The sequence below is a fragment of the Gymnogyps californianus genome, unplaced genomic scaffold (assembly GCF_018139145.2).
Source record: "Gymnogyps californianus isolate 813 unplaced genomic scaffold, ASM1813914v2 HiC_scaffold_51, whole genome shotgun sequence".
Classification (NCBI taxonomy): Eukaryota; Metazoa; Chordata; class Aves; order Accipitriformes; family Cathartidae; genus Gymnogyps; species Gymnogyps californianus.
The window spans coordinates 124351-268529 of record NW_026114411.1 but is presented as its reverse complement, the minus strand read 5'-3'; the positions used below and the strand labels follow the sequence as shown (position 1 = coordinate 268529).

The 144179-nt window shown below is 39.9% G+C and overlaps 1 protein-coding gene across 7 annotated transcripts; it reads left to right on the top strand.

The window, feature by feature from the left end:
• The first annotated feature begins 49276 nt into the window (after positions 1-49276).
• LOC127028957 (erbin-like) lies at positions 49277-129025 on the top strand. Of its 7 annotated transcripts, XM_050914630.1 has the most exons (25): positions 49277-49469; positions 53748-53865; positions 62931-63009; positions 63803-63892; positions 76570-76626; positions 89275-89338; positions 91938-92012; positions 93341-93485; positions 93935-94007; positions 95101-95230; positions 95581-95696; positions 96811-96880; positions 97908-98007; positions 99969-100090; positions 100660-100830; positions 101590-101772; positions 104001-104118; positions 105834-106014; positions 106916-108437; positions 117829-117972; positions 118813-118944; positions 120670-120879; positions 123010-123102; positions 123695-123769; positions 126920-129025. In XM_050914630.1, exons 1-25 carry the CDS (start codon positions 49281-49283, stop codon positions 127025-127027), a joined length of 4365 nt encoding a protein of 1454 aa, XP_050770587.1. In that variant the 5' UTR covers positions 49277-49280; the 3' UTR covers positions 127028-129025. The 7 variants fall into 7 exon arrangements, with proteins under 7 accessions (XP_050770587.1, XP_050770589.1, XP_050770588.1 ...); XM_050914632.1 differs by lacking the exon at positions 117829-117972 and having other exon boundaries at positions 104004-104118; positions 118813-118938; XM_050914631.1 differs by lacking the exon at positions 118813-118944 and having other exon boundaries at positions 104004-104118.
• The last annotated feature ends 15154 nt before the right edge of the window (positions 129026-144179 follow it).

Sequence of the window (144179 nt, the reverse complement as noted above, 5' to 3'; positions counted from 1 at the left end):
ACTAGTTTGTAGATACTTGATACTAAGTGATCATTATACATAGTAACAAGGAGTGATGATTAAGCAGAGTCTGAGGACAATATGAACTATCTTGGCTGCTGTGGCTGTCCTGGAAGTTGTAATAATGTCAGAAGGTAACCAAGCATCTGGGGCTTCTTGCCTTCGAAGGCTGAATCTTGTTAGATAAGATAGTGTGTACTCTCCTCCCCTCTTTATCCACTTCAGTAGATAATGAATGGGATGGCCATAATCTTCTGTCCTGTTTTTTGGCATGGCCAAGAAAACGTTAGGTAACGAGTCTTTTACACAACTTTGTTGATTAAAGAAGGCGGGGGAATGCTTTGTGCCTTCCTCTGTTCTGTATCTGTCCAATGATTAGGCACAGTCTAGACCCTAAAGATTACTTATGATAGTGTGGTGGGTTGACCCTGGCTGGATGCCAGGTGCCCACCAAAGCTGCTCTATCACTCCCCCTCCTCAACTGGACAGGGGGAGAAAATATAACGAAAGACTCATAGGTCAAGATAAGGGCAGTTTAATAAAGCAGAAGCAAAGGTCACGCGTGAAAGCAAAGGAAAACAAAAGATTTTATTCTCTACTTCCCATCAGCAGGTGATATCCGGCCACTTCCCGGGAAGCAGGGTTCCAGTATGCGTAGTGGTTGCTCCGGAAGACAAACGTAAACAAACGAATGCCCCCCCTTCCTCCTCCTCCTCCCCCTAGCTTTTATGCTGAGCAGATGTGATATGGTATGGAATATCCCTTTGGTCAGTTTGGGTCAGCTGTCCTGGCTCTGTCCCCTCCCAAGATCTTGCCCACCCCCAGCCTACTGGTGAGGGGGGCAATGTTGGAGAGGCAGCCTTGATGCTGTGGGAGCAGTGCTCAGCAGTAGCCAAAACCCTGGTGTGTTATCCACACCTTTCTAGCTACCAATACAGAGCACAGCACTATGAGGGCTTCTGTGGGGAAAGTTAACTCCATCCCAGCCAGACCCAATACAATCTCCACCCCTTATTCCATACCATTTGCGTCATGCTCAGGTCCCACATAATTTAATACACATATATATATGTCTCTATATCTTCTAACCATCCCATCGTATTTAATTCTCATTACTGAAATCCCTTCTTACCAACACTTACGACTTAAACTACATACTTAAACCATCTTTATACCCAACATAGAGATTTATACATTCTCATTAACTACTATCTTCTGTCCTTTAACAGAGAGATATTACTCTCCCATTCCATGGGCTTCTTGCACTCCTCCAGATGTTCACAAACAGGCTATGACTTGGGCCCCATCTGTCAAGATGGGTGCTCAGGACAGGAGAAGCAGTATGTTTGATTGCTGGGCACCAACACTGGCTTTGTTTGGGTCATCGTTGCACTCATCTTGTTCCTTGTGAAACTCGCTCTTCGTCAGTTCAGGTCATTCCTGCTGCATTACTTCCTACAACATACAACTCACATCACAGATTATTTTTCCCCCAAGGTTAAATCTCCTTGAGGCACACACCGGGTCTCCCCATCCTTCCGCATTACCCACCAAGTGCACCCAGGTCCTTGAGCAAAGACAATCCCACGAATGGGTTTGCCTTTTCCCATGGGAGGAGCAATCCACACTGCCTTCCCCAGCCACTTCCCCATGTGCACTACGGGGACCTTATCTCCTCCCACAGTATGTAAGGGTTTTGTTTGGGCAGGACCAGGACAGTTAGCAGATCCTCTGGGGTTAACCAGCCAAGTGGCTTCTGCTAAATGTATAACCCAGTGCTTCCATGCCCCATTGCCCAATGCTCTCAACATAGTCTTTAACAGTCCATTATATCTCTCAGTCTTTCCAGAGGCTTGTGGGTGATAGGGGATGTGATACACCCACTCAATGCCGTGTTTCTTGGCCCAGGAGTTTATGAAGTTATTCCAGAAATGAGTCCCATTATCTGATTCAATTCTTTCTGGGGTACCATGTCGCCTCAAAATTTGCCTTTCAAGGCCTAAGATGGTGTTTCAGGCAGTGGCATGGTTTACAGGGTATGTTTCTAGCCAGCCAGTGGTTGCTTCCACCATGGTGAGTATGTAGTGCTTGCCTTGGCGTGTTCGTGGCAGTGGTCCAATATAGTCAATTTGCCAGGCCTCGCCATATTGAAAACCCAGCCACCGCCCTCTATTCCAGGGAGATTTTACTCGTGTGGCTCGCTTGATTGCAGCACATGTTTCACATTCATGAGTGACCTGTGTGATGGCCTCCATGGTCAGGTCCACCCCTCGATCACGAGCCCATCTGTATGTTGCATCTCTCCCTAGATGTCCCGATGTTTCGTGGACCCATCGAGCTACAAATAGCTCACCCTTACGCTCCCAGTCCAGGTCCACCTGAGCTACTTCGATTTTGGCAGCCTTGTCTACCTGTTCATTGTTCTGATGTTCTTCAGTGGTGCGGCTTTTGGGCATGTGAGCATCTACATGATGTACCTTTAGAGCCATGTTTTCTACCCGGGCAGCGATGTCCTGCCATAATGCAGCAGCCCAGATGGGTTTACCCCTGTGCTGCCAAGTGGTCTTCTTTCACTGCTGTAGCCACCCCATAGGGCATTAGCCACCATCCAGGAGTCAGCAGAGAGATAGAGTACTGGCTGCTTTTCTCGTTCAGCAATCTCTAGGGCTAGTTGGATGGCTTTCACTTCTGCAAACTGACTTGACTCACCTTCTCCTTCAGTGGCCTCAACGACTTGTCGTGTGGGACTCCACACAGCAGCTTTCCACTTCCGATGGTTTCCTACCACACGACAGGATCCATCAGTAAACAAAGCATAACGCCTTTCATCTTCTGATAACTCATTATATGGTGGTGGTGCCTCTTGGGCATGAGCCACCTCCTCAGGCAATGCTCCAAAATCTCTGCCTTCTGGCCAGTCCATGATCTCTTCCAGGATTCCTGGGCGGTTGGGTTTCCCCAGTCGAGCTCGTTGCGTGATCAACCCTACCCACTTACTCCATGTAGCGCTGGTTGCGTGATGTGTAGAGGGGCTGTTTCCTTTGAACATCCAGTGTAGCATGGGCAATCGTGGTGCCAAGAGGAGATATGCTTCTGTGCCAACAACTTCTGAAGCGGCTCGAACCCCCTCATATGCTGCTAGTATCTCTTTTTCAGTTGGGGTGTAGTGGGCTTCTGATCCTCGATACCCCCGGCTCCAAAACCCTAATGGTCGACCTCGGGTTTCTCCTGGTGTTTTCTGCCAGAGGCTCCAGGTGAGACCATGCTCCCCAGCTGCAGTGTAGAGTACATTTTGCACAGCTGGTCCTGTCCGGACAGGCCCAAGAGCTGCCTCACGAGCTATCTCCTGTGTGATATGCTCAAAGGCTTGTTGTTGCTCAAGGCCCCACTCAAAATAGTTCTTCTTTCGGGTTACTCGATAGAGAGGGCTCACAAGCTGAGTATAACCCGGAATATGCATTCTCCAGAACCCCACAAGGCCTAGGAAAGCTTGTGTTTCCTTCTTGTTAGCTGGTGGAGACATAGTTGCTATCTTGTTGACCACATCCATAGGCACATGATGGCGTCCATCCTGCCATTTTATTCCCAAGAACTGAGTCTCCTGTGCAGGTCCCTTGACCTTGCTTTTCTTTATGGTGAAACCAGCTTTCAGAAGAATCTGAATCACTCTTTTTCCCTTCTCAAACACTTCTTCTGCCTTGTTGCCCCACACGATGATGTCATCGATGTATTGCAAATGTTCAGGGGCATCACCTTGTTCCAGTGCAGTTTGGATTAGTCCATGACAAATGGTAGGGCTGTGCTTCCACCCCTGGGGCAGTCGATTCCAGGTGTATTGAACACCTCTCCAAGTGAAAGCAAACTGTGGCCTGCACTCTGCTGCCAAAGGAATTGAGAAAAACGCATTGGCAATGTCAATTGTAGCATACCACTTGGCTGCCTTTGACTGCAGTTCATATTGGAGCTCTAGCATGTCTGGTACAGCAGCACTCAGTGGTGGTGTCACTTCGTTCAGACCACGATAGTCTACTGTTAACCTCCACCCTCCGTCAGACTTTTGCACTGGCCATATGGGACTATTGAAAGGTGAGTGAGTCTTGCTGATCACTCTCCTTGGCTCTCCAGTTGATGAATCAGCTCATGGATGGGAGCCAGGGAGTCTCAGTTCATGTGATATTGCCACGGGTTCACTGTCCTGGTAGCAATTGGCACCTGCTGTTCTTCAACTCGCAGCAATCCCACAACGAAGGGATCCTCCGAGAGGCCAGGCAGGGTAGATAGCTGTTTGATCTTCTCTGTGTTCACAGTGGCTACACCAAAAGCCCATGGGTACCCCTTTGGGTCCTTGAAGTACCCTCTCCTGAGGTAGTCTATGCCAAGGATACAAGGGGCCTCTGGGCCGGTCACAATGGGGTGCTTTTGCCCCTTGTCCCCTGTTAAGCTCACCTCAGCCTCCAATACAGACAATTCTTGGCATCCCCCTGTCACTCCAGAGATCCAGATGGGTTCCGTGCCCCTATACCCTGATGGCACCAGCGTACACTGTGCACCAGTGTCTACCAAAGCCTTATACTTTGGTGGGTCTGATGTGCCAGGCCATCGAATCCACACAGTCCGGTATACCCGGTCATGCCTTTTCCTCCTCCTGGCCGAAGGCAGGGACCCTCTCTTCCTGTTCCTGGTCAGAGTATTCACTGTCTGACCCTTGCAGTGCCAGACCAGAAGTCCCCTCACCAGGATCAAGGGAGGTGATTTCAGTCCTTCTTTGTCTGGGAGATCGCCGATTGCCTTCTTGTGTCTCTACAGCAACTATGCTGACAGCCTTCTTGGGCGGCCCCTTCTTAACAGCAGTCTTCCCTCTCAGTTCAAGTACACGGGCTTCCAGCTGAAAGGTGGGTTCACCATCCCACTTCCTCATGTCCTCCCCCTGGTCACGCAGGAAGAACCAGAGTGCACCATGTGGCATGCGTCTGGGGCTCCCTTTCCCTCTGACCGGGGCAGGAGGGGACTGACTTCTTGGGGCGCCCCTGACAGCCAAGGCGCTGTCCTGTAGGGATGAGGAGGGACAGAGATTTTCTTCAAAAGTTTTGGAGCCAAGAAGACACTCTCTCCACAGTTGGTGTATCCATATCTGGGCAATACATCGCTGCCAAGCTGTTAGAATAGGACGCTGGGGCACTTTGAATCACCTTCCTCCCCATGGCCCGTGTGCACAGGACATCCTCTGGATCTTTGGAGACCTCATCATCGTCTAGATCACTGTAGATGACTTCCAGCACCGCTAATTCTCTCAGGTACTGGATGCCTTCATCTGCAGTAGTCCACTTTCCTGGGGAGTTCACAAGATCTTCCTTGAATGGATATCTTGCCCTCACACTTGAGAGGAGCCGTCTCCAGAGACTGCAAATTGCTGCCTCTTTTCCAATTCCTCTCTCAATTCCCCGGTTTCTAGCAAGGGATCCCAGCTGTTGGGCTTCCTTACCTTCCAATTGCTGACTGTCGGCCCCTCTATCCCAGCATCGGAGCAGCCAGGCAGCAATCCGCTCACCTGGCTGGCGGCTATAATCTTTCCGCATGTCTCGAAGTTCTGATGAGGTCAGGGGCCGGGTAGTTTCTGCTTCCTGTCTGATTTCTCTCATTCCTTCCTCCCATTTCTTTGTCGAAGGACCGGCTTCTTGATCAAACCTTTCTTCTTCTTCCTCCTCCCTTACTAATCGAGTGTATGGACCCGTTGTTCTCCTTGTCCACTGTTTCTTTTTCACTACTGGGGCAATTACTGTAGTTGTTGTTGTTGTTTGGGTGCCTATCTCAACCATGGTGTCCTCAGATGCAGTTTGGGTCCCTGCCTCAACCACAGTCCTCTGATAGTACTGAACTGTGGCTCGATAGGCACAGGCCAGGCCCCAGTACAGTGCTAGAAGCTGCTGGTTTTCATTGGGGTAGGCAAGGCACCCTTCTATCAGGTGGCGCATCAGTTTGCCAGGGTTGCTTGCCTGTTCAGGTGTAAAGTCCCAGGTTATGGGAGGTGATAACCGTCCTAGGAATCTGCCCAAGTCCTTCCACACACCCTGCCACCCAGGGACCGGCCGCCTCAGGGCACATTTCAGTATTGCCTCACCCAAAAGTTGTCTCCTCTTACTCCGGGACGAGACCATATTCCACAAACCCCATAATATGCCAACAGTGTTAACTAGTAGTATTGAACAGCTCACATAAGGGGGAACAAGGACCTCAGGAGCCTCTTGCATAATAAAACCACCCACATCAGTCCCAGGTAGGAAGAAGGAGGTGTATTCCCTCATCCTCTCCACCAGATAGCTCCCCCAGCACAGCAAGGCCATCAATGCCAGGGCAAAGCACAGAGCCATTGTTTGTACTAACATGTTCCCAAGCTCAGCAGGATAAAGAGATAAGCAGTGCAGCCAACAAACTCCGTGACCCGCACAGGAGCTTGCCACTTAATAACTACTATAGCTATAGCACGCTTAATACAAAACTGCCGTTGTCTCGAGCCCCACGTTGGGCACCAAAAAGGACTGTGGTGGGTTGACCCTGGCTGGATGCCAGGTGCCCACCAAAGCCGCTCTATCACTCCCCCTCCTCAACTGGACAGGGGGAGAAAATATAACGAAAGGCTCGTGGGTTGAGATAAGGGCGGTTTAATAAAGCAGAAGCAAAGGTCGTGCGCGAAAGCAAAGGAAAACAAAAGATTTTATTCTCTACTTCCCATCAGCAGGTGATATCCGGCCACTTCCCGGGAAGCAGGGTTCCAGTACGCGTAGTGGTTGCTCTGGAAGACAAACGTAAACAAACGAACGCCCCCCCTTCCTCCTCCTCCTCCTCCTCCTCCTCCCCCTAGCTTTTATGCTGAGCAGATGTGATATGGTATGGAATATCCCTTTGGTCAGTTTGGGTCAGCTGTCCTGGCTCTGTCCCCTCCCAAGATCTTGCCCACCCCCAGCCTACTGGTGAGGGGGGGAATGCTGGAGAGGCAGCCTTGATGCTGTGGGAGCAGTGCTCAGCAGTAGCCAAAACCCTGGTGTGTTATCCACACCTTTCTAGCTGCCAATACAGAGCACAGTACTATGAGGGCTGCTGTGGGGAAAGTTAACTCCGTCCCAGCCAGACCCAATACAGATAGTAAGCACAGCTTCTGTCCCTGTAAGAGCAAATCTACCAGAAAGAAGGTAAGTGATTCCAAAATGCACAACTTTTTTCATAGTTTCTCAATTTTAAAATATCCAGTATTATATACCCTTGAATCTTTTGTAAATAGAAGTATGGTTTCTCAAACTTTTGTTTCATGCTTTTGTGTAATTGAATTCTGCAAGCATAAAGCTATGTTATATATGCAAAGTAAAACAACTGTTAAAAGCAAACATTCTTTCCGATTCTCTTATTTAGATGCACATTGTGAGAATAATAACTGGAAGAAACTGCAAATCAGTATCCTAAGAGTGATCAGTTCAGAATTCACTGGGTGCATGAGCTTCCTTTCCAAACACAGAAGTCTTCTAAGCACACTGAATTCTCCAAGTTTGTATAGCTGAACATGTACAGTGCTGTGCTTCATGTCTTGTAGACCCTGTCATGAAGTTGGCTGGCGTGGAATGAGTAGAGATACATAAACATGGTCCAGGTAGTGAATCATCTGACTATTCTTGATTATCACACACTTCCAGTGGAGGAGACTGCAGCTATTTGAGTAGAATTTCCTTTCTAGGAACAGCTAGGAAGGACATACTTGTTTTAAAAGTGTTGAGCTTTGTGTTCTCTTGAACTTAAAATTGCACTTCTGAAGTAGATGCTTGGGGTGTAGTTGTCTTCATGTGAGCTCTTAGTGCTCAGTGGCTACTTCTTGTGTCAGTTGTCTGGGGCTAGCTTTAGGAGTAAAGGAGCTCTGAAGTGATTTGAAGTCTTACTAAAAGTTACAAATACTTGAAATGAAATGTTTCTAATGCAACTTTAATTTGGAATGAATGGTATCTCCCTCTGAAGTGGCCAGGGGCTTATTCTCCTTGGTGGGGAAAGCTCCAATGTTAATAACTGAATTAAAAATATTTGAAGTTCTGTTAGTTTGTTAAAGGTACCTGCAGAAGGATGGTTGAAAAACAGTATCTGTCTTGGTGTCTGAAGTACTGTGCTTTGAGTTTTACTGCTGCCTTTGGAGCCTTCTCATCAGGTTTCAGCTCTAGTTGGCATGGGAAGTTCCTGTAGCACCTGCGTGGGGGGTCTCTGTCTTCCCAGACAGTTCTGGAAGAAAAGTTTCATGTTCTTACTTAGTCCTCTGTCCCCTAATGTGGGGTCTGAGTTTAGTACAGTTGCAGAAATTACTTCTTCAGCCTTCCTTGCCCTCCTTGTCCTTGGAGTTTTTCAGTACATATCTTCTAAAACTTCCAGAGCCTCCTAAGAAGTAGAGGAGAAGGCATAGATGCTTTGAGCTGCATCAGTACATCTAAACAAATGTCTGAAATGCAATGCCAGATGCTTGTGAGTGTCAGTCACAGGTTCAGTCATCCAAAATTACTATGAATGTCATTTTAAGTGTTTGGATAGTGGAAAGTGTTTCCAGGCTTGTCTGGAAGACTTCTGGTAGGCTGTAAAGAAACTTTTTGAGAACTGCTGCTTTTTTTTCTCCACGTGTGACTGTAGTCATCCTGGAATTAATCTCCTTGAGGGGAGAAATGATAGTGTAGAAGATGAACCCAATTGTCAGTAATTTGATCAAATTACTGTGGGTCTTCTGTCTTTATCTTCAGGGTTACCTGTAAGTAGGATGGAGATTTATATTTGAAACTGGATATCAGAGAACTCTTATATTTAAATAATGATACTAATGTAAATTATAGTGGTTTTTTTCCTCTGGGGAAATGCTATGCTTAATAATCTGTACGTGCTTATGCATGCTTGTGGATAAAAACAAACAAAAAGCTTGGCTGCAGAAGCATTTACAAGGTTGAGGCCTGTATTTTCAGTAAAAGTAGACTGAAAAGTATGGCAGTCTAAATCTTTCATGACTTAAATGCTCTGTAGATACTCACTTTCCATGCTTATGCTACAGAGTATTACATGCAGGTGTTGAGTTTACTTAGTTTCCACTTTGGCCACACTTTGGTAGGTGTACCTGAAGGAGGAGATGGATGTGCAGACAGCTGTTCATGTGCACCGATAGCCTGCTGCTGGTACACTTGCTTGCTGTGGCAAATTAGTCTGTGGCAACCTGGAATGTCAGCTTGGTAGTTAGCTCCTTTTAGGAGAACATAGTCATTTTGGGTTACTTCTGGTCACATAATCATATGTGATGTTAACCCTGGAGCTGTAGGTCATTTAAATTCTGAGGTGCTTTATAATTTTTTTTTTTTTGGGTTGGCAATAAAGTTCATCACTGAGGAAGAAAATTCAAAAGTTCACATCTTTCTGATTCATAGCTATCCAGCCTCTATACCATTTATTTCAGTTGTGCTTTAGTAAACTTATATAGGATGATTTATTCTAAGTAATGGAGAATGTTCATGAATTCTTTAGTAGATCTCTTTTTGGGGAGGAATTACAGGCAGAGGGAATCGAGTGAAGAATGCTAGAAAATAATATTTGGAACAAACCTAGAATTTTACTTTAAGGTCACTTTTGTTGGTTCACATACAGGTGTTGGAAAACTATTAAACAAGGTAAAAATTAAGTTAAGGACTCAACTCTAAGTAGGAAGAGGAGAAAAAGATGGTTAAACCTGTGAGTTTCCATCCTTTCTGGGAATGTGACAGGAAGGGGAAATCAATTGGAACTCTGAATTTGGCAAGCCATCTGGCTCTGATTCTGATGGATAAGATCAGAAATGTTAATATGGGAGAAACTATCAGGGCTTTACTATTTTACTATACTATTGTTTAACTATAGTGCATCTTATTTGTGTCTTTTAGGATACTTTTTTCTGAATGATGTTTTGTGGGGGAGGGAGCTTTCTGTGGCTATTAGAAAATCCTGTTCTTCCCGTGCATTATTCTTAATTTAGACTTTAATGCTTTGGGTCCAGTACCAGAGATTTCATCTAAATAAATAAGTAAACAATACAAATACTAGAAAAGCAAGATAGACTTAAAATAGATTTTAATAGACTTAGATGAGAATAATTTACTCTTCCATTTGTATTTATCTGGGTGAGCTCCTCTATTTTTCAAGGAGCATTTATTTTGTCTTGCTTTACTGAAGCAAAGCAGAAGTGCTGAGGATCATGGCATTCCTTTGTGCTTTTTGCAATGCTGCTTTTACTAGAGAAAAACAGTGGAGCAGGCAAACTTTCCTGTGGGAAATCTGTGGGAGAGGTACTGTCAAGATTTCAAATGTCCTCTAGTCTTTCATGACATTAGTGTTACTGAATTGGTTTTGCAGCAGTCTGTGATGCCTCAAGGGAAAGATTATGGCCCTGCCTATGGAGCAGGTTAAAAGAAAGTGTTATGGGATGGGAGAGAAATAAGTCTTTAATCACTACTTTTTTTTTCTCGTCCTCTTTTTTACTTCTTTCTTCCCTCTACATAAAACAACTGGTCAGGAACCAACAAGTTGTTCCTTAAACTTTAAAAAACTGTGCTCTCCCTCTTTCATCTGTCCCAGATGGAGTGAGTCCCTGTGTGTTTCCACTGAATTCAAGTATACATTTGCTCATTTTAGATTCATAGATCATCCATCATTCCATTTGTGTTAAATCTTGACAAAGTTTTACATTTCAGCTTCAGAGTATGAAATATCTATTTCATATGAAATACTCTTTTTAAAGCTGCATTGTAAATAAAAGCTTACTGTTTGTAGTACTGCATTTTATACCAAACAAATGCAAAAGCAAAAAACAAACTAGCTTGTTGAGGTGAGTAACACTTATAAGACAGAGACAGAAGTGTTCTTTAAGGGGGAGGTATTCTAAAGTAAAATGGAAGTCCAGTTGTATATGCTGTTTCTGTAAGTAGTAACTTTCATTAGGGCACTATGTAGTATTTTAAGTGTCAGGATGCATCTTTATTTGTGGGTTTTTTTTGGTAGGATATATATATTTTTGAAATCTAGCAATCCCCAAATGGGGAATGAATACACACATCCATGTGCACTCCTCTTTTTTTAAACTCTGGTCTATGAATGTGTTTCCACTTGTGTTCCTCTCACCACAGACTGAATTGTGTAACCTGTTTAGATTTGGTGCAGCAGTTTTTCTGGGCAGTTTATCCATTCTGTTATTAGCTAGAGGGTTTTGAGTGTGGTTTCTCCTTCTCCTCCCATGTACCCAACCTCTGCTTGCTTTGTTTCTCAGTCTTTGTTTTGGGCCCCCTATGTTCTTCTGACCTCTGTTGTTTGATGATCCTAGTTTTAACTAGGAATTCTGGCAATTACTTTTTGGGGGGAGTGCATGTAAAGCAGGGCATCAGGGGCTGTTTTGTTTTAATATATGGACCATGCAATTTAGAAAACAATAATTAACTAGGAATCTTCTGATAAGAAATAGTTTCTTTTTTTTTCCCTTTCCACTTTAGTTTGTGCTGAACTGTTATGCGTTGCAGACTGCCTGAATTTATCTGCAGGCAATTAGATGGAAAGTCTAGTTAACAGACGGGAACTTTTCTTGTGTATTGAAATGCTGCATATTTACAGCAGTGCAGCTTGTTTGTTTAAAAACCTTTGGTATCTGCTGCAGATGGCTGCATAGTCTAAGGAGTGGTTTCCTGGCTGCATTGTACATGAAATGCCAAACATGTTGAGAGCAGTTTTGTTCTGGAATGCCAAAATACATTAAATCCGTTCAGGAAACAACATATGTCAAATGAATAAAAATATCACACTCATATGAAATAGAATGTGGTAGTTATGTTTTTCAAATCTGTTTTCCTTCCTGAATTAAGGGGTTAAAAAGGACTTCTTGTATTAATTATTGAGGACAGTATTAAATACCAATTGCTGACTTATACTTTCAGCATTTTCACTACTGTTTGTTTCCCCATACCCTTTTTTTTTCTTTTGATTAACATATGCCATAGACTGAAATTGAAACAAGGAGGCTATCAGTAGGGGTACTGTATAGGAAAAATAGTATTATGTTTTTCTCCTTGGATATCTAGGCCTGTGCACAGCATACAGGTTTTTGGTGGGGGTTTGTTTTTGGTGGGGGGGTTGGTTTTGTTTGTTTTGGGGTTTTTTTGGGGGTGGTGGTGTTGTGTGGTGTTTTTGTTTTTTGGTTGGTTGGGGTTTTTTGGATTTTTTTTTTTGTGGTGGTTTTTTTGAGGCTGGTAGCTTATGTTTTTCTTTACATCCCTAAGAGAGTTGTATGTAACTGCTCGATACAGCAGATAGAAAAACAGGGTTGTTAAAAATGAGCAGTAAAGGATGTTGCTTCTGCCCAAACTGTAATTCCAGCAAGTTCTCAAGACAGGAAGTGGGAATCTTTACAATTAATAGCTCCAAATATTGCAGGATTTTATTATGATAAAGAAACAAGCCCAGGGTGGAGCATGTTTTGTTGCGTATTACTTCCTTGTTTGCAAAGAAGGTGGTAGTCACTTTGATTCCTCCTAGTTGGAAGGCAAAGATATTAAAAAATGCATTGACAGAAAAATACATGTTTCTCTAGAAGCTGTAATTCCATCAGCTCAGTTTCTAACTAATATTTTGCATAGATTTTTCTTATCTGAAATAATTTGAAAGCCTTGATTTTTATAGCTCTCTTATACACTTCGTTCCTCTGGGGTTTTTTATCTTTAAAGCAATTTTGCTTGTCCCTTCTGAATCTTTTGTTCCTCGTTTACTTTTTCTCTTCCATCACTATGATTAGACATACAGTTAAAAATCAGCTTCAGTGAATTATCTTACATAAGGTCCTTAGAGTTGTTCTTTCTTGTGTAAGAAGTGATAGGTCCCTGAAAGAGGAGGGAATGAGGGCAAGTGTTTTGTCTTCCTAGCTGTGGAAGGCATAGATTTATTTAAACTACACATTTAATAATAAAGTAGTGTGGTGGGTTGACCCTGGCTGGATGCCAGGTGCCCACCAAAGCTGCTCTATCACTCCCCCTCCTCAAATGGACAGGGGAGAGAAAATATAACAAAAAGCTCATGGGTCGAGATAAGGACAGGGAGATCACTCAGCAATTACCATCACGGGCAAAACAGACTCGACTTGGGGAAAAATTAGTTTAATTTATTACCAGTCAAATCAGAGTAGGGTAATGAGAAATAAAACCAAAGCTTAAAACACCTTCCCCCCACCCCTCCCTTCTTCCCAGGCTCAACTTTACTCCCGATTTTCTCTACCTCCTCCCCCACAGCGGTGCAGGGGGACAGGGAATGGGGGTTGTGGTCAGTTCATCACACATTGTCTCTGCCGCTCCTTCCTCCTCAGGGGGAGGAGGACTCACACTCTTCCCCTGCTCCAGCATGGGGTCCCTCCCATGGGAGACAGTCCTCCACGAACTTCTCCAACATGAGTCCTTCCCATGGGCTGCAGTTCTTCAAGAACTGCTCCAGCATGGGTCCCATCCACGGGGTGCAGTCCTTCAGGAACAGACTGCTCCAGCATGGGTCCCCCGCGGGGTCACAAGTCCTGCCAGCAAACCTGCTTCAGCGTGGGCTCCTCTCTCCACGGGGCCACAGGTCCTGCCAGGAGCCTGCTCCAGCATGGGCTTCCCACAGGGTCACAGCTTCCTTCAGGGCACATCCACCTGCTCTGGTGTGGGGTCCTCCACGGGCTGCAGGTGGATATCTGCTCCACTGTGGACCTCCATGGGCTGCAGGGGGACAGCCTGCCTCACCATGGTCTTCACCACGGGCTGCAGGGGAATCTCTCTCTGCTCCGGCGCCTGGAGTACCTCCTCCCCCTCCTTCTTCCCTGACCTTGGTGTCTGCAGAGTTGTTCCTCTCACATATTCTCACTCCTCTCTTTCAGCTGCAATTGCTGCTGCGCAGTAACTTTTCCCCCTTCTTAAATATGTTATCCCAGAGGCGCTACCACCATCGCTGATTGGCTCGGCCTTGGCCAGCGGCAGGTCCGTCTTGGAGCTGGCTGGCATTGGCTCTATCGGACATAGGGGAAGCTTCTAGCAGCTTCTCACAGAAGCCACCCCTGTAGCCCCCCCGCTACCAAAACCTTGCCGCGCAAACCCAATACATTCCACCCCTCGCCTCTGTGAATCACATATTTAAGAATTATCATTAAAATCCACATTTATCACACAGTCTTCAGAAATTTCACTCACATCAGCAAAAAAGAATTCCCCACACTAAAATCAAAACATCATCACAACACCGAATGAAAGTGGACAGTTTACACACAATCCACCCCTTGTCCCTTCACCACAACTACAACAACCGAAACTCCCCACGATTGTTCTCACTCTTCACTCTCTAGCTGTGTTCAGTCCATGTTTTGCCTGTTACCTCTCCCGATTACTGTCCTTATCTTGAATTCCTCATGCCCCACGTTGGGGGCCAAAAAGGACTGTGGTGGGTTGACCCTGGCTGGATGCCAGGTGCTCACCAAGCTGCTCTATCACTCCTCCTCCTCAACTGGACAGGGGAGAGAAAATATAATGAAAGGCTTGTTGGTCGAGATAAGGACAGGGAGAGATCACTCACCAATTACCGTCACAGGCAAAACAGACTCAGCTTGGGGAAATGAATTTAATTTATTGCCAATCAAATCAGAATAGGGTAATGAGAAAATAAAAACAAATCTGAAGCCTGGCTGTAGTAGAGGCCATAATTATCAGCATTTCTATGCTTTTTTTTTTTTTAATGATATTAAGAGCTCAGATGTGAAGCAGAGTGGAAGCTTGATGTGTTCCTGTCTCCTGGATTGAAAGAGGAGATGCTGGTGTTTCTTTTTCTGTTTTAAATTCTACCCTTCCTGCTCCCTGAAACTTTTAGCTGGTCCATGGTAATGATACCACCAACTAAGGATGTGCTCATCTGCTGAGAGATGAGGCATATGGTCCAAAACAACTTCTGGAGTTGCTTGTTTGTGTCTAGGTCCACATCAACTGGGTTCTCATGTGCTTTCATATTTGTTCTGGCAGTCCACCTGTCTTCCCCGATTGTGGTGTATGTTAGTTTGTCTGGTCTCAGCCTTCTTTGGAATAGTTATGGGAGAATCTATAGAAAATGTGTTCGGGAATAAAGGAGCTGTCCTTCTCAGCCTTAATTCTTCTGTGAAGTGTGGCATCTGTCTTCATTCTAGTCACCAAATTTTGTGTTTCATGAATGAGTAGTGGTCCTGCTAGCCGAAGGGAGGCCTGGCCTGCTCAAGCATGATTCATTCCAGTGTTTCTACTCATCTCCCAGGTATCAGTGGCTACAGCTCTGTTCTGTAGATATTGAATTGTAGGAAGTACCAGAAATAGTAGCATGAAGAAATGTTCTATCAGATCTATGTTTTCCTTCTGTCCTTCTGTGTTTCTGAAATGTACTTCTATTGCACTGTAGCAAGTATCTATGGGTGTCCCCCTCCTCCCCCCACCTTAGAGGTACTTAGAGGTATCTATTATTTTTCTAGAGTCTGTCCTGGTTTTCTGACATTTTCAGTGTGAAATATCAAAAGTTAAAAACTTATTCCCAGTTCAGTCTTTGTCCTCACTAGTGACAGGAATTCACTTTCAAATTAACTTGGAAAGTAGTTCACAGATCCGTGTTCAGGTTGGACTTGCTACTATCATAGTGTTAATGCAGTTCCACAAAACCTAATCTTAATACAAGGTTCGTTTTTGCTGTTCTGAACCTGTAAAAGGAGGCAAACTGCAGTTTATTTGCAGCAGTTATAATATGTTGTCTCTTCTCACTGACCAACTTACACTCTCATCAAAGCCCTTGCCATTTCTGGTTTTAATAGACAAGTAAGGCTATGGAGTCTACTGAGGTTTTTGGAGTTTTTTGGGGTTTGGGGTTTTTTTTGGGTTTGTTTGTTTGTTTTGGGTTTTTTTCCCCCTCTTTAGAGTTTATTCCAGATTTTCTGCTAACATCTTTCTGTGCTGTTGATAGCATTGTAGAACCAACTTCTTGGATTTACCCAGTATCTCTTTCGTTACCTCTCCATTAAACAGTTGTCTTGATACTTTTTTTTTTTTAAGGTACTTTGCAACTTAATTCTACTCTGTGTGATTTAATTAACCATGACATATAATTGATGTGACTTTTAAAAGCGTATTGGCTGTTTATGCTTTGTTTTATCCTTTCTTGTGGTTTCTTCCTGAATGTGTCCCTTCTCCTTAGGCTCTCCAAGACATTAAAAATGTTGACTTGGGAGCAGGCCAGAAGACAGCATCATGAAAGTTTATTTAAAAAAAAAAAAAAGCTGTTTCCATTTCTTCCTATCAGGATTTACTGTTAGGTGTGTTTTTTCAGGTGCATGATGTGGGTGGCTCTTAATTAATCAATTAGTAGGAGGGACAGTAGAAGAGGAATTTGGATTAGAAGCTTTTGTGCACTGCAGAGAGACTGGTTTCATCCATACCAATTATTAGACTTGCTTTACATCCAAACACCTGAAGGATAACAGGAACTGTTTTATTACATGAACTTCATATGGGAGAAATCATCTTTCTTTTTAAGACTGGAAATAGGATGCATCCTGCTCTAAGTAATGGGCATCATCTGCTATAAAATGGCAGCTTCTGATGCTATAGGAAGTTTGAGGTGCATCTTGTGAATCTTCAGTTACTTTTTAAGAGCTCTGGGACAGATGAAAGATGCATCTAGACCAGTGTCCTGTCTCAGCAGTGGCCCTGTTTTGTATTTCAGGTCTCAATTTTTTTTTTCTTTTTACAAATCTATTCAGTATTCAGGGTTTCAATTACAGGTTGATATTCACTGAATATTTTCCTACAAAATATTTTAAACCTTAATATTACAATTAGGCCCCACTGAACAATTAAACCTCTTTACCATGAGCACTTCTTGACAAGACACCTTCTTGTATTGGTCAGTTTGGAATTTAAGAGGGTTTTTTTTGGTTAAAAGAAAGTGTAAAAAATATTTAAACTCACCATGTTGGGGATGTTGGTCTGTTTTGTATACTGTAGTCCTATTCCCTCAAGCCTTTTATAAATATAAAGCATTGCTTTGTAGGCAAGTAATTGACTTCTTGTTGCAAAAATATGCACAGCACTTGCTGAGCAAGGGTGTCTTCTAGTTAAGATGACCACATCCTGTAAATATTTCTTTCAGTTCTGAACTCAATGTAGAACATGAGCTGCTGACATAATCACTGTCTGGACCATAACTATTTACTGACCTGACTGAGTGTCTTCGCTGCTTCTTGGTTGCCTGGAGTACCTGCAGGACTGAGATATTTGGCATGGTTAAATTTTTTTTTTATTTTTTTTTTAAATTGTTCCCCCCCTGCCCCCTCCCCAAACTTCTTGTCCTCACTGGTTGATTCTTTCAGGAAAAAAAACACCATCAAAACTATGAACCCAAGGCAGACTAAATGATAAAATGTGACCCACATGAATGAATTTTGCTACCTGAATGTGCTGTTGTGAGCATTAAACTACGCTTGCATATGTTTTTTGATACATTTTTTTTGATACTAAGAGAAAAATATCAATAATAATCAAGTTATCACCTTTAATTTAAAGGAGTCTTAATTTAGAAAGACTGTGACTGAATATATAGTCTTACAATCTCCTGAACCTCCTTCAACAGTAGGCAGTATGCTTCCTGTTTTCTTCCTGTGCGGGTCCTTTGCTTCATTTGTGAAGACTTGGTACTGAAAGTCAGTGAGTTGATTAGCAAGCTGATCTAATTAGAAAAAAAATTCCACCCAATATCTTGCAGGGTTAGTCTTTTTGGGTCAGTTACTGATTGCACTCATGGTGTGTTTATGCAAACCCTAGATTTAACAAAAGGCAGGTGTGAGTAGGGGAAAACAGGGCTTGCTCTTTCTTTAGCGGTCTCTAGTTTGGATTAAGCACAATGGGAATTCACTTGCTTTTTGAGTTCCAGTTGCGGGGTTGGAATATTCTTACACTCGATCACAGTAAATCTAAATTTTGTTCTTTTCTTCATCACTGATTTTTTTCCTCAGTAATCCTTCCATAAAAGTCAAAAGTGCAGCTAAAAACTGGAATACTTACCCAGTTTGTCTCTTTTTGGGGCAGATATAAAGTGTACCATCCCCTATCTTTCCTGCTTTTTTGCCATATGCAGGTTGACTTCTAGACTTTGGACAGTAGGCTGGGAATTTCATGCCTATCTGTAAAATAGTTTGTAATTGCTGTAGTGGTGAGAAATAACTAACCGCAGTAAGAACTGAAATTGGAAAAGGAGTGGAGAGCTGCTCAGTCCTTAATTGCTGAGGGCATCAAGTCCTTTTTTTTTCTTTTTTTTTTTTTTTTTTTTTTTTTCTGAAAGCTACCTTCCGGAGTACTTGCTCTTGAGACTTTTGTACCTAGTTTCTTTAGTTCCTAGGGATTTCTGGTGGCTTTATATTTTTCATCATCTGGAGGGATCTCTTGATTGAAATGTGTAGGTCAACAGTGCTTGCATGTGGGATGTTCTGCTTTCAAGTTAGACCCCAAGGCTAGTGTGAATGGAGAACTGACAAGTGATGGGCAGTTGATGTGATTAGTAAACAAGTTCATATGTTATGTATTATCACTGGTAGAATGATGCAATTAGAAATGTCTGTCACTGATAATGTGGGGTGCCATTATTATATTTTACTTTTTAATCTCAGATGGGCAATGTAGAACCACCTTCATTCATGGAGGGATTAAAGGTGCAACATAATTTAGGGGGCGGGGGATGGAAGAACAGAAGGCATTTAGCTTCATAATTCTAAAGTTTGGGAAATTTACCACCCTGGTGTGAAGGTGTCTTGTGACTGTGGCATGGGGCCATGTACACTTGGCTGTCCTGCACTCATGAAGTGCAGGTAACAAAGCTTCTGATCCTTCTCTCATCTCTCCCTGAAGGGCCAAGCCCATACGGTAGGGAGGAGGTGGCATTGATTGGCAAGAGGTAGACAGAAACAGATTTTTCTTGCTTTGATATCAGCATTTTAAGACACTCTAATACTGTGCTTCTCTCTGCTTCTCTGAAAAGATTAGAGTGGGAGTGATGTGGACAAGCACTAGTGAGTTTTTGTCCCCTTTCTAATGGAGGGGGGGAAAAGTATCCTGGTTCCTATAGTCTCAAGTAAAATTAATTTCTTGATCTGAGTTTACATTGCTGTTCCCTGCAATGCATTTCTTAGAGCCACTGCATGACAAACACTTAAGTTGAGTTGCATGGATTTCTTTCCTTCTTCAGTCACACCAGTATTAGCAACAATTACTTCTGCAAGAGAAGCTTTGCTGTATGTTGCCTGCTTATTGGAGTAGTAATGTGTCAAATGGATAGTTTTGAAAACATCCTTAAGCAGATAAGCTATTTCTCGTGCTAGTAGTTGTCTATTTGTATGTCCTGCTCTTTAATCTGCAAAATAACTGCTTTTCTTCTGGTTGATTGATAAGTATTTCATGTAGCACATCAGAGGAAATAGTGATTGCTGGAAGATAATTTCTTTTCTTAGGGTGCAAGGATGGAAACAAAGCTCAGCAGAATATATTAAGTTCCAAATTATTTTGAATGTTATATTCAAGAAGATAACTAATGTGTTTTTCTTTCAAATTGTGTAGTACAAGGATTAACCTATGCAGGATCTGGAGATAGTGAATTCTTTCCTTAAGGTAGTTTCCGAAAGGTGATCTTCTGCATACTTGAGAGGAACTACTGTATGGAATTACTGATATTAAATTCTCTGGGACTGAAATTTTACCTTGTGAAACCAAGATAATGTGGTGCAGAGAATAAAATGGAAAGAGGAGAATCATGTAGTAGTAATTGAATTTTTTTTTTTCTGTTCCTTGTGAAAGCAAAATGATAGTTTTAATACAAGATCTACTGATGCAGTAGAACTGACTAACATATCTCAAATAGTCTTTTTGACCCTATTAAAACTTGATTAATGGAATATTTCTAATGAATTTTGCTGCTTTAAGTGATTGTTTTGATTGCTCACTGCTATCAGTAATTGCACCTGTATTGTTAGGATAGTGGTGTGATGATGCTTCTTGGCTTTGTGTGGAATGTGTAATGAAATGAGAGTAGTGTCCATTACAATCTTCCATCTGGCATCTTCCTCCAGTAGGTCTAGTCAAAGTGATAGATGAACTTGGATTATAAGATAATATTACTACTGATTTAAGCATGGGCTATAGGATATGTTCTTTCAAAGTCTGAAGTGTTTGATAGCAGTACTAACCCCACCTTCTTTTTTGCAATAGCTAAACAAAACTTCATATAGCTAGGCAGACCCTGATATTTAATGTTGTAGAGCTATTGAAAAAAGGAACAGTAACAGAGTACAATGAAAACATTTTCTTCTGTTTTTTAATTCACAACTTTTTTTGAAATGCAGCATGATTTTCACAAGTGTGGTAGGTAGAGTAAAATCCAAGTTGATTGTTCTCATACTTGGCTTTGCAGCTACAAAAATACTTGTTCTGTCAGATATCGTCTGCAAGGGATGATTTTGTGCATTCAACAGTGCAAATCTATCTAGTTCTGAAAAGTCCTGATTGTTCATAACTCTTCTGAAATGAGTTCATAACTCAAATGTAATATGGGTGCTTTTTCATACAGTGACCTGCCCATCAGGGGTTTGAGTTGGAATTGGTTCTTGGTGTTAAATAGGCAGTGTGTGTTTTTTAATTTAAAAAAAAAAAAAAGTATGTGATAATGAAAAAGCTAGGAGTAAGCTGTAGCCTTAGTTTGACTTAATTTCTAAGTTATGTTGTGGGAAAAACTTAAATTAGGGGAAGAAGTGTCAGAGCAAAAGATCTTTCTTCTAAAGATGTGTAAAATGCTTATTTTCCTACTCCTTCTCCCCAACCCTTAACTTTTGGGATCTAGCTCAACACTGAGCACTTGTAGCATGTATGTCAGGGTAGTCAATTTTTTATTAAAGAGAAAAATCTTGAATTTTTGACTTAGTAACAAGAAGGTGGTTAATGGTCACGGGAAATACATTGCAATTGCCAGTGGAGTTAAATTGATGTCTTTCTTTTGAACTTGTATAACATCATCTTATTTGTCAGTAGGGGGAGAGAACGGAGGATGGAGGAGTGTTCCAGTCCTCTTTTACAGTCCTTGGATAATCATCTTTCATGTAATGATCTGTGCAATTGTTCATATAACCCTACAGTTACTGTATTCTTTTTCTTGCTACCTGGGATATAGTGGAAGGGTCAGTGATTGAAGCACTAATGGAGGGTACTGCATAATTCAGGACTTGCTAGAGGTAGTCACAAACTCGGACATGTAATCTGGAGGAGTAAGCATGTTCAACAGTCCATTGCCTATCTGTAAGGATGCCACTTAAATCTCAAATTGAACTGAAAGTTTAACCTTCTGTGGAAGACTGCAAGACAAGGGAGAGGGAAATTATTCAGCTCTTCTTAGTTAAGAGCCAAGAAAGCTGTTTCAGTCTTTACATCATAGAGCAGCAGTTCCTAAATGGAGTGTGTATGAAGGGAGTTGCTGGCCAGATTAAACTTGATTTAATACGATACTTATGTTAATATTTTTAGTCATACAAAAATTTTGGCTGTAGATGGGAAAGCAGTAGGAAAACTTCAGAAGGAAAGTTCCAGAGCCACCACCATAAGGGACAGCAACCCAATTTTTTTATTCCCAAGCAAGCCAGGAAAGTAGCAGTACAGTCATCAACCCTGGCATCCTTCAGTTTCTAGCTGTGCTGGCCATGGCACCATGGGAAGCTGACACCAGCAGTGTTTTGGAGAAGGTAGCCGAGATCTGTTAAACAATCCTATTAGTATGGAGGTTTTAGAGTTTGCTAAATCTCACAGAGTGTTCTAGAAGTGGCAGAAACAGTTATTTTAATGGTGATTCTCTTGGTGTTCTTTGTCTTAGTTTTAGGAATCACGAAACTCAGTTTTGTGTCTGTATATTGAATGCTTTCTGAAAAGAGTATGCTAATTAGATTCTGGTTCCTGAGGAATCTTTTTCTTTCAAGAAAGCTTCCAGTTATCAACCAACCTAGATTTATTAGACACAATTTTTTTTGTGTATCTCTTCTGTATTTTGGCACCTTATTTGAACTGGCCCCAACAAATGTTGTCAAGATGAGGCTATGGATATGTTCCATATACATCTTAGACTTACTGCATTATTCCAGCCTACTAGCCAGGACCACATAATATTACTTTGTATCCTCAACATATAGAGTATATGGCTGTACTCCACAAAAGCTCACCAGGCAGAGTAAGCTTCTCAGAAATAGGTCCAACTACTTGTAAGCAACTGTCTCTGCTCTTGCCAATGGCTGTGACTGCAGACTTTCAATAAAACCTCGTGTTAAGCTAAATGAAAGGCAGCTGGCAGGTCCAATTAAAATAATTGCAGCTTTTTTAAAGTCTCATCTTTTGCAAGGAGTTGTATTTCCCCATGAGGGCTGTGGGAGTTGTCCTGGTTTCGGCTGGCACAGAGTTAACTCTCTTCTTAGTAGCTGGTACAGTGCTGTGTTTTGGATTTAGTGTGAGAATGATGTTGATGATAACACCCTGATGTTTTAGTTGTTGCTAAGGAGCGCTTATCTTAAGCCAAGGACTTTTCAGTTTCCCATGCTCTGCCAGCAAGCAGGTGTGCAAGAAGCTGGGAGGGAGCATAGCTGGGGCAGCTGACCTGAACTAGCCAAAGGGGTATTCCATACCATGGAACGTCATGCTCAGTATATAAACAGGGGGGAGTTGGCCGGGAGGGGCGGATCGCTGCTCGGGCATTGGTCAGCGGGTGGTGAGCAATTGCATTGTGCATCACTGATTTTTTCTTGGGTGTTATTTCTTTTTTTTTTGTTATATTCTTTTTCATTACAATTATTATTATTCTTAGTAGTGTATTTTTATTTTTACTTTAGTTATTAAACTGTTCTTATCTCAACCCACGAGTTTTACTTTTTTTCCTTTCCTCCTCCCCATCCCACTGGGAGGGGGGAGGGGGAAACGGCTGCGTGGTGCTGAGTTGCTGGCTGGGGTTAAACCACAACAGAGTATTTGTGACAGTGTGGGTGGTACAGATTCTCTTTCAGAGAATGTGCTTCAGACTCACCAGAACAGCAGTGTTTTAAGAGGAAGTCATCTAGTTGAGGTCCTGCACATAACTTCTTGTTGGCTATCAGGTTAACAAAATGTAACTAAAACTACATTAAAACTCCATTCATACCAGTAACAGAAAGGGAGCTGTTTTGAACTCAAGCTTGCTAGCAATGTGTATGTTTTATTTTTGGCTGGTATAGAAGGACAAGATGATAATCAATTCTACTGTTTTTGTGTTTTGGCACACTGCTTTCTCTGTTTGCATTACTTTGAGATTTGGCAGAGGACAAAAATGAGTAATTGTAGAATGGTGGTTGTGGTGGTAAGTTACATATTACCACTTCTGTGTCTCCTGTGTTTAATTCTAATGTAAAACAAAGTTAATGTGTGGATTTGAAACTGTCTTAGTTTTTGTGCAAGGCCTCTTATACCTGTCATCTTGAAAACACTTCTTAATTCTTTTTCACAGATCCATGTGGATGGTTTCATAAACTCCATTTTGTGTCCTGGTGATTCTGTGGTCCAAGTTCAGAAACTAATTGAGACTCCTATGATGTGAATTGGCAGTGGTGGAGTGATTCGGGTAGGTGACTGTCCGGATGTGTTGAAGGAGATAAGGGGAAAGAAATGTTTTGAGTGCACTTACTGTTTCAGTTACTCTACGATGTACTAATATCTTCTCTCACCCACACATGTAAGAATGACAAACTTTTGTTTTAATTGCTGAATTTGTATTATAATAGCTTGTAGGGAAGATGTGTGAGAACTGTGGCTGTTTTCTGGCAAGAAACGCTAGGGTTATTCACTGCAGTGGAACGGGTCTGTCACACTTGGGTCACAGAACATGATCTGTGTATCTGCGGTTTTAACATGTTCATATATCTCTGTGTGAGCACTTGTGTATAGGCAATCTGGCTTCCATTGCTTCTGGTATAGTTTTCTGCATTACTTTTTTACTTTGAATGCTACATAATGTATGCAAGGCAGTAACCCATTTTATAGTAATGTATTCAGGTAGCTCTGTGAAAAAAATAAAAGCAGTTTCAAACAAATACTTCTTCCCTGGGTAAGCTAACTTAAATGCTCTTATCCTATCCAGCAAAAGGCTAATATGATTGGGATTTTTTTTGCAGTTGAAAGCATGTACTGTTTTGGTTTTGTATGCTTGTTACATTTACATAAATTTAGTTGTTAGTGGTATGTTTTTGGGGGATGCTGAGACTGAAGGGTTTTTTATTTAAACTTCTCTTTAATCCCCTAATTCAACAGCAGACACACATAGCTCCTCGTAAAGAATTATAGAGACAGTATAATCAGAATGATGTGGAGTTTTTTTAGTAAGTGTATGCCTAATTGAAGCATTGCAGAAATATTTAATAGATCACAGTATGTTTTGATCTTAGTAGACTGGAGTAGTATCTCCAATAGGATAAGTTTGATCTTAATACACTGTCTTAGTCCTAGTTAGGACCATTGAGCAAATGCATTTTTCACCCTCCTCTCTCCATCTCTTGCTCTAATTCAAGAATGTAGGTAGAATATGCTCACAAATATTTGTAAATGTACACATAAAATGCTTGACTTTTGAGAGGGGAAATATTTTAATAGCAAAAATACTGTCTTAAATGCTTAAAAGTATTGTAGAAATGATGTGCTTGGAAATACAGATGCCTTATGAGATTTAAATTAGGAACCGTTATGAAAAGATAGTACAAGTGTTGGAACTTTTGCTTGAAAATGGGTTTGTAGGGTGTGGTGGGTTGACCTTGGCTGGATGCCAAGTCCGGGGGACAGCCTGCCTCACCATGGTCTTCACCAGGGGCTGCAGGGGAATCTCTCTGCTCCGGCGCCTGGAGCACCTCCTCCCCCTCCTTCTTCCCTGACCTTGGTGTCTGCAGAGTTGTTTCTCTCACATCTTCTCACTCCTCTCCTCTGGCTGCTGCTGTTCTTCTGCAGGGTTTCCCCCCCCCCCTTAAATATGTTATCAGAGAGGTGCTATTACTGTTGCTGATGGGCTCAGCCTTGGCCAGCAGCAGGTCTGTCTTGGAGCTGGCTGGCATTGGCTCTGTTGGACATGGGGGAAGCTTCTAGCAGCTTCTCACAGAAGCCACCCCTGTAGCCCCCCCTGCTAAGAAAACCTTGCCACGCAAACCCAATGCATGGAGAAAGTTTTTTAATAAAACAGGTTAGTAAAGATGAAAGGCAAGAATATATTGAGGAGCAGAATTTATTTTTTTTAAGAGGAAAATCTTGATTATATTTATTAAAAGTATTTGATATACTGTGTGACAACTTCAGAATTATTGTTTCTATAGATCCTTGGTTACAGAGAATTGGATAAAGTGCCATTTTTCCTCTATTAAACTTCTGAGATTTTTTTTTACAGTTCTCTGACTAGTGAGTGGTACCGTGAAGTAATCGTCACAAAAGATTTTTATCATGTGGATAGGCTGAGACTTTTAATAAGCTATTACTGTCCTATTTACTGTTAAGCTAACAATAACAAAGCAGGGAGTTCAAGCAACAGTGCACAGCTTGGATTTAGAGAGGGTCTTTTCCTTTGTTATGCTGTTCATATTGTTCAATAACATTCCCTAATATGCATAATAAAAGAGGCTGATACACCTATTTGTTGAGAATAATTTTATGTTGAATTAGAATCTTGTTTTATAATCCCAGTTTCACTGTGGATCTGCTTGTTTTGGCATTGAAAGGCTTGTGTTAAGTCTTATTAAGATAACTCAAATGGAATGGTTAATCTATAGTTTATTTTTTGTTGCTTTGAAGTAGTTTGCTCTTATTTTATGTCTAGTCCCTTGTTCACTCCTAACTGTTGGTTCATTGGCAGACTTGATTAATGAGCCTTTATTGGGGGAAGAAAATCTCTACTAGCTAAAAAGAACAGGATTAGGAAGCAAATGTTGGCTTTGATATGTTTGTGGCTGCAAGCAGATCTTGAATAGTTGAATTGTAAAGCATGTTATGATGAAGTATTTACTGTAGGTATCATAAGAGACCTAGTGTGGTGGGTTGACCCTGGCTGGATGCCAGGTGCCCACCAAAGCCACTCTATCACTCCCCCTCCTCAAATGGACAGGGGAGAGAAAATAAAACGAAAGGCTCGTGGGTTGAGATAAGGACAGGGAGATCACTCAGCAATTACCATCATGGGCAAAACAGACTCGACTTGGGGAAAAATTAGTTTAATTTATTGCTAGTCAAATCAGAGCAGGATAATGAGAAATAAAACCAAATCTTAAAAACACCTTCCCCCCACCCCTCCCTTCTTCCCGGGCTTAACTTTACTCCTTATTTTCTCTACCTCCTCCCCCTGAGTGGTGCAGGGGGATGGGGAATGGGGGTTTGGGTCAGTTCATCACACATTGTCTCTGCCGCTCCTTCCTCCTCACGGGGAGGACTCCTCGCACTCTTCCCCTGCTCCAGCATGGGGTCCCTCCCATGGGAGACAGTCCTCCACGAACTTCTCCAATGTGAGTCCTTCCCATGGGCTACAGTTCTTCACAAACTGCTCCAGCATGGGTCCTTCCCACAGGCTGCAGTCCTTCAGGAACAGACTGCTCCAGCATGGGTCCCCCATGGGGTCACAAGTCCTGCCAGCAAACCTGCTTCAGCATGGGCTCCTCTCTCCACGGGGCCACAGGTCCTGCCAGGAGCCTGCTCCAGCATGGGCTTCCCACAGGGTCACAGCTTCCTTCAGGGCACATCCACCTGCTCTGGCGTGGGGTCCTCCACAGGCTGCAGGTGGATATCTGCTCCACTGTGGACCTCCATGGGCTGCAGGGGGACAGCCTGCCTCACCATGGTCTTCACCATGGGCTGCAGGGGAATCTCTCTCTGCTCCGGCGCCTGGAGTACCTCCTCCCCCTCCTTCTTCCCTGACCTTGGTGTCTGCGGAGTTGTTTCTCTCACATCTTCTCACTCCGCTCTCTCTGGCTGCAACTGCAACTCCCCTGAAACTTCTTCTCCCTTTCTTAAATATGTTATCCCAGAGGCGCTACCACCATCGCTGATGGGCTCGGCCTTGGCCAGCGGCGGGTCCGTCTTGGAACCCGCTGGCATTGGCCCTATCAGACATAGGGGAAGCTTCTAGCAGCTTCTCACAGAAGCCACCCCTGTAGCCCCCCTGCCACCAAAACCTTGCCATGCAAACCCAATACACCTAGTAAGTGTTTCTGATGTTTTGTGATCCTCTTGGATAAAGGCTTCTTAATACCAATTGAGTGTGTGTCCTCCAGCTTCTCAAAGTGTTATAATGAATAGGTTTCTGGAAAAGGTGCAATAATTTGTCATGCTGCTAAATCCACAATTAGCATACTGCTAAATGCTTAGGTCCAGCACGAAGGTAATGTATCAATGTGTATTTACAGGTACTGAAATACATGGTGAACATACAGACCATAAATGAGTTCTTACTTGTGTATAGCTGAAATATATGAAAGGAACTTTAAGACCAAATGTCAAATGCTAAAATTTGTCAGTTTTTTTTTTTTACTTTTTGTAATCCATACTCTGCCTAATAGATGAATTTGACAAGTCCCTGAAATCTTCACTTGTACAGAGTATTGCAGCTTCTTTTGCAATGGAGTAATATTGTATATTTGGTCTTCTGACTATGCTTTATTTAAGGATGCAGTTTTGAAGCTGTGTGTAATTAGTCGGTCAAGGAAAATCCTATTTCATTGTCTTGCCTTCAAAAATTCCACCTGAATAAAGAAAACAACATTGGCTAAAGAGGGACCCCTATATCCCATCCCTTCAGTATTCTTGTGGCTCCTTTATTTCAGTAGTTTTTGGACACATTCCAAGCTTCTTATATAAGCTCTGGTTTGCATATTTACTCTGTGAGCCCTCTTGACTTGCTGATTCATTTTTCTTTGTAGCAATAAGTGTTGGCCCAAATCTCCCCCTTCCTAGTTCTGTTGACAAGTTCTGGCATGAAGTGCCTGCTCAAATGTATCTCAGGTGGTTCAGCTATGAAGGTTAATCCAGTCAGCACAAGATGTTTTTTATCTTGGCAATGCGCATTGGGAACCTGTCGTTCCATCAGCCTGGTGTTCCCTGTAGTGCAGAAGAGGTATGGACAAGCTATCTTGATAGATGAAACGATTCTCAGGCCCATAGGCGTTCAACACTAAAATACTTTAGACTGTTTTGCTGAATGTTATTTTAGTTTGAGGATTTATGGAGGATAGTAGTTAGTTTGTCACTTAAAATGTGCACACTGCTAACAGAGTCTGTCTAAAACAAGATTAGGTTATCAGAGGGTTGGCTTGCATGATAAGCTTCCTGGTTGTCACATGGCCAGAATTGAATAGTCTAAGGAAAACAATGTTCATCCTGAATGCATCTAGGCAAATTTGTTTGATTCTATGCAAAGGCTAGGTATTAGGAAACTCCCTCTTGCATTGCATAAGCAGTTCTTGGATCCTATTTGTCAATTCAACAACTAGCAAATAAACGCTTCTTATACAGTGCCATAAATGTGTGGTGGTTTCAGAGGAAAAGTATGCAGAGAATACTTCTAACTTATTTAAATAGTATGGTGCATTCTGGCTGCTGCTTCTTCTTTCCTCTCTCTTCTTCTTTTCCAGCTACGTTGTTCAGTGGAGATAGAATTAAGTGCTAACTAATTTATGCGAGCAAACTTCCTTTTGACAGTTGTCTTTGAAGGTCTTGGCCAATGCAGTTTGCTGGTTCAAGACTGTCTGTGCCTATTTCTTCAGTTAAGATATAGTTTCTATGTCACTCAGACCTAATTGACTATTTCCTCCTTTTATTTTTTTCATGGATTTTTTCTTAATGATGTAACTGTATCCATTATAATATGAAAGTATATTTTCCTGCTAATGGGAAGAAATGATGATGAGGCAGAAATGCCTACCTAGTAAAATGCTTTACTTCCAATGATGTCATAAGCAACTGTGGGGAGCTGTAATGGATGTGCCATAGTTTGTTTTTCTGCCAAAATATTTTCTTTTATATGAAGTACAAATTGTACAAGTTTACAAATTTAATTGTACAAATTTATATGAAATACAGATTTCTTCCAGTACTGTTACTGTGTCTGGAGGGGCATACAACAGTGGTGTGGAGAGCTGCACAGACTGATGTATTATAAAACTCCCTGTCAGTATGAGAAATATTGTCTGTCACTGAACAAGAGTGGAAAATGCAGCTGGCTAGTTTGCAGCTAGTTCAGGCCAAAGAAGCTTTGTACCCAGAAAGCAGGAAGAATGAATTGCCTTTGATTTCTAGGGAAGGGGTAGTATGGGAAGAGTTCTGTGTATTTAGGAACATCCAATTGCCATCAAGCTGTCATCCTGCAGATTCTACATCCATAAAGATCTTTAGCTGTCCAAGACAGACAAACTCTCCTTCTGAGCAATTTTACACCAAGATAATTGGAAGACTGTAATGTATAAATGGACAAAATGCAGGTGCACTGTGTTTCCAGAGGTCCAGGTGATCTTCTGACATTCCTCCTGCTAGTGAGCCAGTGAGGACAAAGGCAGACGATGATAAAAGTGAGCTAGCTGGCTAGGTAAGTGGTGTGGAAGGGGTGGGTTTTCTTATTATGAAACAGTAGCTTGGTTTTAGGGCAAAAAGAGATGATGGATTTTTCTCTGAAGAGAGTAACTTGAAGTGAACATCAATTACAGAGGAGAGGCAAATAGAATAGTAAATAAAGCACGTGCAGAAAGACAAAAACTTTAATACAAAAACAAGATATTGAAAATACAGGTCATCAAGGACTGATGAATAATTCTAAGGATCGTTATAAAGAAAGAAGCGTTAGGTACTCTTGTTTGAGGGGGGGAAAAATAAAAAGCTTATGCTTGGTCTGTTTAATATCACTGGCCCTTGGTAGGAAGAGTGATGTGTTTGTTAAAATAGCTGCCTATATTTTAGGAAGGACAAAGTGAAGGAAAAGGATAGTGCTATTTTGATTAAAATAACTTTACCGATTAACAGTCAAAAACAGGTATTCTCTCTGGTAAGTCACAGCATAAATAGCTTGCTATGGACCATCAAATTGCGGTCACGTACAGGAAACTTAATTTTTATGTTCAGGTGGTCTCATACTGCTAATGTTCATTAAAAAAGATGATGGATGCAATATTCTTAGAAGTCATTGTAGAAGGATTTGGAGTAACACCTGACATTGAAAGATGCCAAGTAACCAACTGCATATTTAAAATCTCTTTGTGTTTGATAAAGTATAAATGACTATGAATTGATTTTGATTGTACATAGTAAAAATTAATCAGCAGCATTTATTTGTTCCTTTTTAAAAAGACCACTTGGAAGCCATTCATCCAAATCATCTGTGTAAAAAATTTCTTTTCTACTCCAGTTTTAAAGGGAAATCAGTTAAGGATGTTTTACTAGATGCTTAGAAAACATCAAATCTAAAATGGAGTAATGTCGTAGTAGTGAAAAGTGTCCATCTGTTAGTTAAATGAAGGAAAAAAGCTACAGCAATGAGTTATGGGTTAGAAGCTAAAGACTGCAGAAAGTGAAGGATGCAGGAAGTCCACCCAAAATAATTGGAAGCTAATGTTAGGGCCATTAAGGTGCTTGAGAATGAGATAAAATAAACCAACTCTTTGTTTTTGATATGCTTAACAGATATGTTTGTTACTTGGCAAAATAGGAGACTTTGAGAAAATCCAGAAGGACTTGATGATCAAACTTAAATCTGACTCCTTTGTAGACTTGTTCAACAGACAAGTGGCTCACTTTTTAAATTTCTTGATCACTCACTATAATCCTATAATTAATTTGTTTCCATCTGTTTTTAGGTTAGAGGATTCATTTTTTCCCTGGTATATCATGTGAAATGTTTTCTTCTTATGCTCCCCTCCTCTCCCCCTTGAACTAGTTGCATATGTGTGAAAGGAGCACTGCTCATCTTTTGCATGTTACTGTTGCTATTTGAGGATATGAAACTGCTTGATCCACCTCTCATCCTTGGCTAGATGAAGAAGCCTCTTGTGGTCTTTTTGCTACTACCAGGCTATTTAGAACTCGAGCCATTCTCTTGCTCAGTCTAGATGCTTATATGTCTGCTGATGGTCCTTCATTCCTTCCCTACCTTTTTTGCTAAAATACAGACTTCAAATAAAAAGTACTCCAGACTTATTCTGTATCTCTATTCACAGTTATAAATGTATTCACATTTATTTAGGAGCTGAAACACCTCTACTCTAATCCAGAGGAAAAACTCTCTGAAAGCACAAAGGTAGTTTCTACAGCTGTGATTTGAGCTAATTGGAGCACGAGGGGAAAAAAAAAAAGCAACCTTCTTTCAGATGTCAGGGAAATTACTTGACTACTGCCTTCTGTCATTGCTCACAGCACATATGAAGGTAGAATTGTGGGCTGATTCCCACAGTTTGTTCATTTCCCTGTTATATGGGAAGACAGTCAGGACATAGTGTATTTCTTATCTTGAATTTTATGTTCTTATTAAACTTTATTTGTATTTTGCTTGCTACTATTTGGGACAGTAAAGAAACAGACTAGATAAATATCTCTGCTTTAAATGTTCTAGTTAAAAAGCCTAAATGCTTGTACCACCATAACTGTGCTGATTTTATTATGCATATGTTGGTACAAGTGTAATGTGTGTAATGCATTTTAATGTGTTTTAAAGCAGGATGGGTAAAAACAATTTTTTCCCAAACAGTATGATCACCCTTTGTGGTGATGTAACCCAAAGGAGTTTTAGTAAACAAACAGGAATTACTTATGATTCAACGCAAGTGTGGGATAGACAACAGATTGTATGTCCTCCAGGACAGGTTGAAATGACCTAGATGGATAGACGGACCCGCCGCTGGCCAAGGCCGAGCCAATCAGTGATGGTGGTAGCGCCTCTGTGATAACATATTTAAGAAGGGGAAAAAGTTGCTGTGCAACAGCAATTGCAGCTAGAGAGAGGAGTGAGAATAAGTGAGAGAAACAACTCTGCAGACACCAAGGTCAGGGAAGAAGGAGGGGGAGGAGGTACTCCAGGCGCCGGAGCAGAGAGAGATTCCCCTGCAGCCCGTGGTGAAGACCATGGTGAGGCAGGCTGTCCCCCTGCAGCCCATGGAGGTCCATGGTGGAGCAGATATCCACCTGCAGCCCGTGGAGGACCCCACGCCGGAGCAGGTGGATGTGCCCTGAAGGAAGCTGTGACCCTGTGGGAAGCCCATGCTGGAGCAGGCTCCTGGCAGGACCTGTGGCCCCGTGGAGAGAGGAGTCCGTGCTGGAGCAGGTTCGCTGGCAGGACTTGTGACCCCATGGGGGACCCATACTGGAGCAGTCTGTTCCTGAAGGACTGCACCCCGTGGATGGGACCCATGCTGGAGCAGTTTGTGAAGAACTGCAGCCCATGGGAAGGACTCATGTTGGAGAAGTTCGTGGAGGACTGTCTCCCATGGGAGGGACCCCATGCTGGAGCAGGGGAAGAGTGTGAGTCCTCCTCCCCCTGAGGAGGAAGGAGCGGCAGAGACAATGTGTGATGAACTGACCCAAACCCCCATTCCCTGTCCCCCTGCGCCGCTTGAGGGGAGGAGGTAGAAAAAATAAGGAGTAAAGTTAAGCCTGGGAAGAAGGGAGGGGTGGGGGGAAGGTGTTTTTAAGATTTGGTTTTATTTCTCGTTATCCTGCTCTGATTTGACTGGTAATAAATTAAATTTATTTTTCCCCAAGTCGAGTCTGTTTTGCCCATGATGGTAATTGCTGAGTGATCTCCCTGTCCTTATCTCGACCCACGAGCCTTTCATTATATTTTCTCTCCCCTGTCCATTTGAGGAGGGGGAGTGATAGAGTGGCTTTAGTGGGCACCTGGCATCCAGCCAGGGTCAACCCACCACAGTCCTAGAAATTATTTCTATAGTAAGTGGAGCAAGTTTGTGTGGTTAAGGTTTTGGTTTGGGTGTTTGGGGCAGGGGGGAAATGTGACTACAGGAACTCAAGGGAGAAACAACTGAGGAGAGTTGTGGGTCAGAGTAATGGGCAGGATGCTAATGATTTCCACAGAAGTAATCAAAGCATGTGATAAGAACAGGTGGTGGTGGTGGAGGTCAAGTTCTGGTCTTATATGCACTGAATTTAAGTAGGCAATCCCCAGAGGTGCTCATCATCCAGAGCTTTCCTGTGAGATGGAAGGGGATACTGTAGTGTTAGAAAGGCAAGGGAAGCAACTTGGTGTGGGAAAGAACATACTGAAAAAGAGGAACAAGCAGAAGTGGAGAGGATTGGGTTAACTACCAGTGCAAGAAATTGTGATGGAATGGATGAGGAAGCAAAAGAGATTAGTCTTTCGGGGTCTCACCTTTATTGAGGACCTTATCGTTGGAAGGATCACCTGTAGAGTAGTATTAGTTGTCTGAGAAACCTTGGACTGATAGAAGGCATGTTAGCAAACCACCCAAGTTTTTATTTTCCCTTTTTTATATGGCTTTCCTTACTTTCCTTTTTATTCCCATACCTCTCTAAGAGAGAAAATTTTGACTGAGAGTAAAGGCTCCTCTTAAATTTCCCTCCTTTTGAAGTATGTCAGCTGTAGTTTTCTTTAAATGTGCGTTTAAAGCAAACAATAACCGATTGAGTGGAGATAGAGATGTGGTTTCTGTAGGGAGTGATTACCCAGGCATTTTTACATCTAGGAAGATTTAAGTTTAAGACTCATTAGTCTTAAACTAAGTGAGTGTTAGATAAATTGGTTAAGCTCTGTCTTAGCATTTGCTATTTTTGGTTTAGATACTAGCCTGCCATATCTAGTTGAAACTGTTGAGAATGTTTGTTTCTTTTTAACTGGAGTGCTAATAGCACTACTGATATCTAACTGCTAGTGCTTATTGTGGTCTCTATTATATAGACTATGCTGTTAGCATTTATTCTCAGCCCAGTCTCTCATTTGTGTGAACACCAGACTACTGTTAACTTCAAATATGTTCTTTTCTAGATCTGTATAGTTTTATGGGAAAACTGGACTATGTGCTTAGTCTTGGAGGACATGAATTAAAGCAGTGTTGAATGATTTTATCCATGACATTATCAGTCTGTCTCAGTTCTGATCCCTTAATGGTATCAAAATGAAAGCTGGTATCTAGATTGGAATTAGTCCATTAATCTCACTACTGATCTTTACTACTGAGATTTTTCCCTACTAGAAAAACTTTTTTTAGTGCTTCTTTTTTTTCCCCAACCTGTTGGAAAAGGTTGGGTTTTTTTTAGTTGCAGTGTCTTATTGCTAGACAGAATATTGCATAGAGATGTCATCTAATGCAGTTAAATAAATGTCCATTTTTCTCTCCAAGAAGTTAAAATTCAGTAAACAGGTGATTTGCTTTATTGCTATGAAAGCTTTAAATACAGACTTAATTTTTTTGGCCAGATCTTATATTGGCTTGTTAGAGAAGATCTGGAAGATCCAGAAGAATTGATTTGAATTAGAATTGATTTGAGATTTAACAGGTGTCAGGTTGTTTTTAGAGCTCGCATCCTGATTCCTTCTTCACTCAGAAATCATAGAATAGAATCATAGAAACATTTAGGTTGGAAAAGACCTTTAAGATCATTGAGTCCAACCATAAACCTAACACTGCCAAGTCCACCACTAAACCATGTCCCTAAGTGCCACATCTACAGGTCTTTTAAATACCTCCAGGGATGGTGACTCCACCACTTCCCTGGGCAGCCTGGTCCAATGCTTGATAACCCTTTCGGTGAAGAAATTTTTCCTAATATCCAATCTAAACCTCCCCTGGCACAACCTGAGGCCATTTCCTCTCGTCCTATCACTTGTTACTTGGGAGAAGAGACCGACACCCACCTCGCTAAAACCTCCTTTCAGGTAGTTGTAGAGAGCGATAAGGTCTCCCCTCAGCCTCCTTTTCTCCAGGCTAAACAACCCCAGTTCCCTCAGCCGCTCCTCATAGGACTTGTTCTCTAGACCCTTCTCCAGCTTCGTTGCCCTTCTTTGGACCCTCTCCAGCACCTCAATGTCTTTCTTGTAGTGAGGGGCCCAAAACTGAACACAGTATTCGAGGTGCGGCCTCACCAGTGCCGAGTACAGGGGGACAATCGCTTCCCTAGTCCTGCTGGCCACACTATTTCTGATACAAGCCAGGATGCTCTTGGCCTTCTTGGCCACCTGGGCACACTGCCGGCTCATGTTCAGCCGGCTGTCGACCAACACCCCCAGGTCCTTTTCCACCAGGCAGCTTTCCAGCCACTCTTCCCCAAGCCTGTAGCGTTGCATGGGGTTGAGAATGGAGCTGTATGTATCAAACAAAAACAACCCCATTGTTTGTCTATCAGATCTAATAATCCATTTCATGTATTACTGGAAGATACTGTGAACTGGAATGGGCAACTGCTGGAAAAAGGGGTTTGGAAGATGCATGAATATAATCTTCAAAATGCATTTCAGGGCATGCAGTTTGGTAGCACTTCTGTCAATATGTGAAGGGCACATTCCTCCAGGCAGTGTATTTCTCCAGGATGACCCTTCAAAGAATGAGAAATTGGGAATGAGGAGAAAGCTACTGGTGATTTGCAGACTATGCACAAACAGCAGTTTCTGCGTGTTACACTTATGCTGTGTTAGTTTAGATCAAGTTTAATAAAAATCATTAAGAATTGAGGCAAAACAACCATCACTAAACCTCATTATCAGAGGGAACACAGCAAACCTGTATCCTGTTCTTTTCCGGATGCTGCCATCTTCTATCCAGGATTTCAAATAACAATTGTGTTCCCCCCCCGATTCAAAAGCTATCTCTGCGTTGGTTACTTCCAAGTTCAATCTGCAGAGTGGTTTAGTGTTGTGTGGTGGGGGTTTTTGTTTTGGGTTTGGTTTTGGTTTTGGTTTTTTTGTTGTTTTTTTTTTTTTAACAGAAAAAAACTAGAACTGTTTTCCAATCAGTTGAATTCAGCATATTAATTTCCTTAAACTTTCTTGCGAGCTGGGGATTAATTACCTTGCAGCTTTGCGATTTCAAATGATAGAAATCTTTTTTACTGTAATGAACTGTTTGCCTTTTTAGTTCGGGTGGCTCGTGGTCCTGGATTGTTTTTGTGTGTTAGAAGAGGATTGTAATCCTGTTACATAGTGAAAGTCCAAGGGGATTGTATGGCTCCATTCCATCCATAAAACAAATCGCTTCTAGAACAGTATTTGCAGAATGTAAATTAGCTTTGCAATAGGGGTTTGGGTAGTTTTAAATTATACGGTAAAAAGTGACAATCTGCTCTCTCCATCATTATTGATTCTCAGGCAGGTAGTGAAGAGATCTGACAGCAAGCCAAGGCTTAGTGTTTATAAATTGGCTCAAACCATGAGATTAAGCAGCAGCATTAGTCTTTTCAAGAGTAATGTGTTAATGTCACGGAGAAATGGAGCATACCTCAGTGGCAGATGGCACATGCCTGTGTGAAGTGTAATAGAGTAAAATTACATTTTGCTATGATGTTGTATATGGTTATTCACAATCAGTAGCTGTTGCTGTTAGGTATGAATTTAATATCGGTTCAAAGAGGAAATTTCAGCTTCCACTAAGACACCTGTTCAATTTTTCACAGCGTACTAAAAAGTTTTAATACAGGACACTTGCCTTGAGAGTATATCCTTACTTCAAATCAGTGCATTTATAAAAATTCATTTCTCTGCTTTGTTCCTGCTCTACTATCTAATTCTTGTTTTGAATATAGAAGTTTATTATTCCTCCTGGTTTCTTTCTTTGTTATTGTTTATAGAGAACACTGACATTGAAGAATTGATCTTCATAATGGGCATATGGGGTGAGTTAATAATATACTGTTATGACAGTGAATTGATGTGCACAATAATTGACAGTTGAAGCTATAAAAAAAGTATCTGACTACTTTTTTTTTTCTTTAAACCCACCCAAACAAGCAATAACACCCTAATATTTTTTGTATCATTTTGTATGTTCAGAGCACAGCAGAGGTTATCTTCATTTGTAGCTATGAATGTTTAGCAATTTCTCAAGTAAGTTCTCAGATTGCTAACTGTATCTGTAATCAAACTGGTCAGTGATGTCTCCTCATTCAACTTTGTAAAGCAGTGAGGAACAAAATAAATGCAGAAGGAAGTAAAAGGTTCATAATAGCAATTGTTAATTGGAAAGTTATGCCTGTACATGTGTGGGGAGAAAATGACATCTAAAAATAGATTTCAGCATTACTCAATTAGCACTGCTCACCTCTGCCCTGGAAGGAAAGAGAACTTGGGAATTACATACTCTAACAATGACTTGGCTGGTAGAGTGAGATCTATAATTAAGTATACAATTATAGCAGAAACTAACAGCAAACAGTTGCTATTTTTTAAACAATTTTAATTTGAAATCTCTATTATGCTATAAAATTGTGTTTCTGAAATATGGGAAATGTAAAAGATTCATCAAGTTCCTAATACCTATTTTCTAACCTAATTTCAGACAACTACTAGGTGGTTATTGGTTCTAACAATTGAGTCCAGTATATTTTATGCTTAATTTGATAAATTCAAATATAAAGCCTCAGATGGTTAGCAGCTCAAACTGTGGTGCAGAATCTCCTGGACTAGCCAGTAGCAATAAAAGGCCACAGGCACAAGACAAATTCATGCATTTAGAGTGCCACGAGCATTCACAGAGTCTGTAAAATTTGCAGTCTGAATTCTGTCTATGCCTAGGTATGTATCCATAGCCTTCTGTATTTTAATAAGCTGAAACAGCTCTAGGATCCAATTTTGTGCATAAGCTGTGGCATAAATGACAAAGTGTCTGCCTGATACAGGAGGTATATTCAGAGTATACCTGAGTAGGTTTTAAATGGAGGGAAATATACCACCTTTATAGTTCTAATTAATGGGGTATAAGTAATAGGTTATTCATCTGGAATGTTGGAAACCTACACTTAAATGTTGTCTAAGAGGACTTGAATTTCAGGTCATTCGTATTCTAGGACAGGAGTGTGCACTCTGTGAAAATCTTTGGGTCATTCAGATGAATGAATCATCCTGGGACTCATTTGATTAAGTTTCACAAGTTTCTATTGGAAAATTCAGTATACAGTTAAATATTGTGCCCAAAATCTTTGCCAAAGGTTCTTATTCCCTGTGCTTCTCTTTCTCATGCTTGGTAGTCATATTCACTTTAGTATCTAGATGATGTCTATCTTCCTCGTACTAAGTTAACAGGCTATCTGTGTTAGTGAGTCAGCATCTGCTTAATGCAATATTTAGCCAATCACTCCTTGCTTACAGAAGTGTGAGTGTTGGGTGTCACCAGCATTTTATACACTCCCATGGTCCCTATAAGACATGGTGCCATATTTCTTAAGTATTGCACAAATAAAATTAGTTATGTCCCTCCTTAAAATATTTCAATGTCTAATAAAAGATGATACACAACATGTGGATGTGATGAAGTGTAAAAAAAAAAAAAGCAACCCAAAACTCTGAAAGCAAAATAAATATCCAATACAATAAAATACCAGTTTATTCTTATCTAGTAGGGATAGGGGTGACTAAAATTTTTGTACCTTTGTCTTAAACAGAATGTTGGCTTTGAAAGCTCAGGGAAGAAGCAGCAGGGAGAAAAAAGTAACACAGTGGTAAGTACATTATTTTTATTTCCTATGAATCAGCTGCACAATATATTAAAATACAAACCCTTTTCTTTATTCATATGTTGTAATCATCATCTCCAAAGCACTTGAATTTTACTCTGCATCATCTCTCATGTTCTTCTGAAGGCAACTTTTTTTAGTTATAAATATTTGTTGAAGAGCCAAGTGAATGATATGTCTTTACATGTGATTGTGTGCATATATAGAAAGGGGAATATATGGGAAACGAAGTTGCAGGAAAATAAGTGTCTGTTTTAAAGCTTAATATCTATTATTAAATGTTTTGACTTGTGGAGTTTTAGCATTTTATCTTTCCTAAGAACTAAAAAAAAATATTTTAAAAAGCAATATAAGCACGTTTTCAAAAAACTTGGATAAAAGATGCTTGAAAAAAAATGCTTTTTATGCTTGTTGCGCCTCTTACTGTTCTTCTTTCTGGTTTGCTGATCTAAAGTCCAGGCAAACATCATATCATGTCATTTCTCTCTTATTGGTGTATTAACATTATTTAGCTAGAGAGCATATTTAAGAACATCAAAAGTATTAAGAAGCCAAATAAAGTTCAGTTTTCTGTTCAAAGCTCTGTGGAAAAGCAACACATGTTCAGAATCAGCCTTTTTCTTTATTAAATGATGCCAGTGCAGATGGCACTAAGTTGCTTTTGCCTCATATTGTAAGGATTTCTAGAGGCAAGTATTTCTCATGAATAAAAAAAAATGCCCAATAGAATATTTTGTCTTCAGAACTTCTGTATGAATTTCTGTGGAGGAGTTGTTGTGTTGTTTATTATGTAAATATAAACAGTCAATATAAATATTAAAAAAGCCAAAATTACAATTGTTTGGGTATCTGAACATATTCTAATTTATTTTTTTACTGTAAACTTAATCTATAATTTTCCTTGTCCTCTTTTTTTGTTAAAGGTGTTTCTGTAATGGATCGTGCCTTAAATTACAGATCTGTACTCCTGTATACCTGTGCCTTACTGATGCCTTAGTCTAGGAATATAACAGACTGTTGAATATTACTGCATTTCAGTTAAAGGCTGTGTAGGATATCTTATTGTGCAGGTATTTGCCAAGAGGTTTTTTGCTTACTTATGGTGGGTTTTACTTGTCATAATAACTCTTCAGGTTTGTTTTAGCATAGTCAGTTTAGATAAATTTTTAAGCTGGAAAATAACTGTTGCAACAAATATCTGGTTAGATAGTCTCTAGTTTCAATAAAGCAGGAAATGCTGTTGTTGAACCAAGAAAATGTTATTGATACCATCAACACCATTATAAATAAGTAAAGAGGTTTTATAAAATAGTTTGATCAAGAACTTCAGATCTTAATTGTATGAAGGATTTTGGAATATTTTAAACCAAAACAAATAGAAATAGTAAATAGAAATCTGATTAGAATTTACTTCATAGAATACAAGAAGCAGATGATTTCAGTAAATGTCTCCAGAATTCACACCTGGCATTGATCTTCTGGGAGTTACCTGAAATTATCTTGCTGCCTTGGCCCTTGGAGGTGGGTGGGTGTTTTTTGTTTGTGTGTGTTTGGTTTTTTTAAAAAATATATATAGACATTGAGAACTTAAAGTAGTTAATTCCAAGAGAAGCTTTGAGTTTTGTTACCAGCTTTTGTATTTCAGCGAGCCAGGAGTAGAGTATCACTGGTTTTGCTTTTATCTTAGTGGCTGTTGAATCAGTAAAAGCAAAACTGATCTCTGCCCTCTCTGTTCCCTTTATTTTCTCAAAAAAATGTAGTAAGCATCTGTCCTGGTTTTGGCTGGGATAGAGTTAATTTTCTTCTTAGTAGCTGGTACAGTGCTGGGTTTTGGATTTAGTGTGAGAATGATGTTGATAACACGCTGATGTTTTAGCTGTTGCTAAGTAGTGCTTATCTTAAGCCAAGGACTTTTCAGTTTCCCATGCTCTGCCAGCAAGCAGGTGTGCAAGAAGCTGGGAGGGAGCATAGCTGGGGCAGCTGACCCAAACTAGCCAAAGGGGTATTCCATACCATGGAACGTCATGCCCAGTATATAAACTGGGGGGGTTGGCCAGGAGGGGCAGATCCCTGCTCTGGCACCGGTCAGCGGGTGGTGAGCAATTGCATTGTGCATCACTGGTTTTTTTACCCCCCCCCCCCCCTTTTTTTGTTATATTCCTTTTCATTACTATTATTATTATATTTCATTATTACTATTGTTAGTATTATATTTTACTTTAGTTATTAAACTGTTCTTATCTCAACCCATGAGTTTTACTTTTTTTTCCTTTGCTTCCCTCCTCTCCACCCCACTGGGAGGGGGGAGGGGGAAGCGGCTGCATGGTGCTGAGTTGCTGGCTGGGGTTAAACCACGACAGCATCCTTCATATTTTTGCATTTAATAATTGGTTATTTACTGTATTTACTAACATGTTGTTCCTCCTATTGTTACCATTCCCCCTTGTTGTTTCATGAGTAATGCCTTTTCATTTGCTCTGAATGCTGTATGTGAGCAAGTACATTGTAGTTTTTGGTGTTCCCTGCCTGCGTGAGGACATACAGGCATGGATGCAATTGAGCATTGTTTTCATATCAGGAGTGGGGAGACTCAGACTATAGCTTCACATTAAAATGGTGAAATGGTTCAAAAAACCACTTTTATTTCCTACTACTTGTTCTCTCCCCCAGAGTGCAGCACTGTGGTTCATTGTTTTGTACTGATCTGAGTGTTTGGCAGTCTCATTCAGTGAAATGAATGACATAACCAATCCAATTTTGCAATTTTTTTTTTTCTAGAAGAGACAGAAAGAAATAGCTTGGATGGGAGGGAGGAGAAGGTGAAAATACCTTAACTTGGCATTGTCACCAAATGAGGTTTTGACACCACAACAAGAGAATGCCAATGCCACTTACAAAGAGGCAGTCTCTTCACAGTACACACTGTCTTTTCATGTTTCAGCTCCTTGTCAGGGGCCGTCAGGTTTGAGTCATACTTTCCTCTCCTAAAGAGAACAAGATATTTGTGAAGAATTTGTAAGAACTGTGTTCTTTCTTTCCTGTAAGAGCCGAGGATGTTTTGTGTTCCTTAAAGTACTAAGATGCTTACAGTTTCCCCAAATTCACAAGGACTAGTGCTGTCGTTAGCTGGAAGAGATTAATTTAAATTGTGCTGGTAGTTTTCACAATATAGCCTCTTTTAACAGCAAGCCAAATAGCCTGTATCTGGGTACCTTCTGCGGTGTGTGTTGCTGCTTTAGGAAGAGGAAAAACCTTTAACATCTCTAAAGACAGACTGGTTCTTTTTTTTTTATTTCCAGTACAGGAAGCTTCATTTCTTATTAATTTTTTAATGTAGAAATATTAATCAATTATTTTGGGTTTTTTAGTGGATTAAATAAGATTCTTAATAAACAACAAATTTTTTTCTTCATAATTCTGTTTCAACAGGAGTATGTTGGGGCTTCTGTCAGTTGGCCAAATAAACCTCTTTGTTTGCTAGGTTGCAGGTTAGGTTACATGCCCCCTCCATCTTTGCCTTTCCTGTGTTTACACATACTCAGCTCCATAATTCTGAACTTGTTTGTAGATAGTGGAGTGGGCTAGAAAGAACCTGACCAGATATTTTTGTGCCTAATTGTTCTTGCCTTTCTGTATAATCATCTGATAGCTGGTTTCATTTTCAGCTCTGCTGCTGATATAACTGGTAAACACCCTTTTGAAAGTGCTTTCACCAGCTTAGAGCATGAGCAGTCCCATCCTGTTAGCATCAGACAGGAAATTTAAGGGACTAATGGTACAGTGAAACTATTACATTTAGAGCAAGCTAACAGAGATTAGGAACAAAATTACTGTGAATTTAGATTCTACTTGTAACAAGTGTGAGTTCAGAATTTTCAAAGAGATGTGATACTTGGGGGTGTGTGTGGGGATTTTGTTTTGTTGGTGTTTTTTTTGGTGTTTTGTTTTTTTTTTTTTAATGCTCATCAAACATAGCTAGACATGTGGTTAAACAAAAATGTCCTGTGAGGTTCCAGCAGATCTGTGGGTGCTGTTGGGCTGCCAGGTACTTGGATGATGGGAGTGTGCAGAGAATCATCGAAGAGTTCCAGGAAAGAGCAGTGTTTCACTGGATGATGCTCTCTCTTCTGGATTAATATTTAGTGTGTATCCAAGCTTGCTGTTGATCTCGCTTTCTTTCATCAATCATGGTCTTTCAAACTGATGCTTTGCTTTTCTGCTTCCAGTGATCTTTATTTTATTCAGTGAAGATGTTTCAACACTTATAGATACAGTCCACTGTTGTTACAGTGTAGACCTGATAGAATTATAGCACTTGCTTTGCCCTAGGTTCTCCAATAATTTTGTCTGGATACTAATTACATGGTATTCTCCAGTTGTTACTTCACTGGTTTTTAGCAAGTGTCAACCACTTCTTGTAACAGAGGAGGACTGATAGCTATAATTAAGTCAGAGGCTGGTAGTAGATGCTTTGTCTGCTGTTTGATCATTTGAGGAAGGGGAAACATGTCTCTGGAAGTAGAGAACCCTCAATTTCAAAATTGAAGAGTTGTGTGGGTTTTTTTTTTTTTTTTTTTTTATTTGAGGTTTTGGCCTTCTTGAACAAGAAGTGCCATAATACCCCTTGATCAGTTTGGCCTTGCTTATCACTTCTGAAACTTTAAAGTGCTCTAAGTCATTCACTGTCTCAAACAGAATAGAATATATGAACTGATATCTATCTAGATATATAGATATAAAGCAGAAAAAATAAGATGAAGCTTTGACATAGATTATATCAAATAAATTGTGTACAGTTTCATAGAAAAACATCTTTCAGTTGTGATCTCTTATCTCCCTCTAGTTTTGATCATACTGGTTAAGCGCCACCATTATACCATACTTACTTACACCACCATACTTATATCAGAAAACGCTTAACTTTTCTCACAAATATGAGACTTCACAGAATAATTAGTCTTCACCACCATTGAATCCCTAGAGGAAAACTTGTCTGCATAGTCATCGTTACCTTCAGAATATAGGCAGGTAAATAAGATAACATTTTTCTTTGTCCCATTTTGTGTAGTTATTGTGGAATTTGTTTCCTACCTATTACTGTCACGGTTAATGTATATGGGTGGGTGAAGACTATACTTCACTAAAATACACATCTGTGTAGTTTAAACCACCTATGTATTTTTGAGTTTAGTACAGATACTATAGCATCTCCAATGCTTAGGTGTGATCCTCAAATAAGCTTGAAAGAGAAGATGTGAAATAAATGCTGAAAGTGATTCATGGAGCAAAAAAATATGATCAGAAATCTGAGTTTATAATTAGCAGATGTATCTATTTCAACTAGGTATTTTTTTAACACTGAATTTTTTGGGGTGGTAGATTAAGTCTTTATAAACAGAACACAGCTAATTCTCCCTTATGCCTTCGAACTTTTGAGCCTTTAATGATTACAAAGAAAAGCTTCTGATTATAGAGTGATGTTTTTCCCTTCCTACTTCTTCATGAAGTAAAAAACCCAACTGTATCAAGACCCTAATTTTTCCTCTGGCTGCAAACACTGAACCTGAGGTAAACTTGTGTCAAGGCTTTAATGGTTTAGGGAACAAGGGGGTTTGGTTTGTGGGTTTTTTTCCCCCCCTCCTCTGAGTTCTTTAGTAGATCTGCTTCTTAAAAATTTGGAGTTGTTTAGTGGTGGAGAAAAATAAGCCATCACAGCATTGTAGATCTGCAAAGCAGTCTTACATTGATTTGGTACCTTCAGATGGTCTGATGTTGTGGTATATTATGAAACAAAGGTTTTTCTGCTTGCTAGACTTCCCTGTTTTGTGGGAAGGGAAACAATGCTATACTTTGTTCCCTTCCACCTTCTCTGTATTTACCCAAATTATCCATGGAGGAGTTCTTATTTTGAGCAATATAAGAAAAGCACATGTGTGCAACATCACATTTTGCTGTCTTTGGTAGTTATAACAGTGGACTCTCTTCTGTAGTACAGCCTTCCTTTCCTCCATTACAGTTTTTCTGCTTGGGCAACTGATTGCAAGATAGGTAGACAGATAAGGAGGGTTGTGTGTGTCTGACTAATATATATCTATATATATCTCTCTATATATAGAGATATATATAGATATTGCAGAAGAGTGGTGGTGTAGAATACTTGTGCCTATCCTGCTGCACCTCTTTCCTAGTATTGGCAGTCATCTCTATTGTAGAACACCAATGCTAAACAATTCTTCATATATGTTTAGAAGTAAAATATGAACAAACGTAAGACAAATGTGAACCAAATCGCATTGCGTAGTTTCCTACATTTACTTTAATGCAGTTCTCTTGGTTCATTCTGGTTTTTTGAAGCGTTATAATTAGATGTACGCTCAAGTTGGTCAAATCAATGGTTTTGAGTGGGTAGGCTTTTTGGAGAGGGTTGTTTATTTTTTACTTAAATATGAGTTTGACTATTTTGGCTTGGAACGTGAGCTGTGAGTTTAGGTACTTGAACTGACATGATAACTGACTGGAGATATGACCTAACATTGTGATATTGTACAGGCATTTGTTTATTGATCCATGTTTCCAGTGCTGTGGATGCATGTAATCTTTTTAAAAACCCTTCCTCCCCAACCCAAAATCTCAAGATGTCTCTTACAGAATAAAGGAATAAATTAGAAAAACTAAATATGTGTCTTGCATTGTTAGGCCTTGAGTTTTGTTGCTTCAGAAACTTTTGAGACCTGAGCAAGTAAGAGTAGGTATGAAAACAGCCGCCACTGAAAAAGAAGGGGCAGTTTTACCAATGTAATGTATGCTCTTTTTGAGGGATTTGAATGAAAAAGAGTATCTTATTTCTATATTTATATGAACCATCTAGTTAACGGCGCCCTCGCCCGCCCCCACCTCACGCATTCCCCGCTGAGACACCCGTGGGCCAAGCGGGTGAGCGCGGGGCGGGCTCTTGTCATGGCCACAGACACGCAAGTAGTGCACAGGCCCACCAACAGAACGGGGCTCACTCTCAGGCCATCCCCATATTTATATTTCAGCCATCGTCCCCCATACCAAAGAGGCTTTAACCACTTGGCTGGCTTAATTGCAGCGCATGTTTCACATTCATGGATAACCTGTGCAATAGTGTCCATGGTCAGGTCCACCCCTCGATCACGAGCCCATCCATACGCTGATTCATCGACTGGAGAGCCAAGGAGTGATCAGCAGGACTCGCTCACCCTTTAACAGCCCCATATGGCCAGTGCGAAAGTCTAATGGAGAATGGAGACTAACAGTAGACTATCGTGGCCTGAATGAAGTCATGCCACTGCTGAGTGCTGCCGTGCCAGACATGCTAGAACTTCAATATGAACTGGAGTCAAAGGCAGCCAAGTGGTACGCCACAAGTGATATCGCTAATGCATTTTTCTCAATCCCTTTGGCAGCAGAGTGCTGGCCACAGTTTGCTTTCACTTGGAGGGGCACAAGAAGCTGAAAAATCCTTGACTTAGTATAAACACTACTTAGCAACAACTAAAAAACATCAGTGTGTTATCAACATTATTTTCCTACTAAATCCAAAACACAGCACTATACCAGCTACTAGGAAGAAAATTAACTCTGTCCTAGCTGAAACCAGGACACTTTTTCATATTCTGGAAACCAAAACATAATTCTCAGAAGTTGAAATGACTTGACAAAGCAAACTTATTGATGGCTGCAGCTAGTATGTTATAGGTGTGTATTCCCCTGCCAGACTTCTGGTAATCAACTGTTGTGGTTTAACCCCTAGCCAGCAACTAAGCACCACACAGCCGCTTGCTCACTCCCTCCCGATGGGATGGGGGAGAGAATCGGAAGGGTAAAAGTGAGAAAACTCGTGGGTTGAGTTAAAGACAGTTTAATAGGGAAAGTAAAAGCCACACGTGCAAGCAAAGCAAAGCAAGGAATTCATTCACTACTTCCCATCGGCAGGCAAGTGTTCAGCCCTCTCCAGGAAAGCAGGGCTCCATAAAGTGTAACGGTTACTTGGGAAGACAAATGCCATCACTCCAAACGTCCCCCCCTTCCTCCTTCTTACTCCCAGCTTTTTATTGCTGAGCATGACGTCATATGGTCTGGAATATCCCTTTGGTCAGTTGGGGTCAGCTGTCCCGGCTGTGTCCCCTCCCAGCTTCTTGTGCACCCCCAGCCTCCTCGCTGGTGGGGTGGTGTGAGAAGCAGAAAAGGCCTTGACTCTGTGTAAGCACTGCTCAGCAATAACTAAAACATCCCTGAAAATTAACTATCCCAGCCAAAACCAGCACATCAACTCATACATACAATCTCTGCTTCCAGTCCTTGTTGTTTCCAAGGCATATGTTCTTCTGTTTATATTCCTGTTTGAAGAGACTGCTGTTGGTGCTTCTTTTTGAAGTGGTGTGTTTTTCCATGCCTCTGCAGATTGCTGAAATGATAGAACAAAATGAGACAATATTTCTTTTTGTTAAAGGCTTTTTTCGTTTGTAAATGTTGGCAGTGGAATTCCTCTTGTGTCTTCACGTGTGGCCTCTGAGGCTTGGAGAAGGCGTGGGTAGCTCTGAGTCAATGAGTACGTCAGCTTCAGTAGCATTTTTGGCATCTGGCTGTGGGTGGCTGGAGGATGCCATGCTGGAAGTCTGTTCCTGTGGAAGAAGCAGGAAGAGGTTATGCTGTCTCTTTTGTTGATTTTCCCATTCTGTGGAAATCTCCAGCATGGAATTTGCAGTCTCTAAATGTTTTGCATTGCAGTACATTTATTCTTATTTTTAGATTGCTTTTTATTTAAATAACAGACATGGAGTTTTATGGAAAATGTTAAGTGTTTTGATACATAATCAACACTGTAATAAAATCCTAGCAACATTAATGCATTGTTAAAAAAGGAAGTCTTGACATCCCACCATCTAATGAAGAGTTTTCTTCCATCCTTTTAATGGATAGATGTAGAATCTGACTGTATCCAGCCTGAGTGGTAAGATGTACTTCTGTTTAGTGAAAACACTGAAGTACAGCAGCCCCTCGACCTGTTGTTGTATAAATTAAACATGCTGTGAAGTACTTGGCAAGCTAGCTGCTCATAGATGAAAATGCAAGTGCATGACCTTTTTTCATGTCTTAGTAAGGAGAGGGGTCTTGCAGCCTGTGACTTCATATAGCACAGTGGCCACGGTATTTTATTTTCTCCCCGTATTCCTAGCATACTCTGTGTATGTTGAAGTGGAGTCTGCTAAATGTGTCTGAAAGACTTTTTTTGCACTTGGAGAAGAAAGTTTCCTGTCACCAATCCGGAAGTTGAAATATAATTTCTGCAATTCAAAAAAAATTTGGTTTAAAAAGAAAAAGCATATTTTAATTTGGAGTGTTGGCAGTTTGACTAAGAAAATAAATATTCAGTACTGTCTTGGAAAAGTATGTATTTTTAGACCAATTTCCTGAGGAAATGAAGCTTACATGATCATGTTGTCTGTCTGCACATGTTGGTCCTTCCTGAAAAATTGAGCCTGTCATTTGATTTCAGCCAAACTTGAAACTTGAGGTAACATTTTGAAGATGATTGTTTCTGAATTTTGTGAAAATTGGTTGCTAATTAGAGGAGAGAGACCTAAACTTGTGTTCTTGCTGATGAGAAAGGAGGCAGAATGTGGCTGGTGTATGCGGTCAGTAATCAGCTGGCCAGTTTGCACCATTTAGATTTGCTCTCTCCTGCTGAGGAGGAATATTATAGAGGCCATGGAGAGTAGAGGGGACTGTTGTAGCAATGATTGAGTTTAGAGGAAGATGTGTTTCTACAGCAAGGTGAAGTTTCATTAGTTCCAGTGTGCACAGCAAGATGTGTTGAAGTTTTCCAAACTGAATGGAATTGCAAAAATTGAAGGAACTTTATCTGTGCACTTGGAAACCTTTCCTTTTAAACTGTAGATAGAAGAGTTGGTAGAAATCATGCTGGTTCTCTGTGTTGTATTCTGTCTTTAAATGAGGGATTTGAAATTAAGGCACATGAATTTAATCTTATTCATCACAAAAAAAAATATTTAGATTTCCTATAGCTAAATCCTTAATGCTCTGTAGAGGGTGGGTTTTGTTATATTAAGCAAAAAATATCATCCCAATAACCTTTGTAAAGGTAAGGATAAGCTATGTTGTAAAAACACAATTGACACTTCAGAACTGCTGCTTCAAAATTTTTTGCTTCTCTGCAATGTAGGGCTGTGTTGGGTGACCAGTTTACAGACTAAATTTTTACTTCATTCTCCGGGGTCTGTAGGTTTTTTTTTAACCACACTTAATACCACTACAGATCTGTTGTGTTTAAAAGAAAAATTCTCTCTCCCCTCTCTCTCTCATGTGTATACACACACACACATATATATATGCAGGTATGTATACACTTCTTTCTTTTTTAGCAGCCAGGGGAAGTTAGAGAAGCTGCCCACATAAGTATTTCTGAAGTTGTCTTGTTGGTTTTTAAATAGACCAATTTCTGTTTTACAGTGCCTGAAAATGACAACAAAGCGGAATTTGTTTGTGCGGCTGGTGCCATGCCGCTGTCTGCGTGGAGAGGAGGAAGCGGTCACTATGCTTGATTATTCTCACTGCAGCCTGGAACAGGTGCCTAAGGAGATTTTTACTTTTGAAAAGACCTTGGAAGAGCTCTACTTAGATGCTAATCAAATCGAAGAGCTTCCGAAGGTATGTTGGGTGGTTTTCTTTTTAGTTACATTTATTAACTCTGTTACTTCATCAGCATTGTAGAAGCTGATAGTGTCTAGCTTCATGGTTCAGCTTTTAGGCTGCAGTTTGCCAAATACTTTTAAGTAAATGTTGGTCCCAGAAGAAGCAACCCTGGTAGAAGGAATGTTTTTGCGTTCCAGCTTGACTAGTTTGCTGTACTGAATTGGGATGAAACTGCTTAAACAGCTGATCCAGCCCAAGAGAGGTACCTAGCAGAAGAGGCAGGCTAATTTATTTCTGTGGCAGTCTGCTCAAATTGACTAACTGTATTCAACAAATTGCTGCATTATTTTGAATCTCTGATAACACATGAAGATTAGAAGAAGCAAGATTAATGTCTTGTTCAGATCTCTGTGCCCACAGAAGACAACTACAGTCCACAGTATCTATTCACTTGAAGTCCTGCTTTCTTCTTTGGTACGTGACTGAAGAGACTTTCTGAAAAGTTCAAAAACTAGAGAGCTGGAATGCTACTTTGATTACATCTTTATTATAGAAATTAATATTTGTTGTTTGTTCTGAAATTTGAGGACAAGTTGCACACTGAATTAACAGTATGCTAGAGAAAAGAATGAAAATTTGTGCCAGTGAGACTTTTGGGAAGTACAAAGTGATCATTACAATAGACTTGTTTCCATTACTAGGTCCTACCTTGATGGAATTAAAGACTTAATAGTTAGAGTAAAGACTTAATATTTAAAATTCTTTTGTCACAATTGTGTGCAAATCTTCACTGTCATGCAGGACAACTGTAGAATGCTTTGTTAGATTTTTTGGAAAGTTTCCTATAACCACTTCAGGTTTTGCTGGTTTGGATTTTTTTTGAAAGATAAATGAAACTAATAAGGAAATAAAGCAATTTCAGGATAGTAACTTGACAGTTATCAGAAGCCCTGGATTCCAGTAAAGCTGACTTAAACCAGCTGAGTGCTTTTGAAACTCCACCCTTAAATGCTCCTGAGAAGCCATCAATGAAAATCCCTATTTGTATGTTGAATAGAGCTAATAACATATTAGTTAAAACTAGACATTTGTCAGTCTGTTACAGTTTAGAACTTCTACTATTTTATTCTTCTCTCTTCCCAAGCAGATATTTCTTTACTCTAGACTTAGACACTTTAGGTTTTAGTAGCTTGCTTCTAAAGACTTTGTATCAGCCTTTGAGATTTTTTCAGATGATTTCAGAACTTCATTCCTGTCTCTCATTCTTTAATAAAAAGAATAAAATTGAATGCTTAAAAAACAGAATAAAATACCTTTCTTAGCCAAAAAATTAAATCTTCTGAACTCTTCTTGCATTAAATTTCTAATTTATTTCCCAAATCATAAGAACTAAGCAAACATCTTCCAAACTGATAATTCTCTAAAAAATTCCTTTTAGTAATCTTAAAAGAGGAAGAAAGACTGTACTGTAGTGATCAAATGAATGCATGTTGGCATTCTAGACCAGAAGAGGCTGTTAGTCTGCTTTATCTTCCTTTTCTGTTACATGCCGTTTGATTTTCATTAATCAGTTCCTATATGAAATCCAGTTTTGATATGTGAGTAAACTGAAAGGTGGGCAGTCTACCACTTGCCTTGATCTAGTCTAAGATTAAATTATCCACACAACTAGAAAGACTGCTTGAACATTTGTGTTTTATTCCTTTTTCTTTGCTGGACTGCAGGGACCTGTAATACCCTACACTTAATGTATTTGTTAATGTAATGTTAATGTATTTGTACATTGTAGTAAATCATCCTTATAGGCTTATTTTTGAGAAGCTAAGCATTCTTTTCAGCTTTTAAGTCATTTTGGTCATTATTTTTTACTACCTTTTCAATTTTCATAAGAACCCCCCCCCCATATGTAAATTCAAATACTGTAAAGGAAACAAGAAGAGAGATTAGGGAGTAGTAAAGACATAGTAAAAATGTTTTATTTAATTGTTTGATAGAAATTGTAATCTTAAAACTATCCATAGAAGGTCTGTAAGGGAAGGCCTATAACGTTTGAAATGATCCTAGCCGATTTGGAGCCAGAGTTTCAAGCTGTGTATGCCTTTTCCCTAACCCAAGCTTACTTAGTCTTTCAACTCTGAAAAAGGCTTCTAATTAAGCCATCCTCTCAGATGAAGGGTGCGGTACTTATTAGGCTGTCTCCAGCTTTCTGAAGCCCAATTAAGAAATTTCCACTCTTCCCCTTTACTCTTTGCCCCTGGTGGTGTGTTCTTATTCCTTTTTTGCAATTTGCTGCCCTTTGTATGCCCCAACACAACTGGTTTTGGGCTGTCTTGTCAACCTGATCGCTGAAATGGCCTGTCAGTGTATGTGGTTGTGGTTTTTTTTAATTGCCCTCAATCTTTTCAGAACCCCAACGTACTTCAAAAATTGATTCTTACAGTATAGCTCCTCAGTTAAGTTGACTGGCCGAGGGTGCAGCATGAGCAAACTGCAATGGGGAGAAAGATGGTGGTAGAGAAGGACTTCACTTTACCTGAAACACTGGTGTTGTAGTCTCGGTTTCAAAAGTGATTGGGCATTTGAAATGTTTTCATCTCGTGTGCTAAATCACATCTGAAAAGGTACCCTGTTTATCCCAAGTGCCACGGTGTGCATTTGAGCTGAGAAGCTCAAAATGCAGTAGTTTTAGTTTTCCCGCTCACTTTGCTGTTCGGAAGAAATTGGAATTCTGTAGTAAAATAGAGTTTAATTATATGACTTTTTGTGTTTACTACCAGTAATGATGATCTACTTAATCACTGAATATGCAAACATTAAAAAACAACAAAAGGAACAACTACAAAGTCAGCACCCTACAAAACTCCCCCCCCCCCCTTTTCCTTTAGGGATCTTGCAATTCCTTGTGCTGCATTTGTTTTCACCTGACTAATCAGGGAAATTTCTAATGATTCCAGATTATTGTTTTCAGGGATGAGTTTTAAGTATATATTCTTGCTTGAAGTACTAAAATAAAGGAACGGCTCCAAAACACATGAGCTCATCAAAGTTCTCGTTCCCATATAATATCCTAAGGTAACTTTAACTCTTCAAAGCCTTAATGATATCAACTAGTTCTAACAGGTGCACACTTCTGAGGAATTGGAAACATCAGTAGGCAAGCTAAAGCTCATTCCTTGAGCTGTCCATCTTGCTAATTTGTCTGCTTTTGTTCTGGGGTGGTATATGCAAACATTAAATGAATGGGGCTTGTTCAATGGTTTGTGGTTGAAATAATGGCCTCATAATTGAGAAAGACCCAAGAAATTTCAGTTGAACTAAACTTGTTGCTAGGACATTGATTGGGATAAATTTTTTTTTTAGTCGTAGAAGACTTCCTGGTTTTGTCTGATCTTTTCTCAGAATTCCGTAAGAAAAGAACACTAAGCCCAGGTATTTATGAATGATCTTATCCAAAATTGTTGGGAAAGGAATATTTCATCATAAATTATTCAGATGAACCTTTTCATCCACTTTCTTACAGATATTTATTTTGTACTATCTGTAAGCTTTGAGGATCATTTGAGGATTTTTTTTTTTTTCTTCTGTTCCAGTAATATTACTTGCCCTATTTTGTCAATTTGTAAAGCTTTGGGTAAGAATCTCAAGGTACCTTGCATATAGGAAGAGATCTGGCTCTGAGCTAATATTTGATACAAATTATAATATATATACAGAAGAGATTATACAGTTTGCTATATCCTTAGATCAAACTTTCACTAGTTTTCATCGTATTTTTGTTGGATTTTGGTGTACTTGAGCTAGGAAGCACAGAAGGGGAAAAAACCCAAAACTACTTGTAAGATATAGTGGAATAAAATTTAAACTTTTAGAGAAGATCAAATTCTGTGTTCCAGAATGATTCAACTTTTAAAAATGTAAATTTTATTTTTTTTTTTAAGAAACTAATTACTTCTGGGGTATTATGTGGCATGTTTATTATGGAAAATATTTTGCGATGTTTGCAGGACTATGTGTAACTACAGGTCACAATTTCTGAGATACTGGAAGGAATTTGTAGGAAGTATTAAGCATAGCTGCTGGCTTATTGTGACCATTTGCAGTTTTTTGCTTTCCTAAGCATTGTAAACTTAGTCAATTTTGAATAAACTAGTTAAATAAAGTTTTTGTAGCAAAAGACTTTAAATAGTCTGGCCTTCAAGCCGTAAGGTCAGAAGTTTAAAGGGATTAAAAATAAAAGCTATATAGAGGAAACTAAGAGAAAGTCGCATTCACTTTTTTTCTTTGTTTCAACAGCAACTTTTTAACTGTCAGTCTCTGCACAAGCTGAGTTTGCCAGACAATGATCTAACCACATTGCCAGCATCCATTGCAAATCTCATTAATCTCAGGGAACTGGATGTCAGCAAGAATGGTAAGTCACTTCACTTATTATATTGGGGTAGCTAAAAGGCAAATCACCATTGACTGTACAAAGATACTAGTGAAAGTATAATTTCTAGAAGCTACATAGCTAGTAAATTTTAAATTACTACTCTAAATCACTGCTTAACATAAAAGATGCTCTTTTATGATCTATTTGTGATATTTGTTTTTAATTATCTCTATCAAATTGGTTTGTACTTTGGGGTGAAAATATTTCTATATTCTTTCAAAAATGCATACACTCAAATTTATTACTTTTAGTGGCTTTCCTCATGTTTCACTATACTGAAGAGTTTGCACAAGAATTTGTAAAATTTTGCTGGATTCTCTGTTCTATTTGGTTTCATAAAAAATTTGTTTTCAGTTTATTTTAATGAGCTGTCTGAAAATTGTAGTAGGACTTGGCTGCTATGCTGCCAGATGGTAACCTCTGTTGCATGGGGAGAAGTAGTGACTATGGACAGTGACTGGTTCACTTGTCTGACTTGTTAAAAATCTATCATTCTGTGTAAGTCAACCTTTTATAAATTATGAAATGTTGTCAGCCAAGTATTGTATGCATGGGGTCTATTAATGGTGGTGATTTTGGCAAGTTGGCAGATGCGTGCAACTGTGAGGAAATTGAAATAACTTCTATTGTAATCAGACTTGTTTGCGTGGCTTATTTGGGGGGGAGGGGGGGAATTCAGTCATGCTAATTGATGAGCATATAATAGTCTTGTCTTACTAATTCAAAGTGAAGTTAGAGGACCTCTCCTTGAAATCTTATTTGAAAATAAGGATTATATCAATATGCCAAAGATTTTATCGTATCAAATTCATTGCTTTATTTGGACAGCTAGCTAATTATGACTCCACAAAACTAAGTTCTGCTTTATTAAGAAAATATTCCAGTTGTTGAGGTGTTGGCATTCTCCTTTATTGTCCATTGTAGCCCAATCTATACTTATACTGTTACTTTATTATTTCTGCCTACTGAACACAGCATTTAGTGTGATAAATTGACCTGATTGTTACTGCTCTGTTCCTGGTACAAGTGGATTAATAGTCTGTCTTAAAGAACACTGGCCTTAAACTTTCATAGTGACACACAACAGAGAAAGAATCATCTTTTTGTCCTAGACTGAACTGTTAAAAGGTTTAACTGTTTCCAGCACAAGTTCACAATGCAGAAGACTTGAAAGCAGCAAAAGGGGTTTTTAGTTCTAGTGCTGGCAAATTCCTTAGCTTATGTACATAAATAGGCAGCTGGTCACTTACCAGCTAGAGAATTAGTTGTCCGTCCAAAATAGCGTAACCTTTAGCTAAGCCTTCAGAGAGCTGCTGAAAGAGCACTTGTTCCTCTGAGGCATATAAAGAATTTAAGGAGGCAATAGCTGAACGATACACTATCTCAGTAAACTGTGAAGCTGTTTTCTAGGGGTTGTTTTGTTTTTAACACTTTTCAGAGAAACTTATTTAAACTATTATCATATGCCTGTTCTCAATCTTATCACAGTTTGGATAGCTTCTCTGCCTAGTGTTGCACATCAAAAATAGTCCTGAGAACACACACTTATTTACTTGGGACACCTTGTCTCCCACCATTCCTGAAAGCTCTGTAAAATTAAAAAAAAAAAAAAGAAAACAAAACAAAAAAAAACAAATCAGGGTCCCTGTTGTCCCTGTTGGGCAAGGTAAGAAATAGTGTTGTTTGTTCTGGCTCCTAATACATTTGGTAATATTTGAGACTTCAGTTTGTTGGCTTAAGTGCCTTTTCTGTTTAGCTATCTACTGTTGCAACCACAGAACTTTTTTTTTTTTTTTTTCTTGATAACTGTAAGCCTGTTCTCTTCCCTTGCATCTCCCTTTTCTCTTGGTAAGAATTTACAGCTTCTCACTGTCCATGATTGTTGTGATGTTCCTCTATAATAGAGCCAAATACAAGGTTTTTTGCTAGTTTTCCAAGATTAGCAAAACTGATTAAACATCTCTGATTCTTCCTTTTTCTTTGTTAGATATTGAAATAATACAGTGTGGAAGCAGTGGACTTTGTGGGAAGCACAGGGGTTGCTTTCTCTTAATTTATTAAAAAAAAAAAATTGCAGGGGATTAATCACCAATCTTAGTGAAGGATGATGAGAGATGCCAAATACTAAAATAGTGTGTTTTTCAGATTCCTGCAGTTGTGGCAAATGAAGGTGATAGTTCCTGTATTTTTCTTGTAATATTAATATACCATAAGTGTTTTCTTCTGATGTAGATGGAGCTGAAGCATGGAGTGCAGATGCTTTTAGATCAAATATGCATTTAGTTATAAAGGTTGCATTTTAGAAGGATAGTTAGACTTTAATTTTCAAATACCAATACACATGAAATACGATAGGGTTTTCATATAAGATAGTTGAGCTGTTTATGACACAGGCATAATGGAATGTATTGACCAAAGAGAAGTATTTAATTTTCTAAAGAGGTGATAGAAAAATGAATGAAGTTTCAATTTTAAAATGTGATCAGGTTACCTCATTAATTGCAGAGTCTGGCTCTGCAGCTAGCTCACACAGGACAGAGGGAGACAAGATTACCAGCAAATCGCATTTTCTCCTGTTGTGCTCTGCAAATGGTCATAGTCCACAAGTGTGATGGTTTGTGGTTCTTATGTAAAATAGTAAGCGTGATCTGTAAATCGGCTACAGCACTGAAATGGGTTGGGGATGATGGTTGTTATCATGTAAAGTAGGAAACAGCAGGATGAAGAACCTGTCCACATGATGCTTCTCAAGGAAAGTGGGATAAGGCTGCAACAGACTAAATAACTCCCAAGTAATCTGTAGCGCTGTCTTCCTCTTCTACAGTCCTTGAGTATCAGTGTATAAAGGAAGCAGTAAAAGACCCTAAAGTGTTGTCCCAAAAATCAGGATTCTTTCACCAGCAGAATAAAGAGATAAGCAGTGCAGCCAACAAACTCCGTGACCTGCACAGGAGCTTGCCACTTAATAACTACTATAGCTATAGCATGCTGTCCTAGTTTTGGCTAGGATAGAGTTAATTTTCTTCCTAGTAGCTGGTATAGTGCTGTGTTTTGGATTTAGTAGGAAAATAATGTTGGTAACACACTGATGTTTTTAGTTGTTGCTAAGTAGTGTTTATACTAAGTCAAGGATTTCTCAGCTTCTCATGGCCAGCCAGCAAGAAGGCTGGAGGGGCACAAGAAGCTGGGAGGGGACACAGCCAGGACAGCTGACCCAAACTGGCCAAAGAGCTATTCCATACCATATGACATCATGCCCAGTATATAAACTGGGGGGAGTTGGCTGGGAGGGGCGGACTGCTGCTCGGGAACTAACTGGGCATCGGTCAACGAGTGGTGAGCAATTGCATTGTGCATCACTTGTTTTGTATATTCTAATTCTTTTAGTAGTATTATTGTAATTTTATTTTTATTATCATTATCATTATTTTTCCTTCCTTTCTGTCCTATTAAACTGTCTTTATCTCAACCCACAAGGTTGGGGTTTTTTTCGATTCTCTCCCCCATCCCACTGGGTGGGGGGAGTGAGCGAGCGGCTGTGTGGTGCTTAGTTGCCAGCTGGGGTTAAACCACGACACATGCTTAATACAAAACTGCCGTTGTCTTGAGCCCCACGTTGGGCGCCAAAAAGGACTGTGGTAGGTTGACCCTGACTGGATGCCAGGTGCCCACCAAAGCCGCTTTATCACTCCCCCTGCTTGGCAGGAAAGGGGGGAGAAAATAAGATGGAAAACTCATGGGTCAAGATAAAGGCAGTTTAATAAACCAAAAGCAAAGTCCGCGCATGGAAGCAAAGGAAAACAAAAAGAAATTATTCTCTACTTCCCATCAGCAGGCGATGTCCGGCCACTTCCTGGGAAGCAGGGCTTCAGTACGCTTAGCGGTTGCTCTGGAAGATAAATGCCTTAATAACAAATGCCCCCCACTCCTCCTTCTCCTTTCGCTTAGTTTAGGTCATATGGTATGGAATATCCCTTTGGTCAGTTTGGGTCAGCTGTCCTGGCTCTGTCCCCTCCCAAGATCTTGCCCACCCCCAGCCTACTGGTGAGGGGGGCAATGTTGGAGAGGCAGCCTTGATGCTGTGGGAGCAGTGCTCAGCAGTAGCCAAAACCCTGGTGTGTTATCCACACCTTTCTAGCTACCAATACAGAGCACAGCACTATGAGGGCTGCTGTGGGGAAAGTTAACTCCGTCCCAGCCAGACTCAATACAATGTGTTGACTAAATTTCTGAAGAGAGCAACACTTTAATGGAGAGGAGAGGGAGGGGGAGAGGATTCGTTTTTGGCCTGATAGTGAGCCCAATCAGAAAGTATTAGCTCTGCAAAAAGCACCTGTTAAAGCCTAACTGAAATCTGGAAATCCAAAGGGGACAACTCAATGAAGCAACTAATTTTGGCTACTTAAAAATCCTGTTTGTAACAATAACTTGGGAATATTACTCAGTTTCTACTTTCTACAGAGTAAAGTACTGCCTTCTTCAACCAGAAATCAAAGGATAAGGTTATCCTCTGTCATGTGGAAAAACATTTGTCTGCTCAGTTTTCTTATAAAAGCTTGTAAATCTCACACTTATTCATTTAAAGGAAATCATTTCAGGTTAAAATTTTTTCTTAATTTATAAGTATGTTGTCTATTTGCTTTTGCTTTCTATAAGTGGCTTTGAAGGCTAGAACTCCTCAGCAGTGAGTTACATTGGGTAGTTTTACACCTCTGCCCTGCATAAACATGCAACAAACTTTTTTGTTAAGATAAGATTCATGGAATCATTGAGCTTTAAAGGGAAAAAGGCCCATGAAATCAATCTGATTTGTATATCACCAGCCATTCCATTTCACCCAGTTACTCTGAATGAAGTCTAATACATTGTGTTTGGTGAAAGCATATCTCCTAGTGTTGTCCCAAAAATCAGGATTCTTTCACCCGGTGTGCAAAAAAGCCGATTAACACACAGAGCCGAGATATTTGTTTATTTCATGTCTGCGCAGAGATGGGTGCTAGGTGGTAACTCCACAAAGCTAGCACACCCGGTTAACACACGGTAAAGCATTTTATACCTTTCGAGCAACAGTTATCAGTATTTTTACAGTTTTGCTTAGTTACTCTCGTTCCTATTGGTTCTCGCAAGCCTCATCTCCGCTTAAAGTCGCAGCGTCCTCCTTTTTTACTGCGCATGTTCTGTGAGGAAGGGGCTTCTGTTGGTAGGGGGCTCTCCCTACCCGAGGGCGGGTTTTCTAGTATGTTAGTTAGGATAGTTCACTCACAGTTCCAGTAGCTCTTTGGTTGCCCCTGTGCTGATCTTGGTATGTCTTTACCTGGCTGACTTATGGTGTCATCTTGTTTCTCCTCTCAAGGTCACGCCTCGTTAACTAAGTAGCATCCTTTGTTTTTGTTTCTCACATATCTCCAACAAAAGAAAATGGCGTTTAGAAAGGAATGTGGATCTCAGTTTACAGTGTTCATTTGATCAGATGCTCATGGAGGGGGGGAGTGGCTATCAAATGGATTAATTAGCACAGTCTTACAAAAGGAGTGTGGAAAGATGTGGTCACAGAGATCCTTGAGATTTGCTGAGCTTTCTTAACAGGGGACGAAGATTCAGGACACTAAGGATAGATGGAAAGCAGAGAAAGAAGAACAGCTCCTCTTATAAAATGTTCTTTACAGCCCTTTGTCCTTCTCTCATTTTTCTCCAGTGTCTCTCTGCCTTCTCTCTTTTTTACTTGCTTTTTGAATTTGCTTTCTTGGTGAGAGAACTGAAAGAATACTAATTCAACAGTATCTACATGTTTCTAGCATGCAGGAGGGATATAGCTGAGGAAAAGTGAGTGTCTGAAGGTTGTTAGCCAGTTAGTAAATGCAACTTCCTATCATCTGGTAGAGGAGCAGTCTCCTAATTTTTTTTTTTCTATCTTCTGAATCTGTACTACAAACATTAGGTGTATTTCATGCTGTCATTCTCAATTTACTGCTCTTTTGAATGATGGCTGCCACTTCTCCATACTGAAGTGTTGAGTGAGGTTGGTAAAGAGTGTGTATACTGTAACAATCCTGGCTCTAAGAACAAGCAAAAATAAATTAATGGGCTCCTTCAGTTAGCTTTCTCATCAGTTGCATTTCTGTTGTTAATTTGTTAAAACTGTTGCTGCCTCTTGCCCAAGGCATAGTCAAAGAAGAGACTACTGTAGAGTCCTTTGATTATATACAAAAGCATGCTGATTTAACATGTCTGTATTTGGATAGCTAATATTTTATTTGACTGTTCTTTTGAGAGTAAGTTTACACTGACATTCTTCTCTAGCAGATATGCTGTGTGTTTTGTTTTCTACGTAGTTATCAGAGACTTAAGTCTTCTGTGTTTCAATAAATTCTTGGCACAGGCAGTGGAAACTAATATTAAATATTAAAACCACAAGTTTTAACATGTTGGACCGGAGCAATCTTTCATCCAAGGACCAAGCCAAGGCCCAGTAGTATGACCATCTTTCAGAACAACTAAGCTTAGAGAATCTCTCAATGTGATTCAAACAGCAAAATTAATGGCACAGAGTGAATCTGAAACATAACTGACTCCAAGGAAGAGCTTAGCGGCAGTTTACTCTGATTATTGTAGACACTTATTTTAAGAAGGCAAAGTTATATCATCAGCAATAAAGGGGTCTTGACGTACTTTTTAGACAATGGAAGACCACTTCATACAAAATGTCCGTAGCTTTATCTATACAGGCCTCTTATGTGCTAGATTTTTCTGCATCTGCCATGGTTCAGGATTCTGCATCACGTTAGATGCTTTCCATCTGCATGTTTGGATATTCTTGTTTGGTGAAAGAGGCTTCTTGCTACAACTGGAATTAAGATAATACATATTTAAATTTCTTGGAAATGTGTTTCTCAATACAAAGACTATATGACAGCAATAGGTAAGGTATATTTTTAGTCTTTCTATGGTACTTTTCTAATCTTTCTTTAAACCTACCTTTGGACTTGAAAAATATCACTGCTGCTTTCCAGAAATGAAGCTTTATTACATTATAAGTATTATCTCTTTAGTTTTGATTCTGAACTGTGAGAGTGATAGTGAATTGAATCAGTAACCCCTGCCTTCTCTTCCTGCTTTGACCCCACTCACAGCCCCAGTAAAATTTACATGGCTAAAGCCATATATATAAAGCTATATATATTTATTTACACATGTGTGCATATACATGCACACACATGGTAGTAAACCAGAAGTGTCAGAAATCTTGGCCTATATTACAGTTGATGATTCAATTCCTCCTGACCCCCTCCACTTCTATATTATTGTCCTTGAGTTCAACAAGCTATTTCCCGAAAGGATCCATGATACTTAGAGATATTTAAACACCTGGATTAACTGTGTGGCTTAGCGTGCTTTTCTTGCCTTTCACCTCTCAATAACAGAGTACAACGCCTGGTATGAATCAAAAGTAAGAGTTTCAACCATTTGGTATGACAAACAGGTTTCTGTCAAGAAAGACCTAAAAGGCTACTTTGGCAGAACTGGAGTTTCTACTCAAGTTGAATTTATAGAAAAGTCAGCATAGTGACTTTCCCCCTCAACATCACCAATTAATTTAATGTGAAAGTATGTATTCTGTGGCTACTTTTCTTGTCAGGTGATATTGTCACCTCTCATGTCGCAATATACCAGTTCTGTCTTGTTACTGCACAAACATAGAAAGAACCAAACTCTAAGCTAGCATCAGAAATTGTGTAATTTCTTATGTAAGTAAAAACATTACTTAGTTGATGCTTCACCACGTTTTTTCTGCTTTGGTATTCTCAGAACACACATGGAGAGACAAAACCAAGTTCCACCTGCTAATCTGAATTAGAAGACACACTGCCCTTGTCTTTCTCTCTGCAGCTCAACTGTAAGAGAGTTAATGTTGCTTGGAGCAGCATGAAATTTCACACTCTCACTAGACTAAAAGAGAGCATGCACAGAGTATAGTTCCTTCTTAGTGGTCTTGTTCCCTGGGTTCAGGCTGCCCTCTCCACACACCTGATAAAGCACTCTAGAAGTAGACACAATTGCATACAGTAATTGAAAGACAAATAGCTAAGATTGGTTACCTGAAAAAACAGTTGTTTTAAACTAACTTTGTTTTACTAGCATATGGGTTTTTCTTGAGAAAAAAAAAGTGTATTCTTAATCCAAGTGGAAAGATTGCAGTATGAATGTTTGTTATACTTAAGATGAGTTTGTTTAAAACAAAAACACAGGGTATAAGAACAATGTAGTGATACATTGCAAAAGCAAATGCAGATGTGATAACCATGGTTGTATTTGGTTTTATCATATAGTAAAGATTGAGGTGAAAGTCTTGGGCAGCAGAATGGTTTCTTACTGACATGGCGGATACCTGTCTTCTGTTTTCAAGGTCTATTTTGTCAGCTTCTGACAAATATAAATTTTGGCAGATATGTGGGTTGCAAATCCACTCTGGCATTTTTGGAGATAACCGTAGAAGATGAGAAGGTTCCTTATTGTTTTAATTTTCAGACATAAATGTGTCTGCAGCATTTTTTTTTCCCCTCTCTACATATAATTTGAAGCCAACACCAAGCATATGTCACATTTTGGGAGATCTGTTCAGAACCATGAATGCTGTAAACCTACTTTAGGATTTGAAGCCTTACCATTTAACCTGGATGTCATATAAGCCATGCATTTGACAAACAAATATTGTTGGAAACTTTGTTCTACCATGTGTATGAATGCCTTTTAAAAAAAATAAAAAATAATTGAGACTGAGGGCCTGATCTTAAGTACATTACAAAGTACAAGTACTTTACTATTTGGTAATGAGCAGTGGGAATTGTGAGTGCACTGTGTGTCTATAATGCTGTTTGAGCTGCCTGCTAAGTGGCAGTATGAAATGCTTTAGGAATAAATAGTAAAAGAATTGATACTGCATAAGAGTGTTTTTTTAATGAAAACTGTATCTAAAATGAAATATCGGAGAACCAGTCCACTGGTTGCTAAATGAATGTTTCCCTACCTCTCCCTGTATCTTGCAGGCATACAGGAGTTTCCAGAAAATATAAAAAATTGTAAAGTCTTGGCAGTTGTTGAGGCCAGTGTAAATCCAATTTCAAAGTAAGTTTGTAATTTTTGTCATGTTTTGTATTTTATGCAAACACTGCTGAGTCTCAAACATGCCCCAGACAACTTTTTGTGAGCCAACCTTTGGAGGCAAGGAGCAGAGTTACCTGAGAAGTATCTTCATTAACCTCATTGCACCGCGATACAGTATAGCTATGTCAGTAAAATATTTTGCCCAAGTTAATAGGCTATGTGAGCAATCCTACATTATACCATGTGGCTTTCTCAGCTTTAAGTCCATCACTTCTCTGTGAAGTTAGAGGAAATACGCAGAGTTTTGTTTCTTAATAATTAATTTTACTCTACAGCCTGTACCACTGTTTTTTCAAACTCAGCTTATATGAGTAGATTTCCCTGTCACCTTCTATAGTGACAAAATTAACTTTGCTGGAAGTAGCACTGCCAGAGATATAAACTTTGCGCGAGAGAACTCTTCGGGGGGGGGGGGGGGGGGGGGGAGAAGGTGTTGCATAGGTTTTAATTTATCTTCTCTAATGAATGCCTCTTCCACATTAGGTGTCAGGAGATCACAAATACATAGCAAGACTACACTTGTTCGTAGTTTTTATTGCCTGTAGATATTGTGCTCAATACTTAAGATTAATTTCAAAATTATTTTTATAGTGAACAAGTATCTAGTTCAATTTTGTAGAAATTCTGGTACCACCTTAATATTAATGTTATCAATATGTAGGACTTCAATACTATACTGCTGTTTAAGAAAATATGACTTAATACCCTGAATATAATTGAAACAAAGGCACTTCATTATTTTATTTCTATATAGGCTTCCAGATGGATTTTCCCAACTGTTAAACCTAACGCAGCTGTACTTGAATGATGCTTTTCTTGAGTTTTTGCCAGCCAACTTTGGCAGGTAAGTTGTGTCCTAGTTTCAGCTGGGACAGAGTTAACTCTCTTCTTAGTAGCTGGTACAGTGCTGGGTTTTGGATTTAGTGTGAGAATAATGATGTTGATAACACCCTGATGTTTTAGTTGTTGCTAAGTAGCGCTTATCCTAAGCCAAGGACTTTTCAGTTTCCCATGCTCTGCCAGCAAGCAGGTGTGCAAGAAGCTGGGAGGGAGCACAGCCGGGGCAGCTGACCTGAACTAGCCAAAGGGGTATTCCATACCATGGAACATCATGCCCAGTATATAAACAGGGGGGAGTTGGCTGGGAGGGGCGGATTGCCACTTGGGCATCGGTCGGCAGCGGGTGGTGAGCAATTGCATTGTGCATCACTTGTCTTTTCTTGGGTGTTATTTCTCTTTTTTTTTTTTTTTTGTTATATCCCTTTTCATTACTATTATATTATTATTATTAGTTAGTATTATACTTTATTTTACTTTAGTTATTAAACTGTTCTTATCCCAACCCATGAGTTCTACCTTCTCCCCCCCTCCCCCATTCTCCTCCCCACCCCACTGGGAGGGGGGAGGGATGAGCGGCTGGATGGTGCTTAGTTGCTGGCTGGGGTTAAACCACGACAGCTGAATTTGAAACTTAGTATTTATATTTAGTTTCAAATTTATGCAGAGCAGTTTCTGCTGCTTCTTAAGCAAAGTGTGAACTGGAGGAGAGGAAGAAGTGTACATTACCAATCCATTTATGCCACACATTAGTTACAAAAAAACCCCCAAATCTTTATCACCATTTTTTAAACCGGACTTATTAAGGACAGACAGAATGTTTATAAAGACCCAAGAAATAACACTTATTTACATACTTGTTGCTTCTTTATTGCTAAAAGAAAGAACCCAGTGTCCCAGTCCCACTCGGTGGGTGAGGTTAACCTTTTGATTCTCTGTGTGGTAATCCGGAGCAACGACAATTACACAAGAGGTTCAATCAGATCACAACTTTCCTCAAAACTTGCTTAAAACTTGGCAGAAAACAGGGGATAGTGGCTTGGCAAAACTTGTAACAGTATAACCATGACAAACTCCTCGCCACGATATTACCATGACAAACTCACAATGATATTACCCCTATGTGCCCAGAATAAGGTCAGAAAACAGAGAGAGAAAAAGAGAGATACAAGAAAAGGGGAGAGAAAGAGAAAGAAAGATATCACCACCCTTGGATCCAGCGATGGTCTCTGCTCTGGGTTGTAGTCCTCCGGTGGCCGGTGCACGCAACATAGCTCCTTGCAATTGTGTCTTTTATAGTCTAAATCTCCGTCCACAGTCTCGCCTCCTGAAGACTTATATGGGTTCATTCTAGACAGTTCTTGACATATATGGTAGTGTTCCAGAGGGTTCTTCACCTACTGAGCATGTGCGGCTTATTGGGGTGGTGATCTTAGGGACTTTCCAAGGAGCTACAAGCCCCCTCCTCCAATAAGCTTTGTGTGGCCTCTGGCCGTATATGGTGGGTTACCAGGCTGGTTCTGCCAGAACACGGGACTGCATACCCTCCAGCACACCCCCTGTGTCCATGCCAGCCAACTTCTTGCTAATGTCCCTCCCTCTTTGTTATGCAGACTGTACCTTAATTGCTACAATGTTTGAGACTTTGACAGACGTTAACTCTTTCAGTCCCTTACACCCAGCCACCGCCCTCTATTCCAGGGAGATTTTATTCGTGTGGCTCGCTTGATTGCAGCACATGTTTCACATTCATGAGTGACCTGTGTGATGGCCTCCATGGTCAGGTCCACCCCTCGATCACGAGCCCATCTGTATGTTGCATCTCTCCCTAGATGTCCCGATGTTTCGTGGACCCATCGAGCTACAAATAGCTCACCCTTACGCTCCCAGTCCAGGTCCACCTGAGATACTTCAATTTTGGCAGCCTTGTCTACCTGTTCATTGTTCTGATGTTCTTCAGTGGTGCAGCTTTTGGGCATGTGAGCTTCTACATGATGTACCTTTAGAGCCATGTTTTCTACCCGGGCAGCGATGTCCTGCCATAATGCAGCAGCCCAGATGGGTTTACCCCTGTGCTGCCAAGTGGTCTTCTTTCACTGCTGTAGCCACCCCCATAGGGCATTAGCCACCATCCAGGAGTCAGCAGAGAGATAGAGTACTGGCTGCTTTTCTCGTTCAGCAATCTCTAGGGCTAGTTGGATGGCTTTCACTTCTGCAAACTGACTTGACTCACCTTCTCCTTCAGTGGCCTCAACGACTTGTCGTGTGGGACTCCACACAGCAGCTTTCCACTTCCGATGGTTTCCTACCATACGACAGGATCCATCAGTAAACAAAGCATAACGCCTTTCATCTTCTGATAACTCATTATATGGTGGTGGTGCCTCTTGGGCATGAGCCACCTCCTCAGGCAATGCTCCAAAATCTCTGCCTTCTGGCCAGTCCATGATCTCTTCCAGGATTCCTGGGCGGTTGGGTTTCCCCAGTCGAGCTCGTTGCGTGATCAACCCTACCCACTTACTCCATGTAGCGCTGGTTGCGTGATGTGTAGAGGGGCTGTTTCCTTTGAACATCCAGTGTAGCATGGGCAATCGTGGTGCCAAGAGGAGATATGCTTCTGTACCAACAACTTCTGAAGCGGCTCGAACCCCCTCATATGCTGCTAGTATCTCTTTTTCAGTTGGGGTGTAGTGGGCTTCTGATCCTCGATACCCCCGGCTCCAAAACCCTAATGGTCGACCTCGGGTTTCTCCTGGTGTTTTCTGCCAGAGGCTCCAGGTGAGACCATGCTCCCCAGCTGCAGTGTAGAGTACATTTTGCACAGCTGGTCCTGTCCGGACAGGCCCAAGAGCTGCCTCACGAGCTATCTCCTGTTTGATCTGCTCAAAGGCTTGCTGTTGCTCAAGGCCCCACTCAAAATAGTTCTTCTTTCGGGTTACTCGATAGAGAGGGCTCACAAGCTGAGTATAACCTGGAATATGCATTCTCCAGAACCCCACAAGGCCTAGGAAAGCTTGTGTTTCCTTCTTGTTAGCTGGTGGAGACATAGTTGCTATCTTGTTGACCACATCCATAGGCACATGATGGCGTCCATCCTGCCATTTTATTCCCAAGAACTGAGTCTCCTGTGCAGGTCCCTTGACCTTGCTTTTCTTTATGGTGAAACCAGCTTTCAGAAGAATCTGAATCACTCTTTTTCCCTTCTCAAACACTTCTTCTGCCTTGTTGCCCCACACGATGATGTCATCGATGTATTGCAAATGTTCAGGGGCATCACCTTGTTCCAGTGCAGTTTGGATTAGTCCATGACAAATGGTAGGGCTGTGCTTCCACCCCTGGGGCAGTCGATTCCAGGTGTATTGAACACCTCTCCAAGTGAAAGCAAACTGTGGCCTGCACTCTGCTGCCAAAGGAATTGAGAAAAACGCATTGGCAATGTCAATTGTAGCATACCACTTGGCTGCCTTTGACTGCAGTTCATATTGGAGCTCTAGCATGTCTGGTACAGCAGCACTCAGTGGTGGTGTCACTTCGTTCAGACCACGATAGTCTACTGTTAACCTCCACCCTCCGTCAGACTTTTGCACTGGCCATATGGGACTATTGAAAGGTGAGTGAGTCTTGCTGATCACTCTCCTTGGCTCTCCAGTTGATGAATCAGCTCATGGATGGGAGCCAGGGAGTCTCAGTTCATGTGATATTGCCACGGGTTCACTGTCCTGGTAGCAATTGGCACCTGCTGTTCTTCAACTCGCAGCAATCCCACAACGAAGGGATCCTCCGAGAGGCCAGGCAGGGTAGATAGCTGTTTGATCTTCTCTGTGTTCACAGTGGCTACACCAAAAGCCCATGGGTACCCCTTTGGGTCCTTGAAGTACCCTCTCCTGAGGTAGTCTATGCCAAGGATACAAGGGGCCTCTGGGCCGGTCACAATGGGGTGCTTTTGCCCCTTGTCCCCTGTTAAGCTCACCTCAGCCTCCAATACAGACAATTCTTGGCATCCCCCTGTCACTCCAGAGATCCAGATGGGTTCCGTGCCCCTATACCCTGATGGCACCAGCGTACACTGTGCACCAGTGTCTACCAAAGCCTTATACTTTGGTGGGTCTGATGTGCCAGGCCATCGAATCCACACAGTCCGGTATACCCGGTCATGCCTTTTCCTCCTCCTGGCCGAAGGCAGGGACCCTCTCTTCCTGTTCCTGGTCAGAGTATTCACTGTCTGACCCTTGCAGTGCCAGACCAGAAGTCCCCTCACCAGGATCAAGGGAGGTGATTTCAGTCCTTCTTTGTCTGGGAGATCGCCGATTGCCTTCTTGTGTCTCTACAGCAACTATGCTGACAGCCTTCTTGGGCGGCCCCTTCTTAACAGCAGTCTTCCCTCTCAGTTCAAGTACACGGGCTTCCAGCTGAAAGGTGGGTTCACCATCCCACTTCCTCATGTCCTCCCCCTGGTCACGCAGGAAGAACCAGAGTGCACCATGTGGCATGCGTCTGGGGCTCCCTTTCCCTCTGACCGGGGCAGGAGGGGACTGACTTCTTGGGGCGCCCCTGACAGCCAAGGCGCTGTCCTGTAGGGATGAGGAGGGACAGAGATTTTCTTCAAAAGTTTTGGAGCCAAGAAGACACTCTCTCCACAGTTGGTGTATCCATATCTGGGCAATACATCGCTGCCAAGCTGTTAGAATAGGACGCTGGGGCACTTTGAATCACCTTCCTCCCCATGGCCCGTGTGCACAGGACATCCTCTGGATCTTTGGAGACCTCATCATCGTCTAGATCACTGTAGATGACTTCCAGCACCGCTAATTCTCTCAGGTACTGGATGCCTTCATCTGCAGTAGTCCACTTTCCTGGGGAGTTCACAAGATCTTCCTTGAATGGATATCTTGCCCTCACACTTGAGAGGAGCCGTCTCCAGAGACTGCAAATTGCTGCCTCTTTTCCAATTCCTCCCTCAATTCCCCGGTTTCTAGCAAGAGATCCCAACTGTTGGGCTTCCTTACCTTCCAATTGCTGACTGTCGGCCCCTCTATCCCAGCATCGGAGCAGCCAGGCAGCAATCCGCTCACCTGGCTGGCGGCTATAATCTTTCCGCATGTCTCGAAGCTCTGATGAGGTCAGGGGCCGGGTAGTTTCTGCTTCCTGTCTGATTTCTCTCATTCCTTCCTCCCATTTCTTTGTCGAAGGACCGGCTTCTTGATCAAACCTTTCCTCTTCTTCCTCCTCCCTTACTAATCGAGGGTATGGACCCGTTGTTCTCCTTGTCCACTGTTTCTTTTTCACTACTGGGGCAATTACTGTAGTTGTTGTTGTTGTTTGGGTGCCTATCTCAACCATGGTGTCCTCAGATGCAGTTTGGGTCCCTGCCTCAACCACAGTCCTCTGATAGTACTGAACTGTGGCTCGATAGGCACAGGCCAGGCCCCAGTACAGTGCTAGAAGCTGCTGGTTTTCATTGGGGTAGGCAAGGCACCCTTCTATCAGGTGGCGCATCAGTTTGCCAGGGTTGCTTGCCTGTTCAGGTGTAAAGTCCCAGGTTATGGGAGGTGATAACCGTCCTAGGAATCTGCCCAAGTCCTTCCACACACCCTGCCACCCAGGGACCGGCCGCCTCAGGGCACATTTCAGTATTGCCTCACCCAAAAGTTGTCTCCTCTTACTCCGGGACGAGACCATATTCCACAAACCCCATAATATGCCAACAGTGTTAACTAGTAGTATTGAACAGCTCACATAAGGGGGAACAAGGACCTCAGGAGCCTCTTGCATAATAAAACCACCCACATCAGTCCCAGGTAGGAAGAAGGAGGTGTATTCCCTCATCCTCTCCACCAGATAGCTCCCCCAGCACAGCAAGGCCATCAATGCCAGGGCAAAGCACAGAGCCATTGTTTGTACTAACATGTTCCCAAGCTCAGCAGAATAAAGAGATAAGCAGAGCAGCCAACAAACTCCGTGACCTGCACAGGAGCTTGCCACTTAATAACTACTATAGCTATAGCACGCTTAATACAAAACTGCCGTTGTCTCGAGCCCCACGTTGGGCACCAAAAAGGACTGTGGTGGGTTGACCCTGGCTGGCTGCCAGGTGCCCACCAAAGCCGCTCTATCACTCCCCTCCTCAGCAGGATGGGGGGGAGAAAATAAGATGAAATAGAACTCATGGGTCAAGATAAAGGCAGTTTAATAAAGCAAAAGCAAAGGTCGTGCGCGAAAGCAAAGGAAAACAAAAGATTTTATTCTCTACTTCCCATCAGCAGGCGATGTCCAGCCACTTCCCGGGAAGCAGGGCCTCATTATCCGTAGCGGTTGCTCCGGAAGACAAATGCCTTAATGATGAATGCTCCTCTTCCTCCTACTTTCTCTTAGCTTTTATTGCTGAGCAGATGTCATATGGTATGGAATATCCCTTTGGTCAGTTGGGGTCAGCTGTCCTGGCTCTGTCCCCTCCCAAGATCTTGCCCACCCCCAGCCTACTGGTGAGGGGGGCAATGTTGGAGAGGCAGCCTTGATGCTGTGGGAGCAGTGCTCAGCAGTAGCCAAAACCCTGGTGTGTTATCCACACCTTTCTAGCTACCAATACAGAGCACAGCACTATGAGGGCTGCTGTGGGGAAAGTTAACTCCATCTCAGCCAGATCCAATGCATGCAATTGGTGTTCTGAGAAGTTAATCTTACATGTAGTTTAAAAAAGCCATATTAATTATAATTTTTTCTTCATCACTGTCCTGTTCTGTAATGCTTAATGGCTAGGTAAATGGTGAAGTCATTAATTACTAACTGCTTAAGAATAAATCAGTTACTGAAGGCAACTTGTAAGCCAGTTCTCCAGTGTAGTGTTTCTGTTTAATAGCTATGAATAATTCAGCCTTGGTTTTTAAAATATAAATAGTGACTTGCAACATCCTAGCTTGTAGCCAGGAAAATGAAACTGAAATTAAGACTTTTCTCATCAGTTGTTTTTAAATGAATTCAAAGTATTTCTATAAGTTTACCTGCTTAATTGTACAGTATTGCACAGAATAAATACTATTCTATAGGAAGATAATGTTTATGTAAAATAAATTAGAAAACAATGAATTTGGTAACATGTCATTTTAAAGTAAGGTTCAGATCCCTTTGATATCGATTACTTATGTTTTGTAAGTAATCAGACTGCTCTGCCGCCCCACAGCTTTACAACTAGGTATAAACACTTGCTAGTGCAAATGGTCCGATATAGAACTTGTACTTTGGAATATGAGAAAAAGCTCTGGTAGAAGCTTTTGAGATATTTAGAGCATTGTTAGTTATTCCCATCCAGGACAAGCCTTCAACTTCTTTCAATTTGGTGTGTCAGTTGTTTTGTATATGGCTTTATAGCTATTACTCTTCATTACATGGGAACACATGAAGTAACTGAGTTCTGTTGCCTGCTCTTACTGGCAGTTATAGGCAATAATGCCTCTTAAAAACTAAGCCAATGCCATATTAAAGGTAGCTAGATTTTTCTGTTCCATGTGTCGGGGTTTCTGTTCCACCAGTTCAGGTTAGAAACCTGGTTTCCCACATCAGTTTCTCTCTGACTGTTTATATTCATTTGTTCCACAGTTTAATTGCTTTCCTCATAAGTGTTGTCCCCCATTCTCTCACTTGTTGTTTTTATAGTGTTCCCATATACCTCTCTTAATTTGTTAGACTAAACAAAATTGTTTCCCTCTGGTATGGCAGGTTTTCCTTTGTGCCTGGTTATATTAATAGATCTTGGAACTAGTTTCAGTTTGAATTAATCTCTTTTTTTGTTTTGTTTTGTTTTGTTTTTTTGCGGAGAATGACAGCATATGTAGCTATATTTAGAATTCAAATTGAGATCTCTTCATGGCTTGTACAATATCATGTTTATTTTCTTGTTTCTCTTGGAAATGTCTGTGGTTACAATCTAGTGTTCCACTAGCCCTTTTTGCAGCTGCCTAGTGTCATTTCCCACATGATTGACTAATGCATTGGACAGCTCAGAAATGACTGATGACTCTACAAGGAAATCATAAGTACTTGACTTAGTACTGTGGCATCTTTTCCCTTTTCTATTTTTTTCAGTCCTTAAGGTTGTACAGTTTTTTCCCCTACAGTGTCCTAATAATTCACTGTATCATCTGTGACTGTCTTTTGTGGCATCAGCCAACTTAAACATTTTTCCTATCCTTTAAGATTGCTGTTAAAAAATATTGAATAGGATAGTCCCAAAATGGGTCTTTGAGCACTTCTGTCAGTAATATTCAGCCTGATGCTTAGAAAAGAAAACTTGTGTAATGCAAACTACTTTTAGTATATCCATGCAGCATTTTATTAAATTTACCTCCATGTTTTATTCTCTCCTTCAAAATTTATGCTAAAGCTTTGCATAATATTGAGGTCAAGGTTATCCAATCTTTTTTTCCCTTCTTTATGAGCATTACATACTTGCTGTCCTTCAGTGATATGTTGTACCAGTCCAACCTGTTAGACTTATTAAAAATCACCAGACTTTTGATTAAATGTGCCAGTTCCTTTGGAATTCTGAGGTGATAAAGTGTGTGTCTTTCCTCCACTCCCAAATTCTAATTTGAGTGCATTAATATTGGCCCGGATCCTAGAATTAGCCTTTATGCCAGTGCACAGAAGTCTGAGAATTGCTTGTGCTTACCTAAGAAAACCATATCTGTTGTATCTAAATACATCATGTATATTTGCATTTAAATATACAAATATATAAGCAGAGCATTCTAAACTTGAAGCTCACCACATGCTAATGTTGAGACAGGACTTTAAAAGGGAAACATTATTTACTGATGGGTGTTTAAGATAAGCAAAGAGTTTATCTTCAGTGTAATTTTAAAAACTTTGAGAATGTTGTCTATAGTGGGGTATTGCTTCCAGAGACTTTTTACTGTGATGTTGCAATGAATTTACTTTTAATCTTGTTTCTCAACAGTTTGCCAGTAGTATTTGCAGTAGTAGATATTTTTAGTAGTATCTACTTTGGGATATCTTTTTACATAAATGTACAATGATGATCAAATTTGGGACTTAATTTAGTTAAATATATGCAATTTTGCTGAAACTTTTGCAAAATGTAACCTGGTATAGGATGCGTGTATTTCAGTCCTCTTGCCTTTATATTTTAGTTATGATTTTTTAAAAAAATATTTCTGCATTAGCAAAACTGCAAGGGAGGTGAAAAATAAAGAACATCTCTCTTTCAAATATTTTTAGCTTTCCGAGGAATGACTGCTGTTGAACAGTGAGTTTCTAAGTATACCTGCTATATATTTCCTTCTACAATTTTACAGATTGTATAGTTAAAGAAATCAGATTTAGGAAGAATATTGATCTTATCCTGGCAAAGTGTTCATGTAGAGATTTTGTTTTAAATAAAAGTTGAGCTACATTTTAAAAGCAAGCTAAGTTGATTACGTAAAATAACAGTCCTGCAACAATAATTTTGTTGAGACCATTACACCAGTTATACTTAAAGTTGAATAATACTCCCTTATAGCTTTGTGTTTAGGTGATGTATAAATATTTCTGTGGTTATGGGTTTTTACAGTTGAGAAATGAAATGTTTCTGTATGAGTATAACAAATCTTTGTGATAGAATGGCAGAGGAAATAGACATTCTGTCACTATGACTTTTATTTTTCCTTTAGTATAGGTGGACTAATTTTCTGTCTGTATTTCTTTTCTGAATTAAACCCTAGTTTTTCAGTTCCATTATAGCAATTCATATGCTTAGCATGGGTATTTACACCAGCAATTTAAAGAGCAGCTAGGCTGAGTATTTGATGTGCACTATTATATTAAACTTTAACCCTCCCAGTCATAATGGAAGAAGTGACAACTGCTTCAGGCCAATATTTCTCATCAATTACTGCAAGAAAATTACTAGTCTAGATGCAGCCTGTATCTCCTAGCCAGGAGAGGTTGAAAATGTTTCCCTGGTAGCCTCTGTGTAGCTCTACACATAAGAACTTAGATATTTGTATCTCCAATCTCTTAGGGTTAGCTGGAGGGAGTAGAACATGAAACAAGGTCACAAAGCTATGAACCTTTCTATCACCAAAGGCAGTCTTTAAGTTTACAAAATTAGCTTATTAGAAGTGTAGTACAGTGAGTTCTGGCTAAAGTCAACAAAGTGTGGGCGTCCATATATATATATAGTTTAGCATATGAATGGAGGTTTGCTTCTACTGCTTTCAACTGAGAAATTTGACTGCATACACATGTTGTGAAGAAAAACTACAAACAGTCTAGCTATCATCAAAGCAAAACACCAACTGGAGCCTAATGCAGTGTTTGAATGTTGAAGCCTTCTCAAAATAAATGGGTTTGGAGTTGATTGAATGTGCTACTTTATTTTTAGACCAGTGTTTAAAAAGAGCCCTGCTACAAAACTGTAAGAAGCTGAGCAGGTATCCAGAGTTGTGGGATGCATCAGAAAGGTGGTGGTGGGGAATAATTTCTTCTTAATGTGAAGAATTGGTATCTTATTAGGCAGATCTTCTTCCTTGTTCTCCAGCGTTCTTGAACTGTTTACCTTTTCAGAGGCTGCCCCTAATCTGAGCTGGTAATGGGGATGATCTAATACCAAAAGCGGCTAAGAGCTACAGTTCTGCTGTTGATGTTTTAAGTTCATCATTAGGACTATAAAGAGCAACACCTGAAGTCTCCAAAGAGAAAGGACTACTATTCCTCCCTTCTAGAGAAGATTGTCCATTCTGTTTGTCATATTTTGAGAATCCCTGATACTAAAGATGTAACAATAAACCTCCTGCTGTTGCATACTATCCAAGTCCACAATGAATCTGGGAGGGAGAAGATTTACAGTGGGTAACATGAACATTTGAAGCTTTGGGAAACAGAAGTTAATGTTATAAGAAAATGTTAGTAAAATGCAGGGATAAAAGTCTGTAGAACCTGGTTTGATATTTCCGATGTTTTGCTGTTATCATGGGATCCCAGTTTCTGCCCATGTATTGGTGCATAGGAAAATGTGGTGTCTTCTCAGTATGAAAAAATAATTACCTTGATGTTAAAATAGAGGTGCTGCTAGGCAAGACTCCTGCCTGGTTGCAGAAAATGCAGGGAATTGAGAAAGTCCTGCAGCAGACTAGGATAGTAAATAATTATGGGAAAATGTTTCCTATATGTCCAGTGTACCCTTGAGCATAACTTAGGTGCCATGCAAGCCACAAGATGCCACAGAAGTACCTTCTAGTGAAGGAAGTTATTCACTTGAAGTGTGAGACTTGCCCATTTGTAATCCAGTTCTTGGGTTCAGAAGTCCAAGCACAAAATGACCATTCAAATCTGAGGGTGCTTCAACAAACAAATTTTGTTTTGTCACAGATTCATATCTTAGGATGCAGGTAGGGTAAGAAGGCTAGGAGGTCCTTTCCAGTTATGTCCTAGATTGACAGCAGTGATATTACCATGAACTGGGTTTTTATTAGGGTATTCTTTCAACATTGTTACAGGGTGGTTTTTTTCTTTGGGAAGTTGGGGGGAGGAGGTTTCCCTCCAGCAGTTGCTACCAGATGGCAAGTACTGCTTGCAATGCTGGGCTAGGTTGACCTCTGCTCTATTTCAAGGTGACTGTTATTCTTAGGGTATTCAGAGGTGTGGCAGATTGCTACTTTCAAATGCATCCAAAAATGAGTGAATGTCTTGAGGAAAAATAAATACTGTTTTCAGGCTTTCTGTTTTTACTTTAAGTATAGTTCTTACTACTTAATCAGCATTAAGGTTTTTGTCTGTGTCCTTACAACATACTCATTTGAGCATCTTCAGGAAAGACTGATCTGTTCACTAAACTCCTTTTTGAGTCTGGGAGTGTAATGACCTATTTTGTGTTGTGTTAGGGTTGTTGGTGGGTCACATGTAGAACTCTTCTTTTTACAACCCTGTCTGTATTTAAACCAAACTGTTTCTGCGTTTCATTTAACAAAGAGATAGTCTTGTCACTTCTGTCCTAATGCAAAAAATTCCACTGGGGACGGTACATTGCTTGAATGTCAGGACTGCTTTGAACTTATCTCGGCCAAGCAGTTGAGTTTGGGATCTAGAGGTTATTTATCTTGCAACCAAGGATTTACTGAAAGAAAGGTCAAACTGCCTTCTAATAGAAATATCAAAATGGATTAAGAAGCTGACTAGAAAGAGAATATGGAAGGAAATACAAGATGAATTTAAAGGTTGTTTTTACCATGTGGAAGACCACAGGTATTCCTGTGATGAGGCTTTTTATATGAAATGGTTTGATACATTGCCTGTATTAGAAATTCAGCATCTTAACTTGTGTGGACTGATCCTGCCTTTCTTCTTTTACTTCCTGTGTACTTCTGTATATGATGATAACATATACCCATAATTAATCCAATGAAGTGCTTTAAAATCTATGGAATGAAGGAAAACTGTGTTCAAGCAGATGCAGAAAAGCAGGCAAGATCCAGTTTGTTTGCTGCTTTACCAAAACCAAACCCCAATGAATAAATGAATTTAAAATAACATGCAGATTTCTGCACAAAACATACTTATATTCTTACACAAAAAATATTTCAAACTTGTAAATCTTTTTTGAAGTTTAGCAATGTAAATAAGTTCTGAGATTGCTTTTGTCATAAAATACAGTATATTGTGATAATTTGTTATGCCTTTCTGTTACAGATTAACTAAACTCCAGATATTGGAACTTAGAGAAAACCAGTTAAAAATATTGCCAAAGTAAGTATGTATGAAATTTATTTAAAATACTTTGGAGGGTTTTTTCTGTAGTTATACTAACAATGTAGTGCATATCGAAAAGTAGATCACACCTTAAAATGTGTAGCTAAGTAACTGGACTAAGTTCTCACAAGGAACTTTCCCTTCATACTGCTGAAATTATCTCTCTTCAGACTCACTGGTCTTCCTATTCAGAGATTTGCCTATTCAGAGATTTTTGAATTTTTTCTGTCCCTCTCCAGCTTTGGATTTCTGATCTGCCTGTCAAGCTTTTAAGTCAGCATGTGGGTACTTCAGGATGATCGTTCTGAGGTGTCTGATGCTTTTTGCACACAGCATTGTATTGGTGCCCAGATGCCTGTCTGGGTACTGTTCTGATGGCTGAGTGCCTGAAACTTAGGCATTATCTCTAAATCAAATGTGGAGTTTGAGATGCTTGCTCAGAATGACTGAGGGAATGTGATTCACGTGATGTGAACTATTTTTTTTCTGTTTAACATATTTCACTGCTGAAGAAAGTAAAAAATCCTTACTGTGTTGCACAGTCTGTTATGCAGTATGTATTCTATAATGCAACAGGCTTGTTTAACATAATGGAAGCATATTAGTCAGCTGTGTTTTCTGTAATTGTAAAATAGTTATGGAAATTGTTATAGCATTTGTTTTAACAGTAAACACAATTGTACTTATCTCTTAAAATCTAGCACCTTTCTAAGCCCTGCCTTGCAACTCTCACTCACTTCATCAAACAAACCCAGGTTGACGGTGTTGCAGTTCCTGCTGTTTCTATGAGCTAGAGCAATGCTCTGAATTTTCTGACTTGGACCCTGGAGGTCTAAGTGGGTTAACAGAGGTATAAAAGGTCAATGGAGAGAGAAACAGAGATCCCAAAGATGGGATGCGAATAACTAGCTGTAGAGTCCTGAATATGTTGTGGTGTGCAATGAAAGGGGTCCTCCTCTGGCAACAGACACTGGTAAAGAGGGGTACTGGTTTCAGATGTTTTGGTGAAGAGGAGGCGCTAACAATTGAATATTCATTTTGTCCAGCTCATATGCTAGCAGAGACTTGCATGCAGTAGGCTGAAGTGCGAGTTGCCAGCCCTTTAAGTACAACAGCCAGCTTTTCTAGTGACTCTAGCTAACTATGTGCCTAAGACATGAACAAGGGGTATGTTCCATTGGAATTCCCTTTTTATGTGCCTAGATACCATACTGTGGTGTATAAAAATGCCAAAACTTGCATCTGGAATGAAATGTATAGCATCAGAAAGCGTGAATTTAAGTCTTCCAAGTTTGAAACATTCTACTCATTCATGTGATATAAATGCTCTCTATCCTTCTTTGCTCTTTCTGCTATTGCTAATTTTCAGTAGAAAAAATTAGAGGACATGTAATTTGGGGTAGTACCTCTGTAAATTAAGTTACTCCCAACTGAGGAACAGTAGCTATAATTAAAACTTGTAGCTAATACAGATTTTCTGACCTTAATTGCCATAATTAACACTAATAGCATGAATTATATGCGATATTTTAAAAGAGTAGTTTATGGAGGTCTCTTGTAGTGATAAAAGACACTTAAACAAATGCTGTAATGTATTTAAGCCAAACACTTCTGTTGAAGTTGCTGGGAATTTTTTTTGTTGACTTCAGTGTTTTCAGGATTTCATCCTTGCTGAAAAACTAAACAGCAGCTGTCATGATGATGTCCTCTGCAGCACCTCCATAACGATCTACATACAGTACATGCTGAGCTGCCACCTTTATTATTCTCTTGTGGTACTCTTGTGGTTCAATTAGGGGAGATTAAAGCTTTTGAGACTACTTTATTAATTTAATCACATTAATATGCATTTTGCTACAGTGAGGCACTGGAAAAATATATTGTTTATGTATGATGTTTTTCGCTCCAGTGTACTTGCATACATCCATAGTATGCAAGAGGTGAATCTGCCTTTCAGGATAATACAACCGTGCAGCAGTTGACCTGGCCAACAAAGGCATCTGTGGCCTGCCTTTAACTATTATGTCAGAACAGAAGCCGATGGGAAATTTGAACTTACACAGTTTCCCAAACCTGAGTATGTGTTTTAAAAGGAACATGATTTACAGCTTTAAACAGTGTAGAAAAATCCAAAGATGTTTGGGTTTTTTTTTGAAGCTAATAAGATGTAGCTGTACGTGCTAATATTTTTGCTATAGAATACAAATATTTTCCCTTTCATTCTCTCCTTTTTAATATTTTCATACTTATAGCTGCTACTTTTTGTATTTGTAATGAGAGATGTATTTGGATAAACTTCTACAAAATCAGCTAGCCCTCTTGCTGAATTAAACATGCACATAATTTTTAACACTAAAGCATAAAGCACTTGAAAGACTGTTAATCAAAATGGGTAATTAATGCCAACACTCTAAATCAACCTTGCTTTGTGCCAAATGCATCATTTTGCTTGGAGCTTATCCACAGCCAGAGACTGCAAAACTGGCAGTATTATAATGCAAACCAGCTCAATAAAAATATTTCTACTGAAAGGAAAGCAAAAATATGCAGAGACTATTTTAGAGGCATTTATCTGATAGGTAGCTGAAAGCTGGGAAAATGGTCTAATGCAAATATAAAAAGTTTTCTCTTTGATTTTTTTATTTTAAAGCTTCTGTCTGTTGTCCAATTCTCAATAGAGTAACCTTTTTAGAAAAGAGCAAGTTATTTGAAGGTGTAATTACGATGATTCAGGGCCCTATCTTGCCTGTCACTCACACCTCTTGAATTGTATGCTACTTGAAGTAAGAAGTATTGTTACTCTTAGTGAAGTTGACTATTTACAACATCGGAATCTGAGGCATAATTTAGATTACCTGTTCTGTTAGTGTTGGATTGATTTGACAGCAAGTTCAATAATATGAATTATGAAACAGATTTTTCAGTTTATGAAAGGGATTACATAATTCTGTGGCAGAGATAGAAATAGGTGTAACTCAGTGATCTAGTAAATTTTTGTTTCCAGTCCTGTATTACTCTTCCTTTAGCATTGAATTTTCCTGTTACTTTAACATTTTCAGTGTATGAGAAGCTTTGTTTGCATTTTGTCTGAAAGTATAGTTGCTCTATAAACAACAGGGAAAAACAGAGAGATATTAGTTTTAGGAAACATTGTCATAACATAGCTGAAAGTGCTATAAATTAGGCAGGCAGTGGGGAAGGGGAAGAAAATAACTGAGGCCCTGGTCTTGCAAACACATTGTGTGTGTGTTACAGTTGAGTGGCTATGTTTGCTAGATTAGAGACATTTTGGCAAAAAAAAAAAAAGGCATAAAATCAGTAAAGTTGCTTTGTTATACTGTGTCATGGTTTAAGCCCAGCCAGCAACTAAGCACCACACAACCGCTTGCTCACTCCTCCCCACTCAGTGGGATGGGGGAGAGAACTGGAAAAAAACCAAACAAACCAACCTCGTGGGTTGAGATAAAGACAGTTTAATAGGACAGAAAGGAATGAAAAACAATGATAATAATGATAATAATATGACAATAGTAATACTAAAAGAATTAGACTATACCAAGCAAGTGATGCACAATGCAATTGCTCACCACTCGCCGACCGATGCCCAGTTAGTTCCCGAGCAGCAATCTGCCCCTCCCAGCCAACTCCCCCCAGTTTATATACTGGGCATGATGCCATATGGTATGGAATATTCCTTTGGCCAGTTTGGGTCAGCTGTCCTGGCTGTGTCCCCTCCCAACTCCTTGTGCCCCTCCAGCCTTCTTGCTGGCTGGGCATGAGAAGCTGAAAAATCCTTGACTTAGGATAAACACTACTTAACACACTGATGTTTTTAGTTGTTGCTATCAACATTATTTTCCTACTAAATCCAAAACACAGCACTATACCAGCTACTAGGAAGAAAATTAACTCTGTCCTAGCCGAAACCAGGACAGTATCCACCCCTTATTCTATACCATCTACATCATGTCCAGGTCCCGCGCTTCCCGATACATTTTAAAATAATCACCACCACTTTTCCTGTCTTTTGATACATATACACACAGATATCATTCCCTTAATGTATAAGCCTTTAAAATGTCCATTTAAAATGTCCCTTTAAAATGTCTGTTGAGTTCATTCAGTCCATGACTTTGGGCTCCATCTATCATAACAGTCTGTCTGGGCAGGAGGGATGGTGCAAAGTCCGCTCAGTCGGCAGAGCAGGATCGGGCTTTGGTGTGGTACAGCGGGCAGATGACATTGGGCACAGCAGGAGGATGGTGTGTGGTGTTGGATTGTTGCATGCTGAAGTCAGTCCTGGTTCCATCACTACTGCACTTCACTCAGTTTTATCAAAGTTCATTCTTCATTAATTTGGGTGATTCTTACTGTAATACCATTAATATAGCATATAACAACTATAGTAATGATGACATACAGTGGCACGGTTATATAGCAATTAACATCATACAATTTAATCTATTGGCTGTTCTCACCTAAAATCAAATCCCCTTGAGGCACACATCGGACTTCCCCATCCTTCCGCATCACCCACCAAGTGCACCCAGGCCCTTGAGCAAAAGCAATCCCACGAATGGGTTTGCCTTTGCCTGAGGCAGGAGTAACCCAGACTGTCTTCCCTAGCATATTTTTTATGTGCACTACAGGGACTTTATCCCCTTCTACAGCATGTAAAAGTTCTGATTGGGCAGGGCCAGCCCGATTGGCAGATCCTCTAGTGTTGACTAACCAGGTGGCCTTTGCTAGATGTGTATCCCAATGTTTAAAGGTCCCACCACCCATTGCTCTCAATGTAGTCTTTAACAGTCCATTGTATCGCTCGATTTTCCCGGAGGCTGGTGCATGATAGGGGATGTGATACACCCACTCAATGCCGTGCTCTTTGGCCCAGGTGTCTATGAGATTGTTCCGGAAATGAGTCCCGTTGTCTGACTCAATTCTTCCTGGGGTACCGTGTCGCCATGAGATTTGCTTCTCAAGGCCCAGGATAGTGTTCCGGGCGGTGGCATGGGGCACGGGATATGTTTCCAGCCAGCCAGTTGTTGCTTCCACCATTGTAAGCACATGGCGCTTGCCTTGGCGGGTTTGTGGGAGTGTGATATAGTCAATCTGCCAGGCCTCCCCATATTTGTATTTCAGCCATCGTCCCCCATACCAAAGAGGCTTTAACTGCTTGGCTTGCTTAATTGCAGCGCATGTTTCACATTCATGGATGACCTGTGCGATAGTGTCCATGGTCAGGTCCACCCCTCGATCACAAGCCCATCTATATGTTGCATCTCTTCCCTGATGGCCGGAGGTGTCATGGGCCCACCAAGCCATAAATAATTCACCCTTATGCTGCCAATCCAGATCTACCTGAGCCACTTCAATCCTAGCAGCCTTGTCTACCTGTTGATTGTTTTCATGTTCTTCAGTGGCCCGGCTCTTGGGTACATGGGCATCTACATGACGTACTTTCACAACCAGGTTCTCTAGCCGGGCAGCAATATCTTGCCACAATGGGGCAGCCCAGATGGGTTTACCCCTGCGTTGCCAGTTACTCCGCTTCCATTGCTGCAACCACCCCCACAGAGCATTTGCCACCATCCATGAGTCAGTAGAGAGATAAAGTATTGGCCATTTTTCTCGTTCAGCAATGCCTAAAGCCAGCTGGATGGCTTTCACCTCTGCAAACTGACTCGATTCACCTTCTCCTTCTGCAGTTTCTGCAACTTGTCGTATAGGACTCCATACAGCTGCCTTCCACCTCCGATGCTTTCCTACAATGCGACAGGACCCATCAGTGAACAGGGCATATTGCCTCTCATTTTCTGGCAGTTTATTATACAGTGGGGCCTCTTCAGCACGCGTCACCTCCTCCTCTGGCGATATTCCAAAATCTTTGCCTTCTGGCCAGTCCGTGATCACTTCCAGAATTCCTGGGCGACTGGGGTTTCCTATTCGACTTTGTTGTGTGATCAGTGCAACCTACTTACTCCATGTAGCATCAGTTGCATGATGTGTAGAAGGGACCTTCCCTTTGAACATCCAGCCCAGCACCGGCAGTCGGGGTGCCAACAGGAGCTGTGTTTCAGTACCAACCACTTCTGAAGCAGCTCGAACTCCTTCATATGCTGCTAATATCTCCTTTTCAGTTGGAGTATAGCAGGCCTCAGATCCTCGATATCCCCGACTCCAAAACCCTAGAGGTCGACCTCGGGTCTCCCCGGGTGCTTTCTGCCAGAGACTCCAGGTAGGGCCATTCTCCCTGGCTGCAATGCAGAGCACATTTTTAACATCTGGTCCTGCCCGGACTGGCCCAAGGGCTACTGCATGAACTATCTCCCGTTTAATCTGTTCAAAGGCTTGTTGTTGTTCAGGGCCCCATTTAAAATCGTTCTTCTTCCGGGTCACTTGATAGAGAGGGCTTACAATCAGACTGTAATTTGGAATATGCATTCTCCAAAAACCCACAACCCCTAAGAAAGCTTGCGTTTCCTGTTTACTAGTTGGTGGAGACATAGCTGCTATTTTGTTGATCATCACATCCATTGGGATATGATGATGTCCATCTTGCCATTTTATTCCTAAAAACTGGATCTCCTGTGCAGGTCCCTTCACCTTACTCTGTTTTATGGCAAAACCGGCCTTCAGAAGAATTTGGATTATTTTCTCCCCTTTCTCAAAAACTTCTTCTGCTGTGTTGCCCCATATGATGATGTCATCAATGTATTGCAGGTGTTCTGGAGCTTCACCTTTTTCCAGTGCAGTCTGGATCAGTCCATGGCAAATGGTGGGGCTGTGTTTCCACCCCTGGGGCAGTCGATTCCAGGTGTACTGGACGCCCCTCCAAGTGAAAGCAAACTGTGGCCGGCACTCTGCTGCCAAAGGGATTGAGAAAAATGCATTAGCAATATCACTTGTGGCGTACCACTTGGCTGCCTTTGACTCCAGTTCATATTGAAGTTCTAGCATGTCTGGCATGGCAGCACTCAGCGGTGGTGTGACTTCATTCAGGCCACGATAGTCCACTGTTAGTCTCCATTCTCCATTAGACTTTCGCACTGGCCAAATGGGGCTGTTAAAGGGTGAGCGAGTCCTGCTGATCACTCCTTGGCTCTCCAGTCGACGAATCAGCGTATGGATGGGAATCAGGGAGTCTCGGTTGGTGCGATATTGCCACCGGTGCACCCTTGTGGTAGCGATTGGCACCTGTTGTTCTTCGACCCTCAGCAACCCCACAACCGAAGGGTCCTCAGAGAGTCCGGGCAAGGTGGACAACTGTTCAATTCCCTCTGTCTCCAAGGCAGCTATACCAAAGGCCCACCGGTACCCCTTTGGGTCCTTGAAATACCCTCTCCTGAGATAGTCTATGCCAAGGATGCATGGGGCCTCTGGGCCAGTCACAATGGGGTGTTTCTGCCACTCATTCCCAGTTAGGCTCACTTCAGCCTCCAATACAGCTAGCTGTTGGGATCCCCCTGTCACCCCAGAAATACAGATGGGTTCTGCCCCTATATAACTTGATGGCATTAGGGTACACTGTGCACCGGTGTCCACTAGAGCCTTACACTTTTGTGGGTCTGATGTGCCAGGCCATCGAATCCACACAGTCCAGTAAACCCGGTTGTCCCTTTCCTCCGCCTGGCTGGAGGCAGGGCCCCTCTAATCCTGGTCAGAGTATTTGTTACTCCTTGTAAAAATGACTTAGAGGTCCCTTCAAGAGGGTCAGAAGCCCTTCTACTCTGTCTGGGGAATTGCTTGCTGGAAACCGGAGCGGCATCTTTCCTGGAAGAACCCTCATTTGTGGTTGTTTTTCCTTTCAATTCACGTACCTGTGCATCTAGGACCGAGGTAGGTTTTCCATCCCACTTCCTCATGTCCTTTCCGTGGTCACGCAGGTAAAAGCACAGGGTACCCCATGGTGTGCACCTTCTATATTCTCTCTCTTGATCAGAGGAATGCTCACTCCTAATAGCTGAGATATTGGTCTGTACAGGTGGGGAGAAGAACTTTTCGATCAGTTCTTCGGACTTTTCGGACAGTTTTTCCACAGCCGAGACACAGGCTCGTAGGGAGGAAGAGAGATTTTCTTCGTATTGCCGGAGTTGGCGAGCCATTTCATCCACTGTCGGTGCCTCTTTGTCTTTCCAAGTTAGTACTGCCAATGGGTTGGCATACGATGATGGTGCGCTCCGTACAAATTTCCGCCATGTGGGTCATGTGCATTGAACTTCGTCTGGATCTCTGGGTAATTGTGCATTGTCTGGGTCATAATAAATCATCTCTAGCATGGTTAATTCCCTCAGGTACTGGATACCTCTTTCCATGGTGGTCCACTTGCCTGGTTGACATATAACATCTTCCTTGAAGGGATACCTTTCCTTCACACTTGACAGGAGTCGCCTCCAGAGGCTGAGGGCTTGTGTCCCTTTTCCAATCGCCTTATCAATGCCACCTTCCCTAGCAAGTGATCCCAGCTGCTTGGCTTCCTTACCCTCTAATTCCAGGCTACTAGCCCCATTGTCCCAGCATCGGAGCAGCCAGGTGATAATGTGCTCACCTGGACAATTGCTGAAATCATTTCGCATATCCCACAGCTCACTCAGGGATAGAGATCGGGTGATTACTTCTAGTTCTGCCTCTTCCTCCTGTTCTCGTGATGACCCTGGTTCATCTTCATCCTTTGCTAAACGAACTGATTTTTTTGTATATTTCTTCTTCTGTATAGGGGCGACTGATACCGGCACAGGTTGGTTCTCTGGTTCAGCCGCAGCGCCTGTCGCAGGGGTTTGGGTAGCTGCAGTGCCTGTTGCAGGGGTTGGAGTAGCCGCAGTATCTGTTGGTCTGTTTTCCCTCCCTTCCCCCTGAGGGTGCTGCACAGTATCGAGCAGTGTTTGGTAGATCCTGGCCAGGGCCCAGCACAGTGCGATAAGTTGTGCCTCTTTGGAATCGCCACAGCATTTTCCTTTCAGATATTCTGTCACTTCATCAGGGTCCTGTAGTTGTTCGGGAGTGAAGTTCCAAACCATTGGAGGTGAGAAGTTCTCTAGATACCTGCCCATTTTCTCCCACATGCCATGCCACCCATGGCTATTAAGCCTCGGGGCAGATTTCCGAAAGGTATTCTTAAACAGTTGTTTAACCTTAAACAAGACCTGGAACACATTCAGGAGACATAGCAATAGGAACGTGCTGGTTTGAACATCCCAAGGATATTCAAAATTCTCAAGAGCTACTGTAATGTGCCTGGAGGAGAAGGGGAAGCTGAAGAAATGTGTCTCCCCCGTGGCTTGACTCTCCGATGAGAAAAGGTACAAGGTGTAATTATTAATAGTTTCTGATAGATGGCTCCCGAAGTACGGAGGTGACGGCAATGCTGAGTACAAATACCAGATTAGTTTCACGACCAGCAATTCTATCGTATCATAAGCCAGTGTTACAAAGTAGAACACCATGATAACTCTGGCCCAGTTCCCACGGGTGATAAACAGCACAACAGGGAGCATATACTGCAAGTAAGGTCTTACATAACGCACCTTTAAGAACAAGTGCACCAACTTTGAGAGCAAATACATCAACATTGTGACCAGCGACTATTGAACTAATATAATGAATGTTTATAACAAATTTGTTCTAACACATTCCAGTCAGATTTGTCGTTATCTCAACCCGTACTGCCCCACGTTGGGCGCCAAAAAGGACTGTCGTGGTTTAACCCCAGCCGGCAGCTAAGCACCACACAGCTGCTCGCTCACTCCCCCCACCCAGTGGGATGGGGGAGAGAATCGAAAAAAAACCCCAAACCTTGTGGGTTGAGATAAAGACAGTTTAATAGGACAGAAAGGAATGAAAAACAATGATAATAATAATATGATTTGTCATATTGTACCATATATATACCATAGTATATCACTTTATATACTGGGCATGAGGTCATATGGTATGGAATATTCCTTTGGCCAGTTTGGGTCAGCTGTCCTGGCTGTGTCCCCTCCCAGCTTCTTGTGCCCCTCCAGCCTTCTTGGTGGCTGGGCATGAGAAGCTGAAAAACCCTTGACTTAGGATAAACACTACTTAGCAACAACTGAAAACATCAGTGTGTTACCAACATTCTTTTCCTACTTGTCCTGGTTTCGGCTGGGACAGAGTTAACTCTCTTCTTAGTAGCTGGTACAGTGCTGGGTTTTGGATTTAGTGTGAGAATAATGTTAGCTTTGTAAACGGTTTGGCCTCAGAGTTGAATGGTGTACAGGAGGAAGCAGGGGGAGGGGAGGGGGGGAGGGGGAAATCACTCAGACCTTGGAGTTGATTGGTTTGGGTGTGGTGGGTTGACCCTGGCTGGATGCCAGGTGCCCACCAAAGCCGCTCTATCACTCCCCCTCCTCAAATGGACAGGGGAGATTGATAAAAAAAAATTTTTTTTTTGTCTTTTTACCAAACCATTAAAATAAAAAGAGAAGAGTTCATGTTGAACTGAAAGAAAAAAATCCTTTTATCTCAAACTGCAGTAAAAAGCCCCAGCCGACTTTTTTTCAACTCATCCTCATCAAAATTCACTTAAATCAGATTGAACTTTTAAAATTTTGATGTTACCTGGTTTTTTTTTCATTTTTAAAATTTTAATTTATTTTTAAGCTGAAAATTCAGTTCAAATAAAAATCAAGGCACTGTCTAAAAACTGTTGAAATGAAAGGACTATAAAAATGTTAAAATAAGGCTTTTTTTTTCCAAATAATCATTTATCTGTATTGAAACTAATTTGTCGAATTCAATCCCACATAGCTGTGATCTCCCTTAATCTGCTTTTTGAGGCTCAAATTTAGATTGTCAGTGGAGTTTTGGACTGCTCTTTCTAGTAGCCCACAGTCTAGCTAGCATAGCTTGAAAACAGAATAAATGGAAAACCTTTTTAAATTAAAGCTATCAGTTAAAATAGATTATGGTGTTGCCCACAGAGTTTTGAAAGCTGCAGAATGATATGCTAGATCCTTTAAGTGAGTCTTCAGCTGTGCTTCAGGGAGACACATTGGGGCAAATTTATTCACAGGATATGGCACCAAAATTGGTATTGGCAGTTTCATAAAGCTTTGAGAAATTCAGCTTATGCAGTATTTCAGAGGGACTTAAATAATTTATGTTAGAATTTGGAAAACGAATTTTAGCAGTTGACTTATTGTTCATCCTGTTTATGATCTTCGAGAAATGAGGGAAAGTTTCTCGGATTCTTCTGGAGGTAGCCTTCTCATGGTTTTTTGGTTTTTTTTGTTTTTTCTTTTTCTTCTTTGAGACAGTGGGAATGTGAGTTAAAGGCTTTCCCCTAAAGCCTGTGTATACTGTGTGTGCAGTGCAATAAAAATGGCTTCTGCTTTTGTCTTGATCACATCTTATTTATGCTAAATTCCTAGTTTGTCCCTAGCATGATTACTATAACGTAATGAAAATCAAGTCTATAGACAGATGTTGAGTGTAATCCGTTTTGGAGATTATTTCATGAATAATATTAATAATCACTTAAACTTACTTTCAGTAATTAAGGCATTTTTCAGTAGAATGTAATTTTTGAACTGTGTATTTAGAATAACTGTAATACTTAGTGTAAAGTCTTTGAAGAACTGGAACTTTGAATATCTGCATAGAGCATCTTGTGCTCATGCAGATGTTTTTTAAAGATACTAGTGTTCATACTTATATTCTGATAATACAAAAGACTCTTCCAGTTAGCTCTTATTTAGTTTTTCCAGAATTTTACAGTATGTACACACTTATGGTTTATATTTGAAAGTTTTTGATATATTAATTGTTCTACTGAAAGCTGTTATTAAATAGATACAGAACATAATGTCATATGAGGGATTCACAGCCCCTTTGAAAATATTTTTAGGTAGTACTGTTGTTGACTGATCATGTAGACAACCATGTGCAGTGGTAGATATTCTCTATGGGGTCCCCAAAGTAAACTTAAATGGAGGAAAAATTTTGCCAAAACACAGCTTGAAAGAATGGATTTTACTTTCAGTCATTGATTTAATCTTTGCCTTAAGTTGGATTGAAGAGTATTGATGCATCATGAAATCCAATTTAGTAATCTGATTTGTTGTAGGACTAGAGGAATAATTAGGATTCCAGACCATATCATATGGAAGCAACTTTGTCAGCAGCCTGGAGAGGGAGAAAGGTGTTCGTGATTACTGTGATTCAACAGTGGTCTTTTCTGTTTTATCTAATCATTAGGCAGTAGTCTTTCTTTGGGAGGAAAACATGTAGTTAACCAGCCTGTGGCTACTGAGAAAGCTGATTATGACTGGAAGTGAAAAGCATTCAAAGGACTGTAGGTGAAAGGCACTCAAAAGAAGAGTAACTTCAGAGTTACTCTTTATCATAAGGATGACTCTAGTGGTCTTTAGGTTTTTTTGTAAACTAATCTGTAGATGAGTTGCAGTATACTCTTTGTGTGACAATCACAGTCAGCATGATCATTAATGTGTGCCTAGTTGAACAGTGTGTGAAAATTTGACCTTATTTAGATATCAGTCCAGTAACAGAACAGCATCACTACTTAATACTGATTAAAATAATATATTTGTATGAATACAGGAAGATTGGATGTAACTGGTATTTTCTTAAATCTAATTCCTTATTTATCTCCTTCCTGTGCAGAACCATGTCCAGACTGACTCAGCTGGAGAGACTGGACTTAGGAAGTAATGAATTCACAGAAGTGGTGAGTTTTGCCTAAGTAACAGGGCTTTGTATCTTTTATAAATCTCTTTATCCTTTAATCTATTTTTAATCAATATGAAAATGTAAAAATCAGCTTTAAGAGTTTTGCTACTGAGCAAATATTATGTAGACCTTATACTACTTTATAGAGCCTGTTATAAAAATTATGTGCATATTCTTATGAATATGAGTATGTGTTCTTCCTCAATTTGAAAATAAAACACTGTGGTATAGTGTGGCTACATTACTGGTAAAAAGTTAATGGTAATATGTGTTTGAATTATAAACATAATCATTTGACTTATAATAAATTCTAAACACTTATTGGTTATTATGTATTTAACATTGCAAGTTCTGTATAAGCTGTGCATAACATACTTTTATTAGTATGTACAAACTATTTAGATCCGAAGGAAACTATATTAATTATAAGTTTGACTGTTATTCAAAATAGTATTTACAGTTGAGGTGCTCGGATTTTTCCTTCAACATGGATCAGCTTGTTTCCTGTTTATGATGTCAGACAAATACATCTTCCATTTACAATCACTTAACATCCTTCTGCTTCTACAAGTACTTTCCTGTATAAAGGAATTGAAATAGAAGTATAGTGGAACATACTGACCTGCTATATAACAAAGTCAAGCCTCTGTGTGCCATCAGTAGGGTACTTCATTAGCCACAGATCATGCAGAGCTGAACACTTGCCTAGCTGTATGGTTTGGCAGATAGGGAAGTGTATTTAAGGAATTGTTCTTTAGTATTACACTTCTAGCCATTACTGTTACTGCCGTTACAGTTACTGCCATATTCTCATTACACTGTAGATATTCATGTGGGAGCCTTAAACTAACATGCTCAGGCCCACATTAAGCCATAACAGCCAGGAACTAAGTATAGGCTGTAAAATTACCTGTTTGGGTATATTTTTGGCAGATTGCTTCATCTCTACCAGACTTTTATATAGAAGAGTCAACTACTGGTAACTTATTTCATTAAGATCTTTTGGTAAAAGCACAGAAAGGTTTGAAACTGCTTTTTGGGTAAAGATATGTCTAAAAGGTAGTCTTCAGTTAAGATTTTTCTCTTGGAAAATTAATTATTGGGAGCCAGGACTGCAATTTATGCAGGAATACTGTATACTTACAATATAACAAAATTGAGTTCTGCGTTTAACTGAACTTGGTTGTAGTTGTTAAGGTGCAGTAGCACCTGTTTTGTATTACTTTCTCAGGAGGGAAGTTTAAATAGGAAAGCATATGCAACATAGATGTTTACCAAGACATGGTCTTTCCCTGATACATAAGATACTTCTAACATTAAGTTGTAGTGGGAGCATATCCTGCGCTTCACTCTATGGATATAGAGTGGTTTGCTTGTATCAGGCAGATGCACCCTTTGCTGCTAGAAAATTAAAATTTGTTTCCCATTTCCCAAAAACCACAAAAACTTTGTGGTTTTTGAAAAACAGCTCTTCTGAGTTGATGGAATTTAAGGGTTTTTAGACCTCCGTGAGAGGGGGAATTATACACATAATATTTATTTATTGTGTGCTCCAGTTTGTTGCGGATGGAGTCATGCACTTCACTCGCAAGAGAGAAGCAACAATATATTTTATTGATATAACAAAGTGAGTTAACAAAGTTCAATGGTAAATGCGACAGTGGTTTAACAAGATTCGATGGCAAGGTACACTTGAGTATTTACTGCATAGAGGACAGGGTCAGACAAAATTGTCAGGGAGACCCTCCCATTGAGTCACGAGGTTCAGAAAGGACCACCTTGTGTTCTAAACTCCTCAGAGGAGAGTCTAGGTGCAGCTGGATCCAGACTTAGTCCCAGACTTGGTCAACGGTTTATGTCTAAAGGATTATATGTGCACAATCAATCCTTTATATCACTTAGCTAAGATTTCAAAGTTCCAGCGCTCTTATTCCCAATTCACTTACTGAGTATCTGACGTGATAAGGATTCTCTCAACCTTGAGGAATAACCTTGAGAGGCATCCCTACTCAAGGGGAGATCCTGGCGTGCAGCCCACTGCCATGCAAGAGAGCTCAATGGGCCCTGGGCTGTCCACTATTTATGGAGTAAGATGATTGACTCATAGGCATATTTGCATACCAGCTGTATTTCGGTTGGTGCATGCTCAACTAGCCCTTGGCTATTGTGTTGTTATCTGTCTCCCCCGAATCCACTTTGAGACGGATGCAGCCATCACAACCAGACACATCCATTACGACTGCCACTGGTGGTTATCACTTGAGCAGGGTTATAGGAAATACAGGTCGGGGGGGGGGGGAGGGGCAGGGGGCACACTGTCACACAGTTGAAAATTAATACTTTCTGTATAAAAAAATTAACACTTTCTGTAAGGATTATTTAGTGCTATAATCAAGTTCTTAAAAGATTTTTGTATATCTAGTATGTATTTACATTTTAAAAAGTTCATTATCTGGGTTTTATTTGATGACCCAATGAAACAGTGTATATAACAGCTATAAGACATCACTTAAAGTTGCAATAGATGAATCACTGAAGTTGTTTTTGCCTTTCACTATTTTTGTATGAAGGTTTTAAAAAAACTGTTTCCTTTACAGCCTGAAGTACTTGAACAACTGAGTGGGTTAAAGGAATTTTGGATGGATGGTAATAGACTAACACTTATTCCAGGGGTAAATCCTTTTACTGTGTTAAACATTTAGTATTTTAATTTACAGTGGTATTTGCTTTGTCAGCTATCATATATGTTAAAGTTGCTGTATAATTTTAATGTTACTTAAAGCCAAAAGGCTAAATGCTTGACTAGTCTACTTAGAAATTGTCACTGATCATGAGAGTTGGGTACACAGCTTTTCTTTCATTGACAGTTATAATCCTCTCATCTAAAAATTATGTTCCAATTTAGGAAAGGAGTAAAAATCCTACATCAAATACTGGATGAAATTTAGGGTTGACTGGTCCTTCCAAAAAGGAATTATTTTGTGTTAGACAGCAAGCAGGAATTTACGGGATAAATATGTTGTGTGAATTTTTACTGGTCATGGCTGTAAAACAAGCAATGACTGTAAAGAATTTTTTGCTGTGTATACACAGAGTATAGCCAGTTCCTGAGAAAATGTTCTGTTGACTAAAACCAGATTTTCCTGACATCTCTTAGAATTACATGAGGTCCAGGATGATCTATTATTGTAGCACTTGTGAACCTGTGTTTATGATCGAGTAAACTAATATTTGAAATTTGGGAAGCAGCTGGTCTGTTTTCAGACTTAAAATCACTAGCAGTCTTCTGATGTGAGGGTTTCTTGCCTGATCAGTAGTCTTCTCTACTGTCTTTCCTCACTTCAGCTAATTCTTCTTTGAAGAAGAGTTGAGTGGATGTATTAAACCTTTCTATTCTACAGTAAAAGTAAAACTGTATTTGTGAAAGTGACTGCATCTTCCCTGTGAAGATTTTAGTAGTATGCACAAATCTTTAAGCTTATTCTTGGTTCATATGAAAATGTAATACAAGCTTATATTTTGGCTTGTTTTTTCAGTTTAGTACAATTAGGGATTCATTGTTGTTGGTTTTGAGGTTAAGTAGGATGCAGTTTTACACAAAAGGCAAAAATAAGCATTAAAAGACTTTACTGGAGCCTTAATTATGTCCTTATGTTACACTGTGTACATTTCTGAAGTCTGTTCTAAAGCTTCAGTCACTTGATTCACGATAAATTCAACTATTTGATCAGTTACAGCAGACTGACTTTAGAGACACCTGCAGAATAACTGTGGTGTGTCTGTGTGTGTGGAAAAACATCAACTGTGTGTATCTGCACAAAATATTTCATTATAAAGTTTGGGTATTTTGCATAAAATTGTATTTCAGCACTATAAATAGGTTTTCTCTTTTCCTGTGGCATCACACTTGAGAGACAGTTTGTTGTCAAATCTGCTGGCTTTTTTTTTTTTTTTTTTGAACTTGCACTTCCTAGAATGCATTATTTTCTCTTGCTTTTAGTTCATAGGAACTTTGAAACAACTGACCTACTTGGATGTTTCTAAAAACAACATTGAAGTAGTTGAAGAAGGTATTTCAGGTTGTGAAAGCCTACAAGACCTACTGTTATCCAGTAATTCACTTCAGCAACTGCCAGAGTCTATTGGTTTGTATTTTCAGTTAATTCATGTTCTTAAAAGCTTATAGTTTAGACACAGAACACTTGAAAATAGACAAATGGCGTTAGATCTAAGTTTCAATTGATTTAAAGTTCCTGTTTTGGATAAAGCTGTAATGTGTAGCTGAATAATAACATTTATATTTGTTTTGGAGCATTCTTGACTTTATACAGTAGTTTGTAAATGGATGAGAAACTGTTGACTGTAACAGAGTAAAAAGATCCCCCCCCATGGCTGGCCCATGGTAAACTGGCAAACAAGTTCTGTAAGCTTGTCTGCTTATTTCCTTAGTAGATATATAGCACCATAGGCATGCCAGGGAATGCAGAAGATGTGGTTGCTTGCCCATAGGTTTTTTTCCCCCTTAATTTAAAATTAAAACTAAATTTAATGAACTCAAATGTCCTTTTTGATTTACTTGTTCATTTTACTACAGGTTCCCTGAAGAAAGTAACAACACTTAAAATTGATGAAAACCAATTAATTTATTTGCCAGACTCCATAGGAGGGTAGGTATTTCACCTGAATAAAAGGTTGCATTGCCTTTCTGCACACTTTTCTGTAACAGTGGCTCCTCTTTTGAATGTTTTTACACCTACTTGATTTAATTTTTTCTATATATTGACATCTTAAAATTGAAAGCAAGTGCTTTCATATCTTACTTCTAGTTCACAGCATATATGTTCTTTACATATTATTTAATATCAGAAGACCTATGTTCCTCACTCATTAATGCAGCCACCAATTTATAAAAGAAAAATTGAATGTGAAAGAAAACAAGATGTTTAAAAAGGCAGTCAGCTGTCTGAAAGTGGGTTTTTTTGGCAGTAACATAGCTGTGGTAAATATTGCAAATGATTGAACCAGTATCAAAAAGCTTGTAACAAGTTAATCTGAACACACACATTTATCTTTTTTATATTATAAGGAGAATTTTCACCTGTTAATCAGCAGGATTTTTTTAATGTATAATTTGGTGTTCAGCAATTTAAAACTCACAAATGACAGCAAAAATAATTGGTTCAGAATTAAGTGCTATACAAATGAAGGGTATTTGTTCCAATTTCTGTTCTCCTATTATGATTAATGTAGGTTATGTTTGTTTTCAGAATTTACAAAATACTTCGCTGCCAAAGTCTTAGGTTCGCTGTCTCTAACTTTTTAAATTCTTTTCTTGTTCAGAAACTGCACTCAACTCCTGTTTGGCTACGATCTGTCCCACTCTGAATGTTTTCAGTGCCTTGCACTAGCACGTTTTCATGTAGTATACAAACATTTGATGTTGCTGACCCCTCTGTTTTTACTGAAAGCTCTCTTATGAGGACAGTGTAAAGGAGACTTCAAAAAACAAAACCAAAAAGCAACCCACCAACCAACAAAAGCCCCAAAACCCAAACACAATTTAGGCAATTAGTAAAGGATTTCTCTTGGATTTGAATTCCCTTGTGGGTTTCAGAGTTTTATTTTGAATTTAATTTGAGATTTGTAATTGATAGTGGTATTAACTTCATTTAAGCTTAAAGTATTCAATTAACGTTGGATGAATTAACCTGTATAGAGGAATAATTTTTTTTTTTTTTTTTTTTCTTCTTCTCTCTTCAGGTTACTATCAATAGAAGAACTGGACTGTAGTTTCAATGAGATTGAAACGTTGCCTTCGTCTGTTGGGCAACTCTCTAACATAAGGACATTTGCTGCAGATCATAACTTTTTAACACAGCTGCCATCAGAGGTATGTATTTAGTTACAAAACTAAAATTTTTATGTATCTTAAACTATATAGTCTGTACAACTTTTGGATAAGTTAATAAATCTTGAGTAGATTTTCTGTGTGTATGTTTTTAAAGGCAGGTGTATACAAATATACAAACTTTCAAATAATGAAATTCTGAATTTTTTTTAAGCAAGAAGTAGAAATTTGTTGCTAGTGTATTGAAACTAAAAGAAGGTTTAATATGTAAGAATAAATCTAATTGTACTTTACAAGCAAAAATAGCTCTAATACTAATTGTTTTAAAACAGTAAAAATTTTTGTATTTAGAGTTGTGAAGATGAATTAATTCTTCGGGGTATTTTTTTCAGATTGGAAACTGGAAGCATTTAACAGTGTTGTTTCTGCATTCTAATAAGCTTGAATTTCTCCCTGAAGAAATGGGTGATATGCAGAAATTAAAAGTCATCAATCTGAGTGACAATAGGTTTGTGAATACATTAATTCAAATAGAAGTTGTGTAAAATGCAATAGCATTGCATATAGTGTATTGTAACTGATGTCTATCCCCCAAATGTAAGTAGAGGTATTGTTATGAATATATTATGCTATCTTTCCTTATCTCACCCACAGCTTAGAAGCTGAGATGCATGTATTTAATGTATTATTGTTGTATTCTGGATCTTGCAGTTCCATTGTATTAAGCTGTATTTATTTTAATGACTTAAGCACATGCATTGAAGCACAGCTTCAAAACATTGATGATTGTTAGCATGTATTTTTCTAGGGAATTAGTTTGGTTATTTTCATAAAACTTTGATTCTTACTTAAAAATTAATAGCTTCCTGTATTGCATATGGAGGACACAAAACAGTATCACAGTATATTGTAAAACACTTGAGTGTGCTGGAGAAGGGGGGAAAAGAGAGTTGTGTTTTATTAGAGCTGGTCATTAAAAACTGACAAAACATTTCTTTTGGGAATTGCCAATTTGTAGAATTTCAATGTATTGGGAGAGATAAGTCTGAGCTCTCCATCCTGTTCTGTCAATCCAGCTTCTCTGTACTCCATCTATAGCCTGATTTATCCATTAATGCCACAGCTTTCATTTACCAGGGCAGCCCCATTCCCATACATGTTTCTTGGGGAAAAACAGCACTTTTTTCAGGTGTAGCACTTTTTTCTTAATTGGAGTGCATGTGTATTGAAAGATAAAATTGCTGAGGATTCAGATTAAAGTATGAAAATAGCCTTGATTTTAAGTTGGATAGTTGATTTACACACAATGCCAATGATTGTCTTCAAAATTGTATTCAAGTCACTGAACTGAGTTAAATTCAAGTTACATTGTCTCACTTTTTTAATCTGCTTGCTAAACTGGGCGGAAATGTGGCTTGTGGTTTTTGTTTGTTTTTTTTTTTTAATTCTGGATATAGCTTTGAATCTAAAATAAAAGCTGTTGCCTTTCAACTGTCAATAGATTATTCATTTAACTATATCTGTAAATGTCTTTTTTAAGCATTTTACAGGCTAATGCAGCATTGTTTCTTAACAGTATTGATAAGTGTACTTACATAAACTCTTCTTGTTGTGATTTACAGACTGAAGAATTTGCCATTTACCTTTACAAAACTGCAACAGCTCACTGCTATGTGGCTATCAGACAATCAGGTTAAGTTTTTAAAAATTAATGATGTTGACTTTATTCCTAATGGAATTGACAAGTACAGAGCCATCTGTTAAATAATGAGACATGGTACTGTGTATATACATCAATACTTCCTTGACATTATTACTGTTTCGGTTCTCCTAAAACAAACAACACTGAGCCTACCTGACTTTGGAGACTAATATTTCTGGCAAAGTTCTGTGCCATTAGGAAATGCAATTTAACAGATGTTGGTTTTTTGGTTTTTGTTTTTTCTTAATTCAGGCTTGTTTACACAGGAAAGGTAGTGCTTGATAAGCTAGTACTTGAACGTGTAGCACGCTGTTTCTTCCACAGATATACCATTGGGGAAACTTAGCATGCCTTTTTTTGTGCTGGGTTTCTTGTCCCACCTTTGAACTCTGTGACTATCCAAGTTTCAAGCTATTGAGAAGCAACTCATGCGCTTGTGGCTTGTATTTTTCCTGTGTATTGAAGCCCTCTGTACTATGCCGATTTCCTGAACGGCGTTAAGGTGTACAGGGCTGCTAGAAATCCACTAGCCTCAGGTGTAGTATAATGAAAGCACTTTTACCGATACAGTAATTTCAAGAATCCTCTGCCCTTTTTTGTAAGGGGTGGGGGATATTCAATCTGGTGTCAAGATAAAAAATTGAGTACAAAATTTTTCTCTATATATGATTGTCCACAGCTTTAAATGGCTAAATATATCTGCGTATTCCAGATCAGTCTCCTTTGGGACAGTAATAAGTCCTAGCAAGAAACTGGGTTACTCTTAGAGTATCCAGTGTTTGCTCTTCTCTTAAAGCTGTTACTGAGTTTCAGTTCTCAGTCAAAGCCAGTCATCAGTCAAAGACAGACATGTTAATAACTTCATTTTGTGAAAATTATTCAGAGGAGAAATGGTTTAATACAAGGCAGAGTAATCTGCAAAGTAATGTGACAGGCATGCTCTGTGATATGTAGATCATATTTACTTTTTACATATATCTATTCTCATAACATACCCTTCTTTCATTTGCTTCTTAGTCTAAACCACTTATCCCTCTTCAAAAAGAAGCTGACCCTGACACACAGAAAACAGTGCTTACTAATTACATGTTCCCCCAGCAACCAAGGACCGAGGATGGTAAGAATTTCTGAAATACCCTGTCAGAATGCTCACTTTTGAAAATAATAATGGGAAGACAGTCCAGCTAACATGATTTTCACTAGATAATACTTAGATACAAGTTTACTTCAAACTTGTAAGTGATGAAGAGTTACATCTGAAGAATGAGAACAGTAACTTAAAAATGTGATCCACATATTAGTAAATTCTAGGTGAAACTGTTGCAGTTGGAAGTGTGCATGTATGGGGAGTGAGGTGAGGAATGGACTGGTGGGATCACGTTCTTTGATGGTTGCCACTTCCCAGTGTGACACCCTGTTTCATTCCAGCAGAGCTTAATGGTTTGGGTTGAAATTCTCCTTGCCAGGTGTCTGCTTCAGACTGACTATTTTAACAAAATGTTAGACAAAATGTTTCATCCATTACTGAGTACGTATTTTTTGAAAAGTACATAGCATTCTGTATTTTATTTTAAAAGAAGAAAAAAATCAGTCCAGAAAAAATGCATTTTGCTCACATTTAGTTCAAACTGTTTTATAAAAGGTTAGGCCCAGAACATTAAGACCTTGCCAGAAAGTTATTTCTGCACACTTGTGAAATATTTAGGAAAATGAGTAACGTTCCATGAGTAACCCCATCAGGAGTTAGGGAAAGAGAGTAAAGTCTCTATATTTCTCCACTTTCCTTCCCCCATGGGCAAAAGGAAAAAGCTTGTGCTTCTTTAACAGAAATGGGAGGGCAGGTATCAACAGGAATAATTGAAAACTGACAAGTGGCAACATTTTCTGTTACATGGCACAAATATCTAGTACACTGAGTAATCAAAAATATCTGCAAAAACAGTAAATTGTACATCACTTAGCATTTTACCCCAGTGGCGAGGCTTCTTTCTGTAGATGAGGAAAGGGCTGCTTGTTTGGCTTAAGTTGACAGAATACCTCCTTCTGAGGCAGTCATTCCAAACAGAAGGTTTGAAGTTTAATAATAACCTTTTTAAAATTTGAAATTCCTAAAATTCTTTAGAAAGTTCTTTTTTTGTGCCAGGAACTGTTTCAGCGATAGTGAAGTCTATTAGAATATTTTTCAGATGTGTTAAAATTGTAAGTTTACCCAATAAACGCAGTGTAACAAATATTCCAATGCACTTGGTGAGCCCTATAATTAAGCATTTTTCTGTTTCAGATATAGTTAATATGAACAGCCTTGGCATTGCTAGTGAAGTATATAGGTTTGCTGGGGTGGTGGTGACAGATTTATTAGACTATTTGGCATGCTAAAGTAGAACCTGGCTAATGTAACACAAGGCATGGAGACATGCTAGAATAAGAGACAGTGGGTAACCAAAAGATTTTATTTTTTTTTCTCTTGTAAAATTAAACAAGTAATACTTTGTAAAGCTCCTGTTATTTATAGAACTTCTGCAAAATCATGTGTTTACCTTAAGTTTTAGGTGCTTTTGTTTTTTTCAGGATTAGTAATAATGCAGGTTTTTCTCAGTAAGTCATTTTTATTCTTCCTTTTTTTTAATTTTCATTAAGTGAAATCAGGTGAATGCTCTTATACGTGCTTAATGAGACCACCTCACTGAAGTCAGGCTATATAAATCTATATAAGTATCATTTACTTTTTTATATATAAAATATATTTTTTCATATTTATACATATATACGAATAAAAATACTTTGCAGCAGTTCTGCTGAAAATTTGCAACTGCGAGTGTTCAGACTAGTGTACAGCTGTGTATTTTTTTTTTTTTTTTTTTTTTTTTTACTTTACAGATAGGGATTTTACTATTATGAAAATACAGCCAAGTTCATAAAGCAGTAGCAGCACAGCTAGTTGTCAATTTATGGTGCTGCTAGTCTCTTATCTTTTAAGAATGCATACAAAAACACACCAGTCCCATCCAAGAAAAAGAGGATTTTTATTTTGCATAATGTATCCTATTCTTACGAGAGTCTTTTTTTATTATTATTTAGTTATGTTCATATCTGATAATGAAAGTTTCAATCCATCTTTGTGGGAGGAACAGAGGAAACAGCGTGCTCAGGTGGCATTTGAGTGTGATGAAGACAAAGATGAGAGAGAGGCACCACCTCGGGTTAGTATTGAATTTATTTTTTAATACTTGGGGCTTCGCTCCCTCTTCTCTTCCTCCTACCCCCAAATCCCATCCTTTTCCTTACTCTGGCTGTGGATTTCACTCTGCTGAAGAAAACAAGTCTTCAGTTGTTAGTTTAAGAGTATCTAATGGGATGAAACACTTCTCCCCCCCCCAATCATTTAAAGTGGAGCACAAGGGGAAAAGTCTCAGCTGATGTAAGGCCATGTAGGGCATAACTAGGAGACTACTGGACTGATGGTGCTGTGGGGAAGAATAGTGGGGAAACAATGATTAATCCTGATTTTTCTTTAAGTAAATTACAGTTGTAATAATTCTTCCTGCTTGCAATCAATGGACAAATTTAAAAAAAAAAAAAAAGTTATTTGTAATCTCGCTGGGTTTTATAAACTTAAGTCTGAGTTAATCCAGGTAGACTTGAACAGTGAAGTGGAGATCCTGGATTGCTCTGCTGAGTGTTTTGTCCTAATTCATTGTCTGTTTTAAAACTGATGTTTTAATTATAGCATTTAATTAAATTCAGAACATTATTACTTTTTGTTACACAGGAAGGCAACCTGAAGAGATATCCAACTCCATATCCTGATGAACTGAAGAATATGGTTAAAACAGTCCAGACAATTGTACATAGGCTAAAGGATGAAGAATCTACTGAAGATATTGCCAAGGAGTCAAAACGAGAAGGCCAGACAGTTTCTGTAAAAGATGTGGGGGTAAAGGTTAGATATAATATTCTCTTCTGACTTTGCAAGAACTTCCAAAGATCTAGAGTGTCACTGATTCCTTTTAATTCTCTTCTTTCTCAACACTAATGCTTTAGCAGGAAAAAATGTCAAAGAACAGAACTTACCTCTTCACCGTCTAAAGAAGTCTGTAATAAATGTCTGTTTTGCAGTAGCAATTTTCCTCTGACACTAAGAACAAGGAAAGTGACTTGATTCTCAGGCAAATACAAATTATGGATGTGTTAAGAAGCTGGCTGCTTCGTTTTCTGGAGGATGGCATCTTTGTCATCCTCTGATCCTCCTTTATCCGCCAGACTTCACAATGAAAATCAGAATAATCTCTAAGGATCTTGCCGCTGCCCTCGTGACTGAGGGTTTTGCACGATAAGTTGGGAAGGCAATTGTAGCAAGTTGGCACAGGAGTCACTAACAGGTTGATGTAGCATGATAGGACTACTGTTTGGTGCTGACATGTCTCATTGTAGATATTCTTGGCCATTTTTTATTTAACTGGAAATTTAATGGTACAAATTGACCCCAGTAAGGAGGAGAGTCAAACTGATTGGCAAAGGGTAGGGACTGTACCTCAGTAATCTGCAGAGATTTCTCTCTACCTGGTGCATTTCATACTTTATCATTTCAAAGCTCAGATTTTCCATTCCGTAGTTTCCCAAAATATATAATGTTAACTCTATCATATGTTACTGAAAACCTTTCAGGATGTTTTTTCTGCTAATGTTCTTAATCCTGTAGAGTTCAGAAATTGCTTCAATAAAGAACAAAGCAGATGAGAGAAAGCAATATTCAGCAGGAAGCTCTGTGCAGAAGCCTACTGAACCAGAAGCTGAGCACAGCACTGCAAATTCACAGATGACTGCACTTGTTAAAACCTTGCAGAACACAAAAACAATTGTCAACCATGAAGACACGCTTGAGGTATGGCATTGCAATGAACATCATAGCAGTCAAAAATTGTGCTGGTGTTGTATTGAATTTGTTACTCAGAGATGAAAATTTATGTTGACAATAGAAAATTGCCATCCATAGGTGCTGTAAGTACAGGTGGTTTGTAATGCAATATTTTCCTCACTTCAGACTATATTAAGTAAAAGTTGAAATAGCTAATAAAAAGTTCATAATGAAAGATGTATACATTTAAAGAAAAATAAAGCAAACTCAATTAAAAGTTGACCTAAGTGTCAAACTGTGAAAAGACTCGTACTTAGATAGGATTTTCCAGTTTTTGCTTGATTGTCAATTGTTCAGTAAATAATTGATTATAATTGTCACTGAAATGTCATTATATCTGATTAATGGGAGTAATCAAAAACTTGTATATCTAAGTGACTGTGCCCATTCATTTGGAATGAAAAGTAAAAGATGGGTTTAAAAAAAATTTATTCCTCTGTATTAGTGAACTGTCATGAACATGACTGAAATTGTATCTACTCCTTATAAAGAGTCAGAGATTTTTAACTTCTGAACTCTTTGTACATCTCTGTGACAAACACCATGTATTCATTTTTTATTTAGAATGTGTTTCAGATTTATGACAAATTTTGGAACATGTCACTTTATCAGTTGCCAATCACAACCTGTAAAATGCTTTTTTCATAATTTCACAAGCAGATTATTTTTGCCTGTGTTGTGTAAGCAGTGGAACATGTGTATATCATGCTTTTGCTGAAGAGGCTTTGTGACAAGCAGTTGTGGCTGTTGCTGGCTCTTTCCCCACTAGTGTGTTCCTGCTTCTACATCCTTTCTGAAAATATTAGTTTTGACATTTTTCTTTAGTTTAAATACATAATTTCAGAAAATCATATTACTTGTCTAACGATAGTGACAGCAATTCTTTGAAGCTGGCTGTATGCCAGTAAGTAAATGAGGCAGCAGTGTGTAGTCGATCAGGGATACTGAATTCCTTACTTCCATGTAATAACCTGCTGGTAACCCTGTTGCAGTTGAATCCAAATATCTAACCTTTGCATGCATATAAGTTTGTGGGTTTTTTTTCATTTCAACATTGATTACACTTGTATGTTACATCCAAGGGGAAAGGTAATGTTGTAGAGGCAGTGAAGAGGTGGTTTGTTCAGATTGCAGAGAAACAGGTGGATTTTTTTAATGAAGACTATCATACATTGTTTGCTACATCTCAGTCAGGTTTGTCCTTCCTTCAGTCCAAAGAACTGGCCAGGTAGTTAGTATCACGGGAAAGGTGGCGCTCCAGTAGGTTCTACACATGAAATGTTCTGAAACTTGTAAGAAAAAGTGAACGCTGACAGACTATTTTTGCAATCTGTGACATAGATTTTTGTAGCATTTGAAAGAGGAAGCATGCTTACTAGAAAGAAGTTTCTACTTTAGGGAAAGAAGGCTTTTTCCCTTCAAAATATTACTGAAAACAATTGTTTTTTGAAGATGATAGGGATATAGGCCTGGCAGTAGGATACTGAATCAGTCGCATGGCTGCTCTTGCAGCAGCCTTGTCAGTTAATCTCTTTCATAAGTGCACTGAGCTCCATCTTATAGTTAGGAACTAGTGATTTCTAGCTGAAATGTATTCAGCGTCACTTTATTCCTCTGCCATTGTTGTTCTTGAAGATAAATAACTTCTATTCCTTTTGGAATTTACCCCCAATGTAAACTTAATGGTATCAACCCAAACTACACTTGCTCTTTTTTTTGCTAGACTAGGCAAGCCAAGGTCATTCAGTCTTTTCTCACAGCATAGCTCTCCATTCCTAAGATTGTCTTGGTAATGCTACTCCGTAGCTGTTTCAGTTTGAGCTATTTTCTGCAAAACCAATACCCAGCTAGTCAGTCTGGAGTGTTCGCTGGTTCAGTGGCGGAACAGAGGCTGCATCTGCTTGCTCCAAGTAGGTTCTTGCAGTTGAAGTTAGTACTGGTTTGACTGTTCATCAGTGACAATGCAAGTCTGCCTATGTTGCTTATTAAAGATAATTCAGTGGCAAATATTACTAAATTCAGTTGATTTGCACTACAAATGCACTACACAGTTGCTATGTTATGCCTATGTTATGTTGCTTGTTTATCTTTTTTCCCCTTTATTGTTCAGTGGGTGACAGTTTAGATAGCATTATACTTAACCTTTTAAGCACTTTTTTAAAATGCGCAGCATAATAAAGCTGGTTTTCCTTTAGCAGGAATCAGAAGAACTCTCCTCTGATGAAGAGATGAAAATGGCAGAAATGCGACCACCACTGATAGAAACCTCCATAAATCAACCAAAAGTGGTAGCTCTTAGCAATAACAAAAAAGGTTAGATACCATAAAAAAAAACCAATAGAAGTGGTGTGCGATTCTGATAATTTCATGACTCAAAATGGCTAGTTTTTTCCAATTGAATTATGTAAAAGTAGATTTTTGTGTTTTAAGATAGATGATCAATTCTCTAGTTAAGTAATGAAAGCAGAAAAAAATTCTGCATTCTTATACTTGAGTGTGTGGTAGAGAAAGCTGTGTTCGCATCCTAATTTACTTGATTCTTTTCATTAGTTTGAAAGCAGAGGGGGAAAGGAGATGCTTGTGTTTTGGGGGACTGTTAGCTTGAACACGCTCTTGATATGTTTAAGAAAAGGATTGCAGAAAGAGGTATTTACCTTGGAAATATTCCATATTCCCCCCACCGCCGATTTTGTGGACTATTGCTGCTTTTGGCAGCAATATCACTTGTTTAAATTTCTCAGAGAAGCTGTGCTCTTTTCCTAAGGTTTAAGAATAAACTTCTCTTGTGGCAACTCCTTCTCCAGAGTCACTTTACTCTTATTATTTTTTCTTTCCTCTCACAGGAAACTTCAGAACATTGTTTTTGTTAACTAAGTCTTATATTCTCTGAAAGATAATTTCAGTCTGGGTAACCATTTCCTTAAGAGTAAGGAATGACCTAGGATTCAGAGAAAACAAAATTTAACAGTTGAAGAGCAAATTGTATTTTGCTTCATATGATATCCTAGTCCAGTACTTTCCAGGACAAAAGGCTTTTCTGGCCATTACATGTAAAAGGGTAAGATTTAGTGAGGATGAAGGAGAACCACACGGAGGTAGCAAGAAGAGTCTGCTGAGGATTACATGCAGGTGAAAAGACTGATGTTTATCAATGCTGTATTTGGGTTTTTATGCCTGACTAAAGTACTAAGTCAAAACTTCTTTCTTGTCTCTGGAGATAGAAATTAGTTTCACAGAATTTATGCTTTTGGCACCTGTAACTGTGTCTTGAAGTAAAAATTTAAATGTATTTGTTTGTACACTTATGTTTGCCCATGTCAAAATCATTGCTGGCTTGAAGTTCTGCAGATAAATGATTTTTATATGGATGTAGGATGTAAGTATGCATGCATTATGCAAGAATCAATGTGCACAGGTGTAAATGACTCTGAAAATGTTGTCCTAAGTGATCTGCAAAGCATGGGAATGTGTTGGTTCCAACTCTGCAGAAGAACATTTTTCTTTCCTGTTTTTTACATTTATAAAACTATATAGAGCTCATCAGTGATCTAGGTCTTTCCAGACTGATCTAATAAATAGCTATTTAACAATGACAGAATGTTCAAAAGCAGGAACTGTGTACACTTTCAAAATCCTGTATGTGAATCAGTGTACTTCATATTCATAAGGGCCAATAGACTCATGTAATTCAAAACTTTGGAATCATTGCAAAAACAGAAATATGATTTGATAGATATTTTTGGGAAATATTACATAATGTAGTGCACTAGCTTTATGCCAAGGAAACTTGGAATAAAGCAACAAATTAAATTTCATTAACAGGTGAGGGCTGTTTACATTGAGACAAATATTTAAAAAATAGGAACTATTGCCAACAGTCTTTTGTAAGTTTATGCAAAGTTTGCAAAGGTGTTAGCTTATATGTTAGTTTCCAGTAATAAGTATTACTGAAGAACAAGATACAATTTCTAAACACTGTAACATACACACATTACAGACATCTGTTTAATAGCAAATTTTTATTTCAGATGATTCAAAAGATGCTGATTCCTTATCAGATGAAGCTACCCACAATAACAATCAAAATAACAGCAACTGTTCCTCTCCTCGAATGTCAGATTCTGTTTCCTTACATACTGATAGTAGCCAAGATATTTCTCTCTGTTCTCCAGACAAAGAAATACATGCTGCTGTTTTATCCAAGATCAGGTTTGTAAAATACTGTATACCACTGAGCAAATATAATAGAAAAATGTTACTTAATCTTTCATATTACATGTCCATTCCTTTAATTCATTAATGATTCCTTTATCATTCATAAAATAATTTAAATTTTAATGTTTTAAAATAATGTTAAATAATGGAATAGTTCTCTTAAAAAAAACAAACAAACAAACAAAACCCCACCAAATCCAAAACCAACAAAAAACTAGGAGGACAATAAAATTCAGAGGCCAATTTTAGTATATAAGACATGGTTCCCATCTGTTCTATTAATACGGTATAATAATTTCATCCTTAATAATTTGTTATCCCTGCAAAATACTTTCAATACACCATTTTAAAAGCTCTGTGTTTTTATTTGCATAATGTTGAAGATAAATTCGATTACTAACTTAATTATAAAAAGCATTTAGAAACTTATAAAGAATGGAATTACAGGTTGTTTCTCTTTTTGTGGTTCTAGTTAAAAGGTGCCTTTTTTTTTTTTTTTTTTTTTTTAATTTGCCAATAGAAACAAGACATTTTGTCCAGAATTGTCATGGAACTTGCAAGTATTTGATAAAAAAAATTGAGTTATTGTTGCTTTGTACTTTTTGATACTTTTAAACTGTCTTTAATAATTCCTATTGAATTTAATTAAACTTCTGAAATCAGAATATGATCATGTAATTGATGACACAAACAAGAATTGCCAAAATGAGCCCCCTCATATTTTTGTAATGGTAAGATAGCAAATCATAAATTTGGTTGTATATTGGTCTTTGCCCTGTATTGTGTGTACAGTATGGCTGTGTTGCATGTTAATGATTAATTTTTCTAAAACAGTTCTTAAAGGAATATGTTGGTTCCTTTTGGAATTTCTTTTAAGAGCCATCTTTTTTTCCAGGCGAGAAGATGAAAATTTGAATAATCTTTTGCAAAACGGAGGTGAATTGAGCATTACAGTAGAAGAAAAAATAAATGTGCAAGAGAAGGTTACAAATTTGTCTGAATACGAATTAAGCATTGAAGAAAGATTAGGCCTGATAAGAAAAGGTGTTGATCTAAGCACTCCTACAGAGGAGTCTCACAAATCAGACCAAATAAACATGAATATCAATAAACTGGTTAGTGAAGAGGCAGTGCCAGTTCCTGTAGAAAGGTTACAAACACAGGAAATAGTTTCAGTAGAGGGCTTTTTGAATAACAATATGAAAGAAGAAAGTGAGTACTTGGAAAATGGAAATAAATATCCTATAAATAAAGTAAATGGACATCCTGAGGAAGCAATACAGTCTCCCAGTAAAGACAAACTAATGAGAAGCACTACAGTTGATGGTGATTCTTCTGCTGAGCTGTCTGTTTCAAGGAGCACTGAAGATTTGTCCCCACAGAGAAGTGGTCCTGTGATGAAATCTCACAGCATCACCGGTATGGACACTGGTCTGAAAATCTACAATATTGTCAATGAGACTGGATCTCAACAGCCAAACTCAGTGGTAAAATCAGCATCTGGTAGTGCAGATGGAAAAAACATAGTCCGAAGTAAATCCACTACTCTTCTTTATGATCAGCCTTTGCAGGTTTTTCCTGGGCCGTCGTTGTCATCTGATTTAGTATCTTCTACAAAAACTGTGTTCAAGTTTGACTCAAATCACAATCCTGAAGGTGCTAATGTAGTGAGAGGATCAGTGACAAGTGGTGCACAGATGTTCTGCACTCCCCAGTATAATATTCAGTACAGCAGCAGTGCAACAACAAAAGACACCTTGTGGCCCCAGAAACAAAACACCCAAGTAGAACAAGGCAGCTTACCTTCTTCACATCTGCTTAGGTCTGACAGCACAGAAATCCCCAGCTATGTAAAGCATTCTGCCAACATGAATTTATCCAATCATAACAATGTCCGAGCCAGCGCTGTGTATAACACTCAGCAACAGATGGCTGGGAGACACATAGATGTGTGGGCTATTCCACCAAATGATAGACTGCTCCCGGGAGCAACCAGACACACTCTTCAAAGGCAGAGCAGTGTATCCTCTACAACTTCTATAAATGTTGGGGATACTGGACCTTCAAGGCGGGCCTGGGTTCCTGAAGGGGATTATTTAACATACAGAGACTTGCATTCAGTGGGAAGAGCTCCACCAGTAATGTCTGGGCAACAGAGACCTCTTTCTGCCAGAACATATAGCATTGATGGTCCAAATGTACCCCGACCACAGAGTGCTCGGCCATCGGTGAATGAAATACCAGAAAGAACTATGTCAGTTAGTGACTTTAATTACTCATGGACTAGCCCTTCAAAGAGATCAAACCCAAGGGTTAACTCTGACCACTCTTTATTAGACCCTCCAGGAAAAAGTAAAGTCCCTCATGACTGGAGGGAACAGGTGCTGCGACATATTGAAGCTAAAAAGCTAGAAAAGGTAAAAATAATAATTTTTAAACTTTTCTACCTTTCTGTTATCTGGATATGGAATAAGTTAAATATTCTGTGTTTTGAACTGCTTTTAATTACCAGTGAAAATGTACTTCTGATACTGCCTTAAAAAGGATAAATATATTTGTGCTGAATATGTGAGAAACAGTCAAATGGTAGACTGTAAATGAACTTTTCCCCCAAAGAAAAAAAAAGTCCCTGTTGTTTTTACATCATACTTGCCAGCTTAGTCCAATTACTTTAGAATACATTAAATAATGTCATATTGACCTGCTGAACTGCAAAGCCAGCTCTTTTAGGCCAGGTAATTTTTATTGTTGTTGTAGCATTGTATTCATATTATACTAAAATATTCCCTTACACTTCTTGATCTTTCTGTTTTGCCTTTTTTCCCTATTTCTTCACTTTAAGAACAAGGAAAAGAAAATCAGTAAAATCTATTTGGAATTATAGGTCTACAGCTTCAGTTGCTGAAGAATTCAAAAGCCATAATTAACATATATTTGCCTCCAAGCCAGTTGTCTTTTGAAGTTGAATATTTGACAGATTGTTGAATGAATATTTATTGCTGTGAGATGAGAACACTTAAAAATCTTGTTCATTTCAGGAAATCACAGGAGGTTTTGATATAACTAGAGATGATGAAAAGGATTCTTTATGTACTGTAAATGCTATCAAGAATTTGAGCTGATATGTAGAGCTGAACAATTATATATCTTCAAAGAATTTGAGACTGGAAGAGCATAATCTATGCTGTCCAGCTAAACCAATTTAAAATATCATCACTAAATATTGGGCAGAATGTCATTACCTGATCCTGTTTCCTTGGAGGGGAAGTAAAGCAGCCAAAATACATTTTGATTATGCCGGCTAGATGGATTTTCTTTTTCTTTTGAAAGAACATAGTTTGGTTTGTGATTATTATGCTAAATACTTCGATATCATAGAATGGTTTGGGTTGGAAGGGACCTTAAAGATCATCTAGTTCCAACCCCCCTGCCAGGGGCAGGGACACCTTCCACTAGACCAGGTTGCTCAAAGCCCCATCCAACCTGGCCTTGAACACTTCCAGGGAGGGGGCATCCACCACCTCTCTGGGCAACCTGTTCCAGTGCCTCACCACCCTCACAGTGAAGAACTTCTTCCTTACATCTAATCTAAACCTACCCTCTTTCAGTTTAAAGCCATTATCCCTTGTCCTATCACTACAGGCCCTTGTCAAAAGTCCCTCTCCAGCTTTCTTGTAGGCCCCCTTTAGGTACTGGAAGGCTGCTATAAGGTCTCCCTGGAGCCTTCTCTTCTCCAGGCTGAACAACCCCAACTCTCTCTCAGCCTGTCCTCATAGGGGAGGTGTTCCAGCCCCCTGATCATCTTCGTGGCCCTCCTCTGGACTCGCTCCAACAAGTCCATGTCCTTCTTATGTTGGGGGCCCCAGAGCTGAACGCAGGACTCCAGGTGGGGTCTCACCAGAGCGGAGTAGAGGGGGAGAATCACCTCCCTCAACCTGCTGGCCACGCTTCTTTTGATGCAGCCCAGGATAAGGTTGGCTTTCTGGGCTGCGAGCGCACATTGCCGGGTCACGTTGAGCTTCTCGTCAACCAACACCCCCAAGTCCTTCTCCTCAGGGCTGCTCTCAATCCACTCATCCCCCAGCCTGTATTTGTGCTTGGGATTGCCCCGACCCATGTGCAGGACCTTGCGCTTGGCCTTGTTGAACTTCATGAGTTTCGCACGGGCCCACCTCTTAAGTCTGTCAGGGTTCCTCTGGATGGCATCCCTTCTCTCCAGCGTGTCGACCGCACCACACAGCTTGGTGTTGTCGGCAAACTTGCTGAGTGTGCACTCAATCCCACTGTCCATGTCACCGACAAAGATGTTAAACAGCGCCGGTCCCAATACCGACCCCTGAGGAACGCCACTTGTCACTGGTCTCCACTTGGACATTGAACCGTTGACCGCAACTCTTTGAGTGCGACCATCCGGCCGATTCCTTATCCACCGAGTGGTCCACCCATCAAATCCATGTCTCTCCAATTTAGAGACAAGGATGTCGTGCGGGACAGTGTCAAATGCTTTGCACAAGTCCAGGTAGATGACGTCAGTCGCTCTTCCCTTGTCCACCAACTCTGTAACTCCGTCGTAAAAGGCCACCAAATTTGTCAGGCGCAATTTGCCCTTAGTGAAGCCATGTTGGCTGTCGCCAATCACCTCCTTATTTTCCATGTGTCCTAGCATAGTTTCCAGGAGGATCCGCTCCATGATCTTGCTGGGCACAGAGGTGAGACTGACTGGCCTGTACTTCCCCGGGTCTTCCTTTTTCCCCTTTTTAAAAATGGAGGTTATGTTTCCCCTTTTCCAGTCAGTGGGAAGTTCCCTGGACTGCCACGACTTCTCAAATATGATGGATAGTGGCTTGGCCACTTCATCTGCCAGTTCCCTCAGGACCCTCGGATGCATCTCATCAGGTCCCATGGACTTGTGCACCTTCAGGTTCCTTAGGTGGTCTCGAACCTGGTCTTCTCCTACAGCGGGCAGTTCTTCATTGTCCCAGTCCCTGCCTTTGCCTTCTGTGACTTGGGTGGTGTGGCTGGAGCACTTGCCGGTGAAGACTGAGGCAAAAAAGTCATTGAGTACCTCAGCCTTCTCCATGTCCCGGGTAACCAGGTCTCCCGTTTCCTTCCAGAGAGGGCCCACATTTTCCCTAGTCTTCCTTTTATCACCGATGTACCTATAGAAGCTTTTCTTGTTGCACTTGATAGCTAAAGAAATTTAATTGGAGATGGTTGAAAAAATTACTTTTAACTATGAATTTTCTTTGGAAATCCAAGTATTTGGAGGGATGGGTTTGGTTTTGTTTGTTTGAAGTTGCATAACTTCTGTTGATAGAAAGGGATGGATTTTGTTTGTTTTTAGAGGCCTGTGCAACAGCCACACCTGTTCTTCTGATCCATTTTGAGTCAGGTACAACATAAAATATTTTAAGACTTTCACAGTACTGTGCTGTAGTGTGGGGACCCTTTGTCCCACAAGGCAATCACAAACCTCACCATGTTCTAACCCTAATAGTGCATTCTTTGATCTGTTCTCCTGGATGCACATATCAAATCTTACATGAAACAATAGAGAAGTAAAAATCCCAGCAATACTTGAATGGAGAGGGAAACAAAACCTCAGCGTACTGCTAATGCAATTTGTTTATAGCTCCTTCCTATATCATCTACATTTGACATGTTAGGAACGATGTTTAATACACCAGTGAGATTTGTTCAGGTACTGTAGCAGTGTAGTCACCTTGACCGAAGTGAGATTGCTTGACTTGATTCCTTTTATATCTGTCCATACTTTCTGTCACGCTTTATATGTAAACTTTAATTTTTGTTTCCTACTGGAATGATGTGGAATAGCTGTTATTGAGTTCTTAGCTGTGCATCTAATTTAACAGATCTTTAGAAGTCTGTTTTGTATGTGTGTATTTCTTTTGTTCTGGCCTTGAAGAGTTTTAAAGTAGCTTTTACTTAGCAATCTGAGATTTATTTATGGGTTTAAAAGTGAATGTGTATATAATCGTCTACTTTATATTCTCTGGGATATGACTGACTTTTAAAAAATAAATCTGAACTGTGAAATATGTAGATATCATCCTATATGGTAGCTGGCAAATATGATAATGGGGAAAATCTAGGGATTGACTGGATATTTCTTTGTTCTTTTAAAATAATGGTTTCAGATATTTCTGTTTGTAATTAAAAATTAGCTTTGGGGGGGCTTAATCTATAAACCAGACTTCTGAAATGTTTTGAAGTCTGAAAAAAATTTCAGTAACTACAGAACTTATTTAAGGAACAAGCGTTTATTGGAAATTGCTTTGACAAAGCTTTCATGGATTTAAAATGGCGTTTCTTTTTTTTAAAGCATAAGATACAACACTGACAAAAACAGGTATACAAAGTTAAGCCTTATGATGAATATTTAATTCATATCTTCTTGCATGTGGTTATACACAACAGTATAGGTTAATAGTATTACCTTTGCTGTGACTCTTCAGAGTCTGTTATTGAATCTAATCATGTTTATTATTTCTGTGCTGTGCTGCTTAGGAAAGAGTGTGTAGTGGGTTTTGGGGGGTTGGTTCTTTTTTTTTGTGAAACTCCTGAAGTACTTGTTTGGTTTTGTTTTTATAAAATTTAGTAAGGGGGGGGGTGTGAACCCACTTAAATAAACAGTGTCTGCTTATTGGCCAAAATTGGAGAAGCTAGTTCTTGGGTTTTTTATTAGCCCTTTTTACCTGATACAGGTGGAAAAAAAACCTTTCAAGAGTTTAATTTGCATGAGGAGAGATACAGGATAGTTTTAAGTCCAGCAAAAATTATTAACAGTGGATTCCAGCCAAGTAACCAGCATTTGTAACCTTTGACAAGATGTAAGGGGGCATACTCCGATCAACTAAAATTATCCATCTGGTTGAAGGAAGGTGAAAACAGTTCATGAGACTATTTGTAAATAGAAATTTTGCATATATTCAGGAAGAAACTATTTGCTTACCTGATACAAAGCATATTTTATTGTGGGATGGAGAAAAGGGCTTCTTTAAATGTCAAGCTGCTCTCTAGTGGTTATATATGTAAGCTGTTGGAAAGTATGCAATCAATTCTGCCCCACCCCCCAACCTTATAAATTTAGTGTACAGGTGAATTTTTAAGAACAGTAATATTTTTCAACATATTTTCTTTTGGAGTGTGACTTGCCAATTTTACTACCTGATATGTCACAGTAGTGTTCTATAGTAGTCTTGTTGAAAGTTTTCATTTAGGAATTTAAACTAATACTGTCTGTGTAAAACACTAGTCACACACATTTTATTGTATGGTAGAGGAATTTCTCATCCATAAACTGCAATAATAAATATCTGCAATGGTTATCTGCAAATATCTATTATATTTCTATGTGCTGAGTAGGCAGAAACTGTTGCTGGGCCTGATTCTATCCTTTCCTTACATATGTATATTTTCTTTTTTTGTTGTTGTGGATCTCTTGGGAGTTCATCAGGTGTGTGTTTGCTTTCAGTTCTAATTTCATCTGGAATTAAGTGCTCTAATTTTATCTACTTTATCTACTATTTATCTAGAATGGCAGAGCTTTCAGAGAAGAGGTCATAAAGTTAGATTCCTACTTTCCATTTCAGAAATTAAAATAGGTGGTTTTATTCTCAAAGTTGCCAGTGTATGGTGCCTTATTTAAAAGAAAAAAAAGTCTAAGTGTTTCAGTATTGATATAGAATTGTAGTTTTAATCAAAGTTTGAATTTTTTTCCTGAGGTTTTTTTTTTTTTCTTCTACATACCTAATTTAGAAAAATATTTTATTTGGTATGGCCTTAAGCTTGTTTAAATATGTCAAGGGAAGTAACTTCAGTGGGTCTGTGCACACATAAAATTAAGTGCTTAAGTGTTTGTAAGATCATAGCCTGAAGAATATTTTGACACTGATAAATTACAGGAACGCTATCCATTCAGTAGCTGTCAGTTTTAAATTTTTATTTCAGTTTTATTTTGTTTCTCCATTTTTAATGGACTACTGAACCATCAATGTGTTATAATGATATTTTGTGGAGTTCAGAAATCAATACATCACACCTCAAAAGGAATAAAATTCTTGTGCATTTTGAATGTAAACAACAAAAGTTCTGACCCTGCAAACATTTTATGACAGTAGAATTTAAATTATATGTAATTCTGCATATGTAATTCTTCAATAGGAATGCTGTCACTTATTGAAGATACTTTTTTTTTTTCCTCAGGATCAGAAACCTAATAATTTTTTTTTTTTCCCCTCCCTCATGACTGAAGGAGAATAGTTTCATGATGTTTAAGTTCCTCTTCTTTGGGATAAACTGGTATCTTAATAGAATTCTATAAGATTTCAAACAAAGCTTTTTTAGCTTGCGTGTTTTTATTCAGAAAGGCTTTAAGCATCAATTTTAAGCATTTCAAGTGTTCCAGAATACTTTGAGCAAACTTTTTCCAATCAAATTTAACTAAAGAATTTTAGATAGTCAAGGTGGGAATGAAAAGTGAAGGGATTTCTAGACATTTAATATAGCCTCAAAGGATTATTTATGTCCACCTTTAGCTGGCAATTGATTCTACTGTAAAATAAATACATTTTTTAAAAGGCTAATACTTAAGCTTAGAAGTTAAGTTACCAGTTAAGGCTATTCTAGGACAAGTAGAATGTAGAGTCTTGTTCACTGCAGATATTTGAATTTTATTAGTTCCTTTCTATACCAAAATTTAATGGATTGCCATGAGAGACTCCAGCCAGTCTTAAAATTACGACAGTATTATCCAATAGAAATTCTTCTAGGTAAATTCCACTATTGTCTTGCACCTAAGTAAATGTGTTAAGGCACTTCAATTCCTGAAAGACACCCTTTTGAAATCTGAAATTGTTAATTCTCTTGTAAGCTGCAAAATAGAGAATATGTTCTGATTCTTAGCATTCAAAAAGAATGTAAATAAACCCCAAAACTATGCTACTAGCTGCCTGCATCTAAACTGATTCCTTTAGAGGCTGATTTTGACTACAAATCCTGAATTATATGCCAAATACTTTTTTACTTTATACATAGCCATTTTTTTCTTGATATATTGTAGCTTTTAATATGTGTTCTTCACGGTTGAATAACTGATTTCTAGTAAACTTAGCTTTCACAAAAATATAATGGAACATGGCATGTATATTGGTTAGTGTATATTAGTTTAGAGTAGCTGAAATGAGATTTCTCAAGCCTCAAATATTTGAATTATTATTTTGCAGGCCATTATGCCCTAAGACACTGTAGCAAATCAGGTAGAGAATGCAGTTGGTAGTTGGAATTAACATTCATATTTAATCTGAAGTTTAGACCGTACATTTATTCCATATTTAATTTATTTTTAACCAATTGGAATTAAAATCAGGGTTTTTTTGTGGCATCTGCATATTCATATTTCTGGAAGTGTCTTCTCTGGTGCAGCAATCTTCAGAAATCTTCCTAGGAAATGTACAACCTTCATCATGCTTGTGTTGAGAAGCAAAATTAAGAGGGATACCATTCACTCTCCAAATGCCTCAGTTTCTCTCTTCCCAGCTAAAAATAGGTAGAGGAAGAATACCTCCTAGATTTGACACTGGGAATATCTTCTTGTGTTAAACTAAAGCTCTCTTACAACTCCATGTAATTTAAAATAGTATTTGTTCTGTACAGTTTGTACTTGTGGGTTCCTTCTAATTTAGTGCCCAATGTAGAGGAGAAAAATGGTGTTTGCAGTACTTCTCATGACTTCCCTACATCAATTGCACAATCAGTTTTTGTACTTTGGAAAAAGTCTCTACCAAGAAAGGAGATTTTATAAACCCTTGAATAAAACTACTCTCAGGCTATGTAATCACCTTGAAGCTCACTAAACTGAGTTAACTGAAATCTTAATTCCCGATGGACAAGTTTGTGCCTCTACAAATTGTAGGAAAGTTCTACCTCCTATTACAGATCTACCTTAGATTATCACTATTGACCATCTCTTTGGGTCCTTCTAAGAGAAGAGTGAATCTAATGGATCTAGAGATCTTTATAGTAAGATGGTCTGCTAGAGACACTTTCAGAAGATAACTTTCTAGTCTCACCATGCATTCCTTCTATTTTTATTTGTCTTTTTGCCATTTACAGAAGATGTAGAGATATAGGAGCCTCTGAGAGGAGCTTCCTGTAAGGAGACTTCAGGTAGTTGCTTGTACAAGCGGGGAAAAGGCCACCTGGCTAATTATATAGAATATTTTGAGAAGAGTCATAGGAAGATGCTTTGAGACACTAAGGAGCTAAGGAAAACTGGCTTTAGCAGTTTCATCTGGGTGTTTGGACTGAAACTTAGAGGAGAAGTAAGCTCAGATAGAATGTTTAGTAAAGAGAGACTTGAATGCCGAGTACAATTTTCCCCTCCCAAGAAGGGAAAAGCTTCTGGAGACTTGTCTGGAAGCTTGAAAAATACACTGACTAGAGAACAGGATAGGTGTAGAAGAGGAGCATGAAGAAAGCTCAATGTGCTGTTGAGTGAGAGGTTATCCAAGAGCCTTGGCCAAGAAAAGCCAAGTATTGTCAGTAAATACTATTTTCCAAGGGGGTTTCAAATGATTGTGCTACCAGAGCATCCTGGGGAGTATGAATATGCAGAGGCATATGACTGATTATTAAACTAGTTTTAGTTTCACAAGATAAAGCTAGTATGAAAGAGCAAATGTCTGCCTGAGGACTAGTGGCTATTTTCAAAATCAGATTAGTATGTGTAGTCAACAGACAAACACCAAAATGTATTTATTCATGTAAGAGTTGTTGCAGTATCTTAGTCAAATGATATATATTTTGAACTTTTTTTAACTTGGAAAAATTAGAAACTTTAAAAAAAAACAAAACAACTTTGGATTTGCTGGGTTTTGATGCTTTGTGGTATATCTTTTACTGTGATCATATTTTTTCATGGGTCTTTGTCACTGTTTTAAGATAGGTTTGTTTCATTTCTCAGGTGGCACATGGGGGATTTTCCTTTTCTTCTTTTGTGCGGTCCCTTTATTTTGTTTTGTTCTTATAACTACAAAAGTCCATGGAGGCAAGACGGTAATGTCTGCTGCGTTCTTTCTATTACCCTTGCCAATATTGCAGAGGTCAGGTTTGCAAGGTAATGAAGCTCAAAACCAAACCACTATCACTTCTGTCCTTGAGCTCATGTTACCTGTTTGATTGCCTACAGTGGCACAGGGGGGATGGACTCCAAGGTTTCTTACCAGCCTCTTTTTCTTTAAATGAGGCTCATTCACATTCTTGAATGAAGTGTTATCGGAATGCACTGTGGATGTTGACAGCATTGCAATAGCAAGAAAACCCAAACAGTCAAATCTCTGTCTCTGTGTAAATTTTTATTTGTACTGTACCAGTAATAGGGGGGAAAAATGAGACAAAATAATAACTGGTAATTAGATGATTTTCCACAGGTGTGTACCTGACTGCCAGCTTCTCTTCCTACAACATATTTTATATATTGCAAATTTAATGAAAACCTAGAAATTTTGATAAGCTGTGCACCTTTGTTGTTTTTCCAGATACATGAACATTTGAATTACTTTATTTACATGTAATTCTGCATGTAAACTGCTGATTGCATGCTGATTTACAGTAAATAAAGGTAAATAGGGGTCACTGAGTTGTTTTATACATCACAGTGGCACTGTTCTTGCATGTTTTTTATCTTGCATGACAATAGAATATGTTTGTATTAGTCTATGTATAACATGTCTTGTGGTTTATGCATGCTGCACTAACCTGTGTTAAATCTGTTCCCTCTTTATTCAGAGCATGCTGTCTAGGTCCTTTAATTCCAATTATGCTGCAGTTAGCAGCTTTCACTATGGCAGCTCTAGGGATCTGCATGGCAGCCAGGGTAGTGTTGCCTTGAGTGTTGCAGACAGAAGAGGTTCTGGTGTGCACATTGTTCGAGTGAGTACCTACAGGAGGCTATTGCAATATATAGAAGGGGAAAGAATAAACTGTGAGAGGTGTCCTTAAATTGATAGAGTTATCCTTTTATATATGGACAATGCTTTCAATAAAAAGAATATAATTTGTGCTGGATTTTTTTTTTTTATAGGCATTAAATCAAAGATTTTGCCTTCACTTCATATGCTTTAACCTTATTGCAAGGCTTTTCAATTTAATGTCATGAAGTTGAGTTTTCTAATTGGCTTTTATAGATGGTTGAACATATGTAAAACTGTCTGGTTTCGTTGTACATATGTGAACAAGAGATTACCATTCTGAATTTAACCTAGGTTGATAAAGGTTTCAACAAAATTTTATTATGCTTTTTCCTCCCCCAAACAAATTCTGATGATGTAAACTGTACTGTAAGATACTTTAGGCATTCAAGAAAATTAATATTTTAGTTTGTAAGAAAACGTTAGGAAATGACTCCTTAACTCTGAGCATCTTGAGTGATGTTGTGGTATCCATAGTGAGCAGGATAAAGTCAACAGAAGACTTCTTTTAACCATGTGAATCCTTGAATAGGCAGTCTTTAGCATTTGTTGACTTTTCTTATCAATGTATTGGTGATCAAAGACACCTCTGCAGTTGCTAGTTTTTGTAAATATCTAGCAATATTTTATGGGTGTGGTGTCTTGGCTAGTAAGATTTTTCTACATAAACAATGTACTAGCTAATCAAAGAAGATAAAGAACGATAAAGCCCTTAAAACATTTTATTCTGGGCTTCTTATGAGAATTTTTAAATTTGAATAATATGAAGACATTCTTCTTTACTGCTTCATTCTGTTTAAAGCATCCCCAGGCTTCTACTCCAGGAGACCAATGCCAGGATGAGGTATTCATTTCAGGACAGCAGAATTACTCATCTGCCACGCCTAGTCTCAAAGATATTCCTCCGGACAGCATGAAGAAAATAGCTGTGCAGGTAACTATCTACATGACACCATGGATAGGATATATTTATTATTATTTGTAGAAACATATGCTGGGACAGCAATTGGAACTGGGGCTTCTTTAAAATGTAAAACAGGATTTGACTTTCACCCAGGTATTGAAGGTGGTGTAACTGAAATAGCATCCTCTTTTTGGAAGACAAAATAGTTAACTATATGAAGGGGGATAGTTTTCATTTTTCTTCAGCAGGGGCTTTGAAAGAAGAAATTTGCAGCAAAAGACATAATTACAAGTGGAAATTGGAATATGGCAGATGATTTCAGGAAAGCAAATTGAAGCTGATTAAACCTTTTAAAGAACAAACTTGAAATCTGTTGTGATGAAATTCTGATGATAAACTAGAATTTGTAGGAGACATTCTGTATTCATCTCTAAGGACCATCCGTACAGGCAGGACTTACTACAATGAAACTAAACGGATGCTTGTAAGTTGTTATGATGCAGCAGTCTATTTCCTTTTTATAACTTCAGTAATTTCAGTTGCATTTCTACAGACATTGGATATTGGGAATTTGCATAGTTGTTGATACATGTTGCCTATGTAAACTCTACCTCTGGCAATGCAACAAAAAATAGTTTTCCTGTCATGCTTTAGATTTTCAGAAAAGGCAGTAGAAAATCCTGTAAATTTAATACATCTGATCTGTAAATAACCTAAAAAAAATTATGCACACACATTACCATTTCTCAGAATCATTTTGGCATAAAAAACTCATCTTAACAGAATAGGTTCTGATGTGTCCATTCATATAGCATGGTTAAAGGTTGAAATTTGCACACTTCAATTATTTATAATATTGAGAAATAGAGTATTTTAATATCTTTGTATAACTAGTGGGATAATGGTGGTAGGCAGAAAAATCTGTAACTCAAGACATTTTTTGAATGTGGGAATCATACAGATGGATGAGTGACTACTTAGGCTGAGTAAGAGCACGAGGCATATGGGCGAGGAGGGAAAAGGCTGCCTATCTCAATGCAGAGCTGAACAGTAACTCTGAGGCTTCAGTAAGAAATGTTGTCATCTCCAGCATCGCTCTTAGTGAAATGGTTTGAATGCACTGTATGTCTTTACAGTTGTGTACCTTACTGCTGTTTGTCATCATTATACCTATCAAATCAGTGACACCTGTTTTAACAAAACAACATTTATTGAAAATATCATTACAGTTTTCATATTAAAATCTTGAGCTTGTATGTGAATTTGCTCAGGTTTTCTTGTGAAGTAGTCACCAAAAGATGCTCAGAGCATATAATTTCTGTCTGCTAGCTGTGTGGGATTCTTATTTTGTGTATGATCTACTGGGAATTCTTACAAAAATCTCTGAATTTTATGCAATAAAAGTGCAAACTATAATGATATCAACCAAGTGTCAATACTGTCAGTTGCACTGCCAGAAAATAATGATTGAGATAACTCAGTGAAGCAAGTGCTAAAAGCAAAGACCTTGTCTAGTCTGTTCTAGTAGATTAGCACTCAAAGTAAGTTTTTGTTTTTCAGATTTTTTTTTTCTCAGGTCAGAGCTGATGAATATAATGAAAATTGAGTGCAATTGTACATGATCCAGAAGAGTAGTTTTAGTAATGTTCCTAGAATTAAAAGCAGTCAAGCACGAGAAATATTGAAATAATAAAGGAGGAATTGAGGATTGCTGCTTATAAAATGCATGACATTGAGTATTCATGTTTTATTCAGATACCTTTGACAAATGGACAAATGTGCCAGCCTCAAAGACCTCAGGCAAACTACAGCCAAGTCCATCATCTCCCTCCTCAATCATCAGTAGCAAGACATCCATCTAGAGAACAATTAATTGATTATCTGATGTTGAAAGTTGCCTACCAACCTCCTTATACCCAGTCTCAGTGTTCCCCCAGACAAAGCCACAAATTGGCAAAGCAAGAGGTAAGGATAAAATCTAATTTGAATATATGACATCTGTCTGTCAGTAGCAGTGAATTGTTATATTGTTTTCGTTTATTACTGTTTCTCTGTAGATGGTGACAGAAATCATATAGGAATTTATCTCCAGCAGAAGACAATGTTATCTCAGTGCAGTTCTACTACTGAAATCACACATTCCTTCTAGTTTTGAGCTCTTTTTCCTTTTAATGTGAACATTTTTAAAGAGAAATGCGGTAGTTTCTTAACAGAATGTACCAGAAACTTATGCTTGCATCTTTATACTGTGTTGTGGTTTAGGCCCAGCCGGCAACAAAGCCGGCTCGCTCACTCCTCCCCCTCCCCCCGGCGGGATGGGGAGGAGAAAATACAACAAAAAAAGTTCGTGGGTCGAGACAAGGACAGGGAGGGATCACTCACCACTTATGGTCACAGGCAAAAAAACAGACTCGACTTGGGGAAAAAGAAATCAATTTAATTTGTTACCAATCAAATCAGAGTAGGATGATGAGAAATAGAACCATATCTTAAAAACACACCTTACCCCCACCCCTCCCTTCTTCCCGGGCTCAGCTTTGCTCCCGATTCCTCTACCTCCTCCCCCCGAGCGGCGCAGGGGGACGGGAATGGGGGTTGCGGTCAGTTCATCACACGTTGTTTCTGCCGCTCTTTCCTCCTCAGGGGGAGAGCTCCTCACACTCTGTCCCTGCTCCAGCGTGGGGTCCCTCTCACGGGGGTCAGCCCTCCATGCGTTTCTCCAACGCGAGTCCTTTCCACGCACTGCAGTCCTCCACGAACTGCTCCAGCATGGGTTTTCCCACAGAGTCACGGCCTTCTTCAGGCCCAGCCACCTGCTCCGGCGTGGGGTCCTCCACGGGCTGCAGGGGAATCTCTGCTCCACCGTTAACCCTCCATGGGCTGCAGGGGGACAGCCTGCCCTCTCACCACGGGCTGCAGGGGAATCTCTGCTCCGGCGCCCCTCCTCCCTCTCCTTCTTCACTGACCTCAGTGTCTGCATGGTTGTTTCTCTCACATCCCACTCCTCTCTCCACTGTAGCTCCTTCCTCAGCAGTCTTTTCCCCTTCTTAAATATGCTATCACAGAAGCACTACCACTGTTGCTGATTGGCTCGGCCTTGGCCAGAGGCGGGTCCGAGTTGGAGCCAGGGAAGCTTCTAGCAGCTTCTCACAGGAGCCACCCCTGTAGCCCCTCCCCCGCTACACAAACCCAACACATACTGAGATATAAATTTATTTCTTGACTACATTTATTGATCACCAACTAATTATTGATGTAGTAACTGAAAAAAATACAAAGTAGCAGTACAACTTTGAGTACTTTGCATCTATTCATTGCTATCCAGAATGGTTCAAAAACCTGCAAATGTAGAAGTGTGCAGCCCTAAACAAAAACCAGGATAAAAAAAAAAGTGTAAACATCTGATGCATGCCTGATAATTATCAGTTTTATTTATGATAGACAGATGTGGGTAAGAAATTCTTATACAATTTAATGGCTATTTCATTGTGGGCAACTTACTTTCTGTTCTTGGACATAGGATGTTTCCTCTATATTGTTTTGTTTTTTGAGAAAATACTGAGCGCTATGTTTTCATTCTGTGCTAAAATGAGAACGTCCACTTTTTGTGTAAAATAAGTTTTCTAGTCAACTCTTCTGGCAAGAAAAGGAGAGAGTGTTGGCTATGTAGAACTTGAAGTGAAAGTAGGAACTAGGTTTGATTTTTAAAATTCAGCTAGAAGTAGCAAAGAAATAGGAAGAACAAATTCTTTCATGTGAACATGTATATTTGCTGGGGGCATTAAATTCATTTACACAATATCTAAATATCTCTGAATTTAAAACCTACATGGACTACTGTGATTGTAATCATAGCGATATTGGAGTAAAACTTATGTACAATGATACAAGATGCTGTTGTATTGGAATCTTGTTCTGAATTAATATTATGAGATATAATACTCTTTTGAATTGTGATAAATGGTTTGGTTTTTTTAGTTTTTTTTTTTTTTTTTTTAAAGCTTTTGTTCAGCTGAATTCCTTAATAATAATTTCATTACAGTAGCTTTGGATGCAAATTTTCAGCCAGTTCTAACTTTGGTTGTAACTATTTAGATTCGAGTGAGAATTGACAAGGATCCAGAACTTGGATTTAGTATATCAGGAGGAGTTGGTGGTAGAGGGAATCCATTCAGACCTGAAGATGATGTGAGTATTTTATACTAATGCATCTTAAAATCATTCTGATTAATTTTTTTTCCTAGTTTTTACCAAATTAAAAAATGTGTATATCCCCCAAACCCAAGCCACTGAATTCCAGGGCTTGATGGGAGAAAATTGAGGACAAATTATTATGGAAAATCAAGGTGGTAGGCAACCACTGTGGTCACATGAAAACACAGGATTATTCTGGCTGTTTCTTGCACTGTTCTAGATATCAGTCAACAGATTTGAGATAGTGAATTATGGAGTTTATAATTAGGAAGCCTCTTAAAAGAGAACATGACTTAGCCTACAGCCTTATTTCTGGTGGTTGATAATTCATCTTGACATGTACATCTGCCAAATTAAACAAAGGCAGATCAGAATTTGCCCTTCAGTATTCTTTTAAAGGCAATTCTCCTGGATTTAACATCAGAAAAGGAAGGCAGTCACAAAAGCCAGTAGATCTGTAGAATAATATCGCATTCTCTTCTACTTAGGATGGAAAATTGAGATGTTTTGAATTGCATCTGTTTCATGCTACCACAATATTTATGAAATAAGTTGTTAAAAATATTTTCCACCTCTGTTTTTCAAGGGTATATTTGTAACCAGAGTGCAACCAGAAGGACCAGCGTCTAAGTTGTTGCAGCCTGGAGATAAAATAATTCAGGTACTGTAGTCATCTAATTAACTAGCCTTTGTAATATACCACTTCATTTTTAGTTTGCACCTTTTCTAAGAGCAGAATATTTAATTTTTATATAGATTGCCTGTATCTTTTCCAGAAGCATTCTTATATTCTGGGATGATGCTTTTAGTTTTCTTCCACCTAACATTAGGATAGGTGATACAGGCTGAAGCATTAATCAGTTGGATCATTTTTCAAATTCTGGACATTTTTCACACTTTTAAAGACAAATAACAGGCCTAATGTTGGCATTCAAGATGGAACGTGAGCGTTTTCGTTAGGCTTTACTGTCATTCAGTTATTTAACTTGTGGTTATTCACATGCAGTTTTCTGAATAATGCGTTGTCTGAACACCAGCAGTTGCCCCTCACAACCCCTCTCCCCAGCTGCAACTCTTGCATCCCTCTTCATCCTGCAGTTCTTGCCAGTCTTTGCTGCCTCTCCCCCATCTGACAGGCTGGACATGTGCAAGCGCTGGCAGAAGCTACCTCTTGGCTGGCTGATATCTGTCTGGTCACAGCATGTACCTCCTGGCTGCCCCATCTGCTGCAGGCGAGCCAAGTAGATTGCTTCAGGAGCCATGCCTTCTGGGCTGCAGCTGTGCAGTTCTTTTCTGTAGGAAGTCGGTACCTTTCAGACCTCTATTGTATCAGATTTGTTTGAAATTTGTCTGATGAGCTCATAAGTTATTTGGGAAGGGGTCAAGGAAATGGACAAAGGGATTATATAAGCCTTACTTTCTTAGGGAAACAGGCTAACAGGACATTTGAACAGTGCTGTAGCCACCCTTACAGTTGCAGAGCTTGTTAAAAATTCTTAATTATTCACCACATTACTAGTTTGAGAATACTTATAGAGTCAACTCTGCTGCATTTCTGTTTTCTCAAAAAAAAAACCCCAACAAAACAAAAAAACAAAAAACAAACCATCCACAAAAAAATGAAAAAAACCCACTATTATCTCAATTAAATCACAGCCTCGTGTGAACTTTCTAAAACAAAGCCAAACTTGAACACACAGCATAATTCTTCCAATGAAAGAAAAAGCCAACAAAGCACACAGAAAAAAAAAAAACAAAACAAAACAAAAACCAAAACTAAGATCAAGTTGTTCCAACTAAAGGATAGCTTGTTTTTGAGCGTGGCAAATAGTTCTGTACTTGTTCTTTGTCATTGGGGCAAGAGAAAGCTGGCTTTAAGTCCTAGTTCTCTTACTGATGTAGACAACTTTAAGGAAGGAGGGGAACCCTCCAACACTCCATACAGGAACAAGAAGCATGTTAAACCTTTGAAAATACTGGCAGCATATTTGTTACATAGTTATAGAGTGGAATGTATGTGAAAGGGTGACTTTAGTTTTAATGGTTTATTCCTGTATTTATGGAATTTCATTTGTCCGTGTGACATTTATAATGAAGTTTCCTTTTGTCATGCTGGCGCTCTGCTTGGGTTTTGCTTTTTGTTTAATGAGAAATTCATAGTTTGAAAAAGAGCTGAAGAAGTTGCATTTGCATGCTTAGACAATTACAGGCTGTTTCATTTCTCATAACTAACAATATTTTTTTTGGTGTAACAGCATGTTCTTTATACTCGTGATAATCCCAGTGACAATGTAATGACAGTCCTACTGTCTTGTTGCCACTTAGACATCTGCAGTTTTTGACTGAATATCATCTCTCCCAAAATGACTTTGCTATGCTTGATTTTGCATCATTCTCTGTAAAACATGGATTAGACACGCATATTATAATGCATGGCTAATACATATGTCTAATAAAAATATTCTACATGACTAGTGACTAGATAATTGCATGTAAGTCTTAAGATATTGTTGCATATTAGGTTAGGACTAGGACATTCTGTACAGATGATGATTTGGAAGGGTTATTGCCACTTTTGCTCTCTGAACAGTCCATATGTAAAACAAATCTGTCATTCCGCAAGATTTTACCACCCAGACGGAATGTGAATTTGCAGTAATACACCCTGAGAAGTTGAACCGTAGCCATGTTTTCCCTGTCTTTTGTAGGCCACTTAAGCTTGCTTGTGTTTGCCAAGCCAAACCTGTCCCAAGAATGACATTGTTGCTTAGAGTCATAGGAAAATTCAAGCTGGGGGTGACCTCAGGAGGTCTCATGCCCAACCTCCTGCTCAAAGCAGGGTCAGCTAGTAGGTCGGAACAGGTTACTCAGGGATTTATCCAGGAAGGTCTTAGAAAACTTCCAAGGACAAAGACTGCATAACCTCTCAGAGCAACCTGGTCCACTGCTAGACATGGCAGGGGGATGGGAATTTTCATTACATCCAGTCTGAACTGTGTTCCACAAAGGCGTAAACTGATGGGGATGTGGAATTAGTGTGTCACAATATAATGGTTTAAGTGTTAGTAACAAGTATTCTAAGCTCTTTTCTACTTCCTATTACTACTGTCTCAACTCCCAAGCAATAGTAGCAGGCCTTGTGGTAAGTTGGATCAGTTCCTACCAGATTGCCTGTTTAAATTGTCTGGATTTAATTGCTGAATGATAACATGCTGTCCTTGTGAAATCAGCCCCTCACATGAAAGGTGAGAGTTCCCCTAGATACATACTTCATAAGGAATTAAAGGTACTGGATTTTTGAGGATACAGAGGAACATAGAGGAGAACACCCAAAGCATGGGAAGAAATTAGAGTGCCAGAAAGGGGAGTAAAGTCCTACTAAAATGGCTCCCAATGCCATGAATGTTTTTTTTGTTAAAGGCTTCAATAGTTTTAATTTATCACAAATGCTATTTCTAGTATTTAAACTGGGATGTATCATTTGTACTGCATTTTCTTTTTTTGGCGTGGCTGTATTAAGGCTGATGAATTCAATGTCTGATGTTAATGGCTTAAAGTTCAGCTTTCTCTTTTGGTTATTTGCAAATATATTCAATAACTTCAGGGCAAAATTCTTCCAAGGCTAACACAATAGTTTAATTTCTTGTAGTATATAGGTACATGTTCAACTCACGTCAACAATGTAATCTGCAAATCTGCAGTGTTTTATTGTCTGCATTCATATAAAATTTGATTATTTTAAACTTAGTTCAAGCTTAAACTAACGTGAAATATGAGACTGTCATTTTCAATTTTAAAATTTTCTTTTTAGGCTAATGGATACAGCTTCATCAGTATTGATCATGGACAAGCAGTATCTTTGCTAAAGACTTTTCAGAATGCAGTGGAACTCATCATTGTACGAGAAGTTTCTTCATAAATACTGTGGATTGAGGGGAAAAGCCACCAGGATTCATTGAAAGACTTATGGGAAACTGAATATTTTGCCTATTTTTATACACGAAAGGAACTTGAAAAGAATTATGATCAAAATTCGTACAGGAAATTAAATCCTGAACTTGTGGTTAAAGGGGGAAAAAACACTGTATAGAACGTTCAAGAAATCATTTTGGAAATTCATATGGTGAATAAACTTGGTTTTAAGCATTATAGCAATCTAAGGATCACTCCTCCAAGAACAAACCTGTGTTGGTTTTTTGTACAGATGGTAGATTTATTTTTGGATAATTCATACACATTACTAAACTTTGTGCAAGGCTTTGCGAAGCCTTGGTTGTAGCCAATGGACAGATGGCAGGACTGTCTGTCCTGTAGCTGTTTATTGCCTTTATTTTTATTCACCAGATATTAATGTGTTATGCTGAAACCACTTCTGTAGATATGGATAGAAGATATGAAACGTTGGCTTTGCTATGTGCACATTGTATAGATGGATGGGTAGATGGAAGGTGGTACTGGTTGGACAGAATAAAGGTCAGGTGAAAAAACTATCTGCTATCTAAATCTGGAATCAGGAAAGAAGAAAAAGTGTTTAGTTCTGGAATGTATGTCTACCAATAGAAAATGCAATAAAAGCTTACGGTGGTTTTTTTAGGAAGACTAACTACAAATTTGTGATATTCTACAGGATTTGTTCTTAATGTAGTCATTGAATATTCATTTGCCACATGTGATTCATATTTAGTTGGGTTTTCTTGCATACAGAATTTTTTCAACTGTACTGTGGAAATGTGCCCAGAGGTTTTTCTCTGCCATGGAAATCCCCAATTTTGTGCAAATGGTGATACTTATCTTTATAAGAAGTACTCCATTTTAACCTTATAGATTTTAAAAATGAAACTGAAATGGCCAGTTTTTAAGGTTGTTGCCTGTAATATATATTTAAACACAAAGTAAATGATGCAGGAAAGGTTATGAAAGTCATCTCAATTTTGTTTGGCCTTTGCATTGCCTTGTTAATCAAAAAGGAAACCATACATATGGAGCTAGGTAACCAAAGCAAGTTTGTGAAACTTTGAACAGTGATGGAGAATTGCTATGGTGAGACGGAGAGCAAAGGGAGGGTGTACTTACAACCCACCAGTTCGTAATGATGTTTCTTAAAGGGCTGTTCCTACAGGTAACATTGAATGTGAACTAGACGCTTCAGAGTCATTAAAGGGTTTCTAACTGTATTAATGTAATAGTGATTTACCACAGGCTGCCTTTGTTCCTTATTACTGTATAAAATATTCAATTATGCTTTTATTAATTTTGTTTACCAGAAACATTAACTTTATTTTTCTCTTTCTCCTTTGTAATTGAATAGAGACTGCATAATCTGCAGTGATAATTAATACGCAGTTGTTATGGACCAGGGAAAAGTGCCATAGAAGACCAATAACTGTTTTATAATCAGGGCTAATGATTAGCCTGTTATTGGAGCAATATTCAGTTATTGCAGTTCATTTTTAATTACATATAAGTTGGTAGTTTGAAACAGGTATAAGTTGCTTTTTTTAACCCATGTGTACAAAAGTAAATGCTTTTAATAAAGCTAGCAAAAACACCAGCCTCCTGTAGTTTTGGGACAACGAGCTGGAAGAGAGAGGAATTATACATAGCTAGTGGTAATAAACAGGCAGTACTTAAATAAGTGAACTCCAATATTATTGCACTTCTTTCGAAGATGTTAACTATTGCTTATTGTATTGTGTATAGTTCTAATAATTTTAATTGAAACCCTTTAGCAACTCTTTGTATATTTTAATTCTTTTTAGTTGATTTTTGGTAATATTTACATAGGAAATGATTTTTTTGATATATTAGCAGAAACGTGCTGTATTTTGATAAAATTCACTTATTTTCTGTGTGCTGTTAATATTCAAAGAAAAGAATGAGAAACATAGCTATATGATGGCAGGCTTCAGTGTTCCCCTTCTAAGATGTGTTTTGTTGTTGTTTAGTTTCTATTTTTTAATTGAAAATGCAAAATGTTCATACTGCCTTTTAAAGGGAATGCATACAGACAAGTCCTAAATTAACTTGGTCTTCTATATAACCTGTATCTTTGGGAAGGGGAAAAGTCCAAAAAGCAGAACTGATTCTTTACTGATCTTGGACTGACTTTGTATACATTTTGCAGTACATTTAAATATATCACTGAGGAATTATACTGTATTGTATTTTGCTTTAATGATAAAAGAAGTTTTAAACTTAATTTTCAGATTTACGTATCACAGGAAAATTCTACCAAAAACTGTTTGGCTCTGGTAGAACTGTAGGAGTAGAGCTTTATAGCAAGAAGTTTAGTACTTCTTGTGGAAATAGAATAGAATAGTTGGAAGGGACCTACAATGATCATCTAGTCCAACTTCCTGACCACTTCAGGGCTGACCAAAAATTAAAGCATGCCTCTTAAACACTGACAGGCATGGGGCATTGACCACCTCTCTAGGAAGCCTGTTCCAGTGTTTGACCACCCTCTTGGTAAAGAAATGCTTCCTAATGTCCAATCTAAACCTCCCCTGGCGCAGCTTTGAACCATTCCCATGCGTCCTGTCACTGGATACCAGGGAGAAGAGCTCAGCACCTCCCTCTCCACTTCCCCTCCTCAGGAAGCTGTAGAGAGCAATGAGGTCGCCCCTCAGCCTCCTTTTCTCCAAACTAGACAACCCCAGTGTCCTTAGTCGCTCCTCACAGGACATGCCTTCCAGCCCTGTTGCTCTCCTCTGGATGCATTCAAGGACCTTCACACCCTTCTTAAATTGTGGGGCCCAGAACTGCACACAGTACTCCAGGTGAGGCCGCACCAATGCTGAATACAGCGGGATAATCACCTCTTTTGACCGGCTGGTTATGCTGTGTTTGATGCACCCCAGGATGCAGTTTGCCCTCCTGGCTGCCAGGGCACACTGCTGACTCCTATTGAGCCTGCTGTCAACCAGCACCCCCAGATCCCTTTCTGCAGGGCTGCTCTCCAGCCACTCCTCTCCCAATCTATACTTGTGCTTGATGTTACTCTGTCCCAGGTGCAGAATCCGGCATTTGGTCTTGTTAAATTTCATCCCATTAATCATTGCCCAATGCTCCAATCTATCCAGATCCCTCTGCAAGGCCTCTTGTCCCTCAAGAGAGTCAACAGCACCTCCCAGTTTGGTATCATCAGCAAACTTGCTAATGGTGCATTCAACTCCTGCATCCAGATCGTTGATAAATATATTGAACAGAACTGGCCCTAGAATTGAGCCCTGAATTGAACACCGCTGGTGACCGGTCTCCAGCCGGGTGTAGCCCCATTCACTACAACCCTTTGAGCCCTGCCCTTCAGCCAGTTCTTCACCCAGCGCACCGTGAACCTGCTCATCCCATAGTTGGACAACTTGTCCAGAAGGATGCTGTGAGGGACAGTATCAAAAGCCTTCCTAAAATCCAGAAAAACTACATCCCCTGCCTTCCCTTCATCCGCTAGGCGGGTGACCTTATCATAGAAGGATATCAAATTAGTTGAACAGGACTTTCCCTTTGTGAACCCATGTTGACTGTGCCTGATGATTGCATTGTTCTTTAAATACCTTTCGATAGTACCCAGTATGATCTTCTCCATAATTTTTCCAGGTACTGAGGTTAGACTAACAGGTCTGTAGTTTCCTGGGTCTTCCCTCATGCCCTTCTTGTAAATTGGAATAACATTGGCTAGCTTCCAGTCAGCAGGGACCTCCCCAGACTCCCAAGACCTTTGGTAGATGATCAAGAGGGGTCCTGCTATAACATCCGCTAGCTCCTTCAGTACTCTGGGATGAATCCCATCAGGCCCCATGGACTTGCGAACATTCAGCTGATTGTCCTGGTTTTGGCTGGGATAGAGTTAATTTTCTTCTTAGTAGCTGGTACAGTGCTGTGTTTTGGATTTAGTGTGAGAATGATGTTGATAACACTCCGATGTTTTAGTTGTTGCTAAGTAGCGCTTATCTTCAGCCAAGGACTTTTCAGTTTCCCATGCTCTGCCAGCAAGCAGGTGTGCAAGAAGCTGGGAGGGAGCAGAGCCGGGGCAGCTGACCCGAACTAGCCAAAGGGGTATTCCATACCATGGAACATCATGCCCAGTATATAAACAGGGGGGAGTTGGCCGGGAGGGGTGGATTGCTGCTCGGTCAGCGGGTGGTGAGCAATTGCATTGTGCATCACTGGTTTTTTTCCTTGAGTTTTATTTCTTTTTTTTTCCCCCTTTTTTTTTGGTTATATTCCTTTTCATTACTATTATTATTATATTTCATTATCATTATTGTTAGTATTATATTTTACTTCAGTTATTAAACCGTTCTTTTCTCAACCCATGAGTTTTACCTTTTTTTCCTTTCCTTCTCCTTACCCCACTGGGAGGGGGAAGGAGTGAGGGAGCGGCTGCGTGGTGCTTAGCTGCTGGCTGGGGTTAAACCACGACACTGATACAGCTGGTCCCTTACAAGTTCAGTGTCCACAAATGGAAAGTCACTGTTCCCGCAGTCGTGGACCTCCGACTCAGGGGACCGGGCAGCCCAAGGTCTATCAGTATTATTAAAGACTGAGGCAAAAAAACACTGAATGCCTCTGCTTTTTCTTCATCCCTATTTGTCAGGTGACCATCTTCAACAAGTATTGGGCCAATGTTTTCCTTAATAGCAAGAGAATGTCTAATGTACTTAAAAAATATAAATACTTGGCCAAAGTTTGTCTTCAGTAAATTAGCAAATTAACTATCTAATAAAACATGGATTATTCGATAAACATTGGAGATTTCAGTGGATTGAAATGCGTTTGTTCCTTCAGTGTCTGTGTGTAAAGGTAAACACATGTCAAACTAGATGATTTTGCAGAGAGCGGGAGAAAGATGTCTTCTGAACTAGTCCAGCCAGGATTTAGCAGGAGGAGAGACAATATTGGCACTTTTCATTTTGAATGCATCTTAAACTACATTTTGAATAGAATAAAATCCATCAGCAGCCTAAGTTACTCAGCATGGCAATGAGTTGATGCAAACTCTGTTAATTCTTTCTATTGTTATTAGGTCATTAAAGAATCAGTTCAACTGATGTAATGAAAAGATGAAGTCTCCCACATATTTATTATGTAAATATTTTTGAGTTTCTTTTTTGGACTGGAGTTAAAAAACTATGTATATACTTGAAAGCATTCTAGGAACACAAACATAGCAATAAGCAACACAGAATCAAACCTTTATGATTATTTTGTTTTTATTTAGAAATATTACCTTGTCAACAGCTATGAAATGTTTTTATTGATCAGCATTTATTCAACATTCCAAATTTTTTGTATATAATTAGACTGTTTCTGAGGTAACACACGGAGACTAGATAATAAACTAATGCTCTTTAAAGCTGTGTGTAATTGACTTTTTTAACTTATAGGAAATTTTCCATAACATGATTTTATTCTTCTATAGTTTCTGTAGACCTTAGTCCTCTATCAATATTCTTTAATAAAGGCTTATTTGTGTTTCTGGCTCCATGCATCTCAGTGCCCAGGGGTCTGCTCTAGTTGATTTCACTGCAAGACCAGGTTATTCAGAATAAATACCTTTGTGAATAACCCGATCTTGCAATGAAATCAGCTAGGGCAGCCAGTGGCTGCTCTCCTGAAGAGATGAATAGTCTTTGATGCAAATTAAGAAGTTTCAATAGCAGAGAGGGGTGATTAAGTCAAGGAGCAGGGTTAAAATTAAGAGCATCTTGGGAGTGCTCTAATGAGATATACAAGGGTTATGCAGTAAAGAAAGCGAAGAGCTACTCAAATGATTGGCTAATGCCAAACGAACGTCAAGTTCTGCCTTACATACAAAAAGAAAACCTTATCTCATGCCACAGGAAGTGATTTTGGAAAAACTGGGTTTGTCTTTACTCGTTCCACAGAATTGTATAGTGACATCTTGTATATTCTCACTCTAGTTGAGAAAGTTTAAGAGTACGTTCACATTTGTCAAGAGTGAATGAACCTAATGTGCTGTTCCACTAAAGCATCGATGAATACTTATCACAGTAGAGGTCATTTAGGTAGTTCTTGCTTTGTCCATATAACAGTGAAGGTTCTTTAAGAATGTATAATTTTATACTTGAACTGACAGTTTTCCTGAAATGCTAAATGTTACTGTTTCACTAAGCAGAATGATCTCCAATGTACAGAAGTATTACTGCAACAAGCTGATAAAAGCATTATATATATCTACGAGGCAATTGCCTTGTGACGGTAATTGCTGAGTGATCTCCCTGTCCTTATCTCGACCCACGAGCCTTTTGTTTTATTTTTTTTTCTCCCCTGTCCAGTTGAGGACGGGGAGTGATAGAGCAGCTTTAGTGGGCACCTGGCATCCAGCCAGGGTCAGCCCACCACACCCTGTCATGGTTTAACCCCAGCCAGCAACTAAGCACCACGCAGCCGTTTCCCCCTCCCAGTGGGGTGGGGAGAAGGAAAGGAGAAAAAAAAAAAAAAAAAAAAAAAAAAAAAAAGATGTAAAACACGTAGGTTGAGATAAGAACAGTTTAACAACTAAAGTAAAAATATAATACTAACAATAGTAATAATGAAATATAATAATAGTAATGAAAAGAAATATAACAAAAAAAGGAAGGGGGGAAAAAAAAAAACAAAACAGTGATGCACACTGCAATTGCTCACCACCCGCTGACTGATGCCCAGTTAGTTCCCGAGCTGCGATCCGCCCCTCCCGGCCAACTCCCCCCTGTTTATATACTGGGCATGACGTTCCATGGTATGGAATACCCCTTTGGCTAGTTCGGGTCAGCTGCCCCGGCTCTGCTCCCTCCCAGCTTCTTGCACACCTGCTTGCTGGCAGAGCATGGGAAACTGAAAAGTCCTTGGCTTAGGATAAGCGCTACTTAGCAACAACTAAAACATCAGGGTGTTATCAACAGTATTCTCACACTGAATCCAAAACCCAGCACTGTACCAGCTACTAAGAAGAGAGTTAACTCTGTCCCAGCCGAAACCAGGACAATATCCACCCCTTATTCTATACCATTTACATCATGCCCAGAGCCCACACTTTCTGATACATTTCCAATTAATCACCATCACCTTTCCTGTCTCTTAATATATACATATAGATATCATTCCCACAGTCTATGGGCCATCTCTATCAAATGTCTGTTGAGTTCATTCAGTCCATGACTTTGAGCTCCATCTGTCATAACAGTCTGTCTGGGCAGGAGGGATGGTGCAAAGTCCGCTCAGTCGGCAGAGCAGGATTGGGCTTTGGTGTGGTGTGGTGGGTGGGTGACATTGGGCGCAGCAGGAGGATGGTGTGTGGTGTTGGATTGTTGCATGCTGAAGTCAGTCCTGGTTCCATCACTACTGCACTTCACTCAGTTTTATCAAAGTTCATTCTTCATTAATCTAAGGGATTCTTACTGTAATACCATTAATACAGCATATAACAATTACAATAATGATGACATACAGTGGCAGGGTTATATAGCAATTAATATCATACAATTTGATCTATTGGCTATTCTCACCTAAAATCAAATCCCCTTGAGGCACACATCGGACTTCCCCATCCTTCTGCATCACCCACCAAGTGCACCCAGGCCCTTGAGCAAAAGCAATCCCACGAATGGGTTTGCCTTTGCCTGAGGCAGGAGTAACCCAGACTGTCTTCCCTAGCATATTTTTTATGTGCACTACAGGGACTTTATCCCCTTCTACAGTATGTAAAAGTTCTGATTGGGCAGGGCCAGCTCGATTGGCAGATCCTCTAGTGTTGACTAACCAGGTGGCCTTTGCTAGATGTGTATCCCAATGTTTGAAGGTCCCACCACCCATTGCTCTCAATGTAGTCTTTAACAGTCCATTGTATCGCTCGATTTTCCCAGAGGCTGGTGCATGATAGGGGATGTGATACACCCACTCAATGCCATGCTCTTTGGCCCAGGTGTCTATGAGGTTGTTCCAGAAATGAGTCCCATTGTCTGACTCCATTCTTTCTGGGGTGCCGTGTCACCATAAGATTTGCTTCTCAAGGCCCAGGATAGTGTTCCGGGCGGTGGCATGGGGCACGGGATATGTTTCCAGCCAGCCGGTGGTTGCTTCCACCATTGTAAGCACATGGCGCTTGCCTTGGCGGGTTTGTGGGAGTGTGATATAGTCAATCTGCCAGGCCTCCCCATATTTATATTTCAGCCATCGTCCCCCATACCAAAGAGGCTTTAACCGCTTGGCTTGCTTGATTGCAGCGCATGTTTCACATTCATGGATGACCTGTGCGATAGTGTCCATGGTCAGGTCCACCCCTTGATCACGAGCCCATCTATATGTTGCATCTCTTCCCTGATGACCTGAGGTGTCGTGGGCCCACCGAGCCATGAATAATTCACCCTTATGCTGCCAATCCAGATCCACCTGAGCTACTTCAATCCTAGCAGCCTTGTCTACCTGTTGGTTGTTTTGATGTTCTTCAGTGGCCCGGCTCTTAGGTACATGGGCATCTACGTGACATACTTTCACAACCAGGTTCTCTAGCCGGGCAGCAATATCTTGCCACAATGGGGCAGCCCAGATGGGTTTCCCTCTGCGTTGCCAGTTACTCCGCTTCCATTGCTGCAACCACCCCCACAGAGCATTTGCCACCATCCATGAGTCAGTAGAGAGATAAAGTATTGGCCATTTTTCTCGTTCAGCAATGTCTAAAGCCAGCTGGATGGCTTTCACCTCTGCAAACTGACTCGATTCACCTTCTCCTTCTGCAGTTTCTGCAACTTGTCCTATAGGACTCCATACAGCCGCCTTCCACCTCCGATGCTTTCCTACAATGCGACAGGACCCATCAGTGAACAGGGCATATTGCCTCTCATTTTCTGGCAGTTTATTATACAGTGGGGCCTCTTCAGCACGCGTCACCTCCTCCTCTGGCGATATTCCAAAATCTTTGCCTTCTGGCCAGTCCGTGATCACTTCCAGAATTCCTGGGCGACTGGGGTTTCCTACTCGACTCCATTGTGTGATCAGTGCAACCTACTTACTCCATGTAGCATCAGTTGCATGATGTGTAGAAGGGACCTTCCCTTTGAACATCCAGCCCAGCACCGGCAGTCGGGGTGCTAAGAGGAGCTGTGTTTCAGTACCAACCACTTCTGAGGCAGCTCGAACTCCTTCATATGCTGCTAATATCTCCTTTTCAGTTGGAGTATAGCGGGCCTCAGATCCTCGATATCCCCGACTCCAAAACCCTAGAGGTCGACCTCGGGTCTCCCCAGGTGCTTTCTGCCAGAGACTCCAGGTAGGGCCATTCTCCCCGGCTGCGGTGTAGAGCACATTTTTAAGATCTGGTCCTGCCCGGACTGGCCCAAGGGCTACTGCATGAACTATCTCCCGTTTAATCTGTTCAAAGGCTTGTTGTTGCTCAGGGCCCCATTTAAAATCATTCTTCTTCCGGGTCACTTGATAGAGAGGGCTTACAATCAGACTGTAATTTGGAATATGCATTCTCCAAAAACCCACAACCCCTAAGAAAGCTTGTGTTTCCTGTTTACTAGTTGGTGGAGACATAGCTGCTATTTTGTTGATCATCACATCCATTGGGATGTGACGACGTCCGTCTTGCCATTTTATTCCTAAAAACTGGATCTCCTGTGCGGGTCCCTTCACCTTACTCTGTTTTATGGCAAAACCGGCTTTCAGAAGGATTTGGATTATTTTCTCCCCTTTCTCAAAAACTTCTTCTGCTGTGCTGCCCCATACGATGATGTCATCAATGTACTGCAGGTGTTCTGGAGCTCCACCTTTTTCCAGTGCAGTCTGGATCAGTCCATGGCAAATGGTGGGGCTGTGTTTCCACCCCTGGGGCAGTCGATTCCAGGTGTACTGGACGCCCCTCCAAGTGAAAGCAAACTGTGGCCGGCACTCTGCTGCCAAAGGGATTGAGAAAAATGCATTAGCGATATCACTTGTGGCATACCACTTGGCTGCCTTTGACTCCAGTTCATATTGAAGTTCTAGCATGTCTGGCACGGCAGCACTCAGCAGCGGCGTGACTTCATTCAGGCCACAATAGTCCACTGTTAGTCTCCATTCTCCATTAGACTTTCGCACTGGCCATATGGGGCTGTTAAAGGGTGAGCGAGTCCTGCTGATCACTCCTTGGCTCTCCAGTCGACGAATCAGCGTATGGATGGGAATCAGGGAGTCTCGGTTGGTGCGATATTGCCTCCAGTGCACCCTTGTGGTAGCGATCGGCACCTGTTGTTCTTCGACCCTCAGCAACCCCACAACCGAAGGGTCCTCAGAGAGTCCGGGCAAGGTGGACAACTGTTCAATTCCCTCTGTCTCCAAGGCAGCTATACCAAAGGCCCACCAGTACCCCTTTGGGTCCTTGAAATACCCTCTCCTGAGATAGTCTATGCCAAGGACGCATGGGGCCTCTGGGCCAGTCACAATGGGGTGTTTCTGCCACTCATTCCCAGTTAGGCTCACTTCAGCCTCCAATACAGTTAGCTGTTGGGATCCCCCTGTCACCCCAGAGATACAGATGGGTTCTGCCCCTTTATAGCTTGATGGCATTAGAGTACACTGTGCACCGGTGTCCACTAGAGCTTTATACTCTTGTGGGTGTGATGTGCCAGGCCATTGAATCCACACAGTCCAACAAACCCGGTTGTCCCTCTCCTCCGCCTGGCTGGAGGCAGGGCCCCTCTAGTCCCGGTCATAGGATTCTCTACTCACTTTCTGTAAAAATGGATTAGAATTCCTTTTCATAGGATCAGGAGTAAGATCAGCCCTTCCACTCTGTCGGCCACACCGCTCGCAGTGCTCACTGGAGCCTGAAGCAACCATTTTCCTGGAAGAACCCTCATTTGTGGTTGTTTTTCCTCGCAATTCCCGTACCCGTGCATCTAGGACTGAGGTAGGTTTTCCATCCCACTTCCTCATATCCTCTCTGTGGTCAAGCAGGTAAAACCACAGGGTATCCCGTGGTGTATACCTTCTCTCTCTTCTCTCTTGCCCAGAAGAATACCTTCTCCTAATAGCTGAGGTATTGGTCCGTGCAGGTGGGAGGCAGAACTTATCTTCAAATCGCTGGAACTCTTGGGACCATTTCTTGGCTATTATGTCTGGCAGTTTCTCCACAGCCGCGACGAGGGAGGAAGTGAGACTTTCTTCGTATTGCCGAAGTCGGCGAGCCAATCCATCTACTGTTGGTCCCTCCTTGTCTTTCCAGTCCACTACTGCCAATGCATTGGCATAAGACGATGGTGCGCTCTGTGTAAACTTCCGCCACATGGGTCGTGCGCATTGGACTTCATCTGGATCTGTGGGTAACTGCCCATCGTCTGGGTCATAATAAACCATCTCCCGCACGGCTAATTCCCTCAGGTACTGGATACCTCTCTCCATGGTGGTCCACTTGCCTGGGTGACATATAACATCTTCCTTGAAGGGGTACCTTTCCCTCACACCTGATAGAAGTTGCCTCCAGAGGCTGAGGGCTTGTGTTTTTTTTTTTTTTTTTTTTTTTTTTTTTCTAATTGCCTTGTCAATGCCCCCTTCCCTAGAAAGGGATCCCAACTGCTTGGCTTCCTTACCCTCTAATTCCAAGCTACCAGCCCCATTATCCCAGCATCGGAGCAGCCAGGTGATAATGTGCTCGCCTGGACGATGGCTCAAGTCTTTTCACATATCTCGCAGCTCACTCGGGGATAGGGATCGGGAGATTATCTCCGGCTCTGCCTCTTCCTCCTGTTCTCGTGATGACCCTGGTTCACCTTCATCCTTCGCTTAAGCGAACCAATTTTTTTGTATATTTCTTCTTCTGTATAGGGGCGATTGATATTGGCACCGGTTGGTTCTCTGGTTCAGCTGCATCATCCATCGCCAAGGTTTGAGTAGCTGCAGTGCCTGTCGCCAGAGTTGGAGTAGCTGCAGCCGTGGGAGCTGATCTCTGGGTGGTATTTCTAAATAGTTGTTTAACCCTAGACAAGATCTGAATCACATTCAGGAACAGGCTGGTTCCTAGCAATAGGACCATGCTGAGTTCAACATCCCAAGGACATTCAAAATTTACCAACTCCTCCAATGCTATTGCAATTAACCTGGCAGAGAAAGGGAAGATGTGGGAAGATGTCTCCCCAATAGGTTGGCTCCCCGAGGAGAAAAGGTAGAAAGTGCAATTATTAATATTCTCTAGGAGATAGCACCCAAAGTACGGAGATCTCTCCTCCACAGATTGGTTCCCAGAGGAGAAAAGGTAAAAGGTACAATTATTAATAGTCTCCCATAGGCAGCTCCCGAAGTACAGAGGTGACAACAATGCCGAGTACAAACACCCGATTAGTTTCATGGCCTGCACTTCTGTCATATCATAAGCCAGTGTTACAAACAACAACAACATGAAAACTCTAGCCAGGTTCCCACAGATGATAAACAGCACAACAGGGAGCATATACTGCAAGTAGGGCATTGCATAACGCAATTTCAAGAACCACAACACCAACTTTGAGAGCAAACGAACCCACATTGTAACCAGTAACTATCAAACCAATACAATGAATACTTATAACAAGTTTGTTTTAACACACTCTGGTCAGATCCGTCGTTATCTCAATCCTTCGTGCCCCACATTGGGCACCAAAAAGGCTGTCGTGGTTTAACCCCAGCCAGCAACTCAGCACCACGCAGCCGCTTTCCCCTTCCCCCTCCCAGTGGGGTGGGGAGGAGGAAAGGTAAAAAAAAAAAAAGTAAAACTCGTGGGTTGAGATAAGAACAGTTTAATAACTAAAGTAAAATATAATACTAACAATACTAATAATGAAATATAATAATAATAGGAATGAAAAGGAATATAACAAAAACAAGGAAGGAGGGGAAAAGGAAAAAAAAAAACAAACAGTGATGCACAATGCAATTGCTCACCACCTGCTGACCAATGCCCAGTTAGTTCCTGAGCCACGATCCGCCCCTCCCCGCCAACTCCCCCCTCTTTATATACTGGGCATGACGTTCCATGGTATGGAATACCCCTTTGGCTAGTTCGGGTCAGCTGCCCCGGCTCTGCTCCCTCCCAGCTTCTTGCACACCTGCTTGCTGGCAGAGCATGGGAAACTGAAAAGTCCTTGGCTTAAGATAAGCGCTACTTAGCAACAACTAAAACATCAGGGTGTTATCAACATCATTCTCACACTAAATCCAAAACCCAGCACTGTACCAGCTACTAAGAAGAGAGTTAACTCTGTCCCAGCTGAAACCAGGACAATCCTCCCCCCCCCCGAGCCCATTGAGCTCTCCTGTACAGCAGCAGACTGCACGGCAATCTCCCCCTTGAGCAGGGACGCCTCTCAGGGTTATTCCTCGAGGTTGAGGCCCCTTACCGGGCATCTGATATCTATAACGAGGTAAGCAACATTTTACATTAGGCCTAAAAGTATATTGTATGCTAGCAACATTTATATATCCAGCTATAGCTTATTTATTAGAAGTGTACTAAGTAGAGTGTTTGACCACTGTCTAAATCATCATCTAATCACTGTCTAAATCATCATTTAAATCATTGTCAAATCACTTTTTAATTACCATTCAATTATTGCTTGATTACCATTTGATTTTCATTCAATCATTGATTAATTCATTTGATCATTATTTAATCATTAATAAAACCTTTTTAGTTAACCCCACAACAATGACTTCTCTTAATAATTCACCTGTGACATAGAGATTATATGATTACTTAATTATGTGAATATTAAGAGTTGCTACATCCCCATCAGTGCTTAGTGAGGTGGATCCCATTTCTCCAAGCAGACATTGATCCTCAAAGAGGGTCCCATGGTGATAGAAATTAAAACCATGTTGCTGACAGTCAGTATCAGTCCCCTCCTCCTCATGCCCTCTCTCCTCTCTAGCAAGATTGAGAGGAGCACCTGGGACCCCATGCCCCTGACCATTCCCCCCAGAGACTGGGAGGGGTTAGATCCTCTCCTGGTTACCCTGGAAGTATTGCTGGTGCCCACATGGAAGAACAGAAAGGGGTCATAGTCAGAGGATTGGACAAACTTTGGCAGTCTCTCCACAACATCCTGGATCTGGGCCCCTGGCAAACATCAAGCTTCTCTAGCCAGCAGGTCAGGTTGGCAGGTGCATGCCTCTGTGCCCTACAGCTGGGAGTCACCCAGCTTCACTGCTTATCACTCACCGCTTCCTCCATGTGTCTGGCATGGCTCAGGTCAGTCTGTCCAGATGCTTTGCTTGAAAGCACCCCAGGTCTTCCTCAGTTTTGAGGGCAATGAACTGCAGGTGGAGCAGGAGTATTATATGTGGTGCTGGAAGACAGCAGTTTCTAGCCTTTGCCTTCCACAGATTTTCCACTTGTGGTTCTGCTAGTGACAGGCTCTGCCCAGGTCTGCACTGTGGTAGGAGTCCAGGGCTCTTGAAGCTGTAGGGTCTCTGAAGAGATCCTGTCTCTGATGCTGTGCAGCCTGCTGACTTCCATAATTCCTCCACTTAGCAGCATAGCTCTCCAACAGCAGTGCACCTCCTGCAGGAAAGGTCTGGGAGAGGCCCCAGACACTCCCTCTAATCCACCAAGATCTGAGACACGCCTCTCCCTAGCACCAGCTAAAAGGGTGGGAGCTTCACCCTCCCAAAGCAGGGGCAGCTGCAGCAAAGGTTTTAGGCACTCTGCATCAAGGGCAGCTGATCATGCTTGCTAAAAGTTGCTAGGGCTTCATCAGGCCTGCAGCCCTGTGGTTCCCCTTGCCTTGTCCTTACCTGGCAGCAGTGGGTACCCTCAAGTTTCTCAGAGGGTTCCTGGGAGTTCCCCCTCTTCTACCACTAAGGGCCTTGTTTCAAGTATGGCATCACCACTCCTTGCAGTCCAGCCCCTCTCCTCTGTCGTACTCCCTGATTTCTGTCTCTCTGCCTTCTTGTGTTTGCTTTTTCCTGATATTGTCTGCAAGAATGTGACTTGTATTTCCATATTGCAATTTGAAATATTGCTTTGTATTAAGGACATGAATTAAGTATAGAAAAAGCACCAGCTATTTGGCCTAAAAGAGGAGAAAACATGAAATGAGCATTACAACCTACATATTTTAGGCTACATTGGAAATACTCTGCACAAGATTTTGTGCATTTCAAAAGTAGGTTGCAATTATCCCATTTAAGGGAAAAATCTATTAAGCTATGGATAACTATTACTGAGCTGTGAAAGATTCAGTTAATATGTAGCTTGTGTATCTTAATGGCTGAGTGAGGACACTTTCAGCCACTCACATTTATATGAATACCTGATTAAAATTTTTAGAGATGTAAGAAGATGCAAGAGAACAAGTATCATGTGACTCAGCTGGCAAGGGTCCTGAGATGGCCAAGAACAGTTCCATGTTAAAGGTCATATTACTGAAATTATGTAGCTTTTCTGCATGGCCTGAACTTTTGAGCATTAGGAATTACATTTCCAATTACAGTAGTCTGCAACATCTATTTTTGCAGCTGCATAACACAAAGGGGAGTATGGCTCTGCACTGCATACATTTCATGAGGCATGGTTGGACATTGCAAATTGCTGAACTATTTATGTTTCAGTATTGTCCAAATTAATGAAAAAACTGTGACGGAATATTCGCTCTTGTTTGCCAGATGTGTGAAAATACCAATTTGGATAAACTTCTTAAGGACTGTCTCTTAATAGAGAAACTGGTAGCAGATGAACCAGATGCTCTACAGAGAAATTCTCATTCAGTTGCTGATGTTGATGATTTGTGAAAGAAACTCTGGGGAAAAAAAACCAACAACAAACCAACAATAAGGGAGAAAAAGCTTTCTACTGAATTATAAGTATGCACTGGCAAAATACATGATTCAAAAGTATTGTGCCAAGGCTCCTAATATCATAACATTTTGGCATATTTGATTGATTTTTGTCTGTAACAACTTCCACTCACAATAGAATAATCAACAACTGGTTTTGAATATGGAGAAGGTATTTTTGCTGAGAATGTTTCTGTCATTCTTCAATTGAATGCCATGGCTCCTTTACTGAAAAAGTGAGGGTTTTTTTAATAAATATTGAAATAGATTTTAACAGCTGGTTAGCTGACATATTAAGTCCTGGGAAAAAGGAAATAATCATGTAAAATTTTCTCATTTGCTAACTGTAATGTGAAATGACTGATGAGGTTGGAGTTGATGCATGCAAGGATTAGAAACCATGCTGTAAAACCTCCAAACAATTTTGTTTCTACTGCATTTTAATTAAAAAAGCTATGAAAATACACTTGGTGATTTGAATAATGGGACTGACTCTGCAGTGACATGTGGTGTTTTTTTAATTGGAGATGATTGTAATTATTCTATTATAGTGTTAATCATGATGTGCTTATATTTTAAGGCATCTTAAGATACCAAAAAGAATTTTCAGCATTAGTACTTACTGAACTCAATTTGTTTTGCAATAATGTATATTTTATACCACTTTCAAATAAAAGTTATAAATAAAATGTTAATGTTTATTTGCACTGAGTTATATTCTGGTATATTTTCTAACTTCACAATTATAAAGATTCTAATCATTTTATTGTCAGTGGAAGCCTATATTTTGATGCCATGAAGGAGGCTGGGAACTAGAACTACTGACAAAGTGTGATTGTGCCCAGACTTCCTCATCTTGAAATGCAGCAGGACATGCATGATCAGATTTTTTTAAGTGTGCAATCTACCATTATTCATATTTTTTCTGTCTCAGATAAAAAGAATTTGGTTGACTGATATGAGCAATACTGATATTATTTTTCCAATTTAAGGCAAAAGAAATATTCTTTTAAATTCAGCATGTGAGAGCAAAGTAAAGCAGCCACTTTAGCTGCGACAATACCTGGATTATCTTCCTTCAAAACAATATCCCCAAACCAAAAACTCACTACTGTTGTGATTTTCCAGTTCCAGGTGATATTATCCAGCTGAAGATGATACTCTATGAATGAACTCCAGTTTACCAAACCAATACGTATGACAGTAATTCAAATATTGCACAAAAAAAAGGAAATTTCTTATCTAATGGGTAGACTGGAACTGTGTTTGTGCACCAGAGT

Excerpts from the sequence above, each read along its gene's own strand:
- LOC127028957 (XM_050914630.1), top strand. The coding sequence starts at position 49,281 with ATGACAACAAAGCGGAATTTGTTTGTGCGGCTGGTGCCATGCCGCTGT. Across the intron at positions 101,773-104,000 it reads ACCATGAAGACACGCTTGAG|CAGGAATCAGAAGAACTCTC; the intron begins GTATGGCATTGC and ends GTTTTCCTTTAG. Across the intron at positions 123,770-126,919 it reads CTGGAGATAAAATAATTCAG|GCTAATGGATACAGCTTCAT; the intron begins GTACTGTAGTCA and ends TTTTCTTTTTAG.